The sequence below is a fragment of the Bacillus rossius genome, chromosome 1, assembly GCF_032445375.1.
Source record: "Bacillus rossius redtenbacheri isolate Brsri chromosome 1, Brsri_v3, whole genome shotgun sequence".
NCBI lineage: Eukaryota > Metazoa > Arthropoda > Insecta > Phasmatodea > Bacillidae > Bacillus > Bacillus rossius.
The window spans coordinates 297352876-297497054 of NC_086330.1; the positions used below are offsets into that span (position 1 = coordinate 297352876).

At 34.5% G+C, this 144179-nt stretch overlaps 1 protein-coding gene and 1 long non-coding RNA gene across 2 annotated transcripts; one reads left to right on the forward strand and one right to left on the reverse strand.

Annotated features, from left to right (window-relative positions):
- Window positions 1–7135: 7135 nt before the first annotated feature.
- On the reverse strand, window positions 7136–117545 carry LOC134527789 (uncharacterized). Its single transcript, XR_010074268.1, has 3 exons — window positions 117457–117545; window positions 115692–115867; window positions 7136–14197 (listed from the first exon to the last, which is right to left on the reverse strand). It is a non-coding gene; the product is annotated as an uncharacterized LOC134527789 (long non-coding RNA).
- On the forward strand, window positions 66459–105364 carry LOC134528599 (uncharacterized). The gene is made up of 6 exons (XM_063362351.1): window positions 66459–67433; window positions 93238–93378; window positions 93580–93816; window positions 94524–94757; window positions 100168–100502; window positions 105326–105364. Exons 1-6 carry the CDS (start codon window positions 67397–67399, stop codon window positions 105362–105364), a joined length of 1023 nt encoding a protein of 340 aa, XP_063218421.1. The 5' UTR covers window positions 66459–67396.
- Window positions 117546–144179: the final 26634 nt, after the last annotated feature.

A 144179-nucleotide genomic window follows, 5' to 3' on the forward strand; every position in this document is an offset into this window, starting at 1 on the left:
TACACTAAATTTAGATACAGCTGACTTACTTCACTATGCAGCAGAGCATTGGTCGGAGGCCATGCCTACATTCGCTGGCAAAACCCACGAAAATCCCATCAGAATTCTTAATATATTTGATAGACTGAGTGCTACAGAGAGGCTGAAGTGCATGAGTACTGCACTTATAAGAACAGTTTACTACTGGTGGGAAATGTTGAGTCCCACCACCTGCACATACAAGCAATTTAGGACATTATCTTGCCAAAACATTTGGAGCCTAAATATACAAGGTAACATCAGAGCCCAGTTGCATACCGAAAGATATGACCCCAAGCAAGGAGCTTCCCTAGAGGTGCATCTGTCTGTCATGTATAAACTTTCAAGGTATTTGGATCTCTGCATGTTTGATGTGTTTGTGGCCACCATCTTGACAAAGCTGCCTCTCAACTATCAGATCCAGCTTGAAAGTCACACTTACAACGATGTTACTGAATTCAGGAAACATTTGTTTAATGTAGAAAAGCTACAAAAAATAAACAAAACTCAGTAACCAAAGGAAAACACTGAGCGGAGCCAGCCACAGATCCGCAAGCAGGTGCCAGTGCACAACTACTGGCAGAACTGTGACAATAAACAGCACGAGAATCGCCAAGCTGCAGTAAATATCGTCAACTCTGAGACACAACCGGGAAAACACTAACTTAATAACTTTTTCCATGGTCAACGCAGGAGGTACAGTTTCCAGCATAAACATGGAAAGTCTACCTACAAGCCTACTTGGTGGTCAAGTAAGCCGCGCTACCACAGTGACAATGAAGGTAATCAACGCAGGCAGAGTGACTCCAGAAGAGAGAACTACTGAAGGTCAACATTTTCAGACCGAAGGCCTCTCAGGATGTCCCATGACAATTGGCGTAGAGCGCATTCCAACGACGAGTTCGAATATTTGAGGATATACAGAAGAACAAGTGAGAGACAGCGCACTGATTGCTATGAAGACAGCAGACTGTCATCCACACAAGCCCCAACTTCAGCAACACCCTACTTAGCAGAGTATCCAGCAGCCAACAACTGACCTATTCATTTCCACCACCTTCCATCCCAACACCCATGAATAAAAAACTGAGTTATTTTTGCATAAATGAACCATTGAAACCAGATCGGTTTTCTACACCAAACTAGAAAACGACACTGAACCAAACAAGCTACCTACAGGTGACGCAGAAATAAAACACTGACTGTATGTTGTTTATTGTATGACTGAAAAGTAATTCCAGTCTTTGTCCTGCAACGAGATGGAGTGATATGCCACTCGCGTTTGGATGTCTACAGTGTCTAACATGGTGTTAGATGTACAGATCATTATGTTAGTAAACAAATCTAGTTGGTTGCAACAAAACTGAACCTACACACGGCAAAAGAAATCATTATATTGTATTGGTATGCATATGTTTGCTAAAAGAAAAGTTGTCCTAATTGTGCTCCAAGTCTAACTAACGTTGTATGGACTAGCTATAATGATCGTCGACCTACTGCAAGTGTTATAAACCCACCGACCAGGATGCGGATTACAATCTACAAGCAACAAAACACTGAAAAGCAATACAAAGCAGCATGTAGAACCTATTTGCTAAGTTACCGGGATTTGGATATCCAAGATATGATGTTGAATAAAGACTTCACTGTGTAATGTGAATTTTATATTTATAATTTATCACAGAGAAAAAAAATTTATAAATTTTCAGGTATATGAACACTACTGAGAAATAGAATACCTGGAATGAAATTTTTTCATTTCCAAGTTTTATTGACAGGACTAATGCTCTACACATGTTTTATGGTATTAGCACTATGTGTTATCACACACATTTCTTCTGTTGGGTCTCTTGTGCTGAAACAGGACATTATCTAACCCTCTTGTCACTAGATTTTATATACACTGTCCCAGAAATCATATGCATATGCATGTGAAAAAAAACATTACTGTTGCAAAACACTTCAGATCACAGAGTTATGGTCAGTAACCATAAGGACCTAACTGATGAAATGATGTTGATATGAGAATGATACAGCACGCTAAAGCTGCAATGTTTAATTTTCATACAATTGAGGAAGCGAATGACATTGGAAATGTGAACTGTGTAAGAGAGAGCCACACTTTTATTGGCATAAAGACCCGCTCATCTGGTTTTAGTTACAATGCAAAATCGCTTGCCGGCTAAACATGCAGCATTATACCATAGCATGATGCAAGATAAGAAAGAGACCTCAACAGTAAAACCAAATCCCAAACAAGCTACTAAAACAAGCTTGCAGCAGCCGACCATTTCACAAGTATTAATGAAATCCACTAAAATGCCACCAAGTGACCCCAGAGCTCAGTCATCACAAAACAAATTACAAAAATGTTGGCAACAGTTGTTGCCATACGATTTCGTAGTAGGTAAAGGTTTCAAAGAACTGATGGCCAACCGGCACATAGCACCAACTTACCAAATACCTTCTCAGACCACATTTTCCGAACACTATGTCCCGACCATCTACGAAGAAACTAAACAGGCACTTCAGTCAATGCTTGTTGCAGACCTTCCATCACTGTCAGCCATATCATTAACATCAGATGGCTGGACTTCTCGTTCCAATGACAGTTACATCAGTCTGACGTGCCACTGCCTCAGGCCCGATTTTTCCCTGGTTTCATTTGCCATGAGCAATATTGTAGTTCAGTAATCTCACACAAGTGTCAACATTGGTACAGCAATTAAGTCAGTTTTATGTGACTGGGGTATTTCTGTTGAAAATGCCACTATACCCATTTTTTGCATCACTGACAATGCTGCAAACTATAAATTAGCATATTCTTCACTATTCCATGAAAATGCCCGAAATTGTTTTGCCCATTCGCTTCAATTAGCCATTGAAGCTGCAAAGAAGGAATGTGCAGGTACACAAACACTCCTTTCCAAAGCAACAGCTATTGTTGGTCATTACCGATGCAGTAGTTCTGCAAGGAAACGACTGCACAAACTTCAAGAACAGATGAACATACAAAAACTGGAGGTTATCCAAAATTGGACACATGTTGGAATTCTGAGTTTGCTATGCTGAAGCGGCTAATTCAGATAAGACCTGCTATGGTGGCCGAACATGCAGATTCAAACAGTACAGAAATGCTCTCTGTGACAGAGTAGAAGCAAGCAGAAGGTATTGTTGAGATTTTAAAACCACTTGCAGAGGCCACATATGAAATGAGTGGGGAAAAATATGCTACATCATCAATGGTAATCCCAATTTTGCACTGCTTGTTGCTAACCTTGAGCTGCATATTCACCAGAAGAAAGATGGAGTAACATTTGCAAGAGTGTTAATAAAATTTTTGAAATCCAGATTCCAAAATTTTATTATGGAGTCAGTGAATCACATTTCAATGCTAATAGATCCAAGGTTCAAGGGTGTGTTAATTTCTGACACAGAAGCACAGGGTACACTGATTTCTGCACTCAGACTATTGCCAAAAGAAAATAAGTTACCTCAAGTCGTACCTACATCCTCTCAGAGTACAGCATCAAGTTTGTGGTGAGTCCTAGATTCTATTCCTAATCAAGTGGACATAAATGAATCGGAGGAAGTGAGAAGATACCTCAAAGAACCATGTCTTAACAGGGGTGACGATTCCCTTTACTGGTGGAAAATTGAAGGCAGAAACAAATATTCTCACCTAGCATAAATTGCTGTTAAATACCTGGGTATTCCTGCAACTCAGGTATCGTCAGAGAGACTTTTTTCTTCTGCAGGAAATGTGGTCAGCAGCCGTAGGGAAAGTCTCTTGCCCGAACAGTGGAACAGCTAGTATTTTTACATGCTAATTTGAAACATAAGAAAACTATGTAATGTCCTTTAAAAAAATATACTCGAGTGTATTTTGGCAATGTAAAACTATTAGCACAGTAATGTATGGCTATAATTTTTAATATGTAATGTATTTTTTTTTAATTGTTAAATTGCAACTGCAAGGCTACAAGTGAATTTATTATTGTTCCATTTGAGTGTTATTTATTTATGCTACTTAAATTTAATTCCTAATATACAAAAAGTAATGAGGTTAGGTACATGTGTTTCACTATAAATTGCAGTGAGAAATTAGTATATTGAAATTTTCAGTTGTATTGTTTAGTTTGGAAGTGAAAAACATTTTAGAGGATTATGTTGGCTTCTTATATTATTCTTATACTCAATGTTGCTTAAGAATCTGTAATTTCTATTCATTAATTTTTATAAGCAAAAGCAATACAGTATTACCTTTACTTTCAGTAGCAATACGTGGATTTGTGAATAGTCAGTATATTGAATCTATTACTAATTTTAATAAAATTACCTACCAATATGTAACTTAAGCCCGCCGCACACGGTACAATATTCCTTACAATATTGTATGCTAGGAGTCGTACTGGCTCTACTACTTGTTTCTTCACTCGAATTCAAACTGGATACTAGTAGCTGTACGAGCTGGGCTACTGGTTTTGCGTAATAGACAGCGTCCTATTTTCGTTGCTTGCTGTGTTACAATATTTAAGGATTGGCCAATCAGAACTCACGAAAACAGCACGAGGGGTTGTTTACACTTTTAAGCGCGCATGTCGTGATAAACATGGACGGAAAGAAGTGGACTAGTGACCAACTCCTCGTTTTAATAAATGCATACAAAGAAGAGCCTTGTTTGTATGCAGTAAGGAATGTGAATTATCATAATAAAAATGTATGTGCTGCAGCTCTGGGTAGAGTATGCAGTGCTGTTAACCAAGTTCGGCCAGTAACTGACGTCAAAGAGTGCCAAGCGAAATGGTACAACATGCGGACACAATTTAATATAGAAAATGCCAAAAGACGAGCTTCACTGAAAAGTGGCACAGGAACAGATAATTTGAGTACCTATATGGACAATTTTATTTAGACAATGCATGTAAACACTAATATTTATATTTTAAAAAAAGCAGGAAATGTGTTTGTTATTTACCCGTTTTTTAATTTGTTGCAGGTGTATACACCAATTCTGTGGTACTAATCGTTGATGACTTACCTGGAGGAACATGTACTACCCAGGAAAAGTAAATCAACATAATTGGGCACATCAAGTGATTCAAATATTTCTATAACGCAATAAACGTTCGCCGAAGAACAGTTAAGTGACGCCATGGAAAATACCGAGGATTTTTTCTTTTCAACAGATTTTGACCATGAAGTGGTGATAGAAGCATCATCTCCCATGCCCTCACCAAAAGTGCTTGTTGACCCTAATCCTTGTGCTAGTACTTCATTTGCTGCATCTCCTTTGTTAGGTAAACGATCATGTGTGTCTGCTGACATAGGACCATCAAGGAAGTCAAATGTGAACATAAAAAGAAAAAAGTCTGAGAGTGACAAACAGTACATTGAGGCTGTTGCATCAATAGCCAGGGTTTTTTCTACCCCAGAAGCCCCTACAGTTGAGAGCAAAACTTCCTGCCCAATTGATTCATGTATGATGTTTCTTGGTGGTCTTTTGAAAGAATTTGTAAGCGAAGAATTAAAATTGGAAGTGATGAACACACTTGTACAAACAGTAATAGCTGCTAAGACAAAAGATTTGCAATCAAGTGCAAAATATCTGCTTAAGTGATTAGGGCCTGCTTTAAATCATTTGTGTAATTTGTTGTATTAAACATATTTTGATGTAGTCATGGTGCATTCATTGAAATAATATGTATATATTGTATTTATTGGTTTTGTTACGAACACTTTTGTTACATAATTTGACAAAAGATTTACAAAATAGCAATACCTGTTTACAAATTAAGAAACAAATTGTAAGACTCATTTAGGTACATTAAACAAGTAATGACACAATAAAAATAACATGATTATGCAGGTTTTAGGTAGTGAAATGATGATTTTACCCTTAATCCGCACAACATAACAGTTTGAATTCGCATACTTATTTATACAAGAATCCTATAGTTCACTCTGGTTTCAGAAAACTATGCCCCTTATAACTTTTTATCTAAGGACAGACTTAATAACATGATATTCTTGTTGCCTTGAAAATTAGACCAATGTTTCAGGTATGAATAAATTTAAACTGAGTGTATAATAAAGGTATACGTATGGTAGGGTGCACTAAATAAAAAGACTCCTTGAAAGGTTATGTCTAATGTAGTGCACCTGCCCAATATAATCATAAATAGTTGGCTGATTTAACACAACATCTTTCAGTAGTCTCCTTGTTCCACACACCGACTTTGCCAAGGAACTGCACCAATAGATGAGAAGTATTCAGCAAACTGATCTCTTACATTTAATGCTCGACTTGAACATCTATTTGCATTATAGGTTGCAATAGATTGCAAGTTTAACTCACATGTTGGAGCTTGGTTGTCTCTTTCCACATACCGTGGTGTTTTCTGTTTCATAAGGTAGTTGTGAAGCAGACAACATGCATACACAATTAGTTCTACCTTTTCAACAGACAAAGAAATAGTTTGCAATAGTACCCTGAATCTGTTGGCCAGTATACCGAATGTATTTTCTACCACCCTTCGAGCTCTACAAAGTCTATAATTAAATATTCTTTTCTTGCTGCTCAGTGCATGTCCTGGGTAGGGCTTCATAATATTCTCATTTAAAGGAAATGCATCATCTGCTGTGAAGACATAAGGCAAGGAGGTATCTCCTCCAGGCAAAGGATGAGGTTCTGGCAAATTAAAGTTGCCAGAAAGCAAATTTTGTGCCAGAGGACGCTCCCGGAACACTGAAGCATAGTGTAAGCACCCATTTTTACCAACATCAATAAAGAGAGAGATTGATATTTTGCATCTACAAGGGCAAGTAAAATTATGCTGTCATGCCCTTTGTAGTTACGAAACACTGATCCCTCACATCTTGAAGGCCTAAAGTTTATGTGCTTTCCATCTAAAGCACCGATGCAGTGAGGAAACTGCCACAGTACATGGAATTCTGATGCTACACAATAGTGCAAACGGTTATAACAGCCAGATATCAAGAATTACAATAATGTAGTATTCAAGAATTGTCATTTATTTTAAGATCAATCATTCATTATATTTCTGTTAGAGTACTAACGTGAGGAAACATGTTTGAAATAAAAACAACTACTTAAAACTTTTGTAGTGTAAATTTTTTTTATTACATAATATGTCCTTGCAAATAAATGTACACAATAATATTACATAAAATTTTACATTCAAACATACTTAAATTTACTGAATTAGGTAAACTACATCAAAGTACACTTTCAAGAAAGTCTTCTATGAATTGTACTACTAAAAAATTCACGCATGAGGTGACGGCTGTCTTTAACACACTTCACATGCATACATGCTGTTCAGACTTGTGTATATAGTTTGAGACTGTTTAGTGTAGTGTATAGACTTTGAACATTTTAAACTTCCCGCCCTGCAGGGCATTGAGGTTGGTCACTCTGGAGTGGCCAGGAAGTAGGTTGGTGCACCTGCGCACAGGAAGAGGACAGTCGACAGTCTGACAATCAACATGGTGGTGAGTGGACGTTGGTTACTATCGCGACTCGTTTTCAATCGAACTATAGCTGTTTACAAATGTTGCATCCGCTAATTATTGCAGTCCACATCTCTTCGTGCAACACATGCACTAACAAACGTTTGTAAGTTTTTGTGCTATTCACAGATGATATTTTTGTATAAATACATGTACTTAAGTGGCCTGATGATGCTTTTCCAGTTGAAATGTTAATCACAAAGTCAACCACCTTAAAGTTTATGAAATGCATTCATGTATAGTTGCATGGATATTCAATAACAATTTTATTCCAAAGTATAACATTGATGAGCAGAACAAATTCCACATGCTGAATCCCACAAATTCTTTACGAATAAATCACATTTAATTATTTCTGTTTAGAACTATAGTGAAAATTAAACATGAAAAATTTATTTCATTGGACAGTATATACATTTCTTGGGAAAAAATTATGACGTTATGTATGTAACTGTTTAGAGTGTAATAAAATTTCATAACATTTCAGATATATTTGTAATGATTTTTTTATTTTTGCCATTTTGGAATACACAATGAATACACAATATGTTGTGACACACACACACACACACATCTCCAACATTTGTTTTAAAAATGCAAACAACATGAGAGTTGGTGTGTAGTTCCAAACTACAAATGTACAGAGTTTTGTGATAACAAACACTTTCATTTAATTCTTAATGATGCAGCAGCAACAACCATGCCACCTTAGTTAACGGATATGTTTTTTATACTTTCTTTGAATGGAATGAAATATATTCCACAAAAATTTACATAAAAATTCTTTATACACCTGAAGTTATCACACCCAAGTGCAGATGCAGCAGATTAAATTTTCCGCTGAGCTTTCAGAAGTTCTCAGTTTCTCGAAAGTCTGTTCGAAACAATAAAATAACATTACATCCAAATATTTACAATGTGCTCAGCATACTTCAAGAGCTATATTGCAAGTAATATCTTATAACTGAATACCTACATGTTTATTGGACTCGACAAGAAAATGGATAGACATTGTTGAGGACACAACATGTTAGTACAGTATGTGATGCTTAATTACATAAGTGAGACATTACCGCAAAAATGTTTTTCAACTTTTTAGCATACACATTGAAGATTTTCTTTGAGAATAATTTAATACAATTTTATTCCTTACAAAACATCAAACATGAAAATACACAGTTTGCTTTCCATTTATGTAGTATAGAAGTATGGCGTAACATGTAAACATGTATTATTATATATTTTTACTATTTACCAATTTTTTTGTCATCATTTACTCAAGAGTTTACATATTAAACATTCAAAATACAGTACAAAATTAACAAAGTTGACTGGAGGACTATGAAAATGTATGATTTAATGCCCAAATAATTTCCTAAACAATAGCTTTCAACATTTCGATTTGAAATACATATGCACGGAGCCAAATACACAATGTTATATAACTGTCTGATGTTTTCCGTTAATAATGATTCACAAAGAGAAGAATGACATGCACAGGTATAAGCTGTTACTGCAGAACCTGTCCTTTTTTCTAACATACATTGTGTATGTAAAAATACTATTTTGACTCTTTTACACATCACAATAAAACACTTAAATTCCTGCTGTGATATTCAAGTTTTTGCTCAGTTCCTTTAATGATGGTTTATAAAACTGAAACTAAAAAGTAATAAAACTTTTTGGGTAAGAAAACCTAAAACCCTTTTGTTTACTTGGGAATCAATGCAATAGTTTTGACAAATTTTTATTTATTATTAACTTTGCTGTTAAATTGATTCTTAGCTCACTGCATTTCTATTTAAGATTCAACATTCAGTATAGTTTAAAATTATTAAGGATGTATTGTATATGTTTAAAAAAAATAAGCAACAAAATACATGACAGAAAATATACTGAATTATAAACACAATAATACAACTAAAAATGCATCATATAGTGTTATAAACTTCTGGAGTGGGTCACTTAACAGGCTAGTAGTCACCTAGTTCCACGCGCAGGTTTTGCCATGGAACTGCACCAACTGTGGAAAAGTACTCAGCAAACTCATTGCGTACATTTGTCGACCTGTTTACACGTTGAGTTGCAACAGACTGCAATTTTAATGGTGGTGTTACATCTTACTTGCCTGTTTGTACAGACCAGGGCGCTTTCACTTTCAATAGATAATTGTGCAACAAACAGCATGCATAAACAATCAACTCTACCTTTTCAACAGAAAGAGAAATAGTGTGCAGTAATACCCAAAACCTGTTGACTAGTATACCAAAAGCATTTTCAACTATTCTGCGTGCTCTACTGAGTCTGTAATTGAATATTTTTTTCTTTACATCTAAAGAATGTCCTGGATAAGGTTTCATAATATTTTCTTTCAAAGGGAAAGCATCATCTGCCGTGATGACGTATGGCAATTGAACATCTCCCCCAGTCAATGGATGTGGCACTGGCAAGTTCAATTGCCAGACAACAAATTTTGTGAGAGGGTGCTCTCTCGGAACACAGAAGCATCATGCAAACGCCCATTTTTGCCAACGTCAATGAAAATAAATTGATATTTAGCATCAACAAGAGCAAGTAAAACAATACTATCATGTCCTTTGTAATTTCTGTACATAGATCCCTCACACCTTGGTGGTCTGAAATTAATATGTTTCCCATCTAATGCACCTACACAGTGTGGAAACTGCCACAGCACATCAAATTGGGACGCTACAGATTCCCATTCTTGTGGGTTACTTGGGCAAGCTATCACTTTCTTCTTACCTAAGACTGTGACAATAGCTTCCAGTGTTTCAGTCACTATTTTAGGAAGTGTATTCGGAGCAATTCTAGTCGAGTAGGAAAAATCCTGAAATGTGGAGCCAGTTGCAAGATATCTCAGTGTTGCGGCAAACCTATATCTTGCAGGGATAGCTTTTCTCATAACTGTATCTACTTTGATTATTTTGGGCGCAATGAGAACGAGAAGCTCATCCAACACAGCTTCGCCCATCCGTGTGTAATTTGTAAAAGAATTCGGATCTTCGGGACTGTAACATATACACACAAATCCACAGATTATCGCATTTCAAGGCAAAAACTAATTGGACATATATAGCATAGCCTCAAATCTTGCTTACCCAAGTTCCCCAAAAAGCATTGCAAGTGTACCTCGATTCAGATCTCTTCTTAACAACCATTCTCTTGCCCACAATTTCCTTTTTTTTCTTTTCTTTACTCCTTTCTGCATCTAAAGCAATCAGAAGTGTCACTGCGGCAACTTTCTGTCATTTTGACAAACTCATTGTTTTGAAAATGCTCAGAACGCAACTAGTAAAGTATCCAGTATCGTGTGAAGCGAAAAGCTAGTACTCCAGCCAGTAATGTATCCAGTAAAGAAACTTGTAAGCAATCCAGTAACGATATTGTAAGGAATATTGTACCGTGTGCTACTGACTTTACATTTGGTTTTCACTTGTTTAACTACATATGTGCAGTTAAAAAAATTTTAGACTAACAAAATTAAATATTTAAAATTACAGCAGAAAAAATTATTTACTATTCGATTTGGCTTCGCACGAATAGTAAGTATTAGCTTTGCATTGAAAAACTGGTATTCGTACAGGCCTACCCACCCCTTACTATTTTTCACGTTTAAATAAGAACCTTTTAGGTTTAAAGTTTTTGTGAATATTTTTACAATTATTTTTACTTTCAATATTTTGTTGGTGATTATCATTAATTTAAGTTATGTTTTGTAAGGTTTTATTATTTGTTTACTTCATAATTGAAAATTAACATGTGTATTAATTATGTTTTCTATATATTTTAAAGCATAGTATGGATAGTTCACTGGTAGTTTTCGAGAACAGTCTAGAAAGATTAAAAGGAGGGGAAGGCACGGGCGCAACACACTGTCGCCAGCAGGTCAGTTATTTACGCCTCAAGTTAGTGCGTCGTTGGAAAATCCCAGCACGTGAACGCACAACTGCGCAGCAAGAAACTGGTACTTTCACTGGGCACTGTCTCACCAGCCAATCAGGGCGAACCTTGAGGTGGCGTGATGTGTTTCCCCAAGCCAGTATTTTTCAGGAAATAATGTGATTGATCGGCCCACGAGCTCGCCTCCCTTTGTTTTTTTCTTGTAAATGGACGGTAAGGCCTCTGTCAGATGAGCGACCTGGGTGGCGCCACCCAGTGGACAACAATATTTGAACGGACCTGCCAGACGGGGTCGTACCACCTATCAAGTGGCTCGCGATGGTCGACCATCCGCTACCCGAACGCCACCTGTAAGTGGCGGCCACCCAGACAGTCAGTTGTAGTTGTAGTGCAGCCTGTCACACGATACCACTGAGAAGCGACCACTTCACTATGGACCTCAACGTTGAGGCATTTATTCACGAAGTACAACTCCGCCCAGCTATTTGGGATGCTAGTACATCGGAATATTCGAATAGGGACAAAAAGAAGAAAAGCATGGGAAGAGTTAATTAACATGTTTATGAGTAACAATGACGCGAAGTCGAATGAAGAGAAAAACGAATTTGGTAAGTAATACTAATTTTATATAACTATAAATAACATGATATTACATAACATAATTTTAACACAACGCAAATGTTAAACATAATATTAATTCACATAAACAACACCACATAATACACAACAATGGATTAAATTACATGTTTTACATTACTTGTCTAAACTGGACAATATGTTCAGCTGTTTGTTTATCAATGCTGTGTTGTTCAGACTTTACATTTAAAATGTTGTGTTGTTGTAACATTTATGTATATATACTGTAAATGTAGGGCCTATGCATGTCGTACATGCTGTTTGAGTTACTTTACTAACCCACTTTAAAAAAGTAGTTTGTGTTGAATTAATATTTAATTTTTTACTAATAATATGTCACTATTAAAGTGAAGTTATAAAAACATGTAGTTATATAACTCAAATTCTTCTGTTTTAAGACCGAAATGTAGCTTTTTGCTCATATCGTTCCGAACAGTGTAAGTGCATTGAACACCTGAGCGAAACAACAGGAAATGTATTTGGTTTTACATTCAATCTTATATCATATAATACTGCCATTTCAGTTCTCCCTCTTCACTAATGAAATAATCTGCAAAAATGTCTCTAACAGCCAATGCTCTATGATTACCCCTACTCGTGTTGTCTCGCTCAAGAATGGGAAGGCCTGGAGTGATAATTGCATCTTCAAACTTGTAGCCGTCTCTCTTTCTTACAAAATTATGTAATGTGTAATATGCTTTCACAATATCTTCTGCCAATTCAATGTCGACATCCAGTGGGCAGTGTAAAATACGCCATTTACCGTATTTACTCGCGTAAAGGCCCCCCTTTTTTTCCCAAATTTTGACTCCAAAAAAGGGGAGGGGGCCTATACGCGAATTTGGAGGAAAAAATAGATTTTTCTTTTCAAGTCGTGCGTCTTTGTTCGAATGAGCGACAGGATGGAGAGAGAGGCAACGACTCCGCAGGGGGGAGAGGCAACGACTCCGCAGGGGGGAGAGGCAACGACTCCGCAGGGGGGAGAGGCAGCGCTTTGACAAGGGGGGAAAGAAGCAGAGGTAGCGCTGTGGCAGGAGGGGAGAGAGGCAGAGGCGTGGCTTAACCTCCCTCCTGCCAGCTAGCCAGCCAACCAGACAAAGGAGTGTTAGAATCCTTGACCCACTTCCCTTCCTCCTTCACTTCCCCTCTTCTTCTCGGACAACATTCCACATCAACACAGTGGCAGCGGGCGAGTCCAGCTTTCTTTATCTTTATGTCGTTTGAGATAGGACTAACTGCTTACGTCTGGCATGCCTCACGACGGTCCTGAGAACAGACAAACTATAATACCAGTCTCTGTATCACTGTCGCTTACAAAATCACCTCCCACCGCTCACAATACATGGCTTGTTTGATGCATGCCAAGCTGCCCTGCCCTCAGATAAACCCAGAAAAACACGTTATTAAATTTTTTTCTCAAAAATGTTTACAATACGCGGGCGGGGCCTTTACGCGAGTAAATACGGTATTAGCAAGAATACCGAAACTGCGCTCTTATGTACCGATGACTCCTGGACAATCTGTAGTTGAAGATTTTCATCTTTTTAGAAAGGTTCCTTCCACCATAAGGTCTTAGCATGTTTTCAGACGGTCCAAATGCTTCATCGCCAATAAATAGGAATGGTATAATCTCATTGACTGTTCTTAAAATTTGGGCTGGTACAGGAATCCTCAAGGTTCCATCCACCATTCTTTTGTACAATGGTGTCTGCTTGAAAATAGAGGAATTGTTTGTTCGTCCATACGATCCTATGTGTACCTAGGTAAACATGTAATCAGCATCACAAACCGCGAGAAGAACAATGGAAAAGAATTTTTTATAGTTGTAGTAAAGTGAGCCACTCTGTTTTGGTTATATTACTCTAATGTGTTTGCCATCAATGGCTCCCAAACAATGAGCAAAGTTGGCTCTCCTGTCAAAATCTGCTGCAATATTAAGCCAATTCTCTTCAGTGGGTTGTGGTATACACATGTCTTTCATGCAAAACCATATTTCTTGACACACTTCTTTTACAATTCTTCCAATGGTAGATCTTTCCAAAGCGTAGGAGTAGTGCAAATCAGTCATGCTGCAACCCGTTGCAAATATCTGAAACAAACAACACACATGTTTGTTAATCAACAACGATTTGCGCACTCTAAACAAGTAAACATTATCCACCTTTCAGAAATTATACTATGGGGGTTATTGACTGAAAATGTTCTTAATAATTTTATTTTATTTTTTACATGGCTTGATTACTGGTTTAGGAAATCAAATAATGACAAGTTATCAAAACTAATATTTGTCAACTTTTGATAGAGTATTTTGAGACATTCGTCTGAAATATGTGTAACGACAAAAGTATACAATATTGCGTCCATCTGTCCCCATGTATAACCACGACATTTACTTGCCGAAAACAACTAGTATATGTAATATGTAGCTAATGAAAAACACAAACATTTGTTTTTAGTGCATCATTGATTCAGGTCATGTAAATGCATCCACAGGGGTAAAGAATTATTATTATATATGGCAATTATTACTAGTAAATGTTCAAATAATGTAATAGGTCCATGGAGAAAGGAACTAATGTTTATTGTTGCATATTACCCTTTTAAAAATAATATTCCGGAAATACCACTAAAGTAAATTAAAGTGGGTTCTGGGGAAAATACTCTGATATTATTACAATTAAATGTGTAACAAATAAATTGTATCAAGTGACTTAGTTCCCTTCCCCACTGGACGATTCAGTTATATTGTTGTGGACAATATTCTAAGGTATTATATTGTGTTATAGGTGTGCAGCTGCTAAGACGCTGGAAAAGCTTATGTGATAGCTACTCAAGAGAGCTGAAACTCCAGAAAGATCAAAAATCTAGGTCAGCACCATGAAAACACCCTGTGTACTTATTCTTCAAACAACTATCATTTTTGGAAAAAGTAACAAGCTCGAAGAACACTACCAGCTCTCTCGCAGACTAAAATACAGATTTGACTGCAGTACGGGATACTCCACTCCCAAAAAAATCTAAAACTAAAAACGACCCAATAGGTGAAAGACTTGTTAGTGCTGTGGAGCCAAGTGTGAATGATAGAGCAGAACGGGAAAAGCATCTAGAAAATGATTGCGATAGAATGTTCTTTTGTCATTGCTTCAGCATTTGAAACAGATTCCCGAACATGCACGATTCGGGGTTAAAAGGAAGCTAATGGACGTCATTGAAAGTGAATTCAACGTCAAGACAACCCAAGTGCACATGTTGAAACTCCTCAACATATTCCACTAAAAAATGTTTCCATTAACTATCCCTCATATAACATTGCTTCTCATTCTCCAGTTGGTTATCCTTTGGAGCCGCGACCCTCAACAGCAGACGACCCATGTGATGTACATTCTAATGTCTCAAGTTACTCTAAGTCTGCAAGAAGCCCATTTTCTGACCTAGATCTTTTTGACGTCCAACAGTAATTATTATTGGGTAGATAATTCTTCAGTGTTAAAACATTATTTCATTGCTTCAATATATTGTAAATGGAGGGGAACCCAAACTGTGAAGTATGCCCCGAAGATCCTCTTAGTAGACCAGGCATCTTGTCATTCGCTAGACATATTTTATTAAGACTTCTTGTTATATAATTTTGGAAAGAAATATGGCATTGTAAATAATCATTAACATTGCTTGTGAGAAGTTTTAACACGCCTTTATGTTAAACTTAAAGATTTTAGCCACAAATACAATATGGCTAGGCAACTTTCAAAATTAAAAAGAAATCGCAGAGTAATAATATGTGCTATTGTGGGTTACTCGTATGATGTACATGAGAGAAGACAAAAATGTAACTGGTTACCATTTTAATAAACAATACAAATCCTTGTGTTTTAGGCACCATTGTGGGATACTACAAGAAAAGTTCTCTACATGTGAGTGAAAAATAAATACTGCACTCTGTGTTCCCGGGCAGAGATCGGAGAAGCAGGGTCTCATGCTTGCTATAAAAACTGGGGCACGAGTCAAAGCTCCACAAGCATGGAAGCTGAAGGTTTCAAATCCAGGGAAGCAATGTATGGAGTACGATACGGCTACTTGATTGCGGATGGAGACAGCAGTGTTTATAAAAGGGTTTGAAATATCATGCCATATAAAAACTTGCCTATCAAGAAAATTTAGTGTCGAAATCACCTCCTGCGAAATTACTCTAACAAAATACGCGAACTTGTGCAGACAAGTGAAAAAGGACGCTACCCAGTACTATTATGTAAATATGTGGGACAAAACCTTAAGAGACTGAGGTATGCTGTTACAAAAGCAGTATACTACAGGAAAACAGAAGACCATCGCGATAAAATAATTCTCCTCAAAGAGGATATTTTTATGCGCCTCACCATGTGTTAGGAGACCACGCTAGATGTACAAGCTACTTTTGCGACAGTAGAGACAAGAGGAATTTCAAAAACTTAGTTCCTGACCTAGAAAAATGTGGCCTTTTTCAAAAAATTAAGGATGCGAATCGGTTACTGATTAACAATTCATCAAGTCTTCTGAAAGATGTGGACAGCAACTATGCCGAACATTTTAACCATGCTGTTGCAAAGTTTTTAGGAGGGAAAAGAATCAACTTCACTGGAAGGAAAAGCTACGAAGCAAGATGCCAAGGTGCTGTTGTGCAACATAATACCGGCATGGCCCAGTCCAGGGGTATTCACCAAAACATGCCAAGTTAAGAGAAAAAAATTAATCTTGACAAACAAAGGCGAAACAAGCGACCTAAAATCAGACGTTGCCTATTTACAGAAAGAGGTCAGAAACTCAAAACTGACCAAGATTATGGCCCAAACACTCAAGCACCTGACATGCCTGAAATGGAACTAGAAAAGGATAAGCAAAAGTTTTTGGCCAGCCTTAGTCTAAGCAATGTAAAACGTGAAGAACTTGAAAGGAAAACTAGACAGCAGAGTGACTCAGCAGAGTGGTTAGAGGAATGCCGGAAGAGAGTAACAGCATGTAACTTCGGAATCTGCAAAAGAAGGCCTACAACTAGCTGCCAAAACCTTGTCCGTGATCTACTTTACGGCATGGTTAGAAGTACGCAAGCCATGATGTATGGGCACTTTCATGAAGAACTCGCAATCAACGCTGTAGAGCACATGACTGGAAAAGAGATACAGAAGTGTGGGCTATTTGTTGACAGTGAATACCAATACATATCAGCAACTCCTGATGGGTTAGTAACTGATAGTAAAGGAATTGTTGAAATCAAATAACCTCAGCGGATTGAAAACATACACCCACGTCAATCTGCTAAAAATGGAATTTTGGAGTTTTTGAAAGTAAGAGATAACCACATTGAAATTAATAGAAAACATAATTATTACAATCAGGTCCAAGTACAGTTACGTGTGAACGGCAGGGAGTATTGTCTCTTTTGTATTTGGTCATCAAAGGATGTCGAAATTTTAAAGATATAGAGAGACAAAAATTTTATACAGACTGTGTATTACCAGAGCTTGTTGATCCCCGCCACCCACACTCCATGCCAATCAGAGATCCAGAATGGATAACAAGAGCTCAAGCGAAGTCCTCAACTATGAAACACACAAAAGTAAAGATGTTGAAAGACACTTGCTAAATAAAAAACACTCATTCAGGTCAACAACGTACTAAGACAATGGGAGCACAAACAAGACAAATATTTTGGCGCAAGTTTTCCATTTCACAATTAATTTCAGAATAAAATAAATCCTTCTTTTAAATTGTCTACAACAAAGTTACAGTTCTCCTAAAAGTTATTTGAATGTGCAATATGTATAATTTTTATAATAAATCGTGTATCATAGACAGGGCGTAATATTCCAATGGAGACAATATTTGCTCTATTGATACCAATTATCAGTACTGTTAAGAAATTATTTTTTCTACCTCTTTTTATGTGTGAAATAGCAGTTTTGATTTCTATGCAAAATTGTTTACAGTTTGAAGTGTTCTTACATGTATGCTTAAAGAAATGAATATTTTTGTTAACAAATTTCCAGATTTAAAGTGTTTTTCCATAAATGTTGTGGCCATATTCGCAATTAGAAATATTGTGAAAAACAAAGCCATGGACAAGCATCATCCTAAAATGATTCAGATTTCAATTTCTATTAGACAATATAGGAAAATTGTTACCTTAGCCCGATGGTATATTGCGCTAGCTTCTGAATATGAATATCAATTTTACTATAAAAACTAACATGATAACAATAAACTTGCCCAAGCATCTCAGGAAGTTACGTTTGAAATCATATTTGGCATGATGATGTATAATTGCTTTCATAATTTAGCTATCGATATGAATGTATTACTCCTGTTGTTAAAGAATAACAATTTTACATGTGTAGTTCTGAATATTGAAAGATATTTATTGTGATGATAAATTGTGCCGATAATGCGCCATTTCGCCACCTTTAATTCTAATAATAATAAAAATTAGATTATTTCCTAATTTTTTTTTTTATCTAAACTTATATGCCCAGTATTCAAAACTTCTTCGGCCCAGTTTACAGCCGGACCCATGCTTCTTCTGTGTTGTGCTGCCCCCCCCCCCCCCCCCTTTTTTTTCCTGACTCGTCAACCGCAGTTTTCTCCGGCTAGTCTTAGCCAAGCAGCCGGCTTCATATTTTTCCCGCTTGGAGCCATGCCCCGGGTGTTGGTAGCCAACACCGCCGTGTCGCAAAACGCTTGTGAAAGGCAACCTGCCACCCACCACCCCTTCCGAGAGACAGTCTGACATTGGCGTCTTTTGCCAATAACTCCGGTCAGGTTCAACAACGCCCAAGCATGTCTGTGTCTCCGATGGAAGCCCTTTCCCACCAGGGTAAGCGTTTCTCTCTAGCACGCCCCGCCCCTCCCTTGCCAAAGGTGTTGGGAGCCAACGACCCCCGATGACCCTGACTGCCATTCCGAGCGCGATTGGTCGCCAGTATGGGGCGCGACGTTTGAAAAAACTCGCACCCGGGTCTACTTTACTTCATGCCCGCGACATCTAGCGAGGGCGGCCAGAACAAACGGGCAGCTTCCCTTTCTCTCCGCCAGAGGGTAGCACGGCCCTTGCACCTCCGAGCCAGCCGTAAGGGATCGACTGGGCGCCAATTCGAGAGGTCGTTCCACACAAGTCATCTTGCAACTCGCCAGGGCGTGGTAGCGGGAGGCGCCAACACCTACAAGGCCCCCCCCCCTTCTTGGATAGGCGCCGACACCATTTTTGGACATTCGGCGGGCATCATCTGGACAGTACGGACCACGCGTCGCTATTCACGAGAGTCTGCCACGGTATTGTTTCCAAGACTCGGCACAACGACATGTAGTCTCGAACGTCAAGGCATAGATGCCTTATTTTTCTTATTGTTAAAAGTGGCTGCCCATAATTTTTTTTTTTAATCTAAATTTCTTTTTACTTTTGTTGTCATGGCTACCGCGGACTTCCGCGCCGGGAGTTTCCTACTCAACTACTAGAGTCAGCCAATGTGATTTCACCCCGCTGTTTTGGGTAAGTGGTCGTCATATCTTCCCCCCCCCCCCCCCCCCCTCTTTTTTGCCTTTCCCTGGGCGTATTCTTGCCCAGACTTAGCCGCCTGTTAACTAGTCTAAGCAATTTGGGACTTTGGGTACAGGCGGAGTGCAAGGAATTAGATGCAAGAATTAGAATAGAACTTCACTGCCAAAGTTAGCCGTCCGTGATTGGGCTCATGGAGTCACAAGATTTCTCCCCACACTGGTCAACATACATGTTTCTTCATAAATCGAATTCTTCTGGACTTTAATCTACAGAACCTTCCGGTGCCAGGACCGCCAGTTTTCAAGACATAGGATTTGGTTAAATTCATTTCAAAAGCAAATTAAAAACAAAATGTAATTGTCTTTCTTTTGAGCCTGCGAGCTCACGTAAAACCAGGGTCAAGTTTAAGAGATATGGTTGTTTTTTCTTTTATATGTATTTTGTTGCCCCGGGGCTCCCTTCTGTTTGTAACTAATGTATTTTAATACATGTGTACTTAATGATTAAGATAAAAGAAATGATAAAGCTAAGTAAATAATTTTAGTAAAAGGGCAGTTATATAAATCAAATCAGCATTCTTGTTATTTCCTTATTACTCATCCTCGATCCACATAGCCTCCTAGAGTTTCTAGTAGGTTCTAAGTAAATTCCTTTCTACCGTCAGGGCACCAATAATAATTGATGTTTTTTGTTTGTGGACTGATGCTTTCAAGGCATTATTTTTTTACTTATTCATTTATTGAGTGTTTATCTGAAGCCCAGCGTACGTTACAAAATGTTTTCTCAATTTTACTTTTCTAGAAATGATATAGTTGTGGTGTATTTTGTATTAAATCATACACGACATATTCAGCCACAGGCCGGTTTACAAAGGTACGTGTTTTACAATCTAAACAACCTACAAAACCAGATAGCCTAGATGACTTTTAAGGGTTAAAAATATAGTTCGTACATTTATCTTAAATTCTAATCAAATCACATAATATTCTTAAAAATTTATCAAATTTAAAGTAAATACTATTTGAGCCTATAATAATTATTACTAACTTAATTTTTAAAAATTACAAATAATGCATAAGAAAGAAGGAAATCAGATTGAAAAAATATTATGATTGCATGTTCAATAATTGTACATAAAAATGATTATGTAATTAAAAAGGGACCTTATTTATTAGATAAAAAATACATTTTAATACAATAATCAATACAGTGTGTGTGTGTGTGTGTGTGTGTGTGTGTGTGTGTGTGTGTGTGTGTGTGTGTGTGTGTGTGTGTGTGTGTGTGTGTGTGTGTGTGTGTGTGTGTGTGTGTGTGTGTGTGTGTGTGTGTGTGTGTGTGTGTGTGTGTGTGTGTGTGTGTGTGTGTGTGTGTGTGTGTGTGTGTGTGTGTGTGTGTGTGTGTGTGTGTGTGTGTGTGTGTGTGTGTGTGTGTGTGTGTGTGTGTGTGTGTGTGTGTGTGTGTGTGTGTGTGTGTGTGTGTGTGTGTGTGTGTGTGTGTGTGTGTGTGTGTGTGTGTGTGTGTGTGTGTGTGTGTGTGTGTGTGTGTGTGTGTGTGTGTGTGTGTGTGTGTGTGTGTGTGTGTGTGTGTGTGTGTGTGTGTGTGTGTGTGTGTGTGTGTGTGTGTGTGTGTGTGTGTGTGTGTGTGTGTGTGTGTGTGTGTGTGTGTGTGTGTGTGTGTGTGTGTGTGTGTGTGTGTGTGTGTGTGTGTGTGTGTGTGTGTGTGTGTGTGTGTGTGTGTGTGTGTGTGTGTGTGTGTGTGTGTGTGTGTGTGTGTGTGTGTGTGTGTGTGTGTGTGTGTGTGTGTGTGTGTGTGTGTGTGTGTGTGTGTGTGTGTGTGTGTGTGTGTGTGTGTGTGTGTGTGTGTGTGTGTGTGTGTGTGTGTGTGTGTGTGTGTGTGTGTGTGTGTGTGTGTGTGTGTGTGTGTGTGTGTGTGTGTGTGTGTGTGTGTGTGTGTGTGTGTGTGTGTGTGTGTGTGTGTGTGTGTGTGTGTGTGTGTGTGTGTGTGTGTGTGTGTGTGTGTGTGTGTGTGTGTGTGTGTGTGTGTGTGTGTGTGTGTGTGTGTGTGTGTGTGTGTGTGTGTGTGTGGACTTAGGATATCATCCGAGGACTTGCGCATGATATTTCAGCGTGGATCCGAGGACCTTTGGCAATCCGAGGACCTCCCCCAGGTCCTCGGATTAAAAGACCTCGGATTCACGCTGTTCTGTCAACCTAGTGTGTGAAAACATGATTTTTAAATTTTTTTTTGAGGTCCTCGGATAGACCGTAGAGAATCAAGTATGTAGTGTGTGTGTGTTACCACCACGTCGCGCTAGTATCGTTGTCACTTACACTCCTTTACACACGGTGTGTATCCCATGTTTCTCAACGCTCCAAACGAGGACATTTCGCTCGAGTTTACACACATCTAATACACATCTCCGTAGTGTCTAACGCTGGTTGCGAGGACGTGGTGGACGTCTCTCATTTCACACATTACGAAGCCACAGACGCATGATCCGAGGACCTTAACTGGGTGCCATTTCAGGCGTATACATGTAAGCTGTGCTACATGAACAATTAATTCTTTATTACGCGTTACTTTACAACCTTTATCTTACATTCAAATCATAAACTTCTTAGTAGGAATATGTATTATTAGAAATAGGCCCTATGTATTTTTAATTTTATTTGGAAGTCATAATTACCCTAAGCCTTCGAACATGAACATTAAAACATAAAAATAATATTTTTAAAAAACCGAACGGACCTAAAAAAACACAACAAAATACTATAGGTACTAGAAATCGAAAAATAAATAATTACAATCATAATATTTTATTAAAATTATAGGTAATATGTTTGGATACGAATTTTCACATTGTAATTGTATAAACAATAAAATTGTATAAACAATACAATAAATTGCAATGTGACAGTTCTTGTCCAAACATAATTATTACCTATAATTTTAATAAAATATTATAATTGGTAGGTGCTACCTACTAATCGTTTTAAAGTCGGTGCCAAACCAAATATTTATATATATGTATATGTATGTATATATATGTATATTTATATATGTATATATATAAATATATATATATATGTACCCATGTGAAATGCGGACCTATAACTTCAAACACACAAAGGCATTTACACTGTAATCAGAAGACCTTGCATTTTCTGGTGTTAAACGAAGAACTTGTAAGTATAGTGTGTTAGATGATATAAATGTACCCATATGAAAAGAGGACCTATGGCTTCAAACACACGTTGGTATTTAAACTGCAATCAGAAGACCTTGCATATTCTGGTGTTAAACGAGGACTTGTAGGCACAGTGTGTTAATATGATATAAATATACCCATATTAAGTGCGGACCTATGGCTTCAAACACACGTTGGTATTTACACTGCAATCGGAGGACCTTGCATATTCTGGTGTTAAACGAGGACTTGTAGGCACAGTGTGTTAATATGATATAAATATACCCATATGAAGTGCGGACCTATAGCTTCACACACACGTTGGTATTTACACTGCTATCAGAGGGCCTTGCATTTTATGGTGGTAAACGAGGACTTGTACGTTGTACGAACAGTGATTTTATATGTTATACATATGTATATATATATATGTATGTGTGTGTACGTATATATACACCCAAATGGTGTGTGGACGTTTTAAGCTTGTTCAATTTAGCCTACTGGATGCGGTTAAACATAAAAGTTGCAACCATTTGAATACAAGAGCTGAAATTTGCGTTTTCCTGGAATGTATAAAACGCTGTTTTACAAACGAATTTTGCCTTCTTAGTTGTTATTTCAGATTCGTGTAGTGCAGTCCATACACGAATATTTTCGGACATTCACTGCAACCGTCTATACAAGTTTACTTTATCGCCGATGTCAGTAAGTAAAAAGTCAGGGGCATCAAATAGTCTATTTTTATGCTTCTGAACGCTTTGACTTAACCAATGTTTTTTTAATACTTCTGGCAATTTGCTTCCTCCCCCCCTCCTCCATCATACTGCTCATCCCTAGAAAATAAATAAAAATAATTTACGTAACCTACGTTGTTTCATTAAACAAATATATTTTTTGGGAAAAAAGTTTATTATTGAACAACATATTTCTTAAGATAAATTTACCGCCCCGAAAATATTTTACTGTGTGTTTCATTACGTTCATGGGAATTTGATTATAAATATGTATTTTTACGAGAAAAAGTACAACACTACTTGCAATAGTTTTATAATGATGACAAATTATAATTTTTATGAAACTTGCAAATGGTATTTCAGTGAATGTTGTTGCTATCGTTTCTCACAGTGATGTTCAAACGCAGTCTGTTTTATCACGGCTCGGGAACACCGTAAGGATCACAGTATTCTTCCGCCTTAGCGTTGTGTCACAAGTGGCCATACGTAGCGAAAAACACAATATGGCCGCCTTTGAGATAATAAATGTATATGTAAGGATAAATAAACAGTTATTCAGATATTCTTGAGAAATTCTCACTTTCACGCCTTGGTAAAATAAACAGAATAACTTTGACATAGACAACGCTGTGTAGTTCTGCAAAATTACACCTATAGATACTTGTGTTTGCGTATCATAATAATATGAACTCAAATATATAACTAAGTAACTTCCATGAACGTTTGTAGGACTTGAACTAAACTCATTTTTGCCGGCCTCTTTACGTATTTTATAGCAAAAGACCATTCGGGAGATGGTTTGTGACGTACTTGACGTAAGTTAGATGAGATCAGTTTTTAAAACGTTACCATTTTATGTTCCCGGCATCAAGTGGTGAAGTGATTGATATCAACAATTGTATTAACTTTGGTTTTAACAGAACAGCACGTGTATTAAAGTAGGTTATTTATTTTGAGATATGTAGTATTTAATCACATAAAGTAACTCTTTAAAGGAGATAATAATTAATGGCTTTATGGTTATTTCAACTGTCAATAATGACACCGCATGGCTAACATCATCACTGCTTTCAGCCTGTGGCCGGGTCCAGAAAACATGGATGCCAATCCTAAAATATAATGTTTAACAGCTCCCGCACTAGACGGCCAAGTTGCCGTGGCCAGTTCGCCGCGACCTGAGAGTGCGTGGCAACTACTGAGAGAGCACACACTTGTCCGCGGCGGCCAGGCTCAGGCGTGTCGCTACGACTTGAAGGTGGATGCAGACCATGTCATTTGTGTGATTAGTCGCCTAGTGTGCGGGAGCTGTAAGGATGAATAACGAGAATATAAAAACAAATAACTTACCCGTGCGAATAAAACATTATATCTTGATCAGACATCGAATGGTAATATAATAATGGGGGAGTATGTAAATGCAAGTATTTATTAATGCAAAGTATTGAAAATATAGTACCAACAGATTTTGGCCGTATCGAATATTTATTTTTACACTTCTTACAGTTAAAATCTTCTTCAATAACAATGTTAGAAGTTATAATGTGATAATCGTTTACTTTTTGGCTGTATGTGCCTGATACAAACATAAATAGGCCTACCATTGAATATACGAACTCGTGAAAAAACCACGTGGTAAAGATGTTCTGGGAAATATAAACCTGCCCTTTAAAGCGTCTGACCTTGTGCTGTATTAATGGTCATTGTTATGCCTACTTTTCTTGGGAATTATTTCCTCATCATTTGTAAATACATTCCTCATCATTTGGAAATACAAAGTTGTATAATAAATTGTGAGTATAATGCGGAGTCTATGAGCAAAGTTGCTGTGTAAATGCAAATCATACATTTTGATGAAGTACAATGGGAGATTTAGCGTAACGGCAAAGAAACACCTATGAGAAATAATATATAGCCTAACAGCAGACAATATCAGTGTTATTGGGGTTTAGATAAATATAAAGTAACATTGCAAACTCTATATAAATAAGTAATGAAAAAATTAAATAAGTTATGTTACAAATTAAGTTATAAAAGTATGTGGAACTTACTTCGGTTAATTCGCTTCAACAGCTGTCATGCATGTAAGATTATTTATATAGCTATGGCAATCTCAAAAATGGCGTAGACTTGTGACCAAAATAAGGCTTTTATAAACATGTTTTTATAATAATTTAATTCAAAACATTAATTTTTGTAAATTGTCTATATACGTTATTAAATCATTAATTTTGAAGTTGTAAGGAAGGTATGGCGAACTGACCAAAAACATCTTTGAGAAACTATCTATCTATCTATCTATCTTATCTATCTACCTATCTATCTATATATATAATCTGGGCGACTAGATCTTTTCATTATGGAGACCTGGATTTCCTGAAATAATAGAGTGTATTGTTATTTTTAGTCGAATTTTTTTAAAATAAAATAATGGCTTGTGAAACCCTAGAAAAAAATACAATCTATGAAATAAACATAACTGTAAAATTATTGAAATCATAAAAGAAAAAGCAATATAATTACTAAATATTTTAACAAAATAATAATTTTAAATTATTTTCACATTAATTTAAAAATTGAAAACGAAAATAGTTATGAATTTCTTTCTTTTATTTGGTTATTGTAGAGGTTTAACTTGACTGATTTTTATAACTTTACAATCAATTTTTTCTTTCCATATAATTTTATTTTAAAGCCCATTTTTTATGAAGAAAGTTAAAAATTTTAAAACTAAATATTGTTTTTTTTTTACTTTCTCTGTACTTCAGGTCACCATAATGAAAATATTTAGACGACATAACAAACCCCGTTGTATTCTTTGAGGTCGCTCAAATTCTATTTTTGTATTTATATTTTCGTGAGTCATGCACGTTGATACTTTTCCTATCCTCTTAAGAAGATTTCGAAGTCGCATGGTTGAATCATTCGAATCCAGACCGGCTGCCGGACAGGTATCCATATGCAAAATAAATCTTCGCACCGTTATCACCATTGTGATTAAAGAAACTGAGAGTTTCAAGAGCTTTGTAGAGGAATGGCGTAAATATTTATTTTATATTTAAAAATGAAGAATTTCCAAATAGTATAGGTTCCAGACTAGTCATTTAATCAACTTAACAGTCAAAACACAGAATAAACACAGCAAGCACATTTCTAATGGAGACATAGAGGGCCCGAGGCTCCAGCACGCGTCTGGGCGCACTCTCAGCAGGAGAGGAGGCGTAGGCAGGCTGCGTTGCTAATTCCTTCCTGGAAGGTTACCAACCCTTTCGCAAGGTCATCCTCTCACGTCTTCTTCTCACGCGTTGCGCGCGTGGTGCAAAACTAAGACTTTCCGAATAACATGCATGTTTGAGAAATGTGTTTCACTTACATATTTAAATTTTCTGCTGTAGTTCTTAGGAATGTATTTTAAAATTATTATTTACCTCTCTTTAAGTTATTTTATTAATAATAATTGTTTAGAAACAAATTTTAATTCATAACATGATAATGGAATGTTGTCTATAAATTATTTATTTGTTATTATAATCGCTCTTGTTTATAGCCAGCAAAGGCACACGAAATATACCAATCGTAAATAATGTAAGAAACTTATCTACTTAAAAGCCATTAAAAAATTTAAACCACTAAACCTATTTGTTGTTGAAATTTATGTTTTTAACTTCTCACTAGATAATGTTGTGGTACACGGACGTGTTAATACGGTTAACTGTTGGAAACAAAACTTGCATAACCTTTTGGTTTTCTAAAACTAGCCCCTAACAAATAATTTTATAATGAATAGTATTTATTACACTCGCGCTATAAAAAATTGGACTAAAATGTGTACTAGAAAATAAGTATATTACTGAAATAAATACAGTGCATTTAAATAACTTAGCAACTGTATTGATCTGTTAAGTTGCGTTGACATATTCACCCCCGCTTATCATAAAATTATTTACTTTAATTTAGTAATACTAACTTTAGGTATGTTGAATAACACTTTTATAGTAATATTTAAAAACGTGCTTTTAATTACTCGCATTTGTTTTATAGTTAAACTGTTAAAAAATCAGATTCGAAATACAAGAGGTACGCACAATGTACCATTCGTTACTTAACCACAGTGATTTTAATTAGGAAGGCCGGTATTTCTGTTAATTTCCACTTCGCATAAACGAAGGAAACGCGTAATTTAACCGACTGTTCCCTATAGATTTGATCATTTACAAAGGTAAGTAAAATAATATACAGGACCAAGGAAAATTTTGGAAGTAAAAAATGATTGTGAAACGAAAGAAAATATTTATTACATGTGTTGATATTATCTATAATAGGTAATATTTTCCTAAGCCATATTAATTATTTTTATTTTTTATTTGTAATGTATGACTGTTATTATATTCTTCTTTATATGTAGGAAGCTGAGATACCATGGAGAAAATCTCATTTAGTAACCAACCTATGTAAGTGTTTTATTGTTGGAGACTATTGCTGGTGTATTCAAGGAAATTTTGCTCCATTGACATAAGTACGTCTATTAATAGAGAAAGGATTTAAGATCATGGATATATGTGCCGTTAGTGGAATGAAGAAGAACTTATGCTATCCAGTGTGAGTAAGAATTCAAAAAAACTTCGGCTGAAGGTTTATCACGAAAAAATAACCCATAAATGTACAACTGATGGTTATTAGTGCTTTCCAAATATGATATACGCCTTTAAGTTGGAGATGAACAAATCGTTTATTGCAAATAATAGATCAAGTATTAAGGATAAATGTGTTTATTGTCTGCATAAAGTTTAATTTCAAAAATTCTGCAGTCATAACAAAACTCGTCGCTGTCAACAGGACGTATTCATAAAGGTATCTTCATAACTAAATGCTGGTCTCTTATTACAGATGCCAGGTTAATTTATGTTACAAATTTCTGTAGAGATTTTTGTCATTTTTAATTTAAAGTAGAATCCCGGCGGACTCGCAGAAAAACTAATCTAATTCCTCCGACTAAGCACCTGGGGATTGGTCATTAAATGTAAAGATCAAGGCTTGCTGCGTCCTACAGCGCAAATCAAGTGCACAGCCGAAGAGTTCGTGGCGCTTCTGCCGCGTGCCGTATCTAATTGCTGTTGGTTCGGCCGGTCGCACAGTCAGGAGCGAAGTAAAACCACGGCTAGACTATGTGTGCCTATCTTGCTACTGGGTAGGTAGCTGGTGACAGCTTACAAACCTCTCCACTCCCCTCCCCCAACGAACACAATAAACTTATATTACAGAAAAACAACAGGACCCGTCTTAACTCCACTACCTGTGATCTTGAAGCCAAGCCGAGCCCGGCCTGCGTATGTTGATGACTTCATTTTTACGATATTTCTCTACTATAAATGCTATTTCTGTAGATTTTATCTTTAGAACTCTCTTGCATTTGTAGTTCTCCTACAACAAAATGAATGTAGACAGCTGCGAAACTGCTAATAATTAACACTTACGCAACATTTTACGCCCGTTATATTACACTTTATAAATATCAGTTACACATATCTGTGACAGAACAACACACGCAAAATAAATATTATATTCAATTAGCAGTACTACCATTCAATGGTACTACCTATTAACCAATACTTATTGAGAGAAAATGAAAAATAAGCAAGGGGGGGGGGGGGGATGGGGAAGAATTAATATAGTGTGTAAGCCTGAGCCTGGCGATAGTGGGCTTTGAATCACTTGTGTGACTTGTGTGCCGACTCGGTGCTGTGAGGAGTGAAGTCTCTCTTGGGGGATCGGCTCGAGCATCGCAAGCCAGAACATCACCAGTGACTTGTGCAATCTGTGGTGTGTTCACCATGGAATGCAGTTGTTTTGATCCGCGGGAGGAAAAGAAGGGTGGGCATGAAAGCGACAGATTGTTTTTCTGGAAGTCCCTCGTGAAAGCCGCGTAGTGCTTGCTGTATGTAATAAATAGCGACAAAAGTTTTATTATCTTTTTAAAATATAGTTTCCTCAAGGGTTGATCAAACACGAGAGAGCCCCAAGTAAACCCACCGAGCGTCGGCTACATTCACCACATTTCTTAGTTAGGAAAATTAATAATTTTTATCCAGTCCGTGCTTCATCAAACCAAATTTTTTTTTAATACTAAAACCTGTGAAATGAAATGCAAGTACACGGGTTGGACGAATGTTAACTTTAATTTTATACTAGGTCTATAATGTACACGGACGCAAATGAAAAATTTTGCTGTTAGTCTGTAATACATTGTGAGTGGGAATCGCAAACACATTTTTTACCCCGTTGAAGGAAAGCCCTAGATCCGTCCTGGGCATGGGTTGGATTCCTCGTCAATAGAGTGGGATTTTGTATTATGCCTCTGTTTAAATAGGTTGGGATGAATTATGGATTATAGCTATTAATTTGTAAGGGATTGTGTGTAATCTTTGAAGCACAAAAATCAAACTTTCTTTTTCAAGTTTTTCACATAAATTTCACGACGTTATGTGACAGTGTCACATGAAAACGCTCTTATCTTTGTGTTAATATATATGAAAGTTTGCAAGTCATCTAAAAATATAATATAAGTTACATTTTAAGAATTTTTCATTATTTAAAATTTTTTTAGCGACTCTGATTTTTATGAACTTCGTAAGTAACTGTCACCAAAACTACGTAGCACACGCGTTATATGTAGGTATTTAGTTAAATTTGTAAATAAAATAAATATTATTTATGAGTTTTTATTTTACGTAACAATATAAAATGAATAAACAAATGAAAATTGTAAACTATTCATACTGTGCAGTTTAAATTGGTTGAAATAAAATGAACAAAATATTCTTGGTGTTATAAATTACTTCCAAAATCTGTTACAATAAATTGAAAGAATTCCAATACTATTCATGTTACTGATGTGGACGAAGTGTGCGTATGTGTGTTATGTATGTAGTGTTATGTAGTGTGTTATGTTTTGTATGTACAGACTGTTGGAAAAAGCTAAATTATTAGTCATGCAATAGACCTTTTGTAATATTTGAAGTTTAAGAATATACTTAACAAAATTATGAAACATGTATTCTATGAAAAGGCTCCATTGCTTAGCATATTATTATTTTTTCCATGTTACAATGGTAGTGTTATTCTGCAGCTGTCACTAAAATAGTTTTATTTTTATATGATAATTTAGTCCTAGTTTCAAATCTAAGTAAACTATCTGATGATAATTTATTTATTATTTAGACTTATTATGTTATTGTTACTGGAAAATTGTTGGATATGTTTATTATTAGATTATTTTTAAACATGACTTGGTTAAAACGTCAAACAGAATTTTTCACAGCGTGTGAATTTTACAACCAGTAACAAGTTGACTTTTATCTAAACAAATGTTTTTCATGTACAATCTTCAGGTCATAGAAAATAGGAATGAGATAAGCTCATAATAATAAAACAACACTTATTTATTTTAAAGCAGACGGAAAGCTAGTTTTGTTAAGTTAACTATCGACTGACTTCAGTCAAAAATGAAACTAAGGCCGGCTACATTTTTATCTCGCGCGTAGGTATAAATTTTGTGTGACCTATTTCTCAAAGGGGCTGAAATTATTTGTAATGAATTGTTTCAAACCCATTGTCTATACATTTAAAAAATCAAGTATTGTATAAAATATATTTTTATAAAAATGTTGAACTTTTTAATTGGCAAATATTTTTTTCTAAAGATAGCTATGAACTGTATTATCGAGCGAGCCTGCTTTTCAGTCTAAATGCCATGTATTTAATTATTAGATGCAAGCTTGGTTATGTAGCTGTGGCAGTAGGCCCTAATATATACTTAGCACTGGAAATTAGAACTTCTATGGCAATAAAGGTTAATGAAAATTTTAAATAAATACTATCCTTGCATTTACTGTAAACTAAAGAAGCTTATCTAAGATGAGTAGTATCATTAAAAATGATTATTAATTTCAAAATTTTATTCTCTATGATAACTAAGAAATAATATCATATACCTGAAACTTAAATAAGTACTTTGAAACTTCACGTTTAAAGTGTTTAAGAAGGCGTTGGTGATGCTTAGGTATTTAACCATTTTTGTCAAAAAAATAATTTATATCGGCATGAAGGATGGAAAATCTAAAGCGAAAGGTTTTAAGTTTTTTTAAAATAATTCGTTAAATAAAGGTAGAACAAAAAAAAAGTGTCCTGGAGCACAAGTCAGAATCGCAGAAAGTCTCCATCTAACACCGTGTGGGCCGCGCCAACGGCGTTAGGGCCATAACTGTCCCGGCGCGGCGGAGTAACGGGAACATGGTTGGAAGTCGTGACGTCACGGGGAAGCCCAGGGGGTCGTCACAAGATAGGTCTCACGATGTGCTTATTTAACACTAACGATTCGTCTGTACTAATATCAAAATGCCATTCACATTTAGAGTTAAATTATATATATATTACACCCAAGAAAATAAAGTTTACTATTCAAGCTTTAAGGAAACCATTTAACAAATGGTTTTAAATAAAAAAAAGTAAATCAACAAATGTTACACGGTCAGGGTGAAGTCCTTGTAATTTTTTTAATCGAGCTCAAGAAAATATCGTTTTATTTGGCAAACGTCTGGCTTATGAATTAAATAAAAAATAAACAGGATGCATAGATGTTAAATAATGGGAATTGCATCAAATATAAATGAGCAGCGTTACCTCGACAAAAATTTGTATTTCAATACAGACATGTATATTAATATTTTTGTGCCCATGTGTATATTAATGTAACAATCGAGTGTTTGAAGGCACTAATTTTAAATTCCTATTTGCATTTTTACGATATTTATAACAACTTCTATCAATAATGTATTTCAATATATGGGAATTTATGTAAATTAATAAAGTTATTTTAGAACCCAAAGATGTTAATGGAGTGTGAATCAAGTATTTTATAATCTAAACACATTTAATCTGTAATAAAACATTAAACAAAGACTTAACTTTTTTGACATGAATATCAAGACAAGGAAATACAACGTAAGACTTTTTTATTTAAACGTATATGTGTATTAAAATACCAAATCCTGTACTGGATGAATTCCGAAGAAAACCTAGAATTTAATATATTTTGGGTCAAAATTAAATCATTTGGTTTTATGCTGTGTTAGTAGCGTCAGAATCATTTATAGCCGATAGTAGCAGAAGGAGGGGGGGGGGGGGGGGGGGGGGGGGGACAGAAATCATGTTTATTCTAAGGGTGAAATCTCTGTCTACTTTTATATTCCTTGGGCTGGTTTTTAGCAACATGCGGTCAGACAACACGTGCCTTCCTGCTAAATTACTGTTGTTTTGGAAATCTTTGAGTTTTTATAGAAGCTTTAGTAAAATAATTATTTTACCGTTAGCAGCTGCTCTCTTGAGAGATTTTGTGTTTTCAATTGCTATCGTGTCAACAAGAGAGCGCTTTACAGTTCTCTCGTTGGATGAAACAAAAGGTGATGCTAGAATGTGTTACAATCAAAAGGAAGACAAAGCAAGTAATAGGCACAATTACAAACTCCGGATTTGAAAATTTAAAGAGAATGGAAAAATCTGGGTTTCAAGTCTGCTGTTGTGTTAGGGGATGATGACGTCAAAGATAGTGGAAAAACCGTAAAAATTTATCCACAGTAACCTTAACACTTAAGCAGACAAACATTGTGTGATTAGAAAAAAGTGTACCTAAAACATACATAATGTTTTTGAAAGTATATATATTTACACCAATTTAGATATTCGTGGCGGAGTGAAAGAGTGTGTTAGGTCATGGCTTAGTAACTTAAACCAATCACGTTTTGTAAGTTGAAATCTATCTTAATTCAATATTTATTTGTTTCCAACTTACACAGATTTAATTTTTATTCTAACATTTACAGACTAAACATATTTTTTAAGTAAAACCTAATTATTTAATAGTCACCCTCGGGACCGGTCCTATGACGGATAATTTAATAGACGGACAATAGAAATTCAATTTCAAACGTGAACAGTTACATTTAAATATAAGTAAATAAGTAGTAGGAGATTTTAAATTATTTGGGAAAAAAAGTAAGCCATTTTTAATTAGATAACATATATAGTAGTTTTATTTACCAATTTAGTATAACATAGTTTAATGTGCAATGTTGTACAATGTGTACATATGTACGGACTTTGGAGAATTTCTTTAAGTTAAATTGTTTACATCCTAATAAAAAGAAGTCATTTTCTTCTGTTTATTTGCAGCTCGAGCTTTATTCAAGCAATGTTCTGTTTTTTTTTTTTTTTTTTACGGAAACAGCATGAATAACGTTTCATAAAAAATCGCATACAAGTAGTGACGGATAACAGAGATAGTTGGTTAAAGTAGTTTTACTTATTTAGAATTGTTAAATTTTAACCTTGCCTTGCTTTATAAACATACCTACATAAATATTTTTAGTGATATAATTTACATACTTAATATTCAATTAATATTTTAAAAACATACATTATTAAATATTATTTGTTATTTTTAAATGTACTAAAAATAAGGGCCGAGTTGGCATCCACTTGGTTAGGATCCCACTCTAATCATGTTGCAGTTCCTGCTGTCATCAACACTATAATAAGATAACCGTGCAACGAAAGTATTATTTAAGGGAATTTTCTTGATAATGTATAGCCTGCTAATTTAAATTATGCACGTCTTTTTACGTATAAATATTTTGTATAATTATTTTTTTGTAATATCAATAAATTATTAGATATAACTTTATGCGAAGATATGGGAATTGGTTTTGCACAAGTTCTCGTAGTCAATATCATGTAAGTAACGATAATAAAAACTGGATAGGGTAGATTTTTTTATGAAAATTAGTTCTCACAAAGTGAATTTGTGTCATCGAAACCAAACTTGCGCCCATATGCAAATGCAAGTTATTGCGTTCTTACATATGTACATGATATTATCTACTTAAGTCTTTAAAATGCAGTTTTAAAACGATAATCGCAAAAGGTAGGTATCGCAATTAAATTTTAATGCACTTTTACAGACAACCGTTAAGTCATTTCTGTAGACATATATCAAAAATATAATAAAATATCATCTCTAGTTACCTGTACTATGAAAAATACCCTATTCCAGTTCTACTATCAGTTTTTCTTTCATTCGATGCCATTTTCTGTGACTATAAATAAATGCTGGTTATAAGAATTGACCATTCTGTCGGGAAAATAGAATTTGAGTTGTGAATTAACACTTTTACAAGTTGGGGTTTTCGAGATAGTTTGTTTTATATTTGTTGAGCTTTACTCAGAGTCATCCATTTCGGTACCTGGGTAAGTAAATAAATACAAAAGTGTTTGAAAAAACATTTTTGATTTTAATGCGTAGATGTGCGTTTCTTTATGAATCCATAAATACGAACAAACATATTATTTATTTATCGCTATTATGTTTTCACGCGTCGTATGTCATGTTCATTCCACCTCTTCATTATAGATGTATTAAAACAAGGGAAAAAAAATTAATTATCATTGCGAGTAAACAGTATTTTAGTAACAGTTAATCTTTTTTCCCTTTCTAATTTCTCTTACTTTCCAAGCTCACATACAAGATATCTCTTCTGTTGTTGGTGTGTGTATTGATACCAGTTTCAGGCAATGTTGGAAAAATGCAAGTGAGCTATCCCACACACAGCTACTGCGCTAATTTGGCAACGTTGCACTTGGTTAAGAATGGGTTGAGAGTACCTCATTACCTCCCTCCCTGCCTTCCTGCCTGCCTGCCTCCCTCCCACTCACCCAACCTCCCACCCTCCTTCACCCCTTCCACCGTCCTACTCCAACGCTTGAAATGTTTACGCTGTTTCAACACTTCGATTGGACATAAACACGTTTCAAGGAAACTAAATATATATTGTCTCACCTGATATACATTTTTCCTGACTATCCACGAAAAATGCTACTTTCATTAAGGGTTCTTGGAAGTAAGAACTTAAAATTTGTTTGTGGTAGGCAGTTTTCACTGATAAACTGAGCGCTTCATGTAAATATTTTTACAGAAATGACATCACAAAATACGTAATTTACCTATATTTACATCATAGATATTTCAGTATTTAGGATCGGCACTTTTTTTTTTTTTCACTTTTCCGGTGCCGAAAGTTTGCCCGATTTGTACCTTATCTTTTGTTGTAATGCAATATGATAAAATATTTTTTTATCTGTATATAAATAAATAACATTTATACACAATGTTCCACTCACTTCTCCCCAACCCACACAATGTGACAAGCCACCTGAACTAATGCCCCTTTGCCCAACCTCCTTAAATATATCCGGCTATGATATGCAAAACATTTAAACTAACGTTCTCCAACCCCATCTTCATTACTTATTTAAAACAGCGGCATGCTAATCAAATAAGAACACATAAGGGCATACATGGTGATAATCACATAGTTTTTATAAAACTTTATTATTGTTTTTAACACTTTCAAGTTGATATTCTTTATATGTTTCGAATATTTCATTTGTACATTTCACTCCCATAGAATTATACAACTTTCATGAAGTACTATAAAAACATAAAAACCATTATCGGAATGTATCTCGTCCTTAAAAGTTTTCGATCAAAGCAGAAACTAAAGTTATTCGAAGAATAACCTTAGCCTAAACTTACTGTACAGGTGCATTAAAGATGTATAAATACAAAAATTTTCTACTGTATAATCAGTTTCGTAAGTGTTCTCTATATTTAAACATATGAACATACATCTTTCTTTTCAAGACTGAACAGTGTCCAGTTGGTATTGAAGAAATTGACGTATCTATCTATCAATCTCTAGTTTCATCTACATGATAACAGAACTTTTAAAGTGTTGTCTGTGATTTGTTAGTGTTTTGTAGGAGAATAGATTATTCTATGGAGTAAATTTAAAAATCGCAGACCATAATTTTTTCATTTAGGAGATTCAAATGGAAAATGCACAAAAAACCATAACATTCTCAATAAAAAAAATAAAGGTTCAACCTTTTGAAGCAAGAGAAATTTCAAAATTAATAAAATTATGGCGACAAAAATACAATTTGGTATGTGATTATTATAAAAATCTCACATGTAAAAATTTAATTTATGTATGCTGATGACGAGGACTTTGTTTATAAGTACATTTTATTCCAATATTTATTTGGTATTTTTAGAAATTGGTACATTAGGAATCTAGGCATTTCAAAATAGAAAGGTTAGGGGAATGTATGAGTTTTTGTGGTAAGTTGGCGCACATTGGAAGGCCAAGTTTGGAAATAAATATCTGTTCACTGAGATGATTAGGACCAGGTAACGTTTTATGATTTTTCTCTACTTCGCATTGAAAGAAAAAAAACTGTCGAAAAACTGAAGTGTGAAAAAATATAATAGGCTTCCTGCCGCATCTGACCTTTAGAATTTGGTTCAATATTTCAATTTAATACTTTTTAATTTTTTTGTGATACTTGTTTATCTAATTTATGTTTACGTGACGTCATACATGTGTTCAAATAGCCCCTTGAGAAGCTGTTAGTTTTCGAAATTTTCGGACGCACAATTAAAGTAGGAGGTACTGGGTCATCGGTCCCTCCCAATATTTGAAGCTGGATCCGCCACTGAGTGACGAATAAGTTGTCAGCACTGGAGAGAAGACACACGTGTTGAGGTGATTTTGTGTAGAGTCGCACGTTTCCACGAACTGCAAGTTGCGATGGAGCATGTTGACGAGCGGGCAGGGTGGAGTGAGGATGGTGGGGAGGAGGGGGACGGGAGTGGCGCCAGAAACACAAAAACACCACCACCCTGGAAACTGTGTAAAGGTCCTTAGATTGAGTGGTACAATACACAGTCCTCGGTTAAGTATTTAGTTCAAACCGGTGTGTAAATTTAACCAAATGGTCGTCTTATTAAACATATAATAGTATATCAAACTGTGTAAAGGTCCTTAAATTGAGTGGTACAATACACAGTCCTTGGTTTAGTATTGAGTTTAAACTGATGTGCAAATATAACCATGCAGTCCTCTTATTAAACATGGAACAGCATATAAACTTTGTAAAAGTCCTTATATTGAGTGATAAACGACAAAATACTCGGTAAAATACTGAGTTTTTACTGGTGTGTAAATATAACCACGCGGTCCTCTTATTAAACATGGAACAGTATATCAAACTGTGTAAAGGTCCTTAGATTGAGTGGTACAATACACAGTCCTTGGTTTAGTATTGAGTTTAAACTGATGTGCAAATATAACCATGCGGTCCTCTTATTAAACATGGAACAGCATATAAACTTTGTAAAGGTCCTTATATTGAGTGATAAAAGACAAAATACTCGGTAAAATACTGAGTTTTTACTGGTGTGTAAATATAACCACGCGGTCCTCTTATTAAACATGGAACAGTATATCAAACTGTGTAAAGGTCCTTAGATTGAGTGGTACAATACACAGTCCTCGGTTAAGTATTGAGTTTAAACTGGTGTGTAAATGACCATGTGGTCCTCTTATTAAACATGGAACAGTATATAAACTTTGTAAAGGTCCTTATATTGAGTGATAAAAGACAAAATACTCGGTAAAATACTGAGTTTTTACTGGTGTGTAAATATAACCACGCGGTCCTCTTATTAAACATGGAACAGTATATCAAACTGTGTAAAGGTCCTTAGATTGAGTGGTACAATACACAGTCCTCGGTTAAGTATTGAGTTTAAACTGGTGTGTAAATGACCATGTGGTCCTCTTATTAAACATGGAACAGTATATAAAACTGTGTAACAGTCCTTAGGTTGAGTGGTACAGTACACAGTCCTCGTTTAAGTATTGAGCTTAAACTGATGTGTAAATGACCACGCGGTACTCTTATTTAACATGAAATAGTATATATCAAACTGTGTAAAAGTCCGTAGATTGATTGGTGCAGTACACAGTCTTCGGTTAAGAATTGATTTTAAGCTGGTGTGTAAATATAACCATGCGGTCTAAATATTAAACATGAAACAATATTCTAAACTATTTAATGTCCATTGTTTTTCGTAGAATATAGTTCTTATTTAAAGTTCGTAATTCAGTTTTTTCGTGAAACTAATAACATTCGTTTGGACAAAAATTTCGGAAAGTTTTATTCTCTTACCAAAAACTAATTATACCTTATTTTTTTTAAATTTTTATAAAATGTAACTGAATACATTTTTGTAATTGTATCACACTTATTATTGGTTGCACTGTTGTTTAAACATTTCGTTGAGAATTTATTTGTTGGTTTTTAAATATTTTATATGTTGAGATTTCTATGTTAATATGTATGAAAATTAAATTTTTCCTTTAATACGATAAGTAGGATATAGTTCTGACTTCTTATTCTTAAATCACTAGTTTTATCTAGTTTATTATTTAGGTTGGTTGAAACCTTCGTTCAATACCAGAAGAATTGATGTCTTCAAATAAAACATTAATTATTTTTTTTATATCGGAATTGGAACATATAGAACTGAAAAACGGGGTTCTACGGGTTCTCTTACAAATATTGAATTGTAATTCATAGTTCAAAATCTCAATTAATAGAAAAATTAATCATCATAACAATTTTTTCGTGAATAACATTTAAATAAATAAAGTTTTTGGAGCGAAATTTATGTTTTAATTCAGTTAAAAAATATATTTTTTTTTGTATGTTTACACAAATTCGGATAAGTGGTTTTATCAAAAAAAAAACTTTTACGGAAATTATAACATATAGGTATTTAGTAACGATGAAGCGAAGTCAAATGTAAATGGAGCAGCAGCGGGATTATAGAGGGAAGAAAACGGAAGAACCCCGAGAATCGACTCCGTATCACCTTAGCAAGGACCACTGGTTCGACTACACGACTAACAGGAACCCTGTCTTGTTGAAACATTTATACTGATTTTGCTAGTCCTGCAGTTAACTGTAAAACTTTACAGTCCTCGGATAATGCGCCAGACACACTTTGTGTGAAGGTCCTCAGTCTGACAGGTCCTCTGATATGCTTGCTAAAGTAATAGTCCTCGGAAGCTACGTTAGTGTTTGTGTATTCCCGTCCTCTATTTAAGGGTAAAAAATGGGGTCCTCGAATAGGGGCCTAAACACGTATAGGTGTGTGTGTGTGTGTGTGTGTGTGTGTGTGTGTGTGTGTGTGTGTGTGTGTGTGTGTGTGTGTGTGTGTGTGTGTGTGTGTCTGTGTGTGTGTGTGTGTGTGTGTGTGTGTGTGTGTGTGTGTGTGTGTGTGTGTGGACTTAGGATATCATCCGAGGACTTGCGCATGATATTTCAGCGTGAATCCGAGGACTTTTGTTAATCCGAGGACCTCCCCGAGGTCCTCGGATTAAAAGACCTCGGATTTACGCTGTACTGTCAACCTAGTGTGTAAAAACATGATTTTTTTGATTTTTTTTGAGGTCCTCGGACTAACTGAATAGAATCAAGTTTGTAGTTGGCGTGTGTTACCACCACGTCGCGCTAGTGTTTCCGTCACTTACACTCCTTTACACACGATGTGTATTCCATGTTTCTCTACGCTCCAAACGAGGACATTTCTCCCGAGTTTACACACTTCTGGTACACATCTCCATAGTGTCAGACGCTGGTTGCGAGGACGTGGTGGAGGTCTCTCATTTCACACATTGCGAAGCCACAGGCGCATGATACGAGGACCTTGAACTGGTTGCCATAATGGGCATACACATGTAAGCTGTGTAAGATGAAAAATTTTCTGTTACACATTAAATCACCGAAATATTAAGCCTTTATCTTTTATTAATTTCAGAATCTTCTTAATAGTTACTTAAATAACTCTGAGAACGGCTATCCGTTAGTTGAAGCAGTAATTCTACAAACTATTGTCTCAAAGCAAAAATACGCGATATTAACTTAAGGTTTAAGATAACAATTTTAATACAAATTCACAAAATACAACGATTGTCCTCTCTGTAATGTTACTATTAAGCTGATCGACCACGTTAAAATAAAAGCGATAGGTAAGACACTTTTTGTGCAACAGTTTCTGAATTCGAATCTCAGCAGTCATGTTATTGTGGAATGCGTATTTAATATTTAATTTTATTGGAAAGGCTTAGTTACTCCCAGCCTTTGGCCACAAAGAATAAAACATAGAAAGTAAAAAAATAATTAAAAACCTTTAAAAAATAACTACACTAAAAAGCGAAAAATAAAAAATTACAGATTTTCTTATACAATTAAAACGTCACAATATGATTCCAAAAAATAACACATATAATTATAATTAAATATTATTATTGGTATGTGCTACCTACTAATCGGCTTGAATTCAGTGCTAAGCTAAATAGTTAGTAGGTAAGTAGATAGAATAAGTCCGCTGCCACCACATTACAATTATTTCCGTGCGTATCACAGAGTTTGCATAAGGAATGATGTAAGGACTTTAGCGTGATTTATCACTGGGCTTTCGAGGACTCGATGTGTATTAGAGCTCTTTGTCGCGTAAAGTTACTAATTTTCTACAAGTAAAAATAATTGATTGCTCTAAATAATGAGAAAAATGCATGTATCATTGACACAGCTAAAAGGAATAGATTTAGTTATCATACATAACGGATTTTATGCTTATTTAAAAAAATTATATATATTCATTAATTTTTAATATTTTTTACTTTATTTCATCTACTAATGATTAATTAATGTTTTTCATTTATTTTCAGACTAAAAAGATTTAAATAAATTTTAATTTCCCCTTTAATCTTGGAATCACCTAAATATTAGAAACGAGATTAAAATTTAATATTTTGGTCCAAAAGCCAAATAATGCACCACATATATGTATAACTTTAACTAGATATTATTCCAACATCGTGACAAAAAAATTTAATGCAAATAACATCAAAAAATACATTAATTTTTTGGTTTATATTGTTAGTAATATAATATATTCCTTTGTCATTTTATGATGAAATTCATAACCTATAAATTAAGTATATAACTAACATTACTTATTTGTCTTATTATATATGGCAAAATGTTTTTACACCCAGAGAAGCAGGTGAATTTTGGTTATGTGATATCATACCCATATGAAGTGCGGACCTACAGCTTTAAACACACGTTGGAATTTACACTGCAATCAGAGGACCTTGTAATTTCATATGGTAAACGAGGACTTTTGAGTAAGGTGTGTTAATATGATATAAATATACCCATATGAAGTGCAGACCTACAGTTTTTAACACACATTGGTATTTATACTGCAATCAGAGGACCTTCCATTTTCATATGGTAACGAGGACTTTTCAGTAAGATGTGTTAATATAATATAAATATACCCATATGAAGTGCGGACCTACAGCTTTAAACACACGTTGGTATCTACACTGCAATCAGAGGACCTTGCAATTTCATATGGTAACGAGGACTTTTAAGTAAGGTGTGTTAATGTGATATAAATAGACCCATATGAAGTGCAGACCTACAGTTTTAAACTCACGTTGGTATTTACACTGCAATCAGAGGACCTTGTATTTTCATATGGTTAACGAGGACTTTTGAGTAAGGTGTGTTAATACGATATAAATATACCTATATGAAGTGCAGACGTACAGTTTTAAACACACATTGGTATTTACACTGCAATCAGAGGACCTTGCATTTCCATATGGTAAACGACGACTTTCAAGTAAGTTGTGTTAATATGATATAAATATACCCATATGAAGTGCACACACTAAGCTTTAAACACACATTGGTATTTACACTGCAATCAGAGGATCTTGCATTTTCATATGCTAAACGATTACTTGCAAGTAAGATGTGTTAATATTATATAAACATACCCATATGAAGTGCGGACCTACAGCTTTAAACACACGTTGGTATTTACACTGCAATCAGAGGACCTTGCATTTTCATATGGTAAACGAGGACTTTTAAGTAAGATGTGTTAATATGATATAAATATACCCATATATAAAGCGGACCTACAGCTTTAAACTCACGTTGGTATTTACACTGCAATCAGAGGACCTTGCATTTTCATATGGTAAACGAGGACTTTTAAGTAAGATGTGTTAATATGATATAAATTTACCCATATATAGTGCGGACCTACAGCTTTAAACTCACGTTGGTATTTACACTGCAATCAGAGGACCTTGTATTTTCATATGGTTAACGAGAACTATTGAGTAAGGTGTGTTAATACGATATAAATATACCTATATGAAGTGCAGACGTACAGTTTTAAACACACATTGGTATTTACACTGCAATCAGAGGACCTTGCATTTTCATATGGTAAACGAGGACTTTTAAGTAAGATGTGTTAATATGATATAAATATACCCATATGAAGTGCGGACCTACAGCTTTAAACACACGTTGGTATTTACACTGCAATCAGAGGACCTTCCATTTTTATATGGTAACGAGGACTTTTAAGTAACGTGTGTTAATATAATATAAATATACCCAAATTAAGTGCGGACCTACAGCTTTAAACACACGTTGGTATTTACACTGCAATCAGAGGACCTTGTATTTTCATATGGTAAACGAGGACTTTTAAGTAAGATGTGTTAATATGATATAAATATACCCATATATAGTGCGGACCTACAGCTTTAAACTCACGTTGGTATTTACACTGCAATCAGAGGACCTTGCATTTTCATATGGTAAACGAGGACTTTTAAGTAAGATGTGTTAATATGATATAAATATACCCATATATAGTGTGGACCTACAGCTTTAAACTCACGTTGGTATTTACACTGCAATCAGATGACCTTGCATTTTCATATGGTAAACGAGGACTTTTAAGTAAGATGTGTTAATATGATATAAATATACCCATATATAGTGCGGACCTACAGCTTTAAACTCACGTTGGTATTTACACTGCAATCAGAGGACCTTGCATTTTCATATGGTAAACGAGGACTTTTAAGTAAGATGTGTTAATATGATATAAATATACCCATATATAGTGCGGACCTACAGCTTTAAACTCACGTTGGTATTTACACTGCAATCAGAGGACCTTGCATTTTCATATGGTAAACGAGGACTTTTAAGTAAGATGTGTTAAGATGATATAAATATACCCATATATAGTGCGGACCTACAGCTTTAAACACACGTTGGTATTTACTCTGCAATCAGAATACCTTGCGTTTTCTGGTTGTGAACGAGGACTTTTACGCACCGTGCGTTTATATGATACAATTTTCCCAATTTGTATGCAGACGTTTTAATTTATGCATTGTAGACAACTAGTTGCTTTTTTAACTTGTTGATAATAATTATAGCGTGTTTTATGTTAAACTATCGGGTTAAAATGGAACATTGGAAGGCCTTTAAAAATTATTGACATGTTTTGTTTGAATAGTAGTCAAATATAGGTTCTTTATATATTTTTTTATAAAAGAAAATTGCTATCCAATGGATGACGCTACGCTGCCACCATTGTCTTACTTGGTGGTTCTGACTACATACTGGCAGTAATGTGGTACCGAATTCAGTTTTTTTTTGTGTAAATATTATAGTTACATTCATCTGAATAAAAGAGCTGAATGTTTTTTATATTGTGTTATACGCTGTTTTACAGACAAATATTACCTTCTTTGTTTTTATTTCAGATTGGTGTTTCGTTGTCCAACAACTACAATTTCCTGACATTCTGTGCACTCGCCTACAAACGTTAAACCTATCGCCGATGTCTGTAAATTAAATTTCAGGGATAGCAAATAATTTTTTTATGATTTTGAAAGCTTTGGCTTAACCAATGTTTTCTAATACTTTTAGCAATTCCCCTTCCCCCCCCTTCTCTCTCTACTGCTGATTGCAAGTCACACTGTTTATCCGTAGATAGTAAATACAATCACGTTATCTACATTGTTTCATTAAAGAAGTACATTTGTTGGAATTTTTCATTTATTATTGAACACAATTGTTTAAATTGTTTTATTCACAACCTTGAAACTATTTTACTACACGTTTAATTACTTTTAAGGGAATTTAATTAGAATAATTTTTTGTTTACGAAAAACGTACTTCACTACTTCCAACTGTTTTAAAAAGATGATGAATTATAATTGTAATCAAACTTTTAAATGGCATTTCAGTGACTTGTTGCTCTCGATCCGCACAGTACTGTTTAAACTTTTATGAAATGGTTTTATCATGGCTATGGAACACCGTAGTGAACACTAAGTATCCTTCCACGTCAGCTGTTGTGTCAAATATGGCCATACGTGAACACACAATACATTTTTATGTAAGGATAAACAAGCAGTTATTCATATGTTCCTTTCAAATTCTTATTTTCAAGCATTGGTAATGAAAAACATAATAACTTTGGTCTAGTTAAATGTTTATGATATAGACAAATCTGTAAATGTGTACGAATTTCACATTTAGGTTCTTGTTTTTGCGTAATTTGTTAATTTTAATTCGAATATATAACAAAGTAACTTCTATGAATATATGTAGGACTTGAACTAAAAACAATTTTACAGGCCTCCTACATATATTATAGTATTTCTATTCAGGAGGTGGCTTGTGATGTACTTGATTTAAGTTAGATGAGAGCAGTTTTTAAAACGTTCCCTGTTTATCTCCCCTTCATCAAGTGGGGGAGTGTTTGGGATCAAAAATTGTAATATATTTAGTTATAACAGATACACCGCGTGTTTTAAAGTAGCTTATTTATTTTAAAATAGTTTGTATTACTAAATAAAACAAAAGTAACTCTTCAAATCCATCCGAATTAATGGATCTATGATTATTTCAATTGTCAATAATGACATCGCATGGATTACATCATCACTGCTTTCAGTGTGTGGCTGGGTCCAGAAAACATGGATGACGATCTTAAAAAATAAAGTTTAACACTAGGCACACACTAGGCCAAGTCGCTGCGGTCAGAATCACACAAATGAGACCTTCGGCGGCCAGCCGACGGCTTACGCAGCCGCGACCACCTTCAGGTCACTGAGACACGCCTGGTCGACGCAGCCAAATGTGCGCTGTTTCATTTGTTGAAATGACGAGAATTTACAAACAAATAATTGACTCGTGCGAATAAAAATTTTCATCTTGCTTGGTCATTGAATGGTAATTTAATAATGGGGAAATATAGACATGCAAGTATTTATTAATGAAAGGTATTGTATACCTATATCAACAAAATATATTGGATTTATCATATATTTATTTTTAAACTTCTTACTGTTCAAATATTCTTCAATAACGATGATTAACGTTAAAATGTGTTCATCGTTTACTTCTTGGCTGTATGTGCCTGACACAAAACATAAATAGGCTCTTGAAAAACCATGCATAAAACATGTGGTAAACAGGTTTTGATAAATATAATCCTACCCTTTGAAGCGTCTGGCATTGTGCTTTATTATTGGTCATATCAAAGGCTACTTTTATTGGGAATTGTTTTCTCATCGTTTGGAAATACATATTTGTATCAGAATGTGTGAAGTTAATGTCGGGTATGAGAAAATTTGCGTTTCAAATGCTAAAATGATGTCAAAACATACCTTTTAATAAAGTACAATGGGAGATTTGGCGCAGCGACTAAGAAACACCTTTGAGAAAATAATAATAAGCATATAACCGCAGACAGCAGATCAATGTAGAGGTACGTTTACACGAGGCCAAAAGCTAGAACAAGTAGATGGATCCAAACGAAACGACAGTAACTGGTTCCAGTTACTTGTTCCAGATAACGTTTATACGTTTCCAGTTTCCAAAGCTAAACAATATGGCGCCATTTCGTTCTAAGCATGTACTTCGCTGTGTCATGCGATATATTGCACAGTTACTGATATCTGAATTGCAAACAATATTACAGAACAAGAGAAGGAAGATACGTAGAATCAAGGTTAGTAGAAGGGGAGGTTGCCTCAGACGGGCGCGCATCTTTCTGCGCAGGCAGCGAAGTGACGTCACGTGCAGTCCACCGCCTCGACCTTGCTCCCGTCCCGTCCCTAACAGATGACGCGCGCGTTTTCACAAATATGTATATATTTCCGTCCGGACAAAACTGGACATACTGTCATAGAGACGATCTCATGACACGCGTACTTCTAGTTTCATCTTTATGTGCACGACAAATTCAGCCACTCGTGGGAGGTTGTCGCGTGCGTGTTGATGAGTTTTATATCCAAGCCTGATAAACGTCAACTTGAGCAGTGTTCGCCGTTTGAACGAATAGTTTATAACATTAATGCAGGTAATACTAGTTTTGCTGTGTAGTAAAATTCCCGGGACTGGGTGTGCTGTAGCTATTTGTAAAAATCGTCGTGACAAAACAAAGAACGTCATATACCACAGATTTCCAGAACAAATTGTGTTCAGAAGCCAATGGGTCAACGCTGCAAACGGCAAGATAAATTCAATCCCGATACTTTATTTGTTTCTTCAGATCATTTTGTGCTCGACGACTATGACAGAGATCTACAGGCCGAACCGTTAAAAACAGAACCGAAGAAAATTTTGCAGAAATCTGCTGTACCATCTCTAAATTTGGTGTCTAAGGAGCATATTCGCCAGGACGATGTAAATTCTGTAGAAGAACGTAATTCACGGTACAATTCAAGACAAAACAAAAAAAATTGCAACAGAGCTGATAAAAGAACCGCAAGAAATAAGTAATAATTATTTTAATGATAATTTTATTGTTCCCCTTCTTTTTTACACTTCTTTAACAATATTCACACTTAATTAACCAGGAAAATTTAGCACTCACGAAAACAAGCTTGTATGTGAGTGCTTCTACACTTTAAATTGCATGCGGTATTTTGACAAATGTAAACACTTGAAAAAATTTGTTATAATTGAGAAAAAATAAATATCATTTAGAACTAAAGACATAGAACATTAGTTTTATACTAATTAGAAGACGTATAAAAATGAAATTCTTTGAAGAATAAATGAAAATATTTTTCAGTAATAATTATAATTTATAATAAAGTACAAGTTACAACAATATACAAAATTACTTAAATAGTAAAGAAAGCTCTTCATCAGTTAAATTATCTAGCCAAAGATTTACATATTTTTATTTGAAAATAATGTTTTATTTTTTTAATTTTTCAGGAAGAATAACTACATTTTTTGGAAGCAAAAATTCTAAAGTTCTGAATTGTTTTATGAAATAGAGGGATTGGTAAATTTATGTTCTGTCTATGCCGTATAAGATAGCTATGATCTACATAATTTATATGATTTTTCCTTTGATACATATTCATTATTGCAGCTTTAATAAACAATCTTTCAATATGGAATACCTTTAATAATTTAAAAAATCCCTTGGATGTGTACGTGTTTTTTTTTTAAATAATTCGTAAAATAAGTTTTTAAATTTTTATAAATGGCTTAAAGGACGTTTTGCTCATCCCTCCCCAAGCTAGAATGCCACACTGAATAACAGACTGAAAAATAGCAAAGTAAACCATTCTAATACTCTCAATAGATAATACTGATCTTAGTTCAACGAATTTATACACAACTTTACGTAATTTTCTCGTAAGATAAGATACTTGTTTGTCCCATTTTAGAAAAGAGTCAAGAACTATATACCTAAGTATTTTACATCCTGTACTCTTTCTGTGACATTACACTTTTCACAGCTGACGCTTATTTCATTACATACATGAATTTTTAGTTCATGGCCAATAGGTTGACCAGAAATGTTGGCAGAAAAAGTTAACATATTTAGATTTATTATGTTTACGGAAAGAAAACTATCATCTAATATTTCCTTAATTTTTTTAAGTTCGTTATTTGCCCTTTCAAAACCGAATGACAATAAATTGTCGGATGAAAATAAAATTGCAGTATCATCAGTAAAAGAAACTGTCTGCCCCGTTATGTCTAAGTTACATATATCCATTATATATATCAGAAACAAAATTGGCTCAAGAACACTGCCCTGTGGGACTCCTATATTTATATTTAGGGAGTCTCCTAATTTATTATTTATATTGACTCTCTGAGACCTGCCCTCCAATTAATTGGAATTGAATCTAGCAGCATCAGTGCTACAAATAAGATAGAAAATAAATAAGAAAATCTGAAAAAAATAAAATGAAATTCTGAAACATAAAATATTACATTTAGAAAATAAACTTCTCTCCGATGCCAAACATATTAAAAAATTAAAGAAAGAAAATAATAACTTGAAGAGAAAGAATGTAACAGATTCTATAGAATAAAAAAAAAAAAAACGTTTCCAAGTGTTGTCGTCGTTGTTTACAAAAAAATAAATAGGGTAGCTTCTAGGAAAATTGCTTCTGGAAAATGGAGTTCCTCCTCAGTCGCACTTGTTTTCTTGTACCATGTGCGTCTCTGCATGAGGACGGGAGCAGATAGCAGTTTCCAAAACGTTGCTTGTTTCTGTTTTGGAAAACTACTGTGTTTGTTCTTTTCGTTTTGTTGTTTTCCTCTCCGTGTCTGCTGTGTTTTTGTCTCGTTTCAACGTTGTTTCGAATTTTTTTTTTGTGGGGGGGGGGGGGGGGGGGTTCAATATTATTCGTGCTGTCAAAATTTGTTGTGGTTTTTTCGTTCTCTTTGTCCACTTTTGTTTTCTATGTTGGTTTTTTCTTTCTTTTTTGACTATATTCCTGTTATGGAATTCTATGTTGTGTATATATCCTGTTGACAACAGCAATCCTGTGCTTACTTTTTTTTTTTTTTTTTTTGTATTTTGGGTTTTTTGTAGTTTTCTTCTATAGACATACATGTGCTTAAGCCCATCCTACACGATGCCTATTTTCTGCTATAACTTCTGTTATACCCATGGGTATAAACATTTTCCTAAAAATTTGTATAGCAGAACCGCAGAAAGATTTCTTAATTCCATACACACGATACCTAGAATGCTAACAGTAAACCAGCCAACGCAGTTGCCGACCAAAGCAAGCATAATCAGGGGAGGATAAACCTGTTGTGGTCAACTTCTCAAAATACTGAAAAAAAAGGAAAGTTACAGCTGTTTGTGTTTAAACACTTGCTGAATGATTTTTTAATTATTTTATCATTTATATTTCATTTGCAAATTAATTATAAAGTTGGTTTAGTATTTCGAAACAAATTAAGAGCAATTTTGAAATTACAAGGTTGTATTTTTAAATTGTAGGTTATTTTTCAAATCTAAAATTATAAATTTAAATGTAGTTTATGTACGGTTAAAGTTTCAATATTACTTTAATTATACAGTTAATGAAGCTAATTTCATTGTAATAGTAAAACATGCTACTAGTTCATATATATATATATCGTGATTATTTCTATATTTAACAAATAATTTTGTAACCCAGTGAGACAAAGAAACACGCTTAGATAGCATAGTAAATTTAAATCTTAGGGGAAGAAAAACTCTCTCTATTAAAGTGTCAGTTTATTCAATTTTAATTTATGGACAATCGTTTCTTAATAAACGTTGTCGTTTTAATTATAAAATTAACTTTTGGTTTAGATTACTTGTGAACATATGATTTTATTTTAATTTATTTAAAGAAAAAAATAAATATGCATGTATATAATTGCTGTAAGCACAATATGTATAAACTACTTATCTGTTATTTAAAAAAATAATTAAATAATCTTCTGGTTGACGAGGATTTGAACATCATTCAAACGATTCTCTTAAATCACTGCCATCGCACCCTTCGCCACTACGCTATATAACTTCTTTCAGTGAGTAACATATTTTCATAACGTATTTTAAAACTTCTGAGTACTTATTTCTGTGTTAATTTCAGCTTAAAAATAAACAGTAGTTGTATAAAGCTACAGCATACCATTACATTTGTTACGTCCCTTAATGTTGACAATACAGACTATATACGGGGTTATATTAAGACACGTGAGTCCACCATCTTGACGACTCAAGCTCATGTTTATAGCAGAAAAATAGAACACGTTCTATTACGGTTTTGGCTAAGACTTCGAGTATGAAAACTTTTATACCCAGAGCCAGACCCCTTGGAAGGGTGCTGAAATGTTACCTACACGATAGCAGGCGCGCTAGCATAAAAATTATATGAAAACTGCTAAGGAAATGGGTGTCGTGTGGGGCTGTCTTTAAGCCTGCCCCACACGACACCCATTTCCTTAGCAGTTTTCATGTAATTTTTATGCTAGCGCGCCTGCTCCCGTGTGGGTAACATTTCAGCACCCTTCCAAGGGTTCTGGCTCTGGGTATAAAAGTTTTCATAACCGAAGTCTTAGCCAAAACCGTAATAGAACGTGTTCTATTTTTCTGCTATACCCACGAGCTGGAGCCGTCAAGATGGCGGACCCACGTGTTGCAATATAACCCCGTATATAGTCTGTATTGTCAACATTAAGGGACGTAACAAATGTAATGGTATGCCAAATGAAACTTTATAATAGTAAAACTACTATGGAATATATTTGTTAAGCTGAAATTGCCACAGAAAGAAGTAATCGGAAATTTTAAAATACGTTATGAAAATACGTTGCAGTAATATTACCCATTATCTCCTATTACGTTCGTGTTGCGGTAGCGTAGTGGCGAAGGGCACGATGGCAGCGGTAGATGGGTGATTTTGAATGTGGTTCGAATCTTCATCGGTCCAATTTTTTTTTTTTAAATAACAGATAATTTAATTGTACATACTGTGCTTTCTGCAAATATAAATTATTAGAATTAATTTATGATATAATATTATTAACTACATTTAGGTGTCTCAGTCCATTGATTTTATTCACAGTACTACGTACCTAGATTTATTTTTACTTTTAAAAAAGTAAAGTAAAATCACATGTTCACAAATAATTTAAACCAAAAGTTAATTTTATAATTAAAACGCCAACGTTTATTAAGAAACGAGTGTCTATAAATTAATAATGAATAAACTGATACTTCATAGCGACACACCTGTGAGGGTAAAAAAAAAACATGCAAAATGTTTTTCTTCACCGAAGATTTAAATTTATTACGCGGTATGTGCGTGTTTATTTGTCTCACTGGGTTACAAAAAATATTAGTTACAATTCATCTAATTATGTAGTTAAATATATAAGTAATCAATAAATCTTATATATAACATATATGAATCGGTAGCATTTTTTTACTATTACAATGAAATTAGCTTGATTAACTGTATAATTAAATTAATATTAGAATTTAAACCGTACATAAACTAAATTTAGTAAACCCAATGTCCCTTGTATCATTTAAATTTATATATTTTTAGATTTTGAAATTAACCTACAACTTAAAAATATATTTGTAATTCCAAAATTGCTCTTAATTTGTTTTTAAATACTAAACCAATTTTGTTATTTATTTGCAAATGAAAAATATAAGATAAAATATCAAATAATATTTCCGCAAGTTACATAATTTTTAACACAAACAGGCGTAACTTTCACTTTTTTTTCAGTATTTTGATAAGTTGACTACGACAGGGTTATCCTCCCCTGATATGTTAGCTTTGGTCGGCAACTGCGTTGGCTGGTTTTCTGTTAGCATTCTAGGTATCGTGTGTATGGAGTTAAGAAATCTTTCTGCGGTTCTGCTATACAAATTTTTATGAAAATTTTCATACCCATGGGTATAACAGAAGTTATAGCAGAAAATGGCCATCGTGTGGGGTGGGCTTTAGCAATGGCATATGTCCAGAAGATTACATCAAGCTATGAGTTCAAAACGCGACATTTGCTGCTGTGGCGGGACGCGGCGGACAGATAACGGGGAGGCCGGCAGCTGCGGGACTGCTAGTGACGTCACCCACCCTCGGCCGGCTGGCTACACAGCGCTTACGGGACCGAGGCAACCTCCCTCTACTAACCTTGACGTAGAATGTGGGTGTAAGACTGAATTTTAAAACGTAATCGTTTAGGCGCATCGGAAACACTTATACGTGAACTTGCAAAGGAAGATCCTGGCATATATGTCAACCACTTCAGGATGACAGAAAGCAATTTTGAATGGCTTTTACATCAAGTTAAATGTGAGTTACAGAAAGAAGATACCTTGATGAGACTGAAACAACAAATCACGTTACGTTATTTAGTGACAGAATACAGTTTTTCATCACTTCAGTATTTGTACAGGTTGCCAAAATATACAATTTCACAGTTTCTTCCAGAAGTACTGAATGCAATTTATTTGGCATTGAAAGATTACATCAAGGTAAGAAGGGAAATTTTTTTAAAGTAGGCTTTATAAGCAAATTATTCACAAATTATGAAAAGAAATATGTTTGTAGCATAAGCTAAAAAAATGTAACCGCGCATAGTTCTTGTCATACACATGTTGTTCACGGTAGATACGTGTATGTATTATAGGTTTCTTCAGTACCTTGAGTAGCTGGGGGTTGTGAAATACTTTCGACTGCTTGTGACAGAATGTCACTGCTGGGATGCGAAGCTGGTGATGAAGGGTAAGGAGGTGGTATGGTAAATGTAGTTTGCTGCCTTTGATTTTCAGCAATTAAGCGGCGTTTAATTAAAATTAAATGTTATTTAAATTACAAGCACGCAGATGCAAATTTTAAAGTTTGGAATGGCACTCGTGTTGCAAATTTAAATAAGTAAATTTATTATTTTCTAAAACCCAATGCTTGAATATATATGAACATCCATTTGCAATAAATTAATACTTCTGATAACACTACCTATAGTAAAACATCATATATTTTGGTCAAAATATAGGCCTACATCACATAATATAACGAGGCGAATAAGTTATTGCTGGTTTTAAATGTAGCTAACCTTATTTATCTATCCATTCACGCCATTAAACAAAATTTTAATATAGCTTACATTACTTAACCAAAATCCAAACGATTTAAAAATATTTCAGAACCATAACAGAGACTACATTTTGAAAAAAATCAAGGTCTCAAAGAACACACAACTCTCAAATCTCTACCGGAATTGTGATTCCGCCAGCTAAGGAGGTGGCGGAATAATTCTGGCAGTTTGTGACGTAATTCCGATACATAATTCCGCTAGCGAGTGTTCAAGAATAGGGTTTAGCAAATTTCTGGCGGAATTAAGTAATTCCGCTAGCGGAATTATTCCGGCAGCGTCAAGAACAGGGCCCCAGCTACTTGTTCCAGCTACTGGTATCGTGTAAACGTACCTTTTTGGAGGTTATGATAAATATAAAGTAGCGTTGCAAGTGCTTTAAATAAACGAAAAAATTAAATTTTCACTTAAGAGGATTATTTTACCACACCCTCCCCTAAGTTATAAATTTACGTGGTACTTAATTCGGTTTATTATGCGTGTTAGTTAGATTGTCAGAAGATCGCGTCCTCAAAAATGGCGTAGACCAATATAAGGCTTTTATAAACATTTTTTCTATAATAATTTGTTTTCCAAAACATTAATTTTTGTTACTTGTTTATTTTTAGTTATTATAATCATTAGTTTTGATGCGGTTATAAGGAAGAAATAGTGACCGACAAAAACATCTTTGAGAAATTACACACACACCTATGTATTTATGTATATATATATGTATATATGTTATGTATATATATATATATACACACATATATGACGAAACAAACCACATCGAATTCTCTCAGGTTGCTCAGATTTTATTTATATATTAATATTCTCGTCAGTCATGCATAATGCAACTTTTCCTATCCTCTTAGAAAGAGTTCGACGTCTCACGGTTGACTCATTTGGATCCAGACCGGTGGCCGCTGGACAGGTATTCATATGTAAAATATCTCTTTGCGCAGTTTTCACCATTTTGGTAACAAAAAAAAACTTTGTAGCAAATTCGTTTGAAATTAAATTGAGAAATAATGCGATAATTTATTCAAAATATCATAGATTTCCGACTGTTTGTTTAATCAACTAACAGTAATAAAACACGATAAAAACAGCAAGCACATTTGTAACGAAGACATTATGGGCGCAGTCTCAGCAGGGGGGAGATGAGGTTGAGTCAGGCTGCATTACTAACTCCTTCCTGGAAGATCACTTACCCCTTTGCAAGAGAGCTGTACACGGGCTTACGTCATCCTCTTACGTCATCTTCTCACGCGTTGCGCGCGTAGTGCAAAAATAGGACTTTCCCAATAACATGCATATTTAAAAAGTCTGTTTCACTTAAACATTAGATTTTTCTGCTGTAGTTCCTAGGCTTGATTTTTAAAATTATTATTTACCTCTCTTGAAGTTATTTTATAAATAATAATTGTATAGTAAATGTTTTTGATTAGTAAAATCCTAATGGAATGTAGTCTATAAATAAATTATTTATTATTACTATAGCACTTATCTACTAAAAAGCCATTAAAATTTTAAACCAGGTAACCTATATGTTGTTGAAATTTATATTTTAAACTTTTTACTTTGGCATATTCACGTCCATCATAATTATCTACTTTAATTTAGCAATATTAACTGTACTTAGAAACAATACTTTTATAGTAATATTAAGAAACTTGTTAGAGTTAAACTGGCTTCAAAAAACTGATTCGAAATACTAAAGGTACCATTCGTTAATCAACCACATTGATTGTAACTGCAAAACCCGGTATTCCTGTTCATTTCCACTTCATACAAACGAAGGAAACAAATAATATAACAGAACGTTCCCTATAAATTCTATCATTACACACCTCAGTAAGATTTTAGACAAAGTCTAGGAAAATATTAAAAGTAAGAACAAAATAACTATCAAAGAGAAGATAAATCAAGGATCATGATTGTGAAACAAAATAAAAAAAATATTACGATGATATTATTTATAGCAATGTTTTCCTAAGCCAAATTAATCATTTTTATTTTTTATTTTGTAATCTATGATTTTGTTTTAATGTTCTACTTTACGTGAGTTAACATGGAGAAACTCTTATTTAGTAATGAACCTATGTATGTGGTTGTTTTGGAGACTATTCCCGGTGTATTTAATATAAATTTGCTTCATTTACATAAGTACGTATCTTAAAAGATTGAGGATTTAAGTTCATGTATATCTGTACCTGTTGGTACTATGAAGACGTACTGATTCTATCTAATATGAGTAAGAATACAAGGAACAAATTTCAGCAGAAGGTTTATCACGAAAAAAATCAATAAATGTACGAAGTATTATGGTTGTTAGTGCTTTCCAAGTATGATATACGCCTTTTAAATTAGCTGAACAAATTGTTTATTGCAAATAATATATCTCTATAAAGTTTAGATTAAACAATTCTGCAGTCATTACATTACTCGACAAAGCCAAAGGTCACATTCATAAAGGTGTCCTCATGACTAAATGCTTGTCTCTTATAACAGATGGCTGGTTAATTTGTGTTACAAATTTCTGTAGAGAATTTTCCCAATTTTTAATCTAGAGTAAAATTCCGCCGTACTCGCAGGAAAACTTATGTAATTCCTCCAAGTAAGCACCTGGGCATTGGTCTTTAAATAAAAGATCAAGGCTTTCTGCGCCCTATGGTGCAAATTAAGGCACAGCCGAAGAGTCTGTGGCGATTCTGACGCGTGCCGTAAATAATTGCTGTTAGTTCGGCAAATCGCACAGTCGGGTGCGTTTGCAAAACTACAGGTAGTCAATGTCCATCTTGCCAATGGGTAGGTAGCTGGCGACAACTTGCAAACCTTTACCCTCCCCTCCCCCACACAACACAACAGAGCAGAACAACAACTGGACTAGTCCTTTAACTTCACAACCAGTGACTTCGAAGCCCAGCCGAGCCCAGCCTGCATATGTTGATTATTTCATTTTTACGACATTTCTCTACTATAAGGGCTATTTCTGTGGGTTTTAAGTCCATATCTCTCGTGCGTGTGTAGTTCTGCTACAACAAAATGAGTGTAAACAGGTGCGTAACCGTTAATAATTGTTATCCTTACGCAACTTTTTACGCCTATTTAATTATGCTTAAAGTTAAAATATTATTGACAGAACAATATAAGCAAAATAAATATTGTGTTAACTTCACAGCACTAGCTTTAGACCAATACTAAAGGGTGTAGGGGGGAGGGGGGGGAGTGGAAAGTGACTTGTGTGCCGACTCGGTGCTATGAGTGACGTTTCGACGTTTCTCTGGAGAATCGGTTCGAGCAGCACAAGCCAAAAAGTCAACCAGGGGCTTGTGCAGCAAGGCGAGCATTGTTCTCTTTTTCGCCTATCATAACGGTGACGCGTCATTGGTATGACTCTTCGCCACTAAAAGTGAGCATGGATTGAACATCGTCTTTCTTTAAGGCGTCATCGCTATGACACGACCATCGTACCTAAGACGCTCATCAACTTCGCCATGGAACCGCCATAGCCGGCATACAGCTGATGATGTGTGTTTATTTCATTTAATACTGGAAATAATTCTTTCAGGCGTGCTCAACAGTGTATTCTTGTCAAATTAAATGTTTAATATCAATACTAGTACACACTCAGATATGATGTTGTAGCGGTACATGGATCTAAAAAAAAGTTATGTCTGAACAAACCTTAAAACTTCTCGTCTCCGCTATGTTTACGTGGCTTGGATGATTATTGTATCGTACGTTTAGTGTGAATAAGTTATTTTCTCGTTTTCAACCAAAAAATACTCATTTCACCAAACTATACCATACTTAAAATAATAATAATTTATAGCAAGCTGTCTAAGTTTGTCATTAAATGTTAAAAAATAAAGGTCAGGGCAGAATCACGTAATATTTTTAACAAAATAATGTTACATTAGTCTATTCTTGTTTAAAACATTCAGTGTGGGGGGAAATAAAACCTAAAACGCGTGTTGTTATATATTCTACCACAGCAAATCTTTCATTTGGATTTTTTTACGAGATAAAATAGTTTTGCTTTCAAAAAATTGCACAGGGGAGCTTATAAGGTTGAAAGAAAACACAAGAATATTGCTTGTGAAATACCGAGTAGTCTGCTAGCCAATTTACGCCCTTGTTTTATCACATTTTAAACAGAAAGCACATCTTTCCAAGATTTAGTGACATTAAGGTTAGGCCTATCCCCCACTTTATAGACGGCTGGGTTTGCTCCTAATGTATCGCCTTATTTTTTACTCTCATAAGTTTCTAGTTATTACACAGTTGTGTTGCAATAATGTCTACTAGTTAATTATATGAAATATTCAGGCATTTATTTACAATACCAATTTCATGTTCTAATGTTTCAAAATATAAATATGCTAAATAAATCAATTTATCAGCATATACATCCTATAAGTATGCTAGGCTGCAAAATAGTGTTAATAAAACTTGTATTAAACAGAATGTTCTATAAGAAAGTGCAAACACAACATAATTAAAAAAGGCAATGTTTTTAAAAAGTTTTAATGGGACGTTGAACACATTGGGTTGTTTCTGTTCTTTAAAATCGGCAAGCTGACTTCAGCAATTAATAAAAACAACTCAATAATGATTTAAGCAAATAGTGTAAAATAATGTTTCACATTAAGTAGCTAGAGTTTTCGAATACTTTTATGATCATATTTTCCCTAACATATTACCATTGAAAACTAAATTAATAAAAATAAACAACACTTTTCAGTAGATGGCTAAATAATACCATCATATATAAAAGTACAAGCTTACACAGATTTACAAAATATTTATTGAGTCTATTAGATAGTATTTAACAGTCATAACCGAGTCATGTCAAATGGTTTCATTACATTTTGAGTCTGATACGTGACGGGTGTATTGTGGTGCAAAAAAAAATCGTAAAATACTTAAATTGCACGAAAAACATTTAAGTAGACAATGGATAATGATATAAATATTCAATACAAATATGTATATCCCATAAATGGATATAAACTTCAAGCTAAGTTTCATGAATGTCTAGAATATGCTATTTTTTTCGGTAGTTTTATATTGGCTGTAAATTGCTAGCACACACACACACACACTGCAAAAAAAAACACGTCCTTCCTGAAAATTCAGCGCCAACCTCTGCGTGTTATCGAATGCCGAGCCGTCATAGGCAAGGCGCCTTAGCGATGACGGGGAGAGTTATGACAGTCGGATACGTGCCCGCATTTTCACTCAGCCGTCATAACGGCGACGCGTCGTCGCTATGACGGTGGCGAGGGTAAGAATCATCCTCGACCTGCAGAGTCATTGGTCAATCTGTGATGTATTGACCTTGGAATGCAGTTAATTTGATCCAGGGGAAGAAAATAGGGGTGAAGATTAAAGCGCCTGATTGTTTTTCTGGAAGTCCCTCGTGGAATTCACGTAGTGCTTGCTGAATACAAGAAATAGTGACAAGTTTTCTTATCTGTTAAAAACATAATTTCCTCAAGGGCTGATAAAACATGATATAACTCCGAGTAAACACACGAAGCGTCAGCTACATCCACCACTTTTCTCAGTTACTAAATTTCCGAATATTTATCCAGCCCAAGCTAGATAAAACCAGATTTTTTAAATATTTAAACCTGTGAAATGAATTTTAAGACACGGGTTGGACGAATTTTTACTTTAATTTCATACAAACACAATAATGCACACGGGTGCTAAACCAATAATTTTTCTGGTGGTCTGTTATAAATTGCAGGTGGGAAATGGGGTAATGGAACCAAAATAATTTTTACCCCGTTGAAGGAAAGCCTAGATTCAATCCTGGGCATGGGTTGGTTCCCTCGTCACTAGAGTGGGATTAGCGGGAATTTTTTATCTTGCCTCTGTTTGGATAGGGTAAGATAAATTATGAATTAAAACTATTAATTTGTAAGGAAATTTGTGTAAGCTTTGCAGCACAAATGAAAACTTTTTTTTCCAAGTTTTTCACATAAAATTTACGAGGATGAAATACTATGAGTGTGGAACATGAAAGGGCATGTCATTCGCATAGGTTTTTTTGTGTATGTATTTACAAGGTCCTCGATTTTAAATTCATTCACCTGTTAGTTTTTCGTATAGAACACATGTTACCTGCTAACTTAAATTTACTTACGCCAAGGCTGATAGTAGACGAAAAATCACATTTACATCTCCACGTTTGGTTCCCTACCAGGCTGTTATAATGCCACATGAAAACGCTCTTAAGTTTGTATTTATATGTGTAAAAGTTTGCAAGTCATCTGAAACTCCTTTAAACAAAAATTATAAAATAAATATACATTTTAAGAACTTTTAACTACTTAATTTTTTTTAGCGTCTATGATTTTTATGAACTTCGTAACTAAACGTTACCTTAACCACATCGCACACACGTTATATGTATTTCGTTAAATTTGTAAACACAATCAATATAATTAACGATTTTGATATTTTTAACTACGTATCAATATAAAGGAAATAAACAAATTAAAATCGTAAACTATTCATACTGTACAGTTAAAAATAGTTGTACTCAACTGAACAAAATATTCTTGGCGTTATAAATTGCTTCCAAAATCTGTTACAAGAAATTGAAAAAATTCAAATACTATTCATGTTACTTTGGACGAAGTGTACATGTGTTTTATGTATGTATGTACGTATGTATGGATGTATGTGTTTTATGTATGTAACCCTATAAATGTATGTGTTTTATGTATGAATGTATCTATAACCTATATACTGATAAATTTTCGGTCAAAACAAAATTGCTTGGTTTTAAGATTTGTTGTAAGTAGCGTCAGAATCGTTTGTGGCCGATATTAGAAGGGTGGAAAAATAAATCATGTTTATCCTGAGCGAGAAATCCCTGTTTACTTTTATATGCCTTGGGCTGGCTTTTAGTAACGCGCGGGCGAAAACGCCTTCCTGCTATGTTACTATTGTTTCGGAAAGCTTTAGAAGTTTGTATAGAAGTTTTAGTAAAAGAATTATTTTATGGTAACCCGCTACTATCTTGAGAATATTTATATTTTCAATTGGTATCGGTGTCAACAAGAGAGCGTTTGACAGTTCTCTCGTTGAACGAAACGAAAGCAGATGCTAGAATGTGTTACTATCAAAGAGAAGACAAATTAATGGGTGCAGTTATAAACTTCGTAATGATGTTATTAAGAGAATGGAAGAATCGGGGTTTCAAGACTGCTGTTTTAAGTGATTGGCTCAATAAATGTTTTGTAAATTTGTGTAAGCTTGTACTTTTTTATATTATGGAATCATTGCGTCCTAGTGAAGCCACTTCACGTGGAAGCTGTGGGAGTCCGCATAATTCTCCATAGGGATTGTGAGTTCGATGACAAAGCTATGTGGAAGAATGGTGCGTGGTAAGGAGGGTAGCGAGTCGTTGCTACTAATCAGACAAAGAATGTTGCGCTGGACTGCGACCCATCGACCGGCCTGCCTCGAGGCCCCGCTTGTAACATCATGTATATACTGCAGAAACACGTTTATGGAGTAGAGACACTTATTACCTATGAAATGTGTATTTCCAATTCAATACTGAAGATTATCTAACAGCTAACAGCTAACAGTTTGATTTTTTATCGTTTAAACAGAAAAATGTGTCATATAAAATGTTAGTACAGCAAACAATTTATGTAAGTACGAGTACATAGCTAAGAATCATTACGGTTGGAGTTAAGTATTTTTGATAAAGATAAACTTTATGCTTTACTAAATTTGTAGACAACTTTCTTCAGTTGATAAATAGGCGGAAAATAAATTATAATAAGCTCGGATAAGATAATATAAGAAAACCGCAATTAGGTTGAAAATACTTAAACTGGCCTGATTTCTATCAAGCGGTTTAATATCAGAGCATTCACAATTACCATTTTAAATCGTAAAACAGAGTTGATAGATTCTGTTTTGATACCTTTAAAAGCGTTGATAACCTTTGGGTAACTTCTATAACCATTTCATAACATTAGTATCAAAACTAGGTGATCATGTACATGAGGCAGTAAAAGTTACTGCGGTCCTAGTGACCATCGAAGAAAGAGCGAAGATGCACTTATCCTCCTTTCTCTGCGACAAGTAGGAGCCTCCCGCGTCATAGAGTAAATAAAGTACTAGTACAGAGTGGACACTCAATGCTATTGCAGTTCTACGTTTTTTTTATTCAGAAATGCTCTAGTTGCTATACAAAAACGCAAACTTGACAAACATTAAAATGAAGTTGCAATGGCTTAAAACCGAGATAAAATACCTTCTGGAGTAAGACTTACGTTTCAAATTATAAGTAAATTTTAATTTAAATACAACATTGTTCGTAGAAAGTACAATTTGCAGTTAATATGCTTAAAACACTAATTTGAATAGTAGGGAAATTTGTAGCTTCAACTGAATGTTGGCGAGCTTGTGACTTTTTTCGTGCATGCATTAATATTTATAAAAATATGGATTTTAATTATTTTTTCCTTATAAGCAAATCATTTAACTAAATATCGGTAAACGTAACATAAAATGATTTAGGAGAGCAATATTTTTAAAACAATAAGTAAATTTCTTACCTTCGGGACAGTGTTTGCCTTAACCTCATTTCGGTTAAAAATGTTTTGTTTACGTATCATAACATTTGTTAAAATGCATAACATGTAACATATTTTTGGATTATATTAAATTGCTGCATTTTTTAATGTCCAAGAAACAATTTCTGTTCTAGTAGAATCACGTTGATTGAAGTTAAGGTTAGGATTTTCGTAGGTACCTACCGAATTGCATTACAAATCGCAAACAAAACTAATGCATAAAAAAACGTGCAGAAGTATTTAATCATTAACACAGGCAATGTGTATTTCTGGCAAATTTAACTGCCTAAGTTGTACAATTTTCCCACAAAAACTGAAATGAAGCTGTTACCAATGGCATCAATTCTTTATGGATTAGGTGAAAGTACAAATCATTCTCGTATCTTCACTTCTTGAAGACAGGTGTATAGCAATTGTTACGGAAAAAAAACCTTAATTTCAACATAAAATTTAAAAGACACTTCATTTTATCGCAACCCTCACCTCGGTAATTGTTCCGTATCACGTATCCAAGTTTATCCCTTGATACTGTTGGCATGATCATGTATGATTTATCCGGTGGCACATGATGCTTGCTGTTTTAATTAATGTTAAAACAGCAAGAATCATTACCACAGGATAATGCCATTAGTATCAAGGGATAGACTTGGATACGCAATACAAAATTTTTACCCACACCTCCCTCTCGTCCAAAAAATAAAATTCATACAAAACATTTAGACTAATTAAAGTATATAAGTAGCAAGTTTGAGCAGAATTTGAGACTCATTGACATTTAGAACAGTACCTAGGTATTAATGTATTGTGTGCTTGTCCTCAACGTGCGACTACACACAGCCTAAAAAGAGGAAATTCTGTAGGGCATGAAAACAAAATACTCATCACTATTTTAACTACACAAAACTTTTATTTTGTATCGTTTTAATAATTTACACATACCTAGTTTCGTCAAGCGGAAACTTAAAGTAAAATTAATTATTATTATCTCTTCTCTTGTTGTACCAGTAGTTAACACAACACGTAGCCGAATCAGGCATGTTTCATAACAGTCAACAGTGATTTATAAAGTAGTTCATGAAATCATTGATATTATTTAACGAGATTACTATTTCAACTTGATTGAAACAAAATTTCCTTAGAAAGTTTTTTATTAAACCTAATATTACTTAATTCAACGCCGACGCCATTAATTATGGTGTTGTTGGTTAAACAAGTGGTTTAACATGCCAACGAAAATTTGTTTATTTTCTTTTAAGTAAACATATTATTTTCATTTCAACAATACCAATTTATGCCATAAATTTGATAAAATGTTAAAACAAATGTAATATTTATTTAATCAACGTGGTATTTTGATTATAATTTTCGTGCTCAGATGTTGGATAAAACTGTATAGCAACTGGAAAAATGCGATTGCCTTGCCCTATGAAGTGTCCCCCCCCCCCCCCTGTCCCGCGTGATACTGTTCGGGCTGAGTCATAGCCGTCTGCCAGTCCCTTCGGTGTTGCCAAGCCCAGGAATGTGTACCGGTAAGACGCGAGGACTCTTGATTTCGCAGAAAGCCCAACAGCTCACGTGGCAGGAGTCGGACCCACCAACGTGTAAGGCTGGGTTCACAATTAAAAAAATTAAGCGAGTACATAGCAAGCCATTCACACGACCTGTGCACACGACCTGTGCGAACTGCGAAATCGGTTCACAATTGAATTCTTACTGTTAAATTTCAGCCAATGAAATTTCGCGAACTATGCGACATCTGTTAGCAGTGTTAGTAAATAATCATATTAACTTTCAAAATAACGATAATACTTTTATTATATCGACATTTTCTTACTACAATATGGTTAATAAATATAAACATATTTCTAGTCCCGCCAAAAAAGCACCCTGCTCTTCTCCCATTGGCTGTTGTGCCATGCGTACGCGACCGAAATAAAATATATTCATTTCACTCCTATGCGCACGACCTCGCTCCCATGCACACGACCAACTTTCCGCTATTGTGAATCGTTAGGTTAGGAAACATGGCGTCCATATCCTATGCATACGACCTACTGTTACTGTTATTTTTTCAATTGTGAACCCAGCCTAAGGCGCAGAGTGGAAGGGAAGTGACATACAACTACTTGTGGTTTGATGAGGGTGGGACAAAGGGACTAAAAGAAGACCTTAAATTATTTTTTTGTAAAAATTTAAATTTTTTTCGAATTTATATTTATTAAAATTATTTGTATTACGGTAAGCTCATTGTGATTTTCCTTTTAATATATATTAGTATGATAAAAAGTAGTACACAAATAACAAAAATAACACATGATGCGAAATGGCTACTGTGAGAAAAACAAACAAGTTCTTTGCTTCTCTTTTAAAATAATCCAATAAAGCTGAAGTTAATTGTTTAGTAAAAAATACATGTGTTAAATATTTAAATAAATTTATGTATGAATTGGCTATTGACAATTTTTTTTCAAAGATCTGTTCTTATTTAAGTATCAATTTGAGTTATTTTAATTTATTAAGCAGTTTTCCACCCAATCAAAAGCCCTGATGGGTATTACAATTTTATCAGTATTAAGTGGTATTACGAATAAGTCTTGTAGAAGATGCAACGTTTTGTTTAGTGACACAAAGCGTATGTGTATGCAAACATTAAATCCATTGCGCGTATGTGCGGCACAGTTTAAAATACGTAATATAAAAAAAACAGGACGCGTGATTTTTGTGCAAGCAAGGGATACATTTGAACTTTAAATTAGTCTTGAAGAGGAACCATGTTTCCTCCCAATATATTCCTTTAAATACATATAAGAAAGTATATGCAGTATTCATTTTAGGCGTGGATGATTATGCTCCGAAAAAGGGGGGGGGGGGGGGGGGGGAGTTTATGAACACATATTTGGAGGCACGAAACCCACCTACATATCAATTTTTGTCAAAACGTCTAGGCTAATGTTCTTTTGAGGCGAATATAGCATTGTTTGTCACAAGATTTAATGTACAGACTTGCTAAACACATTCTATATTTATTTTGTTTGTTTAAGGGATATAAAATGCAAACACAAAGCATATTAATACAATTTGTATAATATATATCTGAGTTTACGCTTAGTTGTAATATTTACTTGTATAAACTTCCCATAATTTAATATTTTAGTGGTTAGTTTTTAGTGTTTCATCCTATTTTTATATTATAAATTTTAGTCACATTTTTAATACGCTTTAGTATGCTCAAATTTAGCTTACGTTTTGCCTGACAAAATATTTTGGTTTTTAATTGAATTACCAGTTGAAACGTGTCACTTAAATTATTTTGACAGAAACAGCTCAATGTCGGAAAGCAAAATCCTGACACAATTATGCTTGAAGCACTAGACCAACCTATTACAAATCGATTATTTTATAGTATTCAGCACTCTGATGAGTATCTTTATATAAAATAGACTTCATGTCAGCAAAAATGTTTACCATTTGATCTTGTTACGAAGTTCGTTAGTTATTAGTATGATTGTAAAGTATGTGTGTTACGCAAAAAACCTAACGTAGGATATTCATCAAGAATAAAGTGCATCGTGTAAGAGAAATTAGTTCCACAACCTAGTTTAAATTTGATACGTAATTCAGTAGTCATCCCGCAAATATAGATAAGCACGTAAGAAAACTTAAAATATTTAAAAAGTAAATAAATTTAAAAAACAATCACAGATAATTTTTATTATAAGCTAGTTTTCATCAGAGCCAATATATTATGGTATTATGAAAAAGTTATTATAACAGAAATACCATCACGAAATACGAACTTTACCGATATTTGCATTATATTTTGGTGTAGGGTTGGCATATGTTGTTTCACTATTCCGGTGGCGAAAATTTTCCTGATTTGTACCCTATATTTTGCTGTAATTCAATGTGATAAAATAAATCTATAATTTGTGTACAAATTTACTAACCAAATTTATCCGCAATGTTCCGCCCCCTCCCCTCAACCCGCACAATTTGACAAACCACCCGAACTAATGCCCCTTTGCCCACCCTCCTTATATTCAGCTCTGATAGCAAAACATTCAATCCAACATTCTCCGACCCCGTATTCATGTCTTAATTTAAAAAAAGTGGCACTGTAAGATAAAATTTAACACATATGGGCATAAATGTCGATAACCATATGGCTTTTATAAGACTTTAAAATTTTTAACTCTTTCAGATTGATACTGTTTATATTATGTTTCTTATATTTTTTATTTATACATTCCACTCGCGTAGAATTATATAACTTTTATAAATTAATATAAAAACATAAAAACCATTACCAGAAATTATCTCGTCCTAAAAGGTTTTTGATCATTGCAGAAAAAAATAGTTATTTGAAGAATAAATTTAGCCTAAACTTACTGTACAGATCTACGTGCACTAAAGATGTAAAAATACAAATAATTTCTGCTTTATAATCAGTTTCGTAAGTGTCCCCTGTCTTCAAACTTTCACACAAACATACATAAATACATACATATTTACTTTCTTTACTTTAAAGTCTGAACAGCGTCCAGTTGGTATTGAAGAAAGTGACGTATCGCTGTCCATCCCAATTTTCATCTATATGATGACAGAATTTCTAAAGTATTGTCAGTGCTTTGTTAGTATTTTGTTGGAGTACATTTTACAATTGCTGAATAAAGCGAAATCTTTTTTTTTTATTTAAGGATATGCCAATGTAAAATGGACAGAAAACCACAAAATTCTCAGTAAAAAAAAGTTTCACCTTTTAAAGAAGACATATTTCTAAACTAATAAAATTATGGCCACATAAATACAATTTGGCACGTGATTATTATAAAAATACCACAAATAAAAAAATTATTTTTGTCTGCTGACGATGAATATTATGTTTATAAGTACATTTTATTCCAATACTTATTTGGTATTTTTATAAATTGGTACATCAGGAATCAAAGTATTTAAAAATAAAAGGTTTGAGGAACTTATGAGTTTTTTCGGTAAGTTGGCGCACGTTGGAGGGCCAGGTTTGGAAGTAAATATTACTTCACTGAGATGAATATGACCAGGTAACGTTTTATAATTTTTCTCTACTTTGCTTTTAAAAAAAATTGAAGTGTTAGGCTCCCTGCCACCCCTTACATTTAAAATTTGGTTCATTATTTTAATTTACTACTTCAAATCTTTTTTGTGAACCTGCCAAAATTTTAAGCTGAATCAGTTACTGAGCGATGAAGAAGTTGTCAGCACTGGAGAAGAATCACGTGTTGAGCCGATTTTGTGTAGTGTGGCAAGTTTCCACGAACTGAAAGTTGCGAAGGCGCATGATGGAGGGGCAGTGAAAAATACCGAGAAATACCATATCAAAAGAGTGGTATATCCTTCACCCTGGAAACAACAAGGCAGATGGTCATTAGCAGCATCGAGATTCGCATGAACGGTTCGGGACGCATTGGCGTGAGGGGATACGTGCATGATGCCTAAACGTGTTTCTAAGAAGAAATGTAAAGGTAAGTGCTTACATTTTTCCTGCATGATATTAATTTTAATAATATTTTATTTGTAATTTAATATATTTTACCAAATGGAATAATGTGGTAGAAAAATGTGTTTAATGTGTCTACATATAGGTATCGTTAAAAGATGCCAGATTTTTTTAATTGTTAGCGTTCACTTTTAGTTTCACATTTTCACAGTAATACTTATTTTGTAATCATCCATATATATATGTATATGTATATATGTATGTATATATGTATGTATGTATATATATATATATATATATATATATATATATATATATATATATATATATATATACACACACACACACACAGCTTCTTGCACGACTCGCAAATTCTAACCCACTTCCAGACCAGCTGGAAACTCAATTTTTTTGCAGGAGGTAAATTTCGACCCGTGACCGACGGGAAAATTGCGAAAATTTGAAATTTTTGAACCCCCGAAAAAAATTAAAAACTGTCAAAAATACGAAGCCAGGCCATAAAACATTGTTGAAGACATGGCAACACGATCGGTCCAATGTTTGTTTATTTGCAAGCCGTGAACAAAAACCAAAATTGCTCTCACTTTGAGCAATGTATATTTTATGCTGCTGAATGATAATGAAAAACTTGGCGTCGTTTACGAATTAAGCTGTATGTTTAGTGCGTGAGCCATCTTGTACGAATCTAAAATACATTTTTCTATGATATTTACATTGCTACTGAAATCATGCATGTATATAGGTAACAGTTAATCATTTTACGTTAGGGCCCCAACGAGCGATATCTCTTTTCTGTGATGTATATATTGTTTGCCGCGGAAATTTACTGTTAATCATGGCGTCCTTGCCAAATTAAGCTGTATATTTAATGCGTATACCATGTTTTACTTACTTAACATGCGTTTTTCGATTATGTTTATAGTGCTGCTGAAAGCATGCATTGGTTATTTCTTAACTTCCTGGTATAGATGCAGATTAAGGTTAGTTTTTAGAAGTTAAGAACGAAAATGTTTGAAGTTTAGCACTCCAAAATTAGCACACAATTTGCATCCTACTGCATGTTTTGCGTAAATGTGTAACGTACGTGACGTTTATAGCAGTGTTCTCATAAACATTACTTATAATTTATATTTTGGTTGTTAAAAGTAAGAATTGCTCACGTATCAAGGCTGAATACAAACTTCGTAAATTTACACCGGCAGAAGTCTGCAGTCACGATTAATGCGGGGAAAAATTTAATAAATAAGTTATGTTTTCTGTTTTAATTAATTACCTTCATTATTCAGCTAATGCAGCATCATTTTATTTGAATAACTATAACATCAGAATTAAAATTAATGGATGGTTTTAAGATATCCGTATTAAAGTACCTAACATTTTAATAAGTTCGATGGGTTAGGTTAACTAAATTTAAATTATTTAGAAATTATTTGAACTGTATTTTATGTATTATTTTCAGATTTATATTTTTCAATAGAATGGATTTATTTAACTATAGAATATTAACTTTATACCAGAATACTCAAAACCTTTTAGGGCCTTAGCTCCTACATTGCAATGCAATCGTTTCATAAGACACTAAAATTTTGAATCGAAGCGTGTTAGTTTGCTTTTGAAAATTGGACTCTGCAATAATTTATTGTTATTTAAATCACTCTTAAATAGCTTATGCTTAAAATCCAAAATAATGACAGCACACCAATTTTAGTATTTTACACTTTATACAGCTACGATTTGTTTTGTTTTTCAATTGCTGACTAGTTGAATTAAACTTCCGAACAAATAGCTACACACTCCATAGAATCCATGACAGGATTATAGCCACTATCAAATCGCGAATAATTTATAAGTTCACCGACGTAAATATTTGTTTAGGTTCGGTCAGTGATATAATAATTTGTCTTTATACCTTTCTTTCCTTCTATCTAAAATGATAAGTTACTAAGATTACGTTTAGCGTTTATTACCGTAAAATATATAAATACTTGCAATATGGAGTTTTTTCACTAGCGATGTGCAAACGACGGACAACTTCAGAACTGTTTGTGTGTGACTCTCATTCATGGGAACTGTAGACTTCCCGTAATTAAAGCTGTACGTTTTGTGCAGCATGTTTAGCATCTTACGAATTAAGCTTGTATTAATTTATGATTCCTGTGTTCATACTGAACATTTTATGGTTTGGAACTACCACAAATGTATAATAATATAATATTCTTGTGAGTTTGGTACTTTATAATGTTAAAAAATTTACATCCAGCTACATTTTGTACACACATTCTTTATTTTCCATTTAGTTTAACGCGATTTTGCAAGCCACATAAAATAGATTAATACGGTTTGAAGTTGTTAAGGAAGGGGAATTAGTGCTCGCATACAAGGCTAAATGACACATAAAGTATTCAAATCAAGCAAGCCTATCGAATTTTATGAAATCTATGCAACTGTGGCCCAATTACGTTTTACTGTGATTCAATTTGTCATAACTTCCTACATATACAAACACATGTGGGGGTTTGGGAGCGCAGCCCCCAACGACTGAAAGCAAGTATTGTTACTATAAAGCCAAAGTACCACCTAATTGGAGACTTATTTTAGGTAACTAATAAATCGCTAATATTAACTGAAGCTTATGAATCTTCTATGCAGTGGCTAAGAATTTAGTTCAACTTCGATGAAGTGTAAATTATTCCAAAAACTTGAGGATGAAAAATAATTTCAAAACTTGAATTTTCGTGTTTTCTCTAAGGACCAACTATTTGTGCTAGTAAACAAAGAGACAAGTTAAGGTTCATTAATAATATAATCTTTAAAAGTTGAGACAAACCAAATGATTAGATCATAATTAAACACTGACAAAATAACATTTCCTGTGTGTGTTAGTCATTTTTCTTTCTTTGTATTTAGTATTTGCCAGACCGCAGTCAATTCAAAGGTGTTAAGAAATTTAATAACACCTAAGTTATAATTTGTATAGCCTCAGTGAGCTTTCTTTTTATGGAGGATTTATTAGTTTATTAATACTATATATGCCAGGTTTTCATTAATCGAATCTCTCCAGCTAAATTTGTGCTAAACCAATGGTATTAATAATTCTTATACTTATAAAAAAACTAGCCGATACACGCCCGCTTCGCTGAGCTTACGGTAAGGTTAATTTCAAGTCAATTAAACACCTTTAAGTTGGTGAAAATTACGTTGAAATATTCCGTTACAGTCATTGATTCACAAGCCTATTTATTTAGCTATCTATTGACGAAATTGAGAACTAAACTGTTATTAGATCCTTCATTTTGCTAGCCGCTGCAAGCTCCACTAAGCCAAAACCTTGTTATTAGATCGTAGACATAGAGAAATGACACACACAAACGCTATTTTTATATCTATGAACTTTGAATTTTTTCGCTTATAAAATGAATTTATCAATTTTTCGATGGAATTTCATAAAACTATGCGGCCTATGTTTCAATCCAGGTTATAATCTAGCTGTGTACCAAATTTTATTCAAATTATTTTGGTAGTTTTTGCTGGAAAGAGTAACAAACATCCATCCATCCAAATTTTTTACATTTATAATATGTGAGATGAATTGCTTGCGTTTGTTTCGCTAACAATCAAAAACGGCTAGACAGATTTGAATAATTTATTTTTTGTCTTTTTTCGCCTCAATATTGATGCTATTTAGGAATAATAAACTTAATGAAATCTCGAGAGGAAAAGCCAAAACAAATCGAGAAAATAAATTGGTAATTCTACCATAGAAGCTTGGCCATAGATAATGTTACAGACGTACAAACGGTGTCAATATGTCCACCAAGCAGTAGCCGCGAAGCTATTGTAAAGAAAAAAATGAGAGAGAATGAGAAAAACTGAAGCTCTTAACTTTTTTTCTAACCATGTTTGGGACGATTTGTTTTACACATTTTGGATTAACACGCATTTATTAGCTTCACCTACATATATCTATGTAGCGGTATCTTTCAACATAATTTTCACCAACTAAAAGGCGTCTGATTGATTTTAAAAATTGCACTCTCGTCCAGGGTCAATGACGATACAATATTTTGATAACTTAAAACCTAATGATGAGGGGAATTGGGGGTTGATATCAGAGGGTTAAATAAAAACTAATTTTGAACTGTAGGCATGAACCAGGCTTTTTGTGCAGCCATTAGGTCTACGGTACCCTCTTAGGCCTGTTCCACAATGACACGGAAACGGAACAGACAGAAACGGAGACGAAAACGGAGTATTGTTCCGTTCCGTCCGTATTTTTCTCGTTCTACAATACATGGACCCGTAAGAAATCTTGGCCAATAAGAAAGAGCGAGCGTGACGTAACTGAAAACTACGAGTATCAAGTGAACTACCTGTTAAATCGAAATGTATGGTTGTTAACTTGGTAATGTAGTAAGTCGATTTTTTTTTTTTTTTTTGCGTTGTGGCGGTGGTAAAGTTGTCCTTCTCCGTCTTCTCATATATAGCAGGTATATCTTTAACCATGAAAATTAAATGTTCATCAAAATTCGTCATGATGAAACCCACGTGCACAATTCAAATTTCAAAACAAATCTTGTTTTGTTGTTCACGCATAAAAAAGTAGTCAAAAATACGGAAACCAACATTAGTCAAAACTAATATCTTAATTAACATGAACGCGCAACTGTAGCTTGACAACTGCAGTGAATAAATAACGTGCTCCTATTGGTCTAACGGAGTAACGTAAACGGAAGACTTCAGCACTGCTGAGCAGGTCCGTGCGGGTCCGTCTCCGTTTGGGTGCTATTGTAGCTCTGTTCCGTGAAATCCGTCTTCGTTTCCGTTTTCCGTCTCCGTTTCCGTGTCATTGTGGAACGGGCCTTAAGGGAGAGGGGTGTTAAAGACACAAAATTTCGAAAAATTTAGAGCTCGGTGTTATTATTTTCTTTTTTAAGATTTCAAGTGTTTACAATCCAAAATGTCAAGTTAAGGTGAAAATGTGCTCGGAAATATATATATAAAAAAGTTGTTTTAGAGTGTTGCCGAGGATCGTGTTACACGGGGAAATGTGCCCGGAATTCATCTTTCTTCCCCTCTCAAGAGTGAGAGGAATCGTAATGCCACACATTTTTTAAAAATTTTTTTATGTATTGTTTAAGATTAAGAGAAAATATTTTAGAATGACAATATAGGAAAACTTAAGCCTTTTAACATGGCGAACACTGGTGACACCCGACAGCAGTTACCCGGGCGCCTGTACGTGAAGGAACGCCCATGAAATTCAAATTCCCGTGTATTACAATGGGAGATACCAGCACATATCTTTCGTCTCTTGAAAACTTGTTGTCATCATGAAATGAACTTACGGTCCATATATTTTTACAGAAACAGAGTATTCATAATTCAAAACAGTTACCCAATTTACAGAGATATATTGATTTTTAAGATCATTAAAAATGACGTAACTGTAAACATAACGGACAACCAAATGACGCAGATCAGACACAATTTTTAATAGTTTCGCATACTTAACTTTAGACATGAAAGGTTGTAAATCGCATATTATATCAATATTTTGTGAAAATGGAAAAACTTTTCTCAAGGAACAGCTTAAGAAAAAAAAATTAAAAATCTAATAATAGTTGTCCCTAACCAAAAATAAGAATTTTTAATGTTGCTAACTAAAGTCAACCATACACTTATAAAACATTTATGGTAATTAAATTCATTTAACCTAACCAAATACCTACTTAAACTAATTGACATTATTTTTATGTTGAAAATCAAACATAAAACTTTTGAAATCAATAAATACTGGTTAAATGCATGAAATAATACAGTGACAACTAAGTCATTGAGCAGAGTGAGAGGAACACAAAAATACAAATCTTTGGATAGTTAGATTTTTTTAGGCAAAACTGTGGTATAAAAATTACAATAAAAATTTTAACAAAAAATTCTGTTAAAAGTAGGTGGTTTAAAAAAAGAATAACTATTTTTAAACCTTGAATGTTCAAATACGTATCTTTGTTTCCAATAAGGCACTACAATTTATAAAGAGTGGAAAGGTATATTTGCTGTAAACCATACACACGTAAACATGGTTCACAAGTAAACATGGTTATGAATTCATCCTTCGGAAAATTAAAAAAAAAAACACTTCTAACAGTTAGATACACCGTAATTATCGCAACCAAACATTGCACGAACTTTTCCAGTCATTATAAATAACTTTAACAGGATAAAAAAAGGAAAAAGTTCATTCACAATTAGCAAAATAACATTGTCTCAAAGGCGCTTACGACATAGGTCCAGGCTAGGCCGCCAGAATATGCTGCTGAATGTGTCGCCCATTTGTTTTATATAGGATATTATCCGTCTACAACATTTGTAGAGAGTGTTCCCGACTATGTAATGAAATATTTCCATTTAATATTTACCCATTTTTAACCGTCCCAATGTGTTGAAATTTTGCACACATATCAAAAACCTCTTAAAATAAAATATTTTGATAACTGAAACCTGAGCTTTGTTGAAGGATAAATAAAGACTATAAAGGGGTTGTAACCAGGCCTGTTCGTGTATCTATGAAATCTAAGAATTGTGGGAATTTACACCGTGGTCGACAGAACTTTTTAAAGAGGGGGGGGGGGGGGGGGGGGTTGGGGGTTAAGGACCCGAAATTTCATAAATAAAAATTAATGCTTTTAAGACTTTGAGTGTTTCCGATCCAAAAGTTCATGTTATTGTGGAAAACGTGCCCTAAATTTTGAAAATTTAAATAATTATATTAAGTTAGAGTATTTCCAAGGTTGGGTTATAGTGGAAAATGTTCACGGTCTTCAGCTATTTCCCCCTACGAAATTTTGAAAATTATATCACTGTAACCTGCATACATGAATGGACTACGGTATGGGGTCGACTTGACGCATTTGCTGTAATGACTATACAACGTGTAAATTAATAATACATTTTAAGTTCATTGTAACCATTTAAGACACTAAATCCCCATATTAAGGTTTTTTAATGTATTTTTATTACTCACATAAAAAGTTTTCTTTGGACAAAAGTAAAAATAAATATTGTAGTACAAGAAAAAACATACCTAATTATAACCGAGTATACTGAAAATTTAAAAATAAAATTTAAGATTAAAGTCTCTGTCCAACAGCCAAATAATACAACCCTATCGTTTGTCTCTAAAAATTAGTGTATTATGAGAACAGATTTGGTTAAAGTGAATTAAAATACATTTTGTGAACATTCATTTTGATAAATCATTTTAGTAAGGAAGATTGACTTTTCAGGTTTAGACATAACTACAAATTTATTCAAATGTGTTATACCGAGACTTGAGTTAGTTCGAGCATTTGAAATTTCTCAAGATTAGTTCGACAGATTTCAGTGCTTGTGAAAACAATTCTATTTCGGTTTACAGTGTTTATTACAATGTTAAGGAGATGAGTTGACATTTGTCATTACAGTCAATCGAATTTGATTTTAAACTCCTTCGATTCCCTATATGTCTGGCCTTCCCGATGACCATTTACAAATCACAAGGCCAGTCTTTGTGAGTTTGCGTAATTGACTTGAAGTCTCCGTGTTGCGCATGGACAACTGTATGTCCAATGTTCACATGCTGGAAAGCCATTATAATTGTTAACTTACGCGCCAGAAAACAAAAAGAAAAACGAAGTTTACCAGAAAATTTTGCATTCAATATTTATTCCATTTATCTCTCACGTAAATGAAAGTCAATGAATTACAAACGATTTTTGTTTTATAACCAAAAAAAACTTAAACCGTACACGATGCGGCAAATGCTATCGATCTAAATTTATTGGCGTTGGATAATTGATTGATTGGGATTGATAATCGCTTATGAAGAGTTACATTACATCACTGTTAGGTGTTACGAAGTTAACCGGGTCACCTAGTAACTATTAATTGTCAATAAATGAGATAATTTATAATTTTAGTTTAGTTTCTTTTGTGATCTCCCTAAGTTGCGTTGTAATCATTGAAATGGCTCTCGAAATGTGCTCTCTCAAAATGCATTTTCTCATGGTACCTGTTCAAAAACAACAAAATGTGAAATAGTGTTGGTGCTGTTTCGATATGATTATCGAATGTGTAGATCACGTTTTTAGGTTAGGAACAATGTTCGATAGTTGTAGGATAAAATAATTCTAGTCTAAATATAGGAACCAACTTCAGAATTGAGCCCGATTAAACATTTTACGTACCTATTGCTCTCAACAGATCAAGATGTTTATTAAGGCGGTTAAAACAATTTTATAAGAAAAATAGTATTTACTGTTTGTGCGTCAAAATTTATGTTTATTGGAAAATGTTAGGGATTAATTTACATTGTCAGAGTTGTCGTAAATTTACTTTGTGACTTGATTGTTTGAACTAAAATATAAAAATATTAAATATGTCTGATTCTCTGAAAAAATACCTACTGCTAATAAGTAGCGGCCCTGGACTTTGTCGGGCTCTGGGCTATTTGCTTTATTGGAAGGCCTCCACCGGAACTCTTTCAAACAACATTACTAACCCAACCTACAGCATACTTTCAAATATGGTTTTGCCAATCCATTTTAGGTTATTTTGATGTATTTTACTCACAAATGATCCTCAGGGTAGTCTTGTAAATGCTGATAAAATTTCCGGTAGAATCGCGGTATTGAAAGTGGAAATAAAATCTTAGGAATTAAATTTTAATACGAAATAATGAATTTAAATAGATTTTTAACAGCAATGCATGCCACGGGATTAAAAAAATAATTTTTCGTTCCCATTTACATATATATTTTTAACAAAAGACTGGCCAAAAAATAAAATTAAAATGTTTGGTGAAGGGCCCCGGCAGCAGCGGGGCGGCACACCCTACCCTGGAGCCGCCCCTGTTGCTAATAATTTTAAATAATGCGTATAAAAAGTAATTAACGTAGTATTAAGCTCCCTTTATCTAGTAGTTTACAAGCCCTTGCCACAAAGTTTATTACTTTTCTTGTGTAAGGTACAATTATATTGGCTACGCTATATATTAAGTCATGTCGGTCATACACGATTCCAAACGCATGAAGTGATACTGTACATCCATCCAGTCACACTAAAGACTGGTCTTACATGTTATAATGTTCAATTATATACGCCAACTGTGAGTGAATCTACTTAAATATTTAACAACATATTATATTACAATAATTCCTGCTATCGTTTACGACCATTTTTAACTTTAATTGCCCCTTTATTACATTTCGTAATCACATAAGGTAGAAAACTATTGTGATTTGATTGATACCCGTCAATTCGTCACAAAAAACAAAGTGATGATATTGGCTGTAGATGTTTTCGCAGGAGATACGTTCTCATTATGTACAGTAGAATTCGATATGCTATAAGGAAATCTTGCCAAACGCACCACGCTCTGTGCTCAAACACTCTTGATTGTTGCAGGATATTGCGTGCGTATTAGCCCAGTTTGCCGTCGAGATCAATTAAGTAGAATAAATATATGGTACTGATTATTTAAAAAATTGTGTTTGATAGTTGATCAAGCAATGGAAATTTATTAAGCACTTACTAAGAGAAACATATTTTTAATGTAGTTTATCCAGTTTCGGTTGCTAGCAGAACATTATGTTAGTTACACGTGTAGAATCCATTCATGGCCCCCGCGTTCGTGAGACGAACTGGAACTTACAACTAAAATATATGTCTCGATAAGTTTAATCTGTATTAGATGAAGTTCACTTGTGTGATGCTTTTTATGGCAGAAATAGACTAAGTAAATTGGTTTTAGTGCTGCAAAAAATAATATTGCCATTTATATTTTAATATACTTCACTTCCAGGCTCTTTGTTTCCTAGAACTCATTTTCTTTGAAAACTGTTATAATATGCATTTAGCCTAAGTAGAAATAAAAACATTAACTATTCCTAAGCTAGCTTTTTAACGTGTTTTATACTTAATAATTTTTTTAAAATTATTTCCTTATACAACTACGTGAAAGGTGTTTTATTACCACATGGATGATATTTTAATTATATACTTTATATTGTAAATTTTTACGTACAAATACTTCATTTTAATTGCTTGATACGTGTCACACCTCAACGTAAATAACGACTTATTAAATTTGTTTTGTTTTAGGTCGTTGATGTTATAAGTGTTAGACGAGCAAAATAACAATTTGGTTATGTATCTCTTATTATAAAATATACTTATTTTGAGCATTAAATACCCCTATATACTTTTACTAACGTATTTATTTTTCCATATTTAAGTAAGCAATTATGCTTATTGCCTTTTGTACATATTTTATGCAAAAATCTAAAGTAATATTACTAACACACAAAATAATACACGATTCTTAAGATATTCCTTAAAACGACACATAAGTGAATCTGTAATTATTGCGAGTTTTAGTTTGTAGGTCTAGCAGCATAATACTTAACATATATTCTCTCACATATTTTTTATTACTTTTTAGTTTAGGAAAGTAAAATATTTAAAGTTTACATATGAGAGTATTATTCACTTAAGTGAAGCAGCATTTAAAGCTTAATAACAACAACTTTATGATTTAAAGTCTATGAAACAATTTATTTAAAAAATCTTAGTTTTAAATACCTTTATTTTCACCTTTAACCATCAGTCAATAATAATTCCATGCTAGGTATATGTAGTGAAGTAAAGCGTAAACCGTCGTAATTCAATAATAATTTTGCTTTAATGAGCAGAAATGAAATTTTCTGGAAATATTATCCTTCAAAGTGAATAAAAAAACCTTAAACTTACAATTTCAAGCATGTGAAAAGAATAAACAATATACTTAGCTAGAGTTACTGATTTTTTAAACATATTGAAATTTATCGATTTCAAACCAAAATTAAGCCCATTATCACTTTTACACAGCACAATTGTTTTACAGAGTTTGCACCTTTGTTTAACGGAATTTATTTTCACAGTTATTAATAAAGAGCCTGTAAGTTTGTATAATCATGTAAAAAAAATACGATTTTGACTTTCTTTAAGGTTATTTGAGCTCATGTAAAACGTTGAATAGTAACGCGGAGTTAGTACACTGTCAAATGTTCGCGATTATAAAAACAATTAAAACATAATTTTAACCAAACTGTTTCGTGATTTATAAACACAGGTATTGTGCACTCTCTGTTTTTCCGTTTTTTTCTACCCCTTTGGTCGGATATTGCCCATTAACGAACTCGGACCGAGATTTTCCACTTATGATTTTCTGTATCAGTTTGGAAGTGATTTATGAAAATTTGCGCTAGTTATTGTGTCCACAAAATTGTTTATAATTATATACATATAATATATATTTATATATATTTATATATATATATATATATATATAACTTTTGAGTTGACGATGGTTTTGGGGTCTATAGACCATGAAACGAAAGAATATATAAAAATTTTCCGGAAGTCGCACCATTGGTCCGGCTACAATAGGTATTATTTCTTTAAAATTTACCTTAAAGGGAAAAGTGAGATTCACTTCAACAAACATCGATGTAAACAATGTTAGCAGTGTAGCCACCATGGATATGTGAGTAAAGATTACTAGAGTTGCAAGCTGTAAAAACCATAGAGGTATAATAGGTAGAGGGAGCGTTCGCTATACCATGACATGTATGTGTGTTCAACATCTTCACGTGACTTAGGGATAATTTGCGCGATAATTCAAAATTTGTTTCAGATTCGTAATTACACTTGCTAAAGGCACGAACGTAACGAATTTGTTGGCGTTCGCTGATCATCATATGAGAGTATTTATACCTGTTCAGAGAAAATACTTTACCAAACATGGCTTTCAACTAAATAATGCTAGAAAAAAAAATTGTAAGTGAAAAAATCAGCGAAGTAGTATATTGTTTGTACTTTGTATAATGATGTTTCTTTTACTTATCTGTCTTACCTAATTGATGTCTATAGATATGTAATTTATTATTTTAGTTGACTTATTCTACATCCAATGAGACTTGTACTCCAAAATTTATTTATGGAATGCAATAAAAATAAATTACATAATATTAATTTGTGTTACTTTTGCATTACTATGATGCAAAAGTTCTATTATGACATTAGGTTCTGATTTACTGATTAATTTAAACTCTAGAGCCTAATACATTGCAATTCCTTTGTGGTTTTGTATTAACTTACTGTTGCTCTTATTGCATTGTCAGCTTAATACTTCCCACAGACTTTTTAGTGCTGAATGCAATATATTACTGTAATGTTTGGTGGCTTAATGTATTGAACCATTTTAATGATACCATTGAAGGCTCAAAGCTGATTGTGAAGTATTATTGTAGTGATTAATGTGTTATACTATTTTAGGCAATATTGTATTGCACACACTAATTTTTTTTTAGTGCTAAGCAATTGCGGAGGGAATTCGAAAACTGTGGTAACGGCAGTGTTCTTTAGCCATGTTCCACCAAACGTCTCTGTATGAAAGCACTCCTCTTCGAAATATTTGGAACATATTTTTGTCGCCGAAGTTGCTTTGAAATCTTGTCTTACTTTGATTTCCCACAATATTCTACGACTCACGTCCTTCGGAAAACTGAATACGATTAAAATTGAGAGACATAACACATATTTTCGCCGCGATGCGATATGTAAACAACAGCAATCGTCCTTAATTCCAAGCTGACCATGTTGAACACACATTTGTGACGTCATGCTCTCTCTACCCATAATATATGTCTATAGTAAAAACAAGGTCTTCAGGTATGCCTTCAACGCGTAGCCAGTGGCCTTGCGTTTTGTTAATGGTCATAGAATAACATAAGCCTACTGGCAACTCAATGAAAATTACTTAAAGTGAGGGCAATTCGGGGCATAACAGGAACCTACTATCCGCACTCTATCCTGGTATAATGTAATATCAGTTTGTACAACGTCGTATGTAGATTTGTGATTTTGAGTAGAGTGCTGTTACACAGTTTTAATTAGCTTAAATTTCTTACTTTAGTTATATATAACCGTTTTTTAATTTTTATTTTTCATGGCGGAGATTGACGCGTTTAGCGAAACTGTTTTCTATTTTATTATTTTTGTATACTTGTTCATTCTCTTTTTTATTTCTGTATTTTTGTGACTGAAAACCTAATATATCCACGTCTCTCTCTTTCGTGTTTGATACTTCATCACTTGTAATTTTAAGTAGACTTAAAAAAAATACCTATTGTAGCCGTACCCATGGTGTGACTTAGGGAGATTTTTATATAGTTTTTATTTCATGGTTCATAGACCCCAAACCCATCGTCAAATCAAAAGTTTAAACATTTGTACATATAAACCATAGTTTTTGTGGACATGATAACTGCCACATATTTTCGTAAATCATTTCTAATTCGATACATATATTCATATTCTATAAGTAGAATATTCAGACCGAGTTTGTTAATGTGCGATATTAAATCAAAGTGGTTGGGGGGGGGGGGGGTTGGGGGGGGTTGAAAATAGAAAAATTCTCTGTAACTCGCACAATATGGCGAACATCACATCCGTCTGAACGTTTTAATACTTAGTAGGAGTAATACCATAAACGTTTTTGTCTTAGCTAATTTTTGATAACGACTAATCGTACCTAACCACAAGGGGATGAAAAACAAGTGTTGGAGCACGAAAAAAATCGCAAGCACAAAATCTTATCAGTTCAAATTTTGTATTTATCTTATAATTACTATCCAAAATTTTTGTTTGGAACAATTTTTTTATGAAACAAGCTATTATTGCAGGGGGTTGAAAAAATAAAGGAGTAAAATATAAAAACTTCACGATTTCCATACCATGTACACTATTAAATCCGTTATGCTTTATTATAAGACATTATTTTATCTACAACCTTCGTTTGAAAAAAAAATTATACGACCAACCATTACTGCAAGGTGTAGAATAAACAAGGGATGGTGGAGGAAAAATCGTTTCCTTCGTAAGCACATCATCGAGTCTGTACGAAACCTGAATTACATTGTAATATTAGTAGTATAGGAATGGGGCTGCGGGCACAGGCTTCAGGCTGTGGTGTCTGTGGTGTTTTCCGCCATATTGGATTGTGACGTCACGGTGGCCATCTTGGATGAGTGTAACGGGACACAGTGTAACGGGACACAGTGTAAAGGGACATAACGTAACGGGACAAGTAGATCACGGCGGCCATCTTGGATCCGCCATATTGGATGACGTAATTGTGTGTTCTAGAAAATTCCGGCGATGTGTTTTCCGCCATATTGGATGATGACGTCACCGTTGCAATTTCCATTACGGCCACCATCTTTAACTTTTTTATTTATTATCCGATTTTAATGAAAAAAATTAAAATTTATAAAAAAATTAAATAATAAAATTTTAATAAAATATTTTAAAAAAACATACATTTACGACACGGAGTTCGGAGTCCTCGGTTCGAACCCGACGAGGGCAAAAAAATTAAAAATGGCGACCGATCCTTCCCTCACAGTGGGCGCAGGCAGACACTCCCACCACATGTTTCATAGCATATATATAATCCGGCAGTATGACGTCATGTCCGCCATCTTGAAATTTGGACGCCATCTTGAAAATCTTTATTTATTATCCGATTTTAATAAAGAAAATTCCAAAATTCATCAAAAAATTAACGTATTTGAATTTTGTTTGATTATATCGATGTACGTCCTTGGTTCGATTCCCGACGAGAGTAAACGGTCGATCCTTCCTCCATGAAAGCTACCTAGACTGATCTACCAGCACCAGTACCAAGGTATATATCATCAACTGGTATGACATCATGTCCGCCATCTTGTCTCCATCCGCTGGAGACCACCATCTTGTTTTCGTCTGCTAGAGTGTTCCGATACCATGTAGTATAATTATCTGGTAACCATACTTTTATCCTCAACTGTTGACATTGAACATTGACCTTTGACCTTGACCTTGAAATTTGACCTTGAACTTGATCTTTGACCTTGACCTTGAACTTTGACCTTGACCTTGACCTTGTAATTTGACCTTGACCTTGAAATTTGACCTTGTCCTTGAAATTTGACTTTGTCCTTGTCGACCATCATGGATCCGACATTTTATGTTCAGTACATGCTGGAGTACGCCATATTGTGTGTGTACCAGTATTATAGAGTAAATTTCCATCTGGATAATTTTATTCTAACCCGCTACAGTGCAGTAATCATTTATTATGGAGGTGCCCCCCGCCATCTTAAAATTCGGCCGCCATCTTGAAATCATGTAATAATGTAGCTAGAAAAGCGGGAAAAAATCCAAAATTCATTAAATAAATTAGTAATCCATATAATGATTGATTGGATCGACTAAGGTCCTTGGTTCGATCCCTGGCTGATACAAAACAACTATAATTTAAAAAAATACTACTAAAAAAGTGTTAGGTTTGAGAAAATAAAAACACCACAAGTTCTTTTAAAAAAAAATTTATAACATAAATTCAATACACTACTACAAGTACAAAAAAAACACTGACAAATTACCAAAGCCTTTTGGATTCCTCGATTCAAACAGTCTTCTTATTGTACGGACTAAGCCTTTTACATGACTTTAAATGTCTATCCGATCCGTTCATCACCACAGCCAGAGACGGACTGAAATTCATAGCACTTATATATAGTCTCATTAGCCGGTACAACACATGAGTCAAATCAATAACCATGTTCAATATACGTCTCGGAGCATTTTCTATAATGACGATGTAAACTATCGAGACGTGAAATTAGTTTATTACACTTATTGCACTGAAATTGTATTCTTTGAACATTATTAGAACAACCGCTTCTTTCATGTCTGCGAGCATTTGAGGTGATAGTAAATGATGCACCACAGTATTTGCACTGATGCGAAGTACGCTCTTCATTAATTGAAGTATTCAATGCTGATGAAACTTCAGCTGATGGTGGAACAGCACATACCGAAGTCTCCTCCAGTGTTGTCAGAGGCGTTGCCAACGGGATCTGCTCCAACATCGTCGGCACCGACGTCATGATTCCCGTAGTCGATGGTACATCCTCCATCGAGTACGACGTTAAAGTCGGTAAAGATGCCATCGAAGTCTCAAGAACAGGCAATTACGCGACTTATGCACCAGAAGAAACAAACTAGGTGATCCGTACACCGTCGACGGCAGTAACAAACTGAGCGTCCTGCTGCCTAGGACTCGTTTATATACATTAACCGGTTTGAATAATACGCTAGTCAAATCAAGAACAATTTACTCAAATACTAATGTCAAAAGAACATTAAAAAAATAGAAGCACCATCAACAAAAAAGAAAGCACATTTGGAAGCACCTTCAAAAAAGGAAAAACAATAGGAAGCACCGACTACGTAAAAAAACAGCACATTTGGAAGCACCGTCATCGAAAAGGCAGCACATTTGGAAGCACCGACAACGAAAAGGCAGCACATTTGGCAGCACCGACAACGAAAAGGCAGCACATTTGGAAGCACCGACTACGAAAAGGCAGCACATTTGACAGAACCGACAACGAAAAGGCAGCACATTTGGAAGCACTTACTACGAAAAGGCAGCACATTTGGAAGCACCGACTACGAAAAGACAGCACATTTGGCAGCACCGACAACGAAAAGGCAGCACATTTGGAAGCACCACCATCGAAAAGGCCGCACATTTGGAAGCTCCATCAACAAAAAAAAAAGGCAAAAGGAAGCACAAGTTAGAAATCAGAATACACAAAATAAAAACATTAAATTCTTATAATTTAAATTATTTATTTTATTGCTTTACATTATACAAATGCAAGTAAAACAAGCCATTATTGTATGTAGCCAGCATTCCTCAGTTCTTTGAGTATGAAGGATATTTCTTTGATGCACGAATAGTTTCCTGCACAAAGCGAACCATGTAGAAGTCTTAGCCGGTCAACCAATATGTTTGGATCTTTCCATGATGTGTAATCATTCTCTTCTACCACCATCTTCCTTGCACCTTTATAATAAATATTATGATCTCTGGTGTCTTCCGTTTTACCACCAACCTCAGGGTAACTTTCATGTTTGAGACGGATATCATCACAAGCTTGATCAGATTTATTTAATATATCATGTCGTTTCCATCGTTTCGGTCTCAGGACACCGCCAAATTCTTCGATCTTGGCAGCTTTAGGTGCTTCATCATAGTCTATGTCTTTGTCAACAGCTTCAGAGTCACTGTAACAATCACCGTAGAAGGAATCGTCTTCACCCAATTTACCGTAATAATTCGATGTTGATGATGTTGAAGTGTCTTCATCGTCTTCATGCTTCCTTTTTAGGAGTCCATCATTTTTACAAAGTAGGAAAGATCTACTTGAATTCGGCTGGAATATATTCTCACTTTTCACGTTAAGGATTCTTCGATTGTCTTCATTCTTCCGTAAATCATCAACCTCCTTCAATTTAAGTTCTTTGTCGAGATCGGAAGAGCCAAGAAAATTATTGTCGTAATGCAGATCACTCTTCCTTAGGCTAGTAGATTCATCGTTGTCCTCTAGCTTGTACGCAGGCTTGGCGCTACAAGTTCTGCCATGTCTTTTTAGGCTCTCTCTCCGCGTAAACGACTTACTACATCGAACACAACTTATCATATTGCGCAGTGGATTTTTAACACAGTCATTCTTCTCGTGTTGTCTTTTATTCTTTCTCAAGATAAACTCTTTACTGCAAAACTTACACCTATGTTCTTTCGATACAGCGTCAGATCCCGAATCGGAATTCATATTAGTTACGAGACTAATGCCAGATACCAATTGAGTGTTTTAAATTAGATCCAATACTTAAATAGAAATTTTTTCATATTTCATCAGCGAGAATTAATATATCTCATGCAAAAGTACTTTATGCATGTAGTTCTGCTTTTCAACAACAGATGTCGCCACATGTTGCTAGCAGGTAAATAATATTTAGTTCTTTTATGCGGGATGCGGGATGCTCACTAACGATCGCAAAAGAAGGATGGCTTCGCTAGACTCCAAGGAAAAGGAAGTTCGTCTTGCATGTTGGTGCTCCACAGATGTCTCATGACGTAATATTAATTTGACTGAGTAATGATATTTTTTAATTCCACCTGATGAAAATATTGTAAGTTTTGATTTAGTAGCAGAAATTATCGAATTAAATGTAACTCCAAATAAAATGACATGTCTCATTAGACAAAAAAAAATCCATACGATGAGCGGTTTCTCAGAATAGTCAGAAACACTTGAAGAAACCACAGGAATGATTGCAAGAACACGGGAAAAACCATCAAAATATTGACAAGAATAATCAGGACCACACGGAGAAAACCATCATAATATTAGCAAGAATAATCAGGAGCACACGGAGAAAACCATCATAATATTGACCAGATTAATCAGAAGTACTCGGAGAAAACCACCACATGTTTTCTTTGATATCATAAAATTACAAGAAAAAATATTTAAATATAAAAATAAATTAATAAAAAAAATTAAAAAAGATTAAAAAAATGCATAAATAGTTTCTGCTAGCTTGTAAACTTATCATTGTTGAGCAAAGATAGAGTTCTTGTACAAGCCAGAAATTTATGCATTTTTTTAAATTTTTTTTATTAATTTATTTTTATATTTAAATATTTTTTCTTGTAATTTTATGATATCAAAGAAAACATGTGGTGGTTTTCTCCGAGTACTTCTGATTAATCTGGTCAATATTATGATGGTTTTCTCCGTGTGCTCCTGATTATTCTTGCCAATATTATGATGGTTTTCTCCGTGTGCTCCTGATTATTCTTGTCAATATTTTGATGGTTTTTCCCGTGTTCTTGCAATCATTCCTGTGGTTTCTTCAAGTGTTTCTGACTATTCTGAGAAACCGCTCTCCGTATGGATTTTTTTTGTCTAATGAGACATGTCATTTTATTTGGAGTTACATTTAATTCGATAATTTCTGCTACTAAATCAAAACTTGCAATATTTTCATCAGGTGGAATTAAAAAATATCATTACTCAGTCAAATTAATATTACGTCATGAGACATCTGTGGAGCACCAACATGCAAGACGAACTTCCTTTTCCTTGGAGTCTAGCGAAGCCATCCTTCTTTTGCGATCGTTAGTGAGCATCCCGCATCCCGCATAAAAGAACTAAATATTATTTACCTGCTAGCAACATGTGGCGACATCTGTTGTTGAAAAGCAGAACTACATGCATAAAGTACTTTTGCATGAGATATATTAATTCTCGCTGATGAAATATGAAAAAATTTCTATTTAAGTATTGGATCTAATTTAAAACACTCAATTGGTATCTGGCATTAGTCTCAGTAACTAATATGAATTCCGATTCGGGATCTGACGCTGTATCGAAAGAACATAGGTGTAAGTTTTGCAGTAAAGAGTTTATCTTGAGATAGAATAAAAGACAACACGAGAAGAATGACTGTGTTAAAAATCCACTGCGCAATATGATAAGTTGTGTTCGATGTAGTAAGTCATTTGCGCGGAGAGAGAGCCTAAAAAGACATGGCAGAACTTGTAGCGCCAAGCCTGCGTACAAGCTAGAGGACAACGATGAATCTACTAGCCTAAGGAAGAGTGATCTGCATTACGACAATAATTTTCTTGGCTCTTCCGATCTCGACAAAGAACTTAAATTGAAGGAGGTTGATGATTTACGGAAGAATGAAGACAATCGAAGAATCCTTAACGTGAAAAGTGAGAATATATTCCAGCCGAATTCAAGTAGATCTTTCCTACTTTGTAAAAATGATGGACTCCTAAAAAGGAAGCATGAAGACGATGAAGACACTTCAACATCATCAACATCGAATTATTACGGTAAATTGGGTGAAGACGATTCCTTCTACGGTGATTGTTACAGTGACTCTGAGGCTGTTGACAAAGACATAGACTATGATGAAGCACCTAAAGCTGCCAAGATCGAAGAATTTGGCGGTGTCCTGAGACCGAAACGATGGAAACGACATGATATATTAAATAAATCTGATCAAGCTTGTGATGATATCCGTCTCAAACATGAAAGTTACCCTGAGGTTGGTGGTAAAACGGAAGACACCAGAGATCATAATATTTATTATAAAGGTGCAAGGAAGATGGTGGTAGAAGAGAATGATTACACATCATGGAAAGATCCAAACATATTGGTTGACCGGCTAAGACTTCTACATGGTTCGCTTTGTGCAGGAAACTATTCGTGCATCAAAGAAATATCCTTCATACTCAAAGAACTGAGGAATGCTGGCTACATACAATAATGGCTTGTTTTACTTGCATTTGTATAATGTAAAGCAATAAAATAAATAATTTAAATTATAAGAATTTAATGTTTTTATTTCGTGTATTCTGATTTCTAACTTGTGCTTCCTTTTTGCCTTTTTTTTTTGTTGATGGAGCTTCCAAATGTGCGGCCTTTTCGATGGTGGTGCTTCCAAATGTGCTGCCTTTTCGTTGTCGGTGCTTCCAAATGTGCTGCCTTTTCGTTGTCGGTGCTTCCAAATGTGCTGCCTTTTCGATGGTGGTGCTTCCAAATGTGCTGCCTTTTCGTTGTCGGTGCTTCCAAATGTGCTGCCTTTTCATTGTCGGTGCTGCCAAATGTGCTGCCTTTTCGTAGTCGGTGCTTCCAAATGTGCTGCCTTTTCGTAGTCGGTGCTTCCAAATGTGCTGCCTTTTCGATGGTGGTGCTTCCAAATGTGCTGCCTTTTCGTTGTCGGTGCTGTCAAATGTGCTGCCTTTTCGTAGTCGGTGCTTCCAAATGTGCTGCCTTTTCGTTGTCGGTGCTTCCAAATGTGCTGCCTTTTCGTAGTCGGTGCTTCCAAATGTGCTGCCTTTTCGTAGTCGGTGCTGTCAAATGTTTCTGCCTTATCGTAGTCGGTGCTTCCAAATGTGCTGCCTTTTCGTTGTCGGTGCTGCCAAATGTGCTGCCTTTTCGTTGTCGGTGCTTCCAAATGTGCTGCCTTTTCGATGACGGTGCTTCCAATTGTGCTGTTTTTTCGTAGTCGATGCTTCCTATTGTTTTTCCTTTTTTGAAGGTGCTACCAAATGTGCTTCCTTTTTTGTTGATGGTGCTTCTATTTTTTTAATGTTATTTTGACTTTAGTATTTGAGTAAATTGTTCTTGATTTGACTAGCGTATTATTCAAACCGGTTAATGTATATAAACGAGTCCTAGACAGCAGGACGCTCAGTTTGTTACTGCCGTCGACGGTGTACGGATCACCTAGTTTGTTTCTTCTGGTGCATAAGTCGCGTAATTGCCTGTTCTTGAGACTTCGATGGCATCTTTACCGACTTTAACGTCGTACTCGATGGAGGATGTACCATCGACTACGGGAATCATGACGTCGGTGCCGACGATGTTGGAGCAGATCCCGTTGGCAACGCCTCTGACAACACTGGATGAGACTTCGATATGTGCTGTTCCACCATCAGCTGAAGTTTCATCAGCATTGAATACTTCAATTAATGAAGAGCGTACTTCGCATCAGTGCAAATACTGTGGTGCATCATTTACTATCACCTCAAATGCTCGCAGACATGAAAGAAGCGGTTGTTCTAATAATGTTCAAAGAATACAATTTGAGTGCAATAAGTGTAATAAACTAATTTCACGTCTCTATAGTTTACATCGTTATTATAGAAAATGCTCCGAGACGTATAATGAACATGGTTATTGATTTGACTCATGTGTTGTACCGGCTAATGAGACTATATAAGTGCTATGAACTTCAGTCCGTCTCTGACTGTGGTGATGAACGGATCGGATAGACATTTAAAGTCATGTAAAAGGCTTAGTCCGTACAATAAGAAGACTGTTTGAATCGAGGAATCCAAAAGGCTTTGGTAATTTGTCAGTGTTTTTTTTGTACTTGTAGTGTATTGAATTTATGTAATAAATTTATTTTTAAAAGAACGTGTGGTGTTTTTATTTTCTCAAACCTAACACTTTTTTAGTAGTATTTTTTTAAATTATAGTTGTTTTGTATCAGCCAGGGATCGAACCAAGGACCTTAGTCGATCCAATCAATCATTATATGGATTACTAATTTATTTAATGAATTTTGGATTTTTTCCCGCTTTTCTAGCTACATTATTACATGATTTCAAGATGGCGGCCGAATTTTAAGATGGAGGGGGGCACCTCCATAATAAATGATTACTGCACTGTAGCGGGTTAGAATAAAATTATCCAGATGGAAATTTACTCTATAATACAGGTACACACACAATATGGCGTACTCCAGCATGTGGTAGCTCCTGGTAGCATGTACTGAACATAAAATGTCGGATCCATGATGGTCGACAAGGACAAAGTCAAATTTCAAGGACAAAGTTAAATTTCACGGTCAAGGTCAAATTTCAAGGTCAAGGTCAAAGTTCAAGTTCAAGGTCAAATTTCAAGGTCAAGGTCAAAGGTCAATGTTCAATGTCAACAGTTGAGGATAAAAGTATGGTTACCAGATAATTATACTACATGGTATCGGCACACTCTAGCAGACGAAAACAAGATGGTGGTCTCCAGCGGATGGAGACAAGATGGCGGACATGATGTCATACCAGTTGATGATATATACCTTGGTATTGGTGCTGGTAGATCAGTCTAGGTAGCTTTCATGGAGGAAGGATCGACCGTTTACTCTCGTCGGGAATCGAACCAAGGACGTACATCGATATATTCAAACAGAATTCAAATACGTTAATGTTTTGATGAATTTTGGAATTTTTTTTATTAAAATCGGATAATAAATAAAGATTTTCAAGATGGTGTCCAAATTTCAAGATGGCGGACATGACGTCATACTGCCGGATTATATATATGCTATGAAACATGTGGTGGGAGTCAGTCTGCCTGCGCCCACTGTGAGGGAAGGATCGGTCGCCATTTTTAATTTTTTTGCCCTCGTCGGGTTCGAGCCGAGGATTTCGAACTCCGTGTCGTAAATGTATGTTTTTTTTAAATATTTTATTAAAATTTTATTATTTAATTTTTTTATAAATTTTTAATTTTTTTTCATTAAAATCGGATAATAAATAAAAAAGTTAAAGATGGTGGCCGTAATGGAAATTGCAACGGTGACGTCATCATCCAATATGGCGGAAAACACATCGCCGGAATTTTCTAGAACACACAATTACGTCATCCAATATGGCGGATCCAAGATGGCCGCCGTGATCTACTTGTCCCGTTACGTTATGTCCCGTTACACTCATCCAAGATGGCCACCGTGACGTCACAATAAAATATGGCGGAAAACACCACAGACACCACAGCCTGAAGCCTGTGCCCGCAGCTCCATTCCTATACTACTAATATTAATGTAAAACTTTTATATAGGACAATGTTTGATTACACGAACAATTGCTGCACGGGGTTGAAAAAAAGAGGAATAGAATTTTTAAAAAATATACTCCTCTCTTCTTAGGAATACCATCACATCAGTTAGATTTGTGTGTGAATTTTATAATATTTTTTCAAAACATTTGTCTAAAAAAATTATTGATACACACCATTGCTGCAACTGGTTTAAATATCTTGGGTTTGAAATAAGCAAATATTTAAAACTTCCCTACCACAAAGGCTACTCTATGGGATAAATATGTCTTTGTTTATATATTTTAAAATTGTCGCAATTTTTTTCCTAAATAAATTTTATGTTACAAATTATTACTGCAAGGTGCGGAAACAACAAGGATAGCATGACAATTTTTTTTTAAATTTTTAACAGATAATTTATAAAACTTAACAAACGTTTCCTAAAAATTTGGTTAAAATAATTTTTAATAAAAAATAACAGTTAAATCAGGGGTTAGAATAAAAAAATCGTTCCATAGAGTCAATTCATTCAAATTTATTTTTAACTTTCTTAATATTACCTTAAACATTTATTCAAAATAAAAATTTAAGTGACCACAAGTTAGTGCCAATAATTAAAAATAATGTTAGAAGTTTAAAAAAAACGTAACTCTTTGTAAATACAATATCAAATTCGTTTGGACTTTAAATGCTGAATGCATTGAATTGAAGAAAAAATATTAACAATATTTTCACTGTCTGGAATATGATAAAATGTTTATTTGATTATTTTTGAATATTGGTGACCTACATGGGAAGTTATGGGCAAAAATTCACAAAAAAAAGTTTGTGATTAGTAATGTTACCTGAATACTTATAAATGCTAAGTTCATTTCTTACATATAATTGTAAATCTTTAAAACATACGTACCCTTTTTTTCCCCTTTATTGACGAAAATTCTTAGACTAAAATTGTAAGATTAATTTAATATTGGGACCTAAAATCATCATTTGCTAAATTAAATTTGGAGATATTATTATTAATGTTTAAATAATATCTTTTTTTCGCGCCTTAGGGGTTGCATTTGACAAATTATAAAATTTTGTGGTCGGTAATTTTTATATGTTTATTATTTGTACTTATAATCTTTTCATCTGCTTGATTAATTTTTAAGTGCTATAATATATTATAGTGGAACCATTTTACCCCTTGTTTACGTCCATAGGGGTGGAATTCTGTATTTAGATATAGCCCAGTTTATAAGTTATCCAAAAAGCTTTACACTTAAAAATAAAAACCTGTCAGTAGATTTAACTGATGGTTTGAACATACAATCAAACAAACAAGCAGACATTTACAGTTTTATAATAGTAGGTATATATAGACACAGCCGTCGAAACCTAAATCTTAGTTTCAGCACCTTTCCTTCTTCTGTATAGCCTACAGTGTACTAGTTAACATCTGAGTTGGCAGGCCATGCAGTCAACTATGAGACAATATATGGTTTATTTTTTCAGATAGAAGCACGTGGCCTAGTGAAAGAAAAGCTATGCACATAGCAAATAATTTTTCCAAAGCAACCACTGCGATTAACGGCGCTTTGTTTTGCCTGAAAAGAAAACTTCCGTACCTATTTAGGGGCTGTTTCTTTTGTAAACTTTATTAGCTTTAGAAGATCGAATATAGTTCAGAGATTCTGACCCAGGATAAAGTGAACTTCATCGAAACAGAACAGTTTACAACCGAGGATGAAAATTTAGGTATACAACTTTTAATAGTAATACGTTTTAACATACAGATGGAAAAGAGGTGTCTCTTACAGTGTTGCAGTAGAACAGTACATGAAAACGATAGCACGATATTTTCTGGTTTTAGATTTGATAGATGCCTGACATTGTAAAAAAAAGTTATAGAACATTTAGTGTTACCGAAGACATTAGTTACGTTATCACCAATGACCGTTTATTTGACCATCTAGGCGCCTGTAGAAAAAATAATGGAGTTTATAAATATGTTAAATGTGAGGTACATTTTACGTGAAATAATGATTATTGAGCGTACCAAACGTGACCATTTCAGCAAGGTAAAATTTCAAATGCAGTACGGGACGATCAATCTTCTAGCTCAATTCGCATGCTTTTATTTTGTTACATTTTAGATTATATGCATTAATTATTTGGGTTTTTAAAGTTAAGTCGGTGTAAATTGATTTAGAATAGTAGATTTACGTTTTCACTTTCATAGTTATTGTTATTTGTTTCGGAACATCTTATTTTGGTGAATTTATTCAGTTGTAAATCGTTATGGTGTTTTAAGATGGTATAATTATTGTTTATTACGTGCGTTAGTATTTTCTTTTGGCGAAACTATTTTGTAATGTTTTAAAATTATGGCGGCAGTAGGCGTCTAATTGTTTAAATTAAAGCTAACAGTCTATCAACACACAATTAGTATATTATTTACAACGATAACTGAAAAGTACTTAATGTGACTAATATTATATTTTACAGATTGGTGCACAGTGAAGTTCTTGGAAGACGGCATAGTTCAGAGATGCAAAGAGACAGAGCTACGAAAAAGAAACGGAACACTATTTGCTAGGTGGCTAAAGGATGGCCGTTGGTATCCAGCATCTATTCTGGAGTCTGGGGGTAATTAAGTAAAATTTGTTTATGATTTAAATTCTTTTCATTTTATAAAAAAAATATTGGAGACCAACTGATCTTAGATAAATAACACTGAAAAACAGTTAAAAATCAATAATAATAATAATAATACTTATGAAAATTTTGTTGCCATATTAAGTTTTCGTCATTTGAAAGTAATTTTAGTGATCATTTATTTCTTTTCAGATGATAAATCATCCTCTCTCAAAAATGTGACAAAGCCTACTGGGAACGCCACTACAACATTCGATATTCATGAACGTCAAATTCCCCTACAAGATTCTGCCTCTAATGCAAACACATTGGATGTTGCGGGCATAACGGAAGATTATGTTGAGTCTCAGTCTTGCTCAATCGACTTCTACCCTATTGTGACTGAGCATGAAGTGTTGAAGAACAACGAAACGTTAAGTGAAATTACAGGTGAGTTGCTACTGCAGCGATTATTAAATTACATTAAAAGTTTACGTAACATTTTAATATCATTATTTTGTTTAAAGTTCTATTTTTTATTTATTCGAAAATAAAATGACTTTTTATACTAAAGCTACCTAAAGAGTCTACTCAGTTAGCTCCATTCTGTAGAGTTAGTTATTCATGATTTTATTTGAAAATACACGTACCCAGTCTTTAACGGTGCAACGGTAGAAAACTATAGGTAATTGTAACATATGTGGAGTCCTTGTAAACAAACTACGGTAATATGATAATTTTTACTTTAGAATTATTTTATGTAGAAAAACATTATGTAAAAATTTATCATTGTGAAATTAAATGAATTAATTTATTGCTTTTTATTAAGAATTTAAATTTAAAAAATTTAAATCTGAACAAAAATCCACAGTAGAGTTAAATAAATTAATATTAATATAACTCTTTATCGGCAATTTAAATTTATTAAATAATTATTTCATTTTTTATTAAAAAATTATCAATATTATTATGCCCTATTCAATATCACTGATAATTAAAGTAATTTTAAATGGAAAACCAAGTAAAGCTTATTTCTAGCTAATACCTGGCATGTGTTACAATGCTTCACTAAATTATATTAAATTTGTGGCTGTATTAAATTTTGTCATTTGAAAGTAATATAATTGTAATTTTAGTGAACATTTATTTCTTTTCAGATGAATCATCCTCACTCGAAAATGTGACAAAGCCTACTGGGAACGCCACTACAACATCCGATATTCATGAACGTCAAATTCCCCTACAAGATTCTGCCTCTAATGCAAACAAATTGGATGTTGCGGGCATAACGGAAGATTATGTTGAGTCTCAGTCTTGCTCAATCGACTTCTACCCTATTGTGACTGAGCATGAAGTGTTGAAGAACAACGAAACGTTAAGGGAAATTACAGGTCAGTTGCTACCGCAGTGATTATTAAATTACATTAAAAGTTTACACAACATTTTAATATCATTATGGTACTTAATGTTACTCTATTTTTTATATTTTCGGAAACAAAATTTTTTTTTATAGTAAAGCTACCTGAGGAGTCTACTGAATTAGCTTTATTCTGTAGAGTTATTCATGATTTTATTTGAAAATACACGTACTCAGTCTTTAACGGTGCAACGGTAGAAAACTATAGGTAATTGTAATGTCATATGTGGAGTCCTTGAAAAAAAAAACGGTAATATGTTAAGTTTTACCTTAGAATTGTTTTATGTAGTAAAACATAATGTTGTAAAAATAATAACATCGTAAAATTTAATAAAATAATTTATTACCATTTGTTTAGTATTTTAACTAAAAAATTAAAATTTCTAACAAAAATCCTAAGTAGTGTTAAGAAAATTAATTTTTAATTTAACTCTTTAAAAACAAACAATAATGTTTGGCACCAGAAATTAACCTTTTTTATTATTATTAATATTTACCAACACTCTATTAAATTCACATTACACTTAAACGAGCTTCTGGCAAAAATAAATAAAATAAGAATAAATTTAATACATTTTTACTTCATATTTTTTTATAAACCAAATTTTATTAAAAAATACAATAAGACTTTCACCATTCTTATTAGGAACAAAACATAACTAAGGGGGAAAAAAACTTTTAATCAAAATTTATCAGCAATTTAAATTTATTAAATAAATAATTTTTATATTTATTATTCTTTAAAAAATATATCAATATTATTAAAACATTTCAAAATCACTGATTAATAATAGTTAATTTTAATGGAAACCATGTAACTCTTATATAATACCAACAAATGCCGCATTAAATTTTTGTAATAAGCTTTAACTGTACAAAGCTTCTCTGTGAATCTATACCTTTCTGTGTCTCTCTATAACCCTACCTATCTCTGACTATATCTCTCTAACATCTCTCTATATATATACTGCCATATCTCTGACTATATATTTACATATATCATTACATATCTCCATATCACCCTATAATACTCTAGTTCTCTTTGTTTTTTTAATGTGTATATATCATTATCCTCCAATTCTCCCATATCTTTCTATGCATCTTCATCAATCTTACTATATGCTCTTTATAGTTATGTTTTTAATTTTTCTCGATTTATATCTCTACCTCTACATGTCATGCTATTTAACTTTCTTTATCTCTCCCCATGTATTTATTTTTATATTTATTTGTATCTCTTCTTCTCTATCTCTCTTGCGAATCGCGCACTAACAGTTTTATTTGGAGCGTAGATAATAGAGAGTGTCATGAAAATACTTATTGGTTATTATTCCATACTACTAACGCGTCATATTAGATTGGCATGTACACTCAGAAGAATTAAACAATGCAAAATACCAAAACCACGGAGATAAAGAAATCATAAACAATGCAACGACTAAATTTCCTACAAAATATTAAAACTCTGCTAACAAAAAATATTGAAACCAATAATCACTATTAAAATTATAATCAGGGTTGCTAGGGTCAGGTAAAACATGGAAAACCTGTAAAGTCAGTGAATTCCATGTTTATTTGAATGAAAAGTCACGGAAAAGTCACAAAGATTTCTGGAATTTTCTATGAACCAACGCATTTTCCCGCACGCTGTTAAAATATGAATTTTTTATGTTGTTTCAGAATACGTTTGTCATTTTTAATTTTGTCACGATGCAAGCCTAGCATTTTAACAAACCACACCAGACCTCATATAACATAACAATAAAAAAGAGTAATATGTTTTATTGAGACTTTTAGGTTTGTGCTGCAATATTGTTCGCACATTGTTTTATATTGAAAAAATAATTAATAATTATATTTAAAAGTACTTTTTATATTTTATGTTTTTATAGTTGTATGTTAGTTCATTTGTGGTCCTGTAATATGAGTATTAAAAATTTATGTTTGGGTTGATTTTTGGCAGTGAATTTTTTTTTTACTTGAAGTAATATTGCTGATAGTTAAACCATTAATCTCTAATACCAAGTTTCACATTATCGTGCAAAAATATGCTGGATAAAAATTGCAGTTTAACAACTTTCCAAAATAAGTTACTAAGTACGGAGACAAATCATATGTAATAGCCTGCAAAATCTGGAAAAGTCAGGGAATTTCATAGTTAAAAATGTGTAGCAACCCCGTATAATATATATCTAAATTTGGACCATTTTACACACAGGTACACAATTTTTTTCTTAAAATTCGTCTAGTTAGTTTCAAAGATTAGTGTAAACGAACAATGTGACACGGGATTATTATGTATATGATTAAGGTTGAGCATAAATAAAAACATTAAAAATGTGCCATTGATTACTTAAAATATTATTTAGGTTCAAAAATACAGTAAAAAAGGCAAATAAAGTTTACTGTAGATGTTTTTTCATTATAAAATGTTTTAATTCTGAGAAAATGTTTTATCCACTTATTATCGTTACACATGTTAATATTCTCAGAAACAGTGCATTCGATACACCTGCGCATTTTGCACATACTACATAAGTCTAATTCAAATACACTGAAAAGTTATGGGAATGTTTTATGAATTAAATTCTAGTGGTTGATTTCCGAAAACATTAATGTACAAAACAAATTTTCATAAAATTTTGCAAAATGAATTTTTAATATTTTTACCTATGAATTGGTTACCACATTTAATATTTATCAAGTCTAATTGTTTTTCACGTGATTTCTGTTAGGTACTGGGAAAATTTTTAATGTACGGTAATAGTACCGACACTGATAAATAATTTCGTATTTAGACCAAGCACCAGTGAAAGAATAGGTAGGGAGAATGGTCAAAAGATTAGGTAACATTACACATAACAAAAAAACACAAGGCTTCGGAAACCTTATGAGCCAGTGAAAAATATTTTAAAAATTAGTCATAACAATAATAAAGCTACTTGTTTATACTTAAGTCGAAGTTACTTTCTATGAAAAAATGGCACATCTTCTGAAGTAACTTACCATGTACATAACTGTGATCTTTAGAAATATATTTATGCTATACTCCTAAACCCCCTAAAATATACGTAGAATATTTTTTCACTATTTAGCTGTGTTAAGCAAAAAAAAATATTGAAAAAATATTTATCTTTTATTCTTATTTTTGCTTTCAGGAGAAGGCATTTCTTCCCTCAGAAACATGCTGCAGTCTACAGCCATGGAGTTAGAGGAAGAACCAAGAGATATTCAGAAATGTCAATATTCCATAGAAAGTGCTGCCCTTAATGTAGACACATTGGAAATTGCAGTCTTAGATGAAGAAATTGTGCATCCTCAGAATTTTTCGCATGGTTTTCATCCTACTTTAGTGAAGCCACATGTTTCGGAGGAAGTTGAGACATGTAGTGAAATGACAGATCCGTCACTGCTAGGAGGAAATGAGAATGTAATTAATTTGGGAAAAGAGTTCCCAGTGTACACTACCTTAGTTAATTGTAACGATATGTGGTGTTCTAATACAAATGTAGGAGGATATTCAGTAGCTACAACTGAAAATAATTTGTCAGGCATTCCAACAGTAAATACTTGTGAGCAGGCAACAGGCTTAAGTTCACTAAAAGAACGAAACACTGTGGAAATTTTAAATGATAAAAAAATAGAGCAGTCAACAAAAGCTGTTTTGTGTTCCACGAGTTTCGATGACCTTACTGAAACAACTTATCCGTCTTCATTAACTAAGAAGACTTCGGCAAGCCTTTCAGGTGTAGATCCCCAAGAAGCTACTGTGAATTATGCTTCTTCGAGCCAAAAAAATAAGAGCGGTAGGATTTGGGACAAGCGTTATCTTTGTATTTTTTGCAAAAAATATTTTGCAAAACTTCCGAGGCATTTCGAAAGCATGCACAAGGATGAGCCTCGTGTAGCTATGTTTCTCGATTTGCCACAGAAATCAAAAGAGCGCAAAACTATCATTGAAGAGTTGAGAAACGCAGGTCTTTTTAGACATAACTGCACAGTAATAAAAACAGGCCAAGGAAGTGTTATACCCAAGAAACGACCGACTGTGCCGACGCGTGTGGATAACTTTTTGCCATGCGAATATTGCTGCAGTTTTTATGCGAAAAAACAGCTCGCGAAACATGTGAAAAACTGCAGGAATAAAAACGACCAAACATCTAGGCATGGAAGAAATCGAGCAGCAAGATCCCGTGGTGTTCTTATTCTTCCGACAAAAACCAATACAACAGAAGTGTTCAGGAAAAATGTCTTATCAAAAATGAATGAAGATGAAGTGTTTCGTACCATAACAAAAGATTCGCTTATCCTTGAATTTGGGCAGCATTTGTTCGAAAAATTATGTCATGATTCAAAAAACTGCCGACTTATTTCGGACAGGTTACGGGAATTAGGAAGATTTTTATTGGTGGCCAAGAAAAGAGACTCTTCTATAAACACTCTTAGTGATCTCTTACACCCAAGCAAATATCAGTTAATAAAGGAGTCTGTCAGAATAGTAGCTGGGTTTGACGAAGAAAAAAACTTGTTCCGGATTCCATCACTTGCTCTTAAGCTAGGCATGAGCTTAAAGAAGTGTGCGGTAGTTCAGAAAGGTGTTCTCATGGAAAAAGATGGTCGAAGTGAACATGTCCAAAAACTCGAAGATTTTCTCTCTATATTTGAGCTCAAATGGACAGGAGAGATGTCCCGAAAAGCCCTCAGAACGCTCGAAGAAAACAAGTGGAACAAGCCTAAATTAATCCCCTTGGCAGACGACATTGCAAAATTGAACAAATATTTTCTGAAAAAAGATCAAGATCTGTCACTGAATTTGATGAACTCAGCGACGAACGATACTTTTACAGAAATGTGTGAAATAACACTTTGTAGAACATTGGTGTTAAATCGTCGACGAGTAGGAGAAATTCAGCACATGAAGCTATCAGATTATCAAAAATCTTTGGAAACCCAGACCAGTGAGACCAGTGATACGTTTGAACTTCTCTCGGAGACAGAAAAGGTACTAGTGAAAACTATGAAAAGAGTGGAAACGCGAGGAAAAAAGGGAAGAAAAGTTCCTGTTCTTTTGACAAAAGATTTGCAGAACTCGATAAATTTACTGATTGAAAAAAGAAAAGACTCTGGAGTCCCAGAAGAAAACCTCTTTTTGTTTCCATCTTTGTACAACCAAAGTGGTTTTTACAGAGCTGACATTCTTTTGCGCAAATTCGCTATTGCTTGTGATGCAAAATTTCCGGAATCTTTAACATCAACAAGATTAAGAAAACATGTGGCAACCATGAGCCAACTCCTCAATTTGCGAGAGCATGAACTTGACTCATTGGCGAAGTTCATGGGCCATGACATACGCATACACCGTCAGTACTATCGCCTGTCTGAAGACACTATGGATTTGGCCAAGATAGGAAAACTTCTTATCAACATGGATGCTGGAAGCCTTAAGAACATGCAGAATAAAAATTTGGATGAAATTGACATAGAGGGCCATGTTTCCGAGGACGATGTTGATTCTGATATTGATAATTTAAATGAAAATGAACAACTTGAAGACAAGACCAGCAGCCCAGAACAACAAAATGCCATCTCTACAAGCCACCCGAGCCCGCGTAAGAGGAAGAAAACAGAAAGAAAGCCGTGGAAACCAGAACAACTGAGACTTGTAAGGTCGCACTTCAAGGGCTTTATTCAACTCAATAAAGTTCCAGGGAAGAAGGAGGCGACTGATTTCTTATTGAAACACCCGAATCAACTTAAATATCGCACATGGAAAGATATTAAATACTGTGTATATAACTCTCTGAAGGGAACAAAACACTGCAGCTGATACCTTTTTGTCATAGTCAAACTTATGGAATTCTGGCATATTGTAATATAAAGCTTTTCATACATTTAAATTATTTTTCCCCCTTTGAACTGATACTGTGCTCTGATACTGATACTGTACTGTAACTGAATTTATATTATGAGCGAGAAAAAGTCCTGTATGTTCATCAATCTTCCTATTTTTAAAATATTTTATATTTTGAAAATATGTATTTTGATCAGTGTTTTCAAATATATATAAGTGTACCACGTTCTCAGCAACATTTCTTTTAGATAAACTTTTACTGTAAGATTTGTAATTTTTTCGTTGTAAATAAGGGGAGGTAAATTTGTAGTTAGCTTAAATTTTAATTTTATTTTGAAAATACTTTCGTGTGTGAAGATTATCTAAGTGTTTATTTGCCAATGGTGTAATGTTAGTAAATTTTATCTGTTTTTATGAATGTGTGTATTTTAAAGAGCTTTACTTTGACCAGTGTTTTCAAACACCGCATGTTAAGCCAAATATCGTTTAAGTAAACATTTGCTATAATTTATTGCACCATTTTTCATTGCATATAAATAGGAGTAAAATTTGTAGTCAACCTTGATTTTGTTTAAATTTTGAAAATATGTATGTTTGAAAGGGAAGATTATTTGGGAGTTTATTTGCCAATATTATTCATTAATAAAATACTTTTTCTTGTAGATACATATTTGAAAATTTCACATTAGCTTAACTATAAAATTATCTTGGTTTAACACATTGGTATTTTTAAAAGTTCTAATTCGGTATGTGTTTTGAAACGCAAGTGTACCATGTGTTAAGGAAAAATTATCTTTTTAATAAATTATGTATTTTTTATTGAACATTAATGGGCTTGAATGTAATTAAATAAGTAATTTTTTAAAGTACTTTTTATCTTGAAAATTATTTTGGTGTTTATTTGTCAATATTATCGTTTAATTAAAACTTGTTTTTAGTAAAACCTTGTTTTTTTAATAAACATTGTGTGATGTCTATTTGGGTACATTCATATGTAAGTAACAGTCGAATGAATTTTAACGATAATTTTCATTTTTTAAATTAATAACATATTCGTAAAGGTACACACTTGCTTCTGCTCATTGCAAGGACATTAAGTCCTAAATGCACTATATATTTCTTTTTTTTTTTTTTGTTTTATGAGAAAGGCAGCAAGTAAAATATATTTTTGATAACAAGTGCAAATTCCCAAAATTAAAATGTTTAAAAGTCACCAACTACTGTGGCATAGGATGTCTTTTAATTGATACTGTTACTTCTAAGAGCCCCGTTACACTGTCAAATTTTCGTCTCCAACTATATTTGACAAGAGAGTGGGAAGAGTAATTGAGAAGATCCGACTAATAGCATTTTTTGCCATTAAATAAAATGTTGGCCGAGAAGCTGAAATATGTAATGTATAATGACACTATCTAAGAGTTTAATGGGACTAAACTAATTCAATTTTTATATCATTTCTCTCATTTTGAATTTAACAAAAATTGGCCATAGTGCTGAATGGAAACTTTTAACTATTTATATTTTTTGAAGATCTTTAAATTAACAAAAACTATACTTATTAGCCTACGCGATAAATATTTCGTGATTTTTAAAATTACATAAATTTAGTGTTCCCATATAAATATATTTTTCGTAAGACATTTATATAAACATTATTTTAGTTATTTCAACTTCATTACCTCTTTAATCCCCCATCCGATAATAATTAGATGTTAAGCAATAACTTTGAACAGACTTGGTTCTGTGAAAACTGTGCGAGGTACAAATTTTGGTTTGTTTTTCGACCACATTTTGTTCATTAAGGTTTGGTCGTTTAGAAATTTGTTTCAGAAAATAGTAGTTATTAGACAATATTGAGAATTTTTATAATACGTCTGTTTGGATTCGATACTATGCTTACAAAGGACATAGGTATTAGTTCAACTCCTGTTTATTAGATACCGGTTATGTTTAAAAAAATTAGAATTTTTTTATATTTTTGTTCGGAATTAATAGTATTAATTTTTTCATAGAAAGGTTGTTATAGTGATTTTTCTGTTTGTCTGAAAACCTTCCCCATTTCTACCCCTTGGTCCGATTATTGGTGTCTCGGGAGTCATGAAATGAAAAACTACGTCAAAATTTTCAAGAAGTTATTGCCACATGGTAACAATTGCAACTTGTAAAATATTCACAATCTACTTAACACTTAATAATTTAATTTACAATTTTTTATTTTTTATTTTAGCAGGGGGGGGGGGGGGTGGAGGCAGACTTTCGTGTGTTTTTATGACCTGTAGTAATGAAGTTACGTTACCTTTGCATTGTACCTGTAAAAGTCGTTTTAGTGGTATTGTGTATTTTTAATTTTAAGTAAAGATTAAGTATCCGATTTTATAACTCATCGCTTTAATGTATTCGAGGATACATTTTAACTCAATGAAATTAAACCTTTTCATTTCGTGAGACAAAAAAAATAAAAAAATCGTGAAACGCCTACCAATTTCATTTCCATTAATATTATGCCATTAGTTACATTTACACTTTTATTCATTTTGGTTATACCTATTTTAAGTCTAATGAAATTTTCACCTTGATACAGATACTTTCACTATTTTCAGATTATAAAGAATGACCTCTTTATTTGAAGAATAGAAAGCAGTAATACAGTTTATTTTAGTACTTATTAGTTGATTAGTTCTTAATTTTTGGTATTAATCAAACAAAATTACCATTTTCTCCCCTCTCAAGGATGTCTATGAGTAAATTAAGGACTAGATATTTAGTAAACCTGGTAATATTCATTAACCAAATAAAAACAAAAACATACAGTTTTTTCTACCACATGTTTAAATACAAAATATTTATAATAAACCAAAATTTTTTTAAATACAAATTTATCTTTCTAATTGTTTTGTATACGAATTAATTGGTGTCCATATTTAATATTTTTTTAAATTTATATCAATTCTGTTAGAAATTAAGAGGTATTACTTCAAAAATTAATAAATAATTGAAGGTATTTTTGTAGTGATTAATCATTGCCCATACCTCAATTAAGATTTATTGGATTATTAGATACTATTTTTACGTTAAAATCATATATTAATTATCTTTCCACCCCTTAACGGGTATAACATACGATAGTAGTAATAGATCATTAGTAGATTTCTAAAGGTTAATAAATTATACCTACTAATTACCTCACCTCCCGCTTGATTAGCTACGGATATATGATTTTTACAAGGAAATAAAACTGATATACTTTTCGGGTTCTATGTGGTGGAATACCGGAAAATGGTAATAACATGCTATGAAATCTTATATAGGTTATTCTTACTCAATTTCTTACCCTCTGCTTAATTTTCTTGTATATAATAAGCATATTAATTAAAACTAACTTAATCCCATCTTATTACATTTGTGCTTGAATTCCGCAAATTGTAAAAAAACGGTACTTAATTCATTATTTATTTTAATCATACCCAGTTTCTTAACTTTCACTTGATTTTCTTTGGAAATATTTCTGTAATACAAATCATATAACGCCAAACACTCGAATTCAAAGGAATTATAAACACCCGCAAGGTGTATTTAAAGTATATTATATTTAAGTTGGTTTTTCGTTTGTTAAAATAGTATTTAATTTCCAGTTTTTAGCTAATTTATAAATTAAGGTATTTTTTAATCGGTTTTTTAAATATTAATTTTATATAAATATTAATTTATTCGTCTTTTATCCTACATAAGTGCAACTATATAAACATTTTAACTAATTAACTTCTCATTAAAAATTCAAAATATAATAAATTTCATTTATTTAATTACCACCATTCGGATTTCGGTTTACCACGTTTTCCATAAATTAAAACAAGTAAAACTTGGTATGGTTATTCACTATATAGACCACTGTAGATTCCCGGACCATATCGGTCCGTGTTAGTCGTGTCTTACATGTGTCTTGATGAAATAGCTCTTGAAGTCACGTATATCCAGATAATGCCTAATAAATTTGAGGATTACCTCGTTTTCCATGTTATCACATCATCAGATTCTGACTTGGTGACAAGACCACCTACAGAATATACCCTTTAAAAAATAAGAAATTTTAAATTCGGTCCACAATTGACGGAGAAATCGCGTAACAAACATACGAAAAAAAGTCATACATTTAGTCTGATAAAAATTAAATTTTCTTATCGTAAAAATTACCTAACTTTAAACATGAAGACGATAGGGCAATCAATTAATTATCATACAAATTTAAACAATAAGAAGTACTTAACTTTAGAAATACAATTTTGTATATTTCATGGAACATTATATCACACAGTCTAAATTTCCTTATATTTAGTAGTACATTACACAGTCCTCTATATGATGTTGAGTTTAAACTAATGTGTAAATATAACCATGCAGTCTTCTTATTTATAATGAAAGAGTAAATTAATTTTTGTACAGGTCCTTAGATTGAGTACTACAAATCACAGTCCTCGATTATGTACTGAGTTTGTACTGGTGTGTGAATATAATCATGCGGTCCTCTTATTAAGCATGAAACAGTACATCAAAATGTAAAAATGTCCTTAGATTGAGTAGTACAGGACACAGTCCTCGATTAAGTACTGAGTTTATACTGGTGTGTAAAAATAACATGTGCGGTCCTCTTATTAATCATGAATGAGTACATCAAATTGTGTAAATGTCCTTAGATCAAGCGGTACAAATCACAGTCCTCCATTAAGTACTGAGTTTATTCTGGTGTGTAAATAAAACCATGTGGTCCTCTTATTAATCATGAATGAGTACATAAAATTGTGTAAATGTCCTTAGATTGAGTGGTACAAATCACAGTCCTCGATTAAGTACTGAGTTTATACTGGTGTGTAAATATAACCTGTGCGGTCCTCTTATTAATAATGAATGAGAACATCAAATTGTGTAAATGTCCTTAGATTGAGTGGTACAAATCACAGTCCTCGATTAAGTACTGGTTTTGTACCGGTGTGTCAATATAACCATGCGGTCCTCTTATTAAACATAGAAATGTACATCAAACTGTTAAAAGTCGTTAGATTTGGTCGTACAAGGCACAAACCCCGATTTATTACTGAGTTTGTACTGGTGTGTAAATATAAACATGCGGTCCTCTTATTAAGCATGGAACAGTACATCAAAATGTGAAAATATCCTTATATTGAGTGGTACAGGACACAGTCCACAAATAAGTACTGAGTTTATACCGGTGTGCCAATATAACCATGCAGTCCTCTTATTAAACATGGAACAGTACGTCAAACTGTGAAAAGTCCTTAGATTTGGTCATACAAGGCACAGTCCTCGATTTATTACTGATTTTGTACCGGTGTGTCAATATAACCTGTGCGGTCCTCTTATTAATGATGAATGAGAACATCAAATAGTGTAAATGTCCTTAGATTGAGTGGTACAAATCAAAGTCCTCGATTAAGTACTGATTTTGTACTGGTGTGTAAATATAACCATGCGGTCCTCTTATTAAACATGGAACATTTCATAAAACTGTGTATAGGTCCTTAGAATGAGTGGTACAAGACCTTTTCCTCGATTAAGTACTGAGTTTGTACTGGTGTGTAAATATAAAAATGCTGTCCTCTTATTAAACATGGAAAAGTACTTTAAACCGTGTAAGGGTCCTTAGATTTGGTCGTACAAGGCACAGTCCTCTATTTATTACTGAGTTTGTACTGGTGTGACAATATAACCATGCGGTCCTCTTATTAAACATGGAACAGTACGTCAAACTGTTAAAAGTCCTTAGATTTGGTCGTACAAGACACAGTCCTCGATTAAGTACTGAGTTTGTACTGGTGTGTGAATATAACAATACGGTCCTCTTATTAAACATGGTACAATACATCTAACTGTGTAAAGGTCCTTAGATTAAGTAGTACAAATCACAGTCCTCGATTAAGTACCGAGTTTATACTGGTGTGTAAATATAACAATGCGGTCCTCTTATTAAACATGGAACATTTCATAAAACTGTGTATAGGTCCTTAGATTTAAAGGTGGAAGACACAGTCCTCGTTTATGTACTGAGTTTATACCGGTGTGTAAATATTACTATGCGGTCCTCTTATTAATCATGAAACATTACTTCAAACTGTGTACAGGTCCTTAGATTAAGTGGTACAAATCACAGTCCTTATTTAATACTGATTTTGTACGGGTGTGTAAATATAAACACGTGGTTCTCTTATTAAACATGGAACAGTATGTAAAACTATGTAAAGTTCATTAGATTGTGTGGTACAACACAGTCCTCATTTAAGTACTGAGTTTATACTGGTGTGTTAATATGACCACGATGTCCTCCTAATAAATATGAAACAATATATTATTCATTTTGCGTTTTATGGATATTCGGTGGATATAAATATTATTTAATGGCCGTAATTCAGTTGCGTTGTGAAACTTTATAAATAATGTTGGATAGGTTTTTAGGAAATTATTCATTATCCTAAAAATAATTCTATATTACAATTTTAAATTTGTTGTATAATATAACTGATAAACCTTTTTTTTTTTTTTTTTTTTTTGAAATTGTATAACTCTTATTCTAGGTAGCACTGTTTTTCTTGTTTAAAAATTTATAAAAAAATTGTTCAAAATTGTTTTAAGGTTCTTTGTTAATATGCATTAAAATGAAAAATTTTCATTAGTATAATAGTTAAGATATAGCTCCTACGTCTCATTCTTTAATCTCTAGTGTTATCTAGTTTTATAATTTTTGTTGGCTGAAACCTCCTTAAAATTCCAGCTGAATTAATATCTTTAAATAAGTTATTATCCAAGTATTATAATTTTATATCGGAATTGAACAAAAAAACCGGAACTGAAAAACTGTGTTATACGGGTTCTGTTACAATGGTTGAGTTGTACATTATAGTTAAAAATGTCAGTCAATAGATTCATTTATCACCATAAAACCTTTTCGTCATTAACATGAAAATACCTGAAATTTTTGGAGTGAAATTTATGTTTGAACTTAGTTCTAATAAAATTGTGTTTTTGTATTTTCAAACTAATTCGGTTTAGTGGTTTTATTAAAAATAGGTTTTACCGTCACTTATAACATCTAGTTATTTAGTCACAATGAGGCTTAGTCAAATGTAAATGGTGCAGCAGCAGGTTTCTAGGGTGATGAGAACGGGAGAACCTGGAGAATCGACGCCGAATCATGTAACCAGGGACCACTGGTCCGATTACACGACTACCAGGAACCCTGTATTAGTTGAAACCTTTACACTGATATTTCTAGTCCTGCAGTTAAGTGTAAAGCATTACAGTCCTCGGAGAGAACACCAGACCCACCTTGTGTGAAGGTCCTCGGTTTGACAGGTCCTCTGATATGCTTGCTAAAGTAATAGTCCTCGGGATCTATGTTAGGGTTTGTGTATTCAAGTCCTCTAATTAGGAGTAACATATGGGGTCCTCGGAAAGGAGCCTAAACACGTATAGGTGTGTGGGTGTGTGTGTGTGTGTGTGTGTGTGTGTGTAAGTGTGTGTAAGTGTGTGTGTGTGTGTGTGTGTGTGTGTGTGTGTGTGTGTGTGTGTGTGTGTGTGTGTGTGTGTGTGTGTGTGTGTGTGTGTGTGTGTGTGTGTGTGTGTGTGTGTGTGTGTGTGTGTGTGTGTGTGTGTGTGTGTGTGTGTGTGTGTGTGTGTGTGTGTGTGTGTGTGTGTGTGTGTGTGTGTGTGTGTGTGTGTGTGTGTGTGTGTGTGTGTGTGTGTGTGTGTGTGTGTGTGTGTGTGTGTGTGTGTGTGTGTGTGTGTGTGTGTGTGTGTGTGTGTGTGTGTGTGTGTGTGTGTGTGTGTGTGTGTGTGTGTGTGTGTGTGTGTGTGTGTGTGTGTGTGTGTGTGTGTGTGTGTGTGTGTGTGTGTGTGTGTGTGTGTGTGTGTGTGTGTGTGTGTGTGTGTGTGTGTGTGTGTGTGTGTGTGTGTGTGTGTGTGTGTGTGTGTGTGTGTGTGTGTGTGTGTGTGTGTGTGTGTGTGTGTGTGTGTGTGTGTGTGTGTGTGTGTGTGTGTGTGTGTGTGTGTGTGTGTGTGTGTGTGTGTGTGTGTGTGTGTGTGTGTGTGTGTGTGTGTGTGTGTGTGTGTGTGTGTGTGTGTGTGTGTGTGTGTGTGTGTGTGTGTGTGTGTGTGTGTGTGTGTGTGTGTGTGTGTGTGTGTGTGTGTGTGTGTGTGTGTGTGTGTGTGTGTGTGTGTGTGCTAGCCTTAGCTTTTATGTTTGCTTTATGTGCCTGAGGTTATTCTCATTGCAAGTTCTATTAAGTGCATATTAAACAATTAAATATTGGAAAAGCATATAATTTCAGGTGCTAAAGTGTTTTATTTTACAATTTTTTCCCTAAACCAAACCGTAAAACTACTGAAAAATAATTACTGTATATGCTTACAAGCTAACATGCTCGCTCACGCAAAATAATTTTTTTGTAAATAAACTGTATATATAAAGTGTATGACTTCATGTAAATATTGGTAACTAATGTACTTAGCAAAAGCATGAGTGCCTTAAAGTAAAGAACATGTTGTAATTATTGATGCTACACAACTATTCAAGCATATATATTGAATTGTCACTAATATAGAGTGTACTGATTTGTTGCTGCAATGTACGACTTCATGTAAATATTAGTTCCGCCTGCAGATCTCTTTCACAGTCCTCGACCATAAAAAGATCTGAACAAACATATGAAGTATCATAATTGAATTTTTCTTGTCGTTTGCAGCGTTGCACTCTTTGGCTTCTGAAAACAATTTCTTTAGGGAATTTGTAATATAGAAGGTGGCTGAATTCGTCGTGCACATTAATATGAAACTATAAATACTCGTGTCATGAGATCGCCTCTGACAGCATGTCCAATTTTGTCGGAACACAAAAATATATTTATGAAAGCGCGTGCGTCTTGGCTGGTGGGACGGGACGGGAGCAAGGTCGAGGCGGTAAAATGCACGTGACTTCACTTCGCTGCCTGCGCAGAAAGATGCGCGCCCGACTGAGGCAACCTCCCCTCTCCTAACCTTGGACATTATCAACCAAGAAGGGGCGGGCAACAAGAAAACTTGGTAGGGGAGGGCACGCGCTGAAGAATGTGGTGGGAAGTTCAGCCGGAGAAGGGGAAATGTACTGCATTCAAAGGTAGGGAGTGTAAGACAGAGACAGAAAAATTCAGATTGCCTGTTACGCAGCTAGGTCCAGTAGAATCTTAATGTATCAAAGTGAATTGATGAGGTCGTAAATACCCCATCATTCAACAATTTGTGGGGTAATTCCGACCACATCCTTACCAAATTACTAAATACTTATATCTCTGTGTTATCGGAAAATGCCTTGAACATACAAGTGTTAAAAGCCTTGTCGCACATACTCTGTCGAGGATGTAACCCAAGCAGTCCAGGATGTTAAGGATGGCAAGCTATCACAGAGAGGAGCTGCAGTCAAGTACGGAGTCCCAAAAACTGTTATTCAGGAGCAAGTCTGCGGCAAAGTTAGTGTTGACACCTTTGGAAGTGGGCGACCTAGGACTCTGAGTGTGAAGAACAAGATATTGAAGATTGCATTATTGCGAGGGCTCATTTTGGATATCCTTGCGACCGCCGCGAATTACTGAACTAAGTTTGTGAATATGTGAAAACAAATAGGCCTAGATCTGGCGACAGAACTCAATTTGCTGATGGTACCCCTGGTGAGGTCTGGTACCTCGGGTTCATGAAAAGGCACCCTTGCTTAAGCTTGAAAAAACCAGAACATTTACAAAAACTGCGGAAGAATGCTACAAACCCTGATGATGTGTACGACTTTAATGACAAATTGGAGGCTGTCTATAGGGAGAAGGAATTAACAGGAACGGACAAAGCTTGTTTTGTTTTTGATGCAGACGAAAGTGGTTTCAGCAGCGATCCATCTCGTGTTCATGGAATTGGTCAGAAAGGCACAACTCTGTTTAGAGTTTCTGGTGGATCAGGCAAGGAGTCAACAACAGTATTGGCCTGTGTGTCAGCTGATGGGGCTGTACTGCCACCTATGATTGTTTTCAAGGGAGCTGCTGTACAAGCAAGGTGGACATCTGAAAATGCCTATCCAGGCACACTGTACTCAACTTCCAGAAATGGATGGATGGAAGAGCCACAATTTTTTAATTGGTTCTGTGCGTGCTTCATACTACATGTTGTAAAACTTAGTGAACTGAAAAGTTTGCCTGAACAAGCAGCTGTTCTAATTTTTGATGGACATGCCATCCACATGAGTTTGCGGATATGTTCTGAGGCTTTAAAAAATAATGTGACTCTTATTCATCTGCCAAGTCACTTGACTGATAAATTACAACCATTAGACAAAGGTGTGTTTGCCCTGTGAAAACCTGTTGGGACATTAGACTTGTGGAGCATTTGAAAAGCAACATGGGCCAGAAAATAGGTCGCTTGACAAAGTGTATGTTTTTACAGCTGATGGGAGAAGTTTGGCAAACTACAATGTCATCAGGTAACATCATATCAGGGTTCCGAAGTACTGGAGTTCATCCTGTTGACCGCATGAATTTGATCCACTTGACCTAAGAAAATACAAGGAGCGACAGCTGTCAGAAGCATGTTCTGTTCCATCTCATAGTTCTATAAAATATCCATGCCAAAGAGACATATCAATTGAACAAAATGTCATCCATCCAACTCCTACATTTGTGCAACCACCAGGTCACATAGGTCCAACCTCATCTAATTCAATACAGGCTTCACATTCCTCGACAATACCTGTAGGCTTACAAGAACTTATGCTAATGCCTTCAACATCAACAAATCCACCAAATATTAATGCAAACAACTTGTCTACATACAGGCCTACTTCTGTACATTCCAAAAACAAACAAACATGTACCAGTCCCACACTGCATTCAGTCATCGAGGTATTTTCTGAAACACTGAGAAGACCTCATAAGCCTATTAATGAACTAGACGAAGAAGGACAAAAAGCTCAACTTGAAAGGAAGGTCACACCCAGACTAAAATTGATGAAGTATCGAGAAGTTCTGACAACAAAAGCTGTGATGGAGAGAATGGAAGAAGCTGAAGCCGCTAAGGTCAAGAAAACATCTAGGCCTAAGAAAGAAAGAACTAAGAAACTGAAGATAGCAGCAGATGCACACAGTAATGAAAAAGAAGAGGATAAGTCAGTGCAAATGACACACACAGCGAAGAACCGAAAGTCGTCCAAATCGAGGCTTCAACACACAGCTTCAAATTCCTCTTCATAAGATGAACCCTCTGCTTTAGATGTAGGCCTATCAGCAGATTCCTTAAGTGATCTGGATGTTGACTTACCATAAGTTGACTATTTAGCACCTACAAATGAAAATGTGACGAGGGAAGTACGTGCTCGTCACACTTTTAGGAGGTGCCTGGAAATCAACTCGTTATACACATGTATGTTCAACAAGTAATCTCAAGTGATGATGAATTTGGGATGAAATTGTGGTTGTGTCTTTAAGACGTTAAGGATTATCATCAGAATTTTCAGTTGTTGAGAATGATGTAAGCAGAGACCAAATTGCTGGCATTTTACTAGAACCGAAACTTATTGAAAAGGAAAGAAAAATTATTTACGTATTTTCTGGAACAGTTTCTGTTTTTGAAAAATCATAGGTCCAAGCATTACTTGTCACAAAGGAAGGTGTTCAGTTTTATTTAGATTAATTTATTCTTCATTCATAAGCTATAGTCTAGTATTTTGAATTTAATTTGTGAAATTGCAATTCCATTTGAATAGAGCCTGTAAATATGGAATATGGCAGAGTTTTGTTTTAAATTGTCTCAAAAGTAGAGAAATAACAAGTGTGAATGTATTCATCTGTTTAAAAGTACATTGCTGTTAAGGTAGGCTTATTACATTAATAAAAGTAGACAAAGAATATTAAAATTAATTGACACGTGATTATTTCACTCATCTCAAAATTTTCTCATTCTGGGGTAAAACCGGCCACATCAATTTCATCAATTGAAAGCTGTTATGTTTTAAGCACAAACAGTAATGGTCGTTTCTACCCCTGACACTACTACATGGAGACTAAACCAAGTAGTCGGAAATACCCCAGTTGTTGGTCAGAATTACCCCAAATTTTCAGATTATGTATTTTAAACGGGGGTAATTCCGACCACCAATTTTCCACCACTAACATTACACCTATTATCATACATTCACATAAAAACATCATTTATGGACCAAAGAACCACCTCATTATGTATAATGTCACAAAAGATTTATTTTGTTAGTATAGAAAATTTTTTAATTTGAATTTTAGTAAAATGGTCGGAATTACCCCATATGACCCTAATTTGTCTTGGATTAGAACATTGAAATCTCAGATTTATGTGCCAAGTCCCTAAATCTAAAACCCGAAATAATATTTCAAAACATACCAATTATTTCAGACAGCAGGACACTTCCGCGAAAATCCTTAAATACATGATTAAAAATTATTAAAAATGCTAGAACAGTGTATTATTCTGAACATACAAACACCGGGCAGATATACTATATAACTATTTGATTGTGTAACTAATGAATAGTGATTGTTTGAATGCGAATGGAAGTTGAAATTATGACGACACACCCAAACACCTTCGCATGTAACTTAGTTAGGGGTGTAAAATTAGTAACTAATGAATTTTTGTAATTAGTATATAACACATTGTGTTCACACAGAGTAGTGTGCTTTTCACAGGTTCCTTGCAGTCTTGGCATCTAATATTAACAATTTCCGTTACAAAGCGATACTAAGATAGACGGCATACAAGTGTACACAATTTTCATGAATGTCACTGGAGCTTCGCTCGTCCGGCACGCGACCTACTGTTGTAGGAACCAATAGTAAACATACATCACTATCGTGGCTTCATACAGTGTGGCCGAGTGGAATACTAGAACAAGTTGTACATGTGATGGCCGTCAATAAACTAATTACCAGTGGTCAAGTATCTATGGGATTTTGAAGTCTAGCTTGAAAAAATAAAATATCGAAAAACTATAGGGTATTTTAATATAATTATCGGGCTGTAGAAAATAATTTAATTAATATTTTACTGCCAGTTTTGCAAATTGAATCATGTTGTGTTTAACGAAATAATACCACTTTCAATATTCTTAGAACAAATATACCTTAGGGGGTGCCTCCCATTTCAGGTCAAGATTTTATATTTACAGTAATTATAGATAAACTTGTAGACTTTTTCAATTGTTTAACTTTCACGGAATGAAAAATATATACAGCGCATATTTTTTGCATAATTAGCTGCCAAAATTATATTTTTAACCTTTTTTGGGTTGTACAAATAAGGAGAATTTAATTTATTGCACAACTGAAACTTTTTAGGTTTAACTGCAATGCCACTGGCTATTTCAAGAAATGATTTGAATTTCTTTCAGAAAATATTAATGAATTTTACCTGGCATTTCAAAATTATCAAATTTGTTACGACTTTGACAGCCAAGAAACATGAAATGAGTTTTTGTGATAGAAATTCAAACCATATCATGAACTAGTCAACGGCTTTGCAGTTAAACCTAAAAAGTTTCAGTTCTGCAATAAATTAAATTTTCCTTATTTGTACAACCCAAAAATTTTAAAAATGTAACTTTGGCAGCTAATTATGCAAAAAGTATGCGCTGTATATATATTTTATCTCATGAAAGTTAAACAAATGAACAAGTCTAAAAGTTGACCAGTGATTAATATTAATATAAATATAAAATCATCACCTGAAATGGGAGGCACGCCCTTAAAGATTTACAGACAAACGTATACCTATGTGGATTTTCTTTCATCAAAGCCACACTTGAAATTTTCTGATAATAATGATTTTTATTTTTTCTAAGAAATAAAAAATGTTCAGCATTATAAATTTTATTTTTAATAATTATTTTGAATGCAAACAGTTTCAAGAGGTTAAATTAATTAAAATAACGTTTACACGATACATGTTACTTTTAGTTAGCCGACCTAACGTTACTGATTAAATATTCACATTTTTTCACACTGATCATGTTTATTTGAGATTAAGAAGATTCTGATGCAGTGTAATATATAATTAAAATTTTATATACCTATATGTCCCACTAGCTGGGCGACAAGTAAAAGTATATGTAACAATTTATACATACACATTTAACATGCCAAGGTGAATGACACGTGTATCTCGACAAAAACGAGTACTGGCCTTACTATATGGGTGACCAAGAAAAGTATGTAGTATGTGATGTAATACTGCTTACTACCTTCAATTTGCTAGTGTGAATGCAAGGCGATAATACACGTGTCATAAAAAACTACGATGAAATATATCATATACCAAAACACTCATCTTTAATAAAAACATAAGTAACTCTGCTTTGCATGGAAAACATCAGTAGTTAGGAATGAAAGATTTGTCTTGTTTGGCTTCGCGATTTATTACGCGACCACTGCATACATGGTGCTGCCGTGCGGACGAGCCCAGGCTGTGTCGGAGCCGAAGCGAGGCGAATCACATTTATTGCTTGACGGATAAATCCCCAGATGGAGTGCGAGGTTAGGCGAACGCTGAACTTAAAAACACTGGGTCCAGACATAAGTAAAGACGAAAAAGTTTATGTCATAGGTTCACAAAGCCAAAGGGCACTGTTGCCAACGACGTTCATGTTACGTGAGAGTGACCCGAGTCACTAATTGGATGCATGGGCAGATGGCCCCGTAGCTCGCCCTCGCAGAGACTACCGAGGCTGACTGCAGAGTCCCATGTTGGATAATGAAGTAAAGTTTGTTTAGAATGGCTGCACGTTTAGCCCGTAGGCAACCCGGTGCGGGTGAAATGACGTTACTCACAGTTGATGGACGGACTTCTAACCCGAGGATAAGCACGTGGCCAGTCGACTACAAAAGCTAAAAGGTACCTATCCGAAAACTATATAAAACTACAAAACTGTAGGTAAAGCGGCGAACCTGGTAGAGTTATGCCAGGATCGGGGATAGAACACGGGGCCGATGAAAAGGATTAAAGTAAACTTACGCTATTGCAGCTATATGGTGGTGGTGATGCTCAAACGGTGAGGGCCCCGTACTGTCCGGGACGACCACCCCCTTCGGCCGTCTTGACGACTGGCGCGACGCAGCCTGGCAGCCCGCAGCTGCCGGCCGCGTTCGTGCGCCAAATGTTTTAAGCGCCAAAGACAGCTTGGGCTGGGCCTAGCGGCATAGGCGCACAGTGAATAAAGGTTTCAAATTTTTAATAAAATAAATCATGACAATTGAATGAGCAATGGGATTCAACAATTACACGGTTACAATTAAAAGGTAAATAATTAGAGTCTAAAAGAAACCCCGGCGGGGTGGGTTGGCACTCCTGCGCCTCAGCGTTCGTCGCGCTGCACTAAAATGCCACAGGGCACATTAGACTCACACGATCACCTGAACGACGATGTCGGCGTAGTATAACGGTCTGCCCGAGCCGAGGCGACACTTGGGTCGACGTCAAAACAAATACTCAAGGCTCAGAAATGGCTATACTGCATATATCTGTTCTTTAGTTGTAAGATCTGAAACTTGTCTTAAAGTATCTCGGGGTTCTGAAATTAGTAGTTCTTTATAGTAAATGAAAAATGATCATAATTTTGCTAGTAGAACACAAGTCTCTACATAACACTCATCGGGGTTGTCGTAGACCTGGTTCATACAGACGTGATGCTAAAAATAAAATCCAAATTCTTTTTCTCACGAAAAAAAACCAGTCCAAAATTAGGCAGTTAACAAAAAAAACCGCAAAAATACACATTAAAACTTTCAGTAGCAGTCGACAAATGTCGATTGTCAGGAAGACACAAAAATACACTGATCAAGCAAGATTAACATAGTCTTACCCAGGAGTTTGTACTATCGGCTATAATTCCTTTCAAAATACGATGAATAATTACCAATTTTACTTATTTAAATGCCCAGTACTTAGGCTGGAATTAATATTCATGCCTTGTGCAATATCTTCATGAAGAATTCTTTATATGCATTCTTATTTAATGTTTGTATGCCATAGACGCTGCATGAATATGTTATTCTTGCAGCGGAAATGCAAATCATGTAATATTTTGTCATATTTTGTGAAACGATTTTATTTAGTGTAATTAATTACGTTTGCATTAAGTAAAAACATATTATATGTAGGAAAAAATCCTTACAAAATGTTGATGCAAAAAGTTTATACAATATACACTAATGAAGAGTAAAAAAAAAAAATATATGTATTCCAAAATTACATATGCCAGTAATAAATAGCCAAAATATTATATAAGAACAATACAATAAATAATATACATGAAACAAAGTTTACATAAGTACACATTATTTGTCACACACAGTCTGGAAAAAAAACATAAAAATGTCCCAATACAAAAATAATTTACATGAATAGTAGGGCTGGGCGATTAATCGAAAATTACGATTTCGATTCGATTCCGTAAATAATTGAAATCGTTTCTTCTTTAAAATTAAGATTCGAAAAATTCGAACTTTGTCTAGGTCATTTGCATGGTGACTATTTCCACACATTCCGTTAAATTGCACATAAACTTTTTATGTACGTAAATCCTCAACGAATATTCCATTTAGCGACGTTCTTCATATCTACGAACTTTACTTCTGTCAAACACTCATGATTCATAAGCAATTTTTACCTCCAATCCTCTAAATAACAACACTCATTTTGTTCAAAATGGGAAAAAAAATTATCTTCATTACAAACGGCCGAGAAACACATTAATTATGCAATTGGAAAGTTTACGAACCAATCGTCCAATAAGTTTCATTTCTGGGCTGTGAATATAACCTCAATCACCGAAAGCGGTAAATAAACACTACCTTAGCTTCATAGATATGATACCGACGTGCATGCAACACTTCCACAAAATGGCTGCCAAATCATCTGCAACTTGAGCGCTAATGGTGGCAGACTTCAGTACCACGGCTTGGACATAAAAAAGTCTGATTCTTCCATCGAAGCTGTGCAGTTGTTGCACTATATCTGTGATAACCACTTTGTTTTGGTTACGGCAAATACAGTAAATAGGAATACCGGACACTCGGTAGCCATATTGGAAACAACTGCGATCAGCGCTCCTATCGGGCAGTGTTGTGTGTAACGTTGTTAGCCCATTTGTTTACGTGTTTTGACGGTGATTATTTTGTGGTAAATAATTTATAACGCGCAATTGAGATGGATCCGCCGACATATGGTACGTGCGGCAGTATATGCGCAATGTATGGGTGCAGTAATTACAGAGTTCAGAAGGATGCCAAGTCATTTTTTTCTTTCCCGAAGTCTGACATGTAAGTACATTGTTGTTTGCGTTTTGCTGTAAAATTTTGAAGAGATTTCAGGTTGAAAAGAATTCAAACTATATGCAGTAGCCTGTTTCTTAAATTATAAGTAGTGAAACAGTATTAACTTTACATTTTGAGTTGTAATTATAGAAAGTTTTATCGCAAGCTTCCTGGGCATCAAGCAATGATAAAATGAAGAATAATGTCAAGGAGACGAAAGTATTGAGATTCACTAAGAAGAGGGTAAAGAGCAGGCTCTTTTACAGATGAGGAGATCAGTAGAATGGGGAGGCGACGGTAATAAGTACCTGGGAGTTGTATTACAGAAAGACCTTGGGTGGAAGGGTAAGGTGGAAGAGTAGTTTTCAAGGGAAGAAGGGGCCTGGGTATGGTGGGGAGAGCCCTGAAGGGTGCCAATAGTGTGCAGAAACATAAGGCATACATCTCAATGTTTTAGTTACAAAATATTCTTCTGTGTTTGTTTGCAGCTATAAAGAGTGGGTGCACAAAACAAAGAGAGCTGACCTTGATGAAAGTGTCAAACTTAGAGGTCCAGATTGTCTCAAATATTTGAAAGTGTGTGAAATACATTTCAAGGATGATGACTTTAGAAATCCAAGAAATAAATCCCAAGGGTAAGTGTTTTGTTTACAGGTACATATTTTAAATGTTTGGTTTTTGAGAAAGTTTGTTAAAGTCAGTTTAATTGTTCCATAATTGTGTTAGCTTTTTGAAAGTAATGCAGTGCAGTGTCTGTTACAGTTTTTGAGTTTAGGCTGCATTTGCAACAACATGCGCTGATTGTCGAAATCATTTACAACACCCACTCAGAAACTGTACAGGTTTACATGTAAAATTTTTGCATACTGTAGAAGTGTTGGAAATTATTTGCAGAACAAATTTTATTTTTAAATCACAATATAATTCATTACTTCTGTAGTCAACGTATAAGCATTATAAATTCGAAATGTTTCATTAAACGTCATAATATTCAAACCTACTAGTGTAATATCATATCCGTCCTGTGTATCTATTGGTAACGCAAGAAAAAGCACGTTAACATTTTTTTAATGTTTTACACATTCTTCATCTCATGTGCCTTTATTTTCACAGACAGGCACCATTTTGCTGCACCTCCCTACTAACTGCCAGGAAGGCCACGGTGGCCGAGTCAGTCCTGTTACCTCCCACCAGTGCGATCCTGGTTCATTTCACAGTGGGGCCATGCCCCAGAATTTTCCATGTAGGAATATGCTGCACAATGCCATTGGTTGGTGGGTTTTCTTGGGCATCTCCCAGTTCCCCCACCCTTTCATTCTGTTGTCACTCCATGTTAATTAGTCACCCTGTACCAGTGCTAAAGACCTGGATTTTAAGCACTGACTTAAATCTCTCACTCTTATTCTAATGCTCTCGCTCCTGCCCCTCCCATCTGTTTATGTATGCCCATACACTTCACTATTCTGCTTGTAAACCCCACAGTCTTTGTCTCACACATATTTTCTTTTTTTCACTTCAGTCCACAATTGTACCTTCTGTCATAATTCATATTGTTTCCTCCTCCCACCTGTGTCTATCAAGTCAGGTTATGTACTATTGTTCTTAGCTGGTTGCTATAGTTGGTATGGATTGTTTGTTAAAGAATATCAGTGTGTTAATGTTATTTTGAAATCCATTTCCAGGTTAAAAAAAGGAGTTGTTCCAAGTCTACATGTTTATAATGGAAGCACGAAGGTAGATTCCAGGAGGAGTCCAAAGAAACGGCCTCGGTTGGATACATCAAGCCCCTCTAGATGTTCAAACAGAACAAATACACTGCCACAAAATTGTGAAAATTCAGGTAAAATTCTGTGATATTTCCTCCTTCAAGATTCCAGATTTGTGTGTTATTAAATAGCATAATCAGTACCAAGTATAAAACTCTTCAGTTGCTTATGTACAAGGCCATATTCTAATCAATTTAAGTATGCCAATTGCTTCACAAAACTAATTGTGCTTGTCATATCTTTCTGGTGTGGCCTTCTGAAATAAAAATTTTAAATTTTTTCAATGCCAAATACAATTGTAACTCTTGCTGGTCCAGCAAGTGTGCTCGAGGTCAGAGAAAATACTTAATTGCAGTTGTCAGTTTTTATGTTGTGTACTGTACAGCAGCAGTTAACAAATCATTTGTGTTGGAATTATGTTTGTTTTCATTGAAATACTTGTCTGTTTTGCCTAAACCAAAACATTATTTTGTGGTGCATGATCACATAGCATTGAAATGATCTCTCACATCTGCGATCAATATTTACAAACTGGTTGGGCAGCGAATATAATAAGCAGTCGGTGACTTATATTTTTTTTATCAGAGTGACAAATGTAACTTCGATTGAAGTGGGATGCAGTGCAATTGTAATTTAACTTTTGTTTTCAGGGCCTCTTCCAGATGCGAGGCTACCAAAAAGAAATAGTACTGCTATTTATTTGCAAATGCAAGCTGAGGTAAGGAAGTTGAAGTTAGCACGAAGCAGAATTTCGAAATTGAAGAAAACAATACAAAAACTAAAAGAAACTAAAGAACTCCCTAGAACTTGTACTGATATTGAAGATGGGAATTGTTGGGCTAGTGTTTTCAAAGATAAAGATAGCTTCCTTTTCCACCAGCTAAAACTGAAATGTAAAAAACTGAAGGCTCGAAGATATACTGAGTCAGACAAGAGTTTTGCTTTAGCTCTTCATTATTGTTCGCCTGTTGCATACAGATTTCTGAGGAAAACTATATGCCTGCCTACTGTTCGCTCATTACGGCGATGGTTGGGAGGTATAGCTGTGTGCCCTGGGTTTGCAGAAAATATATTGCAATTGCTGAATATGAAAAGCAGACACATGCGTACAGAAGACAAAGTTGTCTCGTTGGTCATGGATGAAATGTCGTTGAAAGAAGCAGTATCATACCATGCTGCTGGTGACATCATTGAAGGGATAGCACCTTGGAAGTTTGATGTAAGCAGTACAGGCACAGGAGTGGAATCGGATATCCCTCTAGCAAACCAAGTGTTGGTTATCATGATGAGAGGTATTAAAACAAATTTCAAACAGGTAATAGGTTACTTTTTTTCAAATGGGCCTATTCCAGGACAGAGTTTAAAAAACATCCTTCTGACCGCAATCAACAAAGTCAAGGGTGCTGGTTTCATTCCGAAAGTAGTCACTACTGATCAGGGAAGTAATAATGTCCAATACAGAAATTTATTAGGTATCACAGAGGAAAAACCATTTCTAGAAGAAAATGGGGAGAAGGTATTTTTTTTCTATGATGTTCCCCATCTACTGAAATCTGTTCGAAACAATTTCAAAAAATATGTTATTGTTGCTGGTGGAAAAACGTTTAAATGGAAACACATTGAAGAATTTTATCACAAAGATAAGGATATGTATCCTAGATTAGCCCCAAAATTGAAGAACATTCATATAACATTGCCTCCATTCAGTTCTATGAGGGTGTGTCTGGCTGCCCAAGTCTTAAGTCACTCCGTCAGTAGGGGTATTTTGACGCATGTAGCGCTGAATAGCATGGCTCCCGAAGCTGCCCATACCGGAGAATTTTTGGAACACATGGACAATTTATTTGATTGTTTCAATTCGTCATCGCTCAGTGCAAATAACATCTTCCGAAAACCTCTTCAAGATAATTCAATACACTGGGAATTTTTAGTGAAGGCATCACATTTGTTAGAAACCGTTCATTTCACAGGTGGTAGCAGAGAAAAAATTCGCTGTATACGTGGATGGAAGACAAACATCTGTGCTTTGAAGTTGTTGTGGAATGATCTGTCTACAAAATTTCATTTCAAGTTTTTGTTGACGAGAAGGTTGACACAAGATTGCTTGGAGAGTTTTTTTTCTGTCATGAGATCGAAAGGGGGTAATAATGTGACCCCAGATGCCAGTAAATTTCGAGCAACTCTAAGGGCAGCTATGGTTCAGCAGCTTCTTACATCATCTCCTGACAGCAATGTTGAAATGGATATGGAAACATTTTTGTTGCAGCGGAAAGAAATAAATGATGCTAGTTTTAAATTATATATTGAGCCACAGGTAACACTGAAGGATTGCCCGGATCATATACCATTCTGTGATGAAATCGAAATGAATGCAGTTACATACCTTGCTGGCTGGGCATGTAGTCAGCTTCAACATGAAGACTGCAAAAGAAAATTTACCAAAGAGAACTGGTCTATGGAAATAGATGAAATTCACATCAGCATGAAAGAGTATCAAGGTTGTTCATTGTTATACCCCAGTGATGAAGCAAAGCAAGTGACAAGAATTGTACATGGGTGTGTTAAAAGTATGTTGAAGAAAATTATTTTGCAAAGTAATGTTGGTGTAAGATCTTCTCTAATGAAAGAAATCATGTGTAGGTTGCCATCTTTGTCAGTGTGTTCAGTGTGTAAAACCATGTTTGTATCAAAACTTCTTAATGCTAGTATTAAGTGTTTTGTTAAAGTAGTAAATGAAAGTCACATAATTAAAGCAAAGAAGAAGCAAAACATGAAAGCCAAGAAAATAATGCACAAGTAATATTCAGGTCACACACTTTCCTGTAAGGAATACCACAGTATATTAGTTATGTTTTATTGTGTTATGTTAGGTCTCTGTAACATAGGAAATAGGCCATTTTAAACTAAAATCATCATCAGTCATCCTATACTGTTTCCAGCCTGTCTACGGGTCAGCTAAGTACAATGCCTCCATCATCCTCTGTCTTTCCACAATTCCTCATCCTTCAATTTATTCCAGTCTTCTCCTCTATCCTGCACTGCATTTAAAATATCTTTAAAGCAAAAGAGACACATCAGTTAGGCTAAGTAAAAAAATTATTATAAAAATTATAAGCTGGTTTATTTAAAGATCATCAACAAAGCCAAATTACTGAGGAATAACAAAATTATTAGTAATGCTTAAAATAAAAGTAAAGGTATATGGAATGTTGTAAATAGTACTATTGGTAAACTTGATGAAGGATTTGAAAATATAAACATAAATATAAACATAAAGATTTTTCCTGACTTATTCAGATGATGCCCATGAGCACTGTAAAGCTCCTTACCAAATTGCTTCTACTTCTTTGTTGACACATGACCTTTACTACCAGCTGTTATTACAGCATTCTTTGAGCTAAAAATTATAGTTAGGTTAAGGTAGGTTGAATCACCTTCAGTAAAGTATTTTTACACTTTTATACTACTGATTTAACTGTTTTTACCCCAAAATTTTAATGATCTCATCAGCCCTCCCCACTATGACAAGTTCTGCTCTTGGAGTGCATAATTACAATACTGTTTGAGACAAACACTGTGTTTCTACTCGCTCATAAAGCACTCTCTTGCCCACTCTTGATGTCGCAGAAAGTCCTTTCTCCAGTCCCAACTAAGAGAGAGTGCAATCCTGGTTTTTAACGAGAGTTTACACACTCTTGAAAGCTGCGACACGGCCAGGCCAAAGAACAGTCTATATAGGCCTACATACACATAAGTAAACAAAAATTTGGAAACAGAATAAACTTACTGCAAGCATATTTAATGTTAAGTAGCTTACAAAATACCTTTACGAAAATGTATAAAAAAAATATTTTAATGCATGTTTAGTCTGTTTTTATAACATCATGTTCACCCTAACCTAATTGGTACACAAATATGTCTTCATCACTTGGTTCTCTTTTAATTCGTTCCGAGGTCATGTTCGTTTCCATTTCTGTCCTCCAGCACTAGCAAGAGAGTACATAATAATTTCCAATATTTTCGCCTGTTCAGATCATGTCACAACAAAGATTATTTCTGCTTTTCCAATGACAACAAACATTTAGGACAGTATGTTCAATATTTGCCACAATGTCATCGCGTCAAATTTGTTTATTATGCACAACCAATATTACGCATTTCAATCTGACAGTTATTTTAACCAAACCACTGAAAAAATGACTGTAACGTTTGTAACAAACTCGTGTATGTCATTAGAAATACATTCATTTTTGAATTCCCGCCACTAGCATACAACACCTCACGCAAGAAAGCGCTAGCGTCGGTGGTTGCCAGGCTTTCCCATGTTAAACGACAGGAGTGTCCGGTATTCCTATTTACTGTATTTGGTTACGGGTTCCGCTTTTATACGTTTTTTTTAAGTGAGGAAGTTTGATAGCTACACATGTGGTAGTTGTGTTCTTTTTCTTTGTCTTAACATATATGCATTCACTGCAGTATCACAGATGCCGACGACATTAATGGAAAATGCAAGAGCGTTAGTACTGTGGAAATGAGAAATGATCCATCATGTTTATTTTATTTTGTCACGTCCAATACCGTGTTGAGTTCCTAGTGTGAAAACAACCTTTGTGCTGATTGTAGAAATGAGTGAAAACGTGAAAGGTGCATTTAAAGGTCGAAGTGCGGTTTGGAAATTTTACGAAAAAGTGTCAGAAACACATTCAAAATGCAAAACATGTGGCAACAAACTTAAACAAGTTCATGGGAGCACAACCAGCATGGCTAAACATCTCGCAAAACACACTGACGTATATTCAGAATTTTTAAAATTGCAATCTCAAATGAAATCTGTGGTACTTCCATCTTCATCTGTACCCAAACAGAAAAATGTCCAGCAGACATTGCAAACTGCATTTTCTAGGCTAGAAAAATATCCAAACGATCATCCCAGAGCAGTTTCCATTACCAGTGCAATAGGCAAAATGTTGGCAACAGATCTTCAACCATTCAGCATGGTCCAAGATACAGGTTTTAGAGACCTCATGTCACTGGTTGAACCAAAATATAGCATGCCTGACCGTAGAACATTTGCAAGGCGTGTAATTCCAGATCTTTATGAACATCATCTTGAAAGAATAAAAACAAAACTGGCAACAGACATTGACGGCGGAGTAAATTCCATAGCTTTAACCACAGACATGTGGACTTCACGAAGTAATGATTCTTTCTTATCATTAACAGCACACTACATTGATAAAGATTTCGTACCTTCACATTTTATGCTGGGAAATTCTCCATTTACATGTGAACACACTGGTACTGCAATTTCACATACCTTAACTGAAATGTTTGAAAAGTATAACATTCCAAGCTCGCTACCAGTATATGTTGTGTCGGACAATGCCAGAAACATCAAGTCTGCATTATCAAAGACACCTTGGACTTCTTTCAGTTGTCTGGGCCATACGTTACAACTGGCAATCAATGATGCAAAGAAAGAAACGCCTGGAATTGAGCCCCTTTGCAAGAAAGCTCGTGCAATTGTAGGGCACTACAGGCGCAGCACACAAGCCCGTCAACGACTCCACGATCTTCAAGTTTTAATGAAAAAACCTGAACACGAGTTAATTCAAGATGTTGACACTCGCTGGAACAGTGAATTTGCCATGTTGCAGAGACTTGTTGAACAAAAAGAATCAATTTCAGCAGAAACTGCATCATATGGTTCCATTGACAATTTGAATTCTAGTGAATGGAAACTAGCTGAAGGTCTAGTTAAGGTTCTTGAACCTCTAAATCATGCAACTCTTGAATTCAGTAGCCAGAATTTCCCAACAATTTCAATGATTATACCCATCATAGATGGTATAAGAAATATGCTACATTGTTTTGTATCAAAAGCAGAGTCGGGAGATGGAATTTCGTTTGCCAGGAATCTGTCGAAGGCTATGTTATCAAGGTTTGCAGATATTAAACTGACTGGAGAATATGTCGCAGGCATGATTCTTGACCCCAGGTTTAAAGCAGTTCTACTTGAAGCTCACGAACGAGAAAAGGCAATTGCCTTTATAAAGCTTAATATTCCGAAGAATGTTAATGTGCCTGCAGAGTGCATTCCCATACAGACAGGACATGTTGAATGTCAGCCTGGGCCATCTGTAAATATTTGGAGTAATTTTGAGGAACAATGTGCCAAGAATGAATCATGTTTTGTTGAAGCATTTAGTGATCCAGTGGGGCATGAGATATCAAGATACCTCAGTGAACCTGTTGAGAAAAGACATATTAACACATATGACTGGTGGAGAGAAAACCAGACTTATACAAATATTTGTCAGTTGCTGCCAGGAGATTTCTATGCATTCCCGCAACATCAGTTCCCAGTGAACGTTTGTTTTCTGCTGCTGGAAACATTGTAACATCTCGAAGGCAATGTCTCTCGCCTGATGTTGTTGAACAGTTATTGTTTTTACATGAAAACATAAATGCTAATTAGCAATAACATAGTGTCAATGATAATGAAATAATTGATTTCTTATTTGTTTTATTTATGGATAATTGTAGGTATGCTTTTGAGAAATGTATACTATTTCATAGTACCAGTTTAGAGGGAATTTATCTTCAAATTTGTAAGAAATTAGGGTAATTAATATCTGTAATATTGGTTGAGGAATATATATCTAAAGACTAAAGAATGTTTGCCTACATTGTTAGAAATTTTTTTACACTTGTTTACCTTATGCATTTGCTCTAGAATTAAAGAATCGAATCGAAATCGAAATTTCAATTTTTTTACAGTAATTTGAATCGGAATCGAATCGAAATTAAATCTGTGGAATCGCCCAGCCCTAATGAATAGAGTATATTTGTACCCGAATACAAAAGAAAACATCGCAAAACGTATGGCAATATCCATGAAAAAACTCATTTAAAATAAAAATAAAATATTCAGTTTATATATACATAAAATTATTTATGAAATACACATACGAAAAACGAAAGAAATTTTCTACTTGAGCGTCATAAAACTCGCGAAAAAAACAGTACCATTTCTATTGTCTCTGATCACTGCACTGTGCACGGTAAGGTAATGAAATCTAAATAGATACTGCACACTGTCAAGGAAATAATAAACTAAATATTAAAAAAAAAACAGGTGTAAGTTACGAACGTTTCACATCTTGCGTGTCGGCAAGCGCACAGAGCTGCCATCTCATTTCAAAGCTTGAAGTGTACACAGATAGTCGATATGTGTCGCAATCTACACGGGAAAAAGTAAACTACAAGAGCGAAGAAACACGATGGAAATATTCGGGATACATAACGAAGGACAGCAAAGTGAATTGTGTCACGAGTATACTTGGGTTAGCATAATATTACCACTTTATATAACCCAAGTTAAATCGGGTTAACATGTTAAGTGGTTAATTAAAAAACCTAACCTAATTGATAATGTACCATTTGCCGATTCACAGGTTGATGAAGAATAATCTTAGGAACAAAAAAAACTTTTTTCACAATTTCATAAAAAAAATTACGAATGAATTATTTTCTTTAACTTTATCATGGATTCGCTTAACATCAACAGATCTAAACTCAAGTGAAAAACGGGCAGTTAAGATACATAGTTAATCCCTTGTTATACTTAGTTTGACAAATAAAATTAATACCTTTTGAGTAATATTTTGGGCGGTGTTGTATGTGTCCGTAACATTCAACCATGCCCGTTCCTTGTTTCGGAGAGAGCTGACGTCGCTTTGCTTATTTTCAATGACGTCTTTGTGCATCTTTAAAGTCTCCAATAAAATCTTCTTCTCCAGCAATGTGTAATGTCGTGCTCCAGTTCCAGGCACGATTCAAAAATACTTAGTGAACAAAAACAAACTTTAACCACAAAAAAGGTGCTATAAATTCAACAAAACACTAACGACTAGCAACAAACGAGTACAGCATGCAAGGTTCGTGGATATTCATGCATTTTCGGTCGTCTTGAGGAAAAGCTTCGTCGAGCCGGAAGTACGTCCCACAAGCTATTGCTTGTGCACGCAGACTTCATGAAGATCGTCTTGTTCGCGAACTATGAAATATGGAGTTGTAAATCGTCATCTTGAGAAACAAGACCGTCTTCACCAAGATGGTCTCAAGAAATCGCTCAAGACGTTAATATGAATACCATCCTTAGTCTCACCTACAAGTTTCAGTCTTCAGATTGCCAAAGTTCCTGCAGATATTATACAAATTTCGGCATCGCCCATGAACTATTACCAAATGCCTCACATTTTATAACCTTCTCTGGTTTGAAGTTTTGGTGGCTCAGGAAACATCCCTATTAAAGGAAGTAAAGCAATATGTGTACCGGTGACAGACACAAACCCAAAAATAAAAATTTTAATAACATAGTGTCACTACTTCAAACTAAAAATAAAATAACGTAATAAAGTGTGAAGAGTGATTTGTACGTAATTAAATATGAAAATAAGCAAAAATATTTAAACATAATAAATAATTAAATAGGCGTAAATGTGAATTGTCACAAGATCGACCTATTTTGATCTCGTTTATGCTGATATCGGAGAAGGAATAACTGGTTCAGACAATAATGTATGATGAAAAGTAAAAAGTTCTAATACTAAGTAACTATTACCTGGAATTTATGACAGCTTAATGTTGTTTCTTTATAAAGTGACTAAATTATTTTATGATTAAATGTTAATATCATATCAATTTGAACACAAAGATTTTAATGTAACTAATGATACCAAAAATTGTAACAAATATATCCTAAATACACACACAGATGTAACAAATGTAGTTAGCACTTTGCGCAAAATTAACAAACAAATGTCTCAAACTTTAACGCCATTATGCCTGTCCTATTATAAATAAGTGTAACAGCTATTTATTTGTTTGGCTTTAGTTAAAATGTTCAGATTTATTAAAATAATCATATTATAATATTTTTCTACATTTTCTGCGTGTTTACCAATGATATTGAATACAATTTATTGTCCACAAATAATTTCATCTAAATTATTCTTTTTTGAAAAATTCATTTTCTGAAAACAGTTGCTCAACTAATTAATTGGGGATATAATCGTTTGAATTTTTGTAACAAAAATATTAGTATTTCATTTTTTCCTAGTCCTAACATAAACAATTCTGAAATTTTTTTGTAAATTATATTTGTTAATTCACAAAACATATAATATATATCGGACTTTTTAAAATCCTTTTTGTGACTTTTCTTCAAAAATCCAAATTACTTAATGGCATATTATTTATTTTAATATTATTTCTTTGAAAATGGTCAAATATTGTTTTTTTTGTCTTAACATCAAAATTTAATTTATTTTGCTTGTCTAAATCATGTTTTTTTTTTCCTCTTCTAATATAGCATCTTTTTTTCTTGTTTTTCCATTAACTTTTTTTTGTAATTGCAGCAGATCCAACTTCTCATTAACCGACAACTGCTATCACTGTAAATAATATTGGCATAAATCCACCTGCCGTCTCTTTAAACATGATATTTCATCATATATAATTTTATATTAAAATAATTATGATTGGAAGAAATAGTTGTTTGCATCAATAAACACTCTTATTTTAATGTAATTTTTATTATATCTTTATTGTGTTGAAGATTAAAAAAATTAAAATTATTTAATAATAACTTCAGGGTTATTATAAAAGATTTTGTTTTTTCCTTAATTTTTTTACAATAAGTACTCAAAGTTGGAGTTATAGAAAAAAAATCATATACCAGTATTTTTAATTATGTTATGGAAAAGAGTAGTGAGAAATAGAGAAGTCTGGCTCAGACTTCAGGCTATGGATTGTGAGATGGGGTGAATGACTGACCTCGAACCATTTTGGTGTCGAATTTAACTTAAATTCCTGGAAATTTCCGAAACATTCGGAAAAAATCAGAAAAATTTAAAAACCACCCCCCCCCCCCCCCCCCACCAACGGGCCAACAACCCAACCCAAAAAAAATTTACAGAAATCTAAAAAAAAAAATTTCCTTTTTTTCCAAGGGAAAAATTCCCTTTTCAGGAGAAAATTTTCCCATTTCAATCCCCAAAAATGCTTATGGCTTGAAAATTCCCCAAAATGGCTTAAGTGATCCAACAAAGCCTTTTCAGCAGAAATGTGCAATCTTCAAAAATATGCTTCAAAAATATTCATGTTAATAAAATACAGTAGTTAAAAAAATTGAAGTAGTCAAATTAATTTTTGATAATTTTAATTTGTAAATATTATTTTTAATAATAAATTTTAACTTTTACTTATTAATTTGATGTATCTCCACATATCTGTATGTAAGAGTAAATAATGTTGATATATATTGATTAATATTATAATTTCAAGTTTCAGGAACGATGCCACGCATAGCAGCTGTACGTGACTCTGAGCTTCTGCAAGCTCTAGCAGCTCTAAGTAGTTCCATTATCGTGAATGATGAAGTCTCAACGCCATCCGCGAGAGTATGGCAGGAAGTTAGTGAGAGTCTTGACCAACAGATGACACCGAAAGCAGTGTACACAGCTGTGCTAGCAAACAGGTGTGGTATATTATCAAAACTGTGAGGAAATGAGAACTACAATTATCACAGCTGATGATGTTTGTGATATAGTGAAACCAGAAACACCAACTACAGATCGAAACGAAAACTGCCAAAAGGAATATTTCATAATATCTCTTCCAGAGGAGACATGGAATATCTTGAAGCCAAGAAAAGTTTTTTACAAGAACAGGAATTCAAGAGGTGTTAAGCAGTACAATGTCCTACCAAAAGGTGTTTGGTCATACGAAATTTCTAAAATTGTTTGGGACAAAAATAGGAAACCTTGCTTGTGGGCGTTCAAGAGGACGGCTGTTAGCCTTACAAAAGAAGATGTTATAAGCTGTATTGGTAACTGCAAGCAGTGTAATGCTGAGCTGCATGTAAAAGCCACTTATTAAGATATTTCGGAAGGGACATGTAAATGACATGTGACAATTTCAGGGTTTGACTCATCTTTTAAACACACTAGAGGAAAGTGTGCGGTAAACTTAGAGAACATGTTGCGGAAGAACTTAAGTACAAATCAGCATTTCTTTACAGAACTGAGAAGGCTGGGGAGTTGATGAAATATGGTGACAAAGAATCGGCTCATTTACCTAAGTTAAATGTTCTCAGGTTCTCAGGCAGATTAAACACGAGTGCAGTGTCAAGGGACAGATACCCAGCAATCCAATAATCTCCCTCAGCAAAGCCAAATATATGCTGCCATATCAAGGCAGTATACACAACATTGGACTAGACCCTTTTTTTGTGTACTGTCACTCCTCTGCAGTTATGCCTCTATAAACAGTACTGCTAAGCCGAGCATTCTAGCGCTGTTATTGATTTAACTGGAAGGTTATGTAATCCTCCAACATGCACTATGGTAAAGAAAAGTGTGCGCAAAAAGAAACCAGTATTCTTACATCAGATAGTGGCAGGAAGAATTTCCAGCAGCTCTAGTCAGTCAGAGCATGAAAGCCAATCATTTCCTGTGTGCCAAATGCTTTCACAGCAGCACACATGAATGGCAGTGGAAGTTTGGTTGCGAGAGTGGGTACGACTAGATGCACCTGTTCCTAAAGAAACTGTCACAGATTCGTCACTTGCTCTACTAAATGGAATTTCAAGAGCATGGAATGATTGCAAAAATGTCAAAATTTACTTATTTAAATGCTACAAGGTTCTTGATGGATTCGTAGACTCTCTTCCGAGAGTTTTCCAAAGACTTGATATAACTCATTTTATGAAAATGATTTCTAAGAAAATGTTTTGGGGGAAAATATGACAAAAGAGAAAAATGTTTATATATGTGTTGTTTTGGACAGCTGGCAAAATGTGAGAATATTAGTGAAGCAACCAACGTTGTTTGTTTAATGGTTACTTTAGCAAGCAGCATTAATGATGGCTGGACTGAAAATGGGGAAATGTGTGCTGAGGAAAAAGCCAGGGAGAAACTTGCCGAGAAAGTCATTCAAAACAGCATGTTCAATGGCCATCAAGAAGTCACTTATTTCCAAAACATTCTAAATATGGCTTCTGAAGTCTCTTGCAACTGGATCTCTGAAGCTCTAGAAATTTCCCAAAGGGAAAATTGTGTGGAAGGCAATAGACCTAACATATTTTATCTCCCTGATTTAGTGAAGTTTATGGCTGAAATATGTCCTTCTATACCTTTGTGGTCTGGAATAATGCAGTCATATTTTGGGTTCGGAAATCTGACAGCTTCAAATGCTTGTGCGGAAAGTTATTTCAAGACATTAAAGAGAGGTATTTTGGGAAAGGAAAGTACCCCGATGCAAGTAGATTCGTTTGTTATGAAACATGTCAGCTCACTTGATGGAACCATTAAAATAGCTGCTGGAAATTTCGAAAGTACAAAAAACAATCTCCAGAGACAGTATCATCAGAAAACAGGCATGAAATTAGCCAAATTTCTGGAGTTCTATGGCGACCATGGAATGAGGATACGCCCCAAAATAACAATCGCAGAAATGACGAGTTTCCAAAACCATGTAACAAGCAGTGTTCTTTCAATGAAACTGTCAGTCATGAAAAGAGAAATGATGGGGAAACCTTAAGTAATGGTATAGAAAACATTATCATTTACTGCCAAGTGCCCAGCATGTGAGAATGGAGACAATCCAAGTGGAGCACACAAATACTCGAAATGCAAAAAAGCTGTTCATGCACTGGTGGAATATTCCCTGCCAGTTGGGGAAGAGGGTTACGGCCAATGAAGAATCTGTGTTCTATGCTATAGAAAAACCAAAGTAATGACTGTTGAAGCAGATGAGCCAGAAGACTTACAGGTACCTTCTTCTTCAGAGGAAAACTGGAAAGGAAAGAATCCTCAAAAGAAGAAGAAGATCCGGCAATATTCATATTTGTATCCAAGCCCAGATTGGATCAAAGACAGAGCTTTAGTGGGTACAAGTCAATGTTTTATTACGAAATGGAAATCTCCTTTCTGCAGTTAGAATTAAAGAGAGAACTTAGAGTTTAACAAACACCTGTGCTTTCGACAGTATCGTTCAAGCACTCTATTGTTGTTATTATGCGAGTGATCCAATAAGATGCATAGTAAACAGGAAAAAAATATCCAAAAATTGTGAGTTGCTGAGATCAATTGCAAATAAAGGTGTGACAACAGAGACATATCGACTGAGAACCATAATACTGAAGGATGTATTGGAACCTTTGGCAGGCAAGCACAACATCGTGTAGTCATATTGTGCGAAAGGTTTTCATGCATGATTTTCCAAGCTGCACAGAAGAAAAGGGTTTGTTCTGTGTACTGCCCCGATGCACGCAGGATGAAACATGCACCATTCGTACCCATGCCAAACGACATTATTTTGAGTAAAGGGATATTCTTTTTACAAAATTCAGCAGAAGCTGCTATAACAACCACACACGACAAATACTACTCCATATTACCCAACCAAGTTGATGTGCCAGAAACACATAAGCAGTACAACCCCTTAATTTCGAAACATTACCTTTGTAATGGAGACACAACAATACAGTGCAATGTGAATGACAAGATAATATTTTTGGAATACTACCATGAAAATGACAGATCACCTTCAATGTGCAATCTTCAGAACATTCCTTAAATTTTAAGATTACAAAATAAAATCTTCAAATTGAAAGCAGTTTTGGAATTCATTCCCCCTCCAACATTACTAATCATAGGCCACTACAGAGTCCATTGCAAAGGGTTAAATGATGTATAGGAATGCTATGACAATTTGAAAAATGCAAAGTTCATGTCAGCCAACGATGTTTTTCCACAAATTTTTGTTTATATTGGGTTATAAGTTAGGTTTTTAGGAATAGAAGCTTTACTAATTATGTATATATATTTTTACGAATTTTTCTTCATGTCATTATGAGAATATCAAGCAGGATGAGACATACCACTTGGGGAACATTCTGTGTACACCATTTAAATATGTCGAAACATTTTATGAATTGTTATTTCAAACATAATAACCCCTAATTTGTAAATTATAATCAGGTGATATCGAGGTATTTAATCACAGGCATGTTGTGTTCCATGTTCATCTTCTATGTTTCTGTAATAAAATTAATATTTTTCTCAGAACAGTACCCTAATATACTTTACTTTATGTCAACTTTTGTATTTCAAGTATATACATGTATATATGAATTATTTTGAATTTATAATGGTTATGTTAAATGTATTTGTGTATGTTAATTCTATTTTATATGTCAAATCATTTTTTAACACAAAATGAGTAACTGCTTGTTTCCAATATATGTGACATGTATAACAGCAGGTGATAGAGAAGATGGGAAAAATTATATTTTGTAGAATGAGCTGTGGTGACACATTGTTGACTTTCCAAATGTGTGCAGTGTTGTAAAGATTTTATTTAAATTTTATTTAAGCAAATAGGAAAAGTATGTTCCGGAGCAACATGAATAGTGAGGATTATTTAAATCAGCTGGTGGTCGTAATGGAATTGCAAAAATGGCCATTAAATTGCATATATCAGCATCAAATATTAACCTAATCGTGAGCAAATATTAATGAATTTTGCAAATCTATTAGTGCTATATACCCATATATAGCCGAAATTTTGCATAATTTCACGAACTGTTTCACGATTATCCCATATATTCCAAAAAATTTCCCTAATTTCCCATTTTAAAAAAAAAAACATCAAATCATCACTTAATCACCCTGAAAAGGCACAAAAGATACAACAAATTCAAAAATAAGCCACAAATTCATTCAAACAGTATTAACAGTATTTTTTGAAACCTCAAAGCCATCTGTCCATCAGTTATTTTGTTATTATTTCACTTTACAAGCATTTCTAAACAAATAAAATTTTTGTAAATAACATCTGCATATTAAATTTGAAGGGCTTAAGTGTTTTGGTTAAGAAATTATGCATGTGTATGATTATAAAGTATAATGTGTTAAAATGGTTTATTTATACATGAGTGTATTGAGACTGGGCCTTGTAATTAATTTTAAAGGGAAAAAATGTTTCGGTTACGAAATTAGGCTAAGGTATGCTTTTAGAGCAACTTGCGTTAAAATGCACAATTTTTGTTTAGGTGTATTTATAATGGACATCTGCATGGGATTTTTGAATAGCGGAAGTCGTTTAGTTACGAAATGAAGCATGTTGTTTTAAAATGAATGATTTGTGCATATATGTATGTTGTTCAGCCAATAAATATGAATTTATAAGGACGTAAGACCTTTGCTTTCAAAATCAGTCATAGGTATGATTATAAAGCGATATAATAACAAAAGTGTAACTGTGTGAGCATACTGGTAACAGATGAAAAAGGGTTTTTTGGCGTCTGAACGCTTTTTCGGGAAATGTGGCTTCTTTTTCAATTTTTTTTTTGAGGAAATAATGAGTATCTTGACTTCTTTTTGACTCTTTTTATGAAAAGGGACAAACAGGAAAATTTTTACGGAAATATGGAAATTCGTGAAATTATACAATTGTGTGCCATTTTGCAGTCAAATAACGTTCGCGAAAGATCTGATGTTTATTAAAAATCTCTAGGACCCCAATACTCTTAAAATACTAAATGTATTTATGTGAAATTATATTACACAATTGTATTTTAATAACATTTGTAATTATGATATTGAAACTGTGGTGTCCTCTGTGAAGTTGTATAGATATAAACTATAAATAATAAAGTTAATTCTGTGACCTAATGTTGGACAATTTCTTTTATTTTAAATAGAATTTATTTTTAATTTCATTCCCGGAACTATGCTGTTCTATAGTAGCATATAATAGTTCCTAAAGCACCAGGGTCCAGGGTGAGGTGCCGATGGCCATCATGGATGAAAATAGATGACCTAGACTTTGACCTTTTGACCTTCAAAATTTGCCAAAATCCACCAAAAATTTTATTATCAGAAAAAAATCTCGTCAAATAACCCAAAAAAAAAATCTGAATTAAAAAAATTCATTATTTCAAGGGAAAATTACCAGTTTTGTGGGAAAATTTCCCAATTTAGTTCTCAATAATGCCAGCAACTAAAATAATTCACATTGAGGCTTAAAATCCACACAAGCCTCCGATTAGCCTCAGACGTCATCGTGGATTATGACATCACTTTCAATTTCTGTTACGGCCGCCATCTTGGAAAAAAGGTTTTTAATGTTAGAAAATGCAGAAAAATTTTAAAATTTATATAAAAAAATAATATTCAAAAAAAATTTGTTTAAAAACGCACTTACATCATGGAGCTTGGAGTCCTTGGTTCGAACATGACGAGGTCAAAAAAACATGGCGACAGGTCCTTCCTCCACAGAGGCTACCGGCAGACTGACCTCCCTCCACTAATGGCAATACATATATCATCATCTAATATGATGTCATGAACACCATCTATTTTTGTCTGCTGGAGGCAGCTATCTTGTTTCGTCTGCATAAGTGTGCCACCACAATGTAAGTTTATTTATTATTGCTAAAGTAAAGTAATTATTTATTATTACTGCGACACCCACCATTTTGAAATTTGGGCACCATCTTGTATATCCGTAGTTATTTAGCTAAAACTTCTTGAAAAATTCCAAAATTCATCAAAAAAATCTGGAATTGTTATACCAATCGATGCTATTGATTCCTGTCCTTGTTTCAAACCCTGGACGATGCAAAAGTTTTAGTTTTATGTAAAAAAATTATTAATTTCTTTTAATCCTGAAAGAAACTTAGTTTCCTAGCCTACCAACCACCTATAAGCCATTATGACCACCATTTTGGAAATTTATATTTATTGTCCTAGAAATTCGGTAAAAATTTTAAAAATCATGGATAAATTAACAAATTAATTAACTTATACTAGTGGTAGATTTACATCCTTAGTTTGATCCTCGGTCACGGAAAAGAGTTACTAAAGCATAAAATAAATTACACATTCAGTTTCGTATTACACATTATGTTTCGTTTTACCTTTTTTAAGGTTTATTAATTAGCATCTACATGAAAAACGACTCGATACAAGATACTTGCTGATCAAAATAAAAATGATGTTGGAATAACATCCAGACCAGGTATAAAGTCGGTGGTATATACCAGGCTCTCCAAACCACAAAGCTAAACAAGTCCTGATACATACTTAAAATTACACAATAGGAAGCACAGGCAGCACAATAGCAAAAAATATGCAGGCCAATAGGAAGCACAGGAGCACAATTTAGAAGCACAGGCAGCACAATAGGAAGCACAGGCAACAAAAAGGAAGCACAATCGTAAGAACAATCAGCGAAAAGGAAGCACAATTAAAAACTCAATGAAAAAAATGAAGCTTAATTATGAGGACGAAGTCTTAGTTTGAAATCAGATTACAAGAAATAAGACATAAGACTTTTAAATTTAAATTATTTATTTCTCAATTTTATTGACATATAAGTTAAACAAGACATGATTATTCTATGTAGCCAGTCACCCTCAGTTCTTTAAGTATGGTGGCTACTTTGTCGATGTGCGAGTAGGTTCCTCTACGAACCGATTCCACCTACAGTCTCAGACGATCAACCAATATGTTAGGATCTTTCCATGACATATCAATTTCTTCTGCTATCTTTAACTTCCTAGCATATATGTTATTATTTTTGAGATCACTATTGTCATCATAAACTTAATCTGAATTATTTATTTTATCACGTTTCCAGCGTTTCAGACTCACGACTTCATCAAAGCTTTCGATCTTGCTAGCTTTAGGTGCTTTATCACAGTCTTTAATTTGGTCACCAGTCACAGAGTCACTGTAGCCATCATTGTAGAAGTCAGCATCTTCACAAAGATTATTGTTAGATTTCGAAATTGTTGACGTCGAAGCTTCTTCATTGAATTCAAGCTTCCTTTTTAAGTAGTCATCGTTGTTCTAAAGTATGGTGGACGTACTTGAATGTATTTTCACTTTTCATATTAACGATTCTTCCATTGTTTTCATTCTTCCAAAAGTCATCTTCATTCTTCAATTTAAGCTCTTCGCCGAGATCGGAAGAGTCGTAATCATAATCTCGTTAAAGACAAGTAAAAGTATTGACATAATACATGCTACATCCAACACAAATTTTCATTTTCTGTAGCGGATTTTTAGCACAGTTATTCTTCTCGTGTTGTTTACCATTCTTTCTCACGATAAATTCCTTGCTGCAAAACATACACCTGTACCCTTTCACTACAAAAGCAGACAACGAATAACGATACATGTTAGCTTTCTACGTCTAATGACAGATGCAGATTGAGAGTTTTCAATTGCTACAGTTACTTAAATAGATTCTTTTTAATATTTCATAAGCGAGATTTAGGTTATCTCATGCAAAGGAACTTGTACGTAGTTCTAATTCTTGTCAACGGATGACATCACGTGTTGAGGTAAATAAAAAAATTATTTATTTTGTTTATGTGGGATACAGGATGCGCACTATCAATCGCTGACACCAAGACGAAGGAAGTTCATCCTTCATGTTAGTACTTTTCAGCTGTCTCAAGGCTCATCATTCGACTGAGTAATAGGTGTTATTTGTTTTAAAATCCACCAGATTAAAAAAAAAACTAATTTTAGCGATAATTTAGTACCAGAAATTCTTTATTTAAAAACAACTCTAAATAAAATCGCATGACTCAATAAGTAAAAAATAATTTCCGGGTACAGATTACTTTATTAGATATTCCAGAAGCACTCTGAGAACATCAGCAGAAGTCTCGACAGGAAAAACCAGGCGCACATGCAGAAAACCTTCAAAATAGAGACAGGAATAACCAGGAGCAACCGGAGAAAACCAACTCACTTTTACCTGATATGAAAAAATCACAAAGAAAAGAATTTAAAAATTAATAAAAAATAGCAAAAAATTATGAAAATAAAGTAATTTATTCAAAAAATTAAAAACAAATTCTGGCTCGTGCAAGAACACTATTTTTGTTCATGAAAAGAGAATTTCACAATTTCGTAACTGTTTTCTGGGAAATGAATCTGAACTTTAAGAAAACAAAACCGTAGTTACAATGCTGTTGTAATTCTTAACAGGTGTATAGAAAAATAATTTCTAAATTTTAAAAAATTGCAATAATCACTTCCATTGGTAACTTAGGCATTAGTACAATATTAAATAAATTTGTGTCATTTTGACCCCTGAAGACATGATCTATATATACTATAGTCTAACGTGATTGCACTTTAATGGAGAAAATTTTCTCCTAGACTCCGTAAACCGAGGGCAAATTATCTACCAAACGAGTAAAATTCACGGCTGAGCATCAAGGTAAAAATAAATCTTAATTTCCTAACTTCTGCGCCCAATGGTTTAGGATGTACATAATGAGTGTATGAGTCCGACAGTCGGTTAAACGTTTGTTTTAGTACACGTAAAATTTTATTTCAAAAATCCAGGGGAGTGAGGACACAAGGTAAGTACTTATTATAGCTGGAAACACTGATATATTACCTTTTAATTAATATTCAAAGTTTCAACAGTTGCCCCTAATCAATATTTTCTTTCATTTACAGTAATTATATTAGATAGTTTTGGGTCATATTTTGATTGTAACTAAATCGGCCATAAAAGTTGCAATTTTAGAGCTACAGGAAAATCCGGCGGACCATAAAATACATCAACATTTCTGTATTTCAGCAGAAAATATTTTATTCGCCTGTACACGGAAAAATAACCCTTATGATGACAACTGCAAAACAGTTATACCATTTGCTGTACGAGACGCAATTGTATGGGAATTGCATGTCAGTTTAGGTCACACGGGTAGTAAAAAAGTATATGAAGCAATAAGCCGTCAGCTTTATTGGCCTACAATGCCCCGGAACATTACAAGGGTAACGAGGGCTTGTGATTTGTGCCAGAAGGCAAAGCAAACTTCTGAACAACTGCATGGTGAACTGCAAGCTATTTTACCCAGTAAGCCTATGGAATTAACTTCTCTGATTCTATTCGGGCCGTTACCTCGATCCAAAGGAGATGTGAAACACATATTTGTCATTATGGATGTGTTTTCAAAGTATACCCGGCTATTTGCAATAGTAGATGCTACTGCAAAAATCTTATTGAAAAAGTTTAAGTCCTTTGTGAGTGAATGCACCGTACCTAAGTGTGTGCTCTCAGACAGGAAGTCTGGCAACAGGGCGTAAAGAAAATTGGATCTACTCCAACTACTATCTCCGTAAGACATCCCCCCAAAGTAATCCGGTGGAGAGGCAAATGAAGAACCTAGGAAACCTGCTTCGCATGTACTGTCACCAAGCACAACAGTCGTGGCGATACAAATTACCATACATGGGCCATTCTGAAATGAAGTGGAATTTTTTGTCCCCTCTAGGTTTCTATCTTAAAAACCTGGTTTATAAAAGCTTGATAATTTTTTATAAATGAAACAAAATAGTATTTAAAAGATCCCAGTATTATTTAATGAAAATAATTTTACATTTAAAATTAAAACTCTGAGAAGTGTACGAAATGTAACCTCCATGTAATGTCCCCACCCACGTTTTTACAACAATGACAAGTGGTTTATTAAAGAGTATTATTAATTTTTTTCAAAAAATCTCAACAGCAACAATAAATGATATCAATTAAACTCTACACCAAATAACACTTTAAAAATAAAAGATTTATATAGCTTAATTTCAACTCAAAAGTTGTCCCCGGGGTTCGATGTAACCACCATGGAACATCCATAAAAGTTCTGAAATTGCTCACTGGGCAGCAGCACTGTTCATTGGTAGAGCTTTAGTGAAGAAGAAGACAGTCATCTTGACTTATCTGTTGATTGTTTGGATTTCATGTGTGTTATTTCCTGTTAAAGGACCAGATTGCATTTCTTCCCAGGTGAGTTCTTTTTTTTTTGTAACCTCCATGTGTTCAACAAATGTTGTATGTCATATGTTAAAACTTTAACTTCAACTGTTTATTTTGAAAATACCTGTTTTCTTCCAGGTAACATTAGCTCAATAGTCTACTAAAAGAAGGTTTATGTAAACAAAACCAAGGCCTAAGTATATACACGCCTGCTTGATCCGCTGACTTTTTTTTTCTGTTCTGTGCACATACTTCACGTTGGAGGGACTGCAGACGATATTGGCGCGCGATTAGCGTGTAATGTAACGGAAATTTGAATGTTTGACCAGCAAAAATGCCAAGTTGTGCCATATATGATTGCTGAAATGAAAAGAAAAATACAAAAGGAAAGAACATAAAATACTATAGTTTCTCCAAAAATGAGGATTAAGCCAAAATTTGGGTACATGCATGTAAACGCAAGGATAAAATAAATTTGAAAAATGGTAAACGACAGTACATGTTACTTATATAATTTAATAACTAAGGCCGATGAAGCTCTTGTTAAGGAAGACCTATATCACCCAGCCTTAAATATCAAATTAATATTTTATAGTCTCTCTCATGTGACCAATTCTTCTGTCAATTTTAAATCGTTCAAAAATAGTGATTATGCTGGTCTTTATAATGGTATTAGATGTCATGATTGGTCTAATTTATTTAAATCATCTGATGTTAATAATCTTGTTGATGAACTTAATTCTTGTATATGCACAAATATGAACACCTTCATACCTACTATTACAAGAAAGATTTCCACCTACCCAACCTAGTTTTCAAAAGATCTAATTCAAGCTCTTAAGTCCAAGAAGCATTTTCACAAACTTTATAAAAGAAACAGTAATTCATTGTATTTCTCTAAATTCTCATTTTTTCGTAAACAGGCCAAGCACTTAATCAAACGTGATAAAATCAATTGGTTAAGATCAATTAATGTTAATATCAAGAATAACCCGAAGAAATTCTGGCGTTTTGTAAAAATAATGAAACATTGATATATATTATGATCATCTAACTCTTGAAGTTAACGGTAGTGTTTCCAATGATCCTAAAATACTTTCTAATACGCTTGCGGAATATTTTTCTAGTGTTTATGTGCCACCTACTAACACAAACAATGTTTCCTGTTCATCTTTATCACAAGACACAATTTCTGTTCCTATAATATCTGAAAGTCTAGTACTTTGGGGCATCAAGACTTTAAAAACATCAATGTCAATGGGTCCGGACGGGATACCAAATTTCATATTGAAAGGCTGTTCTCATATTTTAGTTCCTCTTTTAACTCACTTATTTAACATGAGTTTAAAAACTCAAGTATTTCCTGATGTATAGAAAATTGCCAAAGTTATCCCGATTCACAAAAGTGGTTCTAAATTAAAGGTATCAAACTATCGACCTATATCTCTATTAAATGGCTTTTCTAAAATCTTTCAAAAAATTATATTCAAAATTATCAACTTTCCCTTAAAAAATTGACTTTCTGTAAATCAACATGGCTTTAGAATTGGAATGTCTACTGCTACAAACTTAATTACCTTCCTCAATCCTATCTACTATGAAGTCACTAAAAGGAGTCAGGTTGATGCCTGTTACTTTGATCTAGCCAAAGCTTTTGATTCTGTTAGTCATCCACTTCTACTTGTTAAACTATCCAATTTTGGTTTATCTGACAACTTAGTTAATTGGTTTTCGAGTTACCTCAGTAACAGAAGTTTCTTTGTCTCTATTAACAACAGTAATTCAACTCTTCACAATGCCTGTTCTGGTGTTCCTCAGGGCGGTACTTTATCTCCTTTACTTTTTAATCTATATATCGATGATATCACAGATGTCTTGTCCCACTGTTGTATATAGTATGGATGAGGATATTTGGTGACTCAGGTTGGCAACATAGACCGATGCGTCACTCAGTCAGTCGAGCATCAGCCGCCGCCATGTCCGCGTGGTCTATACATAACAGTTGGCGACGAGGTTAAAACGGATAACAATTTCGTGTACAATATGGCCTTAATCGGAGCCATCGGAGAGTTCGCGCCCGAGAAAGAATCGTGGAATTCTTATCGCGAACGGTTACAGTTTTATTTTATCGCGAACACTATCACGGAGGATGAGGCCAAGCGGGCAGTGTTTTATACCGTGTGCGGCACCGATTTGTACGGGCTGGTGACGTCGCTAGTATCACCAAAGTCGACCGCGTCGGTTTCCTTGATGGACGTCTTCACCATATTAAATAATCACTTTCACCCGAAGCCTAGTGAAATTGTGGAAACTTTTAAGTTTTTGAAGCGCGATCAGAAAGATGGGGAGACGATCGCCGTGTACATAGCAGAGCTTCGAAGGCTGAGTACACACTGCAATTTCTCGGACCTCGACCGAATGCTTCGCGACCGGCTCGTTTGCGGCGTAAGGGATAAATCAGTGCAACAGGCTCTCCTCGTTAAAGAGAAACTAACCTTGAAAGAAGCAGTGGATATTGCGATGGCAACAGAGGCGACTGGACAGAACATGGCGGACTTGAGAGACAGTACAATAGTGGAAGAGAGTGTACACAAAGTGAACAATGGCGTGTCAAGATATTCAAAACCGGCGGGTTCGGTTAAGTCGAACACTATATCACTGGGAAGACAAAGGGAAGCGATAAGGAAGGGAAGAGACAACGAGAACCAGCTATGTTGGCGCTGTAATGGGCAGCACGCAGCAGACACGTGCCGACATTGGAACACTGTATGCCGGTTCTGTAAAAAGAGGGGACACATTGAGCGGGCTTGTATCACAAAAAAAAAGCATGAGGGAGTTTCGAAAACAAACGACCTAGCGCAACGAGAAGTGGCACAGGAAGTACAGCATTTTGAAGAGGATTGTTCGGAAGGTGCTGCCACGCAATATACGCTGTACAATATGCGGGAACAACAGCCCAGGAAACCGTGGTGTGTGGAAGTGTTGCTGGATGGGAAATCAGCGATGATGGAAGTTGACACGGGGGCAGGTCGATCGATTATCAGCGGGAGAACTTACAAGGCCCTGTGGCCTCAGGAACCTCCACTGACAAAGAAGGACATGTTATTACGCACCTGGTCCAGCGAATATCTACAGGTGATGGGGGTTATGGAAGTTGCTGTACAACTGAAGGGGCGTGAGTCAGCGGTACTCCTAGAGTTGGTAGTGGTGGAAGGACAAGGGCCGAATTTGCTGGGACGAGATTGGTTTGCACCTCTGGGAATTAAGTTAGTGGGGGTGAACAAGGTTAGGGAAGACTTGGCAGCAGGGATTGTTAGGGAGTTTCCGGATGTGTTTAAGGCAGATAAGCTGGGAAAATATGTAGGACCACAAGTGACAATAACAGTTCCACCAGAATGTGACCCTGTGTTTAAAAAGAGCCGGCCAATACCATTTGCTTTGAGAGACAAGGTGAGCCAGGAAATAGATAGGTTAGTGCAGCGTGGAGTGTATGAACCAGTGGACTTTTCGGGTTGGGCGACTCCAGTCATACCCATTTTGAAGAAAGACGGGTCCATTCGGCTTTG

What these genes read in the sequence shown, in the direction of transcription:
- LOC134528599 (XM_063362351.1), top strand. Translation starts at nt 67,397, where the DNA reads ATGATGCCTAAACGTGTTTCTAAGAAGAAATGTAAAG. An exon ending in ATCTATTCTGGAGTCTGGGG is followed by an intron (nt 93,379 to 93,579) that starts GTAATTAAGTAA and finishes ATTTCTTTTCAG; the next exon opens with ATGATAAATCATCCTCTCTC. An exon ending in AACGTTAAGTGAAATTACAG is followed by an intron (nt 93,817 to 94,523) that starts GTGAGTTGCTAC and finishes ATTTCTTTTCAG; the next exon opens with ATGAATCATCCTCACTCGAA.